This window comes from Pholis gunnellus (genome assembly GCF_910591455.1).
Source record: "Pholis gunnellus genome assembly, chromosome: 13".
NCBI lineage: Eukaryota > Metazoa > Chordata > Actinopteri > Perciformes > Pholidae > Pholis > Pholis gunnellus.
The window spans coordinates 2917186-3061364 of NC_136540.1; the positions used below are offsets into that span (position 1 = coordinate 2917186).

The window sequence follows — 144179 nt, forward strand, 5'->3', positions numbered from 1 at the left end:
ACAGGTGGCTCTGACTGATCCCTACAATAACCATCAAAATATCTGAAACTAAATACACAATTATACAAAAAACTTAAATTAGTTTACCGCACTGTTGGCCTTCAACATTGTTTATAACTGTTTATTTCCTATTGAACTATTTACATCCTTCCTTGCCTACGCAACACTTTTCTTAATCTCTCAGTGAAACACTACTTTCAGTTTAACTGCCGTCCTGAATTATTTTCATCCAATTAATGTCCTGCGTTCTTTGCGGTCCCCTCTCGAGCACGCCAGGAATTCGCAGTAGTACTTTTGTGGATTGGAAAATGAAGGTGGCGGTTGTTGTCTGGCTCTGGCGTCCAGTAAAAACTTCAGCGGGGCCCAGTTGTGCAGTTGTGCAGTTACATCACATTACAGTCATTTAGCCGACGCTTTTATCCAAAGCGACTTACAATTCAGTATCTGTCTATACACCGTAGACACAGCTAAGGGAGCAATTTGGGGTTAAGTGTCTTGCTCAAGGACACATTGACATGCGACTAGTGGAGTCGGGGATCGGAACCGGCGATCCTCTGATTGCAGGACGGCCCTGCTCTCCACTTAGCACCACCTTACATTTCTCGAGGTGCGCATCGCTCTCTGCGAGCTCCGCAAGCTTTTTCGCAGAGGTGAAAATTCGGCATTATCCCTGGACCTTTACGATGGGTTATGTGTTTCTATAGTGATCTCTGGATCCAGTAAATGTAAGACCATCAGGGTTTGCCGTGTGTGTGTGTTTGAAGGGTTTCAGTGAAACACTTTGTCACTGTGTCAGGTGGAAGTACTCGTTTTAAAATAAGTTTATTGATACAGTTTAGATTGCAACTCATAAATACAAACTGTATACAGAAAGTATAATCAATTTAAGAGCATTTACTGACATAATTCATTGCATTATCACAATGTGTTCTATATCCCTTTGTTTGCATAGAATGTGTGAGGATGCCCTTTGCGTTCATCACGGTACACACGGAAAAAAACAAAAGAAAGAAAAACAATCCTGTAAGTTACGAAATGACAAATCAAATTCTCAATCTCACAAATCTCAGATTCACAGAATTGGAACTTTTTTGGAACATTTTTTTGAGGGGCCAAGAGTACAAAAAACATCTACTGCTTTGAAACAGCTCGCTGTGTTTAATCTATGTGAAAACGTGACAGAATGACATCAGAAGCGTCGGAGTGTTTTGTTTCAGAGTCCTTGATCTCCGCTGAAATGAAACCATTCATTTTCAAAAGGTCGCATGGCACGTTCTCGTGAAGGCGCCCTGCCCTCCCCCCAAAAAAAGAACAAACAGGAGAAATGACCACAACTCATCAAACAACACTGCAAATATATCGGTTAGCATTTCTTTTAGCCGCCGTGGAATACAGACCGTCCACGTTTGACCTTTTAATTAAAAAAAGCCCGGCCAGCTGGTACCTCTGGCAGGTGGAAACACTTCATTCCAAAGTGTTCATGAACACCATTGATCCAGTACCTACTAGGCACACACACAGTTCAAGAAACAGCTCAAACACAAAATATACTTTAAGGGTTTTACACTCACTGCAGATGAAACAGAATTCAAATACACGGCACTCAACATCTTGTGGTACATCTCTCGGTAACGAGCTCAGGCAAAAAAGCAAATTGATGAACAAAACAAGCAAATGACACCCAGAGAAGAACGTTTCCATCCACCAGATGAAAAGCTGAAAACACTTTATTATTCTTTTTTTGCTGACCTAATCAGACGTTTAGAGTAGAATCAGATCCCAGGACAGCAGCAGCTTTCCCGCCACACCTCAACTCAAAATGTGGAAGCCAAATGGTTTGTAACATACAAAAACTATATAAAATAATCAAGGAGAAGCTGTTCCTTTTCGGCATGGCAATGTTAAACAGCTGACTTGTAATGCTGTTAGACTAGTCAAATATTAAAAGCAGACTCAAAGACACACGGGTGATTTGAATATTTAACCAGATGAAATCACTTCTTTTGGAACTTACTCAACAAATAAACCAGCCTCACCGACCCAACAACAGGCCACATACTTCTAAATGTGTGTTCAAACATTTTCCATGTTCATAGTTCAAGTAAAGCTGCAATGCATTCCACAGACGTCGTTCCTCTTCGTGCTGGCTTTTAGGTAAAACAAAAAGCAATGAAAAGCCTTTCTCCTGTCAGCTGAGGCACAAGACACAGAGAAGCCCGGTCAATCATTCACTCTCGTCTTTATAGGCCAGAGTGGAGTCATCTCTAACAGAGTGGCTCTTTTGTATGAAGGATCAGAAGAAGCTTTTTTGTTTTACTAAATCATGTGAAATGTTTGCGTTTCTGTTAAAAAGACGCTCGACTTTGAAACGTCCTCAGTCAGCCGTCAGTGAACCGACAAAGAAAGAGCCGTTGAGTGAAAAGATAAACCGGGTCAAAACCCTGATAACAGAGTTAAGTTGGCATATCGAATGTGTGATTGATAGGGACGCCGCTAATCCTGCTAACTTTCATCCTTTGATAGTTATTGTCAGATAAAGAAATAGCAGGCAGAGAGCATTTCAATGTGACTTGTTGCCAGTCTCGCTCTGATGCAGATCAGTGGTTCTAAAATATCTACAAACAGGACGAGAACTTTAATGCCACGCTAAGATGTAGACTTTTTGCAGTGAATCTGAAAGCTTGAGGTTAGCTAATGAGCCGACCCGCTGAAAGCCCACACTCCACACTCCGGGCCTCCAGCTGCTCTGAAACACAGATCAAACGCTCTCTCTGGAGTCTGGCCTCGCCGTCATAGGGTGAAGAAAGCGAGGAGCGCGGCTTAATCTGCGGGGTGGCACCGGTTCACTTGGGCCGATAACACGGCCCACAAGAAAGGAGGCCCTGAAAACTGTCAAATTAAAATATGCAGAAGGAAGTTCATGCTGAGCGAATGTGGACAGTTGCTCGACAGCAGCTTTAAAACGGACCCCTTTGTCTGTTTTAAGGGATTGAATATTTGACTTTAAGTAACGGCACGGTTTCTACAACAATTGTTGGCATCTAGAGGACAATAGTGTCTTTGAATTAAGGCGTGGACTTAAACAACCGTCTGCTTTTCTCCGTACAAAACACAAAGAGACAGTTCAGACTATTTCTCCTGGAATAAGAAGCTTCATTAACACCGGACAGAAAGCTCCAGGGCGTGTTTGCTTCTTATTGGCACGTCAGCTGTTTCTACGCTCAAGAGACAAAGAAAGGCATCAGAACTCTCTGGAAACCAATTTCACACATACGATTACCCACGTGCCATCAGAGCGATATAGCTCCATGAAGATGAGGAAGATATCAACCAAATGTGGAAACTTGGTGATTCAGGAAACGGCAGAAGATAACACACACACTGGAGAGCTGTTTTATGACATGTTGGGTAGACTGAATACTGTATCATGTCCCAGTTTCTGTTTGGATCATCAATGATATGATCAGGGGACATCATGGGATGTAGTATAAACTATAACGGTGCATCATTTTTAACATATTTTTCTGGGCTTCACTAACTTTTATCTCCATCATTGAAAACTGTTGCAAAATGATTTTTTTGGGAATTGAAAAGCTCGATTTCAAAATCAAACTTGTGTGGCTTTGTGAAGCTTTGTTGTCTTGACATGACAAGACCATCATTAGCACAACGTAGCTACGGCCTCGTGTCGTATATCGATTACAAATAAAACACATTATGCAATTAGATGCGATGAAGTCGAACGTGGGTTACCTCATGATTCTGTGTTATCTCCGCTGTCCCCTATCCACCCACTACACTGTCGAGTTGGAGCAGAAATGTTTGCGCTGCAGATGAAGAGGAATTTAGTCCAGTCTTGCTCAGCCTGAGGAAGCAGATGACTTCCTGTTTCGTTAAGGATTAGACGCCGTCAAGTCACATTTTTCTCAGGTGGCCTGAAACCAGCATCTAAAAAAAGTCTGAAAACTTCAAAAAAACTTCAAAAATAATTTGTGTTTTGACTTTCTTATTATTGCCTTCAATGCTGTGTGACATCTTGTTCTGTGTGTCAGCATTACAGTATTCAGAGCAGCAGGTACAGAAAAGATAAAGGTTACATAAGGGAAGCATGATATTCAGGAGAATTAGCATGTTGAACCATCAGCTTGTCCTGTTTTTGAGATTTCACTGACTTCTATAGAGAGCGTGAGAGGAATATCGACCGCTTTAATATATGCTACAGAAATGTCAACTTGGTGAACCACCATCTGTAGATCAACGTAAACATAATACATCCTGAATACCGGTGCATCCAGTCGAGCTAACCCGGAAGTTAATTAAAAAGAAGCTCTCTAGTCTCTGACATTTGTGACAGTATGTGTTTTAACGTGTCAACGACCCCTTTGGGACGATGTCGAAGCTTCAAGACAGTTGCAGTTGTTGGATGCTTACAACATGATCCTCGTATTGTCAAGTTTAATTGAATTATATAGTTGAAGAAAAAGAGAAAGTTCACAAAGAAGTCTGCAGCGATAAAGGTTTCTTGTTCAGTAGGGAGAATTTCATCTTTTTTTCTTCTGGTCAGGGAGGATCCAATGACTACTGCAGTCAATTTCAACAACGCCTTTTTATTTTGGCATCTTTTAAAACTACTCCATGAACGGCAGTTTCAGACTGAAGAGTGAAGAACAATTTAAATTTGCAGGACGGATGTTAGGAAGCAAGTACAGAGCACTCAGCGTGAACACACAGGGCTGAATCACAGAATGCAGTCTGATCACCTTTAGGTTACTTACACTCCAAAATGTGTGCATTGTGCAAATATCTTGAGTCTGATTGATATTGTTTATGATCTGATGATTGTGTTTTCTGTATTAATCCCATTGTTGTAGCTCAGGGTTAACCCTGAGCATCATTTCCTTCTCTGCTTCTCTTTGCTTTTGGTTTCTGTGTTTGCTTCTCTGAGAATCATTTAACACGTTCTGTGGAGCATAGGAACAAAATGAAAGCTCACTCGTAGTAGCACAAATTTACACACACACACACACACACACACACACACACACACACACACACACACACACACACACACACATCACACCTGGAGAGAATGCAAAGACCTTGGGCCCAACAGAACAGCAACAAAACAAAAAGAGAGCAAGTTTGTGTTTGTGTGAAACATCTGAGCTCAGCAGGAGAGACGAGTACAGGAAGGAGAAGGCATACAAACAAAACCAGCTTCTTCTCCACAGGCGAACATTGTATACATTGCTGTACATGCTAACTCAATGAATCCGTTAGCATTATTTTTCTGCCATTTTACTATAAAACACATAGTGATGTACATTGTAAAAAAGGCTTTCCTTTTTGAAAAAGAGCAGAATTTTGTCCTTCGTCGGCGCTTATTGTTTGATGCGCACCGACGTGGTTGTGTATACATTATTTACAAATACAACCGTACAAAAATGTGTATTTCTCTTGTGTACATGTATTTCAAAAAACAAATACAACAGATAAGTTCCATTTTGTTGTGAAATATTTCTGAAAGTACTTTAATACGCAGCGACAGAGAAGCTGAGACAGTGAGGAGTTGGGTTCACCTGACTCTGAGAAAGGATGCCACACTTTAAACAACACAAGATGTGAATAAATGCAGTGTGCTACTATGATGGTGTTCAGGAGTTATCACAAGGCACTGGGTCAAAAGGTCGAGTTTCTCGTGGGCGATGTCACCAAAGATCTTTACGTCTTTACACACCAAACGAAAACAATTTGGCCTTGAACATTTCTGCAAACCACGGATACGTTGAATGTCGTCGTTTCTGAACAAAAAATATATATTTCATAGTTACAACCACATCAGTCTTGTATCATGCTTGCAGAAATGTTGACTTTTGGTTTCAAATGGGACACGAACAGGGTTCTCCTGGGTGAAAGTCCTGTGTTACGCATAGGAAAGAAAAATGTGAGACATTTCCGTTCAAATCAACGTAGCAAGATGGTCAGAGCAGCAGCCATTGCATGTGTACAGTTGCTTTTACGGACATTGTAGTTTGCTAATCTCCATATAAACTACTGTACTGTTTATTTTTTTTACTGACATGTTCCATATAAAGTGTACAACTTTGCAGATATGTTCATTAGAAATGTTTCCACGTTGGCAGTTGCTAATTCAACTCCACTGCCAGACGAGACCATTGATGTTGGAGGACTCTGCTAAATATCCAATGACAGACAATTTCTTTTTTAAATTGTTGCTTGATAGATATATGGCCACTACACTACAGTTTTACTGTTAATGATCATTATAATAGGGTTTGAATAGAGCTAGGAAGCAGCGCTGCGGTGCTTTGGTATTGCATATAAATACGAAACAAGATCGAAGTGCCAAAGCGGTCTCCACCTAAAAACACAGGAAAAGAGTTCAGACATGAACATGCTTTCATCATCCGAACCTGTTCAGATGAGAAACAAGTGTGCAAAGACGTAAAGATCTTAACATGTTGGAGAAAACGAATGTTTTCGGCCGAGTAGTCTGCATTAAGCAGCGGCCATCAGACCCATCAGTGCTGTTACCTGTCTGTTAAACTCCACAGGATCATAGGTTTGCCACTCAAATCATTAACAGAAATACACGCGTGTCTTCACACAGAATATATGATGATAAAAAGCAAAGTAAGAAGAGCGTCATCCCAAACCGGGGAAGCTAAAGGGCTAAATAGGAAAAACAACTCATCCTTTTGCAGAGTCAGGTGGCATTAGCAGGGGTCGCTGCGGTCAGCTGTGGCTGAAGGTCTTTGCATTCACACAAAGGGGAAAGAATGGTGATCGGGATGAAACGGAACTGAAATCAGAGATCATGTTACTCGTTGATGCCAAAGAAAGTCTGTGTGATGTGCTTCTTCTTGCCACAAGTGCATCGACATAAGGCACAGGCACAGTTCCCCTCCTTCAACAGAGTGGCTCACGTTAGTTTGTTTGTCCTTTTTGTAAAAACGTCCCAGTGCAAGAAACAAGTAGGGTGACCACCGACGAGGTTAAAGCAGCTCACATTGAACATTCGTGACGTGTGTTTTACGCATTAACAGAACTCTGACAGACGTTATGTGAAATCAAAACAGCTTTCTATTCAGATTCAAATCAAACGATTACATCAAATAAAACACTAAAAGCTGACCAGTGGTTTAGTAGTTTGTGTGGCAGAACGTGTTCACATCATATCACAAGAAGTGTAAGAACATGTTCAAATGTCAAAATACAAGTCAGCTAAACAGCTGTTGTTAACACGGACTAGGTTGGGTGAGTGTGATATGATGTGAACAGTCATAGTTTATCATAATACACTTCAAACAGATTGTAACAAAGACCAAATGAGCTGAATGTTCTGTGGGCTAATTCACTGTAATGTTTTGTGATGATTTAGACCTCAACAAAGAAAGACTTCCTGTCTGCCTTCTGAACTGGAATCACCTTTGACCCAATTGTTTACAAGTTCAATTGGAGATTCCCCACTGTTCTGCTTTTAAGCATCATTTTTATTTATTTTTTTCACAAAATCCAAAAGGGGGTTTATGTATTGGCACACTCGCATAACGTAATGCGTATACACATATACAGCACACACACACTTCTGGATTTGGTATGTGTTCAGACTGAAAGGGCAGTTCATAAAGAGGTCTACCTTCCAAAAAAGCCCCGTGGATGTATTAAGAGAGCTGGAAACAGTGTCACCCCAGAGGCCACTGTGCAATTCCAGTCCATGAAGGTGTTATATTGGTAAAACGTTCACGGAGCCTAGAATAGTGATTTTAACACCAGTGAAGTCTGAAAGGCCGAGTGAGCCGGTGAACTGGAAACCTTTTTTTTTTGATCGAGTGCCGGCCGAGCAAATTAATGGGTGCCATTTTGGAATCTAGTTCTTATAATACATCCATGACACGTCTCCGTGTTCATTACACCATCGTTCAGTCTGAGTCGTTGTGATTTGAGTGCTTATAGCCGACATTACGGGGCTTTAAAATGCCTAATGAACGACGGGAAAAGTATAAACCCTTCAGTTATCTCAGCTGGGGGGGTAACCATCAGAGAAGGACAAAAAAAAGAGAAGACGAGGAAAATGGGGAAGAGGAATGAAGGGGAGGGGGGAGTGGGCGGGGCCTGTTGCCATGGGTGATCACCCTAGTGATTCTCGTTACTGATATGCGCTTGAGGGAGACGGGGGAACAGATCGGTGTCTCTTCTCGTAAATCTCTGGAGATTTTCTTCTCAGTTTCTACCAGGAGGCTCCTACGAGCAAAGAGTGTCAGTGTGTGTGTGTGTGTGTGTGTGTGTACACCACGTACACTACATGTATACTGTGTGAATGCATGTCTGTAAGCTAGTGTGTGCATCTGCCGTATGTGTGTACGTCATGTATGACTGTTGGGGTCAGACCGATATATTTCCATTAAAGTCCTTTTATTAAACAGCCAGTCACTGTCCTGTGTATATTCCAAATATCACCTCGGTTTGTATAAAAAAGTTGCAAAGATTTTTTCTTTTCTTTTTTCTTTTTATTCATGTAATTCCGTTTAAAAGCCTAATAACTCCTGCAGTGCTGTGTGTATAAAGAGCTTAGAGAGATGTGTGTCACACAGTGGAGAGTTTTAGTCCCGCGATGCTCTAAATACAGTTTTTAAAGTTTTTTTCCACTCTGAAACGTAGAAAATTAAGGGAGAAAATATCTTTTTAGCATTGAAATATTGGCACAAAAGACCAGCTGTCAGCAGCTTGAATCCAAAATTTCTGGTACTGGCCTGTTAAAACATATCGGTTTAGCCTAAATATCAGTCTGATAGTGTAATTGTAATGTGTATACATTAGTGTGTCTGTATAGGTACAGATTGTTGATCTTTCCCTCAGCTCAGGCAGTCTTTGTATCTAGTGTTTGCTGTTTATTGATCCTGGAGGCAGGCAATATGTGTACTTCTGTCTGTTTTTGCCCGTTTTTTTTTCTTTCAGGATATCTGTGTATTTATTTATATTTGTATGAATCAGTCTTAAAGGCAGACATTGTTGCTGATCTGGCAGGTGGATCCAGTGCCGGCCTGGGACAGGAAAAGCCTCCCGTTGGGACAAACGCAAACCTCGTAGACAGTCTGCCTGTTCCCAGAGGACGAGGAGCTGGTGGAGGCTTTCCCCTCAGGCAGCCGCATCAGGCGAATCCTCCGAGCATCCAGAGAGATCTGGTGGAGAGGGAGAGAAAACTGGTGAAATTGGAAACACAATAAGCAGATCTCCTGTGGGACAAATAGGAAGAAAAGGGAGAAATAGGCAATTCGAGGTTGTTTCAGAGATTCTCTGACATTTTTGGGGGACATGCAGATTTAAGTGGTATTAAATGGCATTCAAAGTCAATGAGAAACAAAAGCATGTCAAAGGCTATATATACAAATTGTCTGAGGGTCCCATAGAATTGAAAATATCTTATATGTTTCTTTCTTATCTTGTCTTAAAGCGGCAGTCAGTAAGATTTCAGTCCTGGGTGATTTGTCAACACCCTATCAGATCTTTGGCTGTATGTGTTGGATAACCAACTGGTGGTTAGTTGGATTAAATGGCGGGGGACCTGCTGGACAGAACTGGTAAACCAACAAGTGTAGGGAGGATGAACTGGGAATGTCTGACTGACTGAGGCCCCGGTCTTCGAGGTTTTCAACTACCACCTCTAGGATTCTTCGTGCAACCGAGGAGAGGGTTGGGACATGGAATCCGAGTGCAGCTACGTTCAAAACCTTCACTGTGGTCGGAAGGTTGCTGGAGCCTGTCATGGTGGCAAGGAGGCCGTCAAGCTAAAGAGGGGTCTCCAGAAACATTCCGTTTTTGAGGTGCAGCTGGGGGGAGGAGAGTGTCCGATTAGAGGACTTTCAGAATTGCATCTCTGCTCTTTGCAGATGATGTGGTTTTGTTGGCTCCATTAGACCTTGACCTTCTGCAAGCACTATGAGTGAGAAGCAGTTGGGATGAGAGTCAATACCTCCAAGAGCTCCGTATGGACCCTGTTCTGCAGTGACAAATACTTCGCTCTTCCTCAAGTCACCTTGTAGCAACCAAGATTCATCAACTTTAGAATCGTTTCTCCAGTAACTCATCTTTAAGTAGCGTTATTACGGATTCAGAAAGTCTGATATATTGGGTTAGTTTGGACTTCTCAGTTGAATTATTGTGACTTTGGACTTGTTACCCACTTGCTGTTTAAAAGACACGTCTAAGTTAAGTAGTTTCTTGTTGACTGATGGTGAATTAAGGTGTTTGGACTGAGGCCAGCCAGACAGGACTGTTCCGTCGATGGTCACGATGTGTAACTTCTGGCAGAAAACCAGCTACATCTCAACACGTCGTAAATCTCCCTAAAATCACCTCACCTCAATAAACATCTGCATCTACATATCCTGCCTCTGTTCAGATCACAACCCCACATAATGTTTGACCTCCTTACAGTCAGGATTCATTCAGACTCGGTCAATCATTTGCTTTCTTTATAGGCTAAGAACTCATCTTTTTCCCATTCATCTTCACCCCGGCTCACCTCCACTGAATCATGTGTCATGTGAAGCAAATCTCTTCACCCGCTCTCCATAGCTTATAAGCTTTGTTTTTCATGTCACATCTTCTATCTCACAGGATTGGACTTGCACAAATCGTGTCTGTGGCTCTTAACATCTCAATATTTTTGTTTGCATAGAATGTTAAGTGGTCTTGATATTGAACTCAGTAGCAGACTATATCCATTTTCCCTGACATCAGATTTTATGTATTAGAGATGCATCAATCCACACTTACAGCGCAATTCCAACTCTTTTACACATCTGCACAGTGACAGAATAGCTGAGTGAGTGCAGTGAATGATGGAGGTTGTGTGTTGAATTTGAAGTACACAGTGTGAACTCTCAAGTGGCAGTAGTAGTATCCATGAGAAAAGTCACCCAGAATGCATCTGCTTGGCATCATCTCGATGGACAAATATCTCATGGATTGCGGCAATGGTAGCACACAGCTACTCATCCGCTCATTTCATTCCCTTCAACCCCACATTGATTGGAACAAACTGCCTTTCTCCCACTGCACAGACACGAACCACTGCTGCATGAATCCCATCTATCTGCCCTCTCCTCCCTCTCCTCCCGGCCTCCCGGGGCTCGTACAGAACTGGTATCTCACTGGCCGAGGAGAGGAGGAGCTCTCCAACCATAAAAAAAGGTAAAGGAGCCATTACCAGGCGCCTCTGGGAGGCATCGCCATCAAATGACCTGGAACACTTTTAAAGCAGAGTCTCAGCTGACTACCTCAGACAGCTGCTGTTGAACACATCTTTCACCACGAGGGGCAGACAGTGTGAGACACCGGGTGTTAAGTGTGTGTGACTAGATGACTTCATGTATGTGTGAAGCTGAAAGAGTGCTTGTTTGTAGTGAAGGACAAAAGTATATATGGACGAGGCAAGTAAAGGTTTTTACAGATTTTCTCTCGTCGTTTTATTTTTCTAATTTCCCAGGACTCTCCCACTTTGCGCACGTTGATGATGCACTTTGCCTCTGCATTGTACTCTGCATGGGGAAAACCAATCAGTGAAGCCATCTCGATGTCTACACGATGTCTGTGCTGCAAAAGTAGAACGTTAGCAGAGCAGCATGCTGCAGTCCTCCATCATTGTCTACACAGAATGTGTTCAGTCACAGTGCTGAGTGTTGGTCACCCCACATTCCTGCAGTGCCCAGAGTCCAATACACAATCACACACACAGTGTGGTCTTACTTTGTGATTGTGTATTGAAGTCCTTGTGCCGCCTGTTGAGCGCTGTATTGATGGAAATAGAAAAGTACCTGTTCCGTCAGACTCAAATGAGACTGACGGTGAAAAACAAAAGCTGAAACGTAGATCACAAGGCGAACGTAGTCACCATGACGTCACCCATTTGGTTTGTGGACGACCGTTTTGAATCCAGCTTGTGGCTCAAGAAGGTGAAGCTCTGCACAACCGGACGCTATCTTTTTAGAATCCAAAATGTTACAATCAACTTTCATGAAATTTAAAACACACTGAAAAATGGTTAAAGTTCTAGGACAAAACAAACAATCCCAGACCAGACAACGCCACGGTAGCAACCTGTCAATCAAAAGGTAGCCCTGCCTAAAGCGTCCCCTGCTTCATGGTCTATTTGACTCTGAATGGGCCAATCATTTACAAAACCATGCTGCATTGAAGACAACTTGAAACAAGCGATTGAGGCCATAAACTCATGTTTACTCAGTAAACAAAACAAGTGAGAAGTAGGGTCAAGTTCTCAATGACTTCTATACAAAGAGTCTTCCTGTTGGCCATTAGAAGGAAAAAGACACGTCCACACTGGCTTCACTGTTCAGAAGCAAGAGGTTGCCTCCTTGGCTGAAATGCCTCCAGTGCCTCACAGAGTCCACACAACATTTTGGAGGGAGGAAAACAATTACCTTGCATCACAGCTGGGTGTTTTTAGGTGCGTCACAGTACATCACTGCTGTGCACGGTGTGGGAAAAAACAAGTTGTCACCTCTGGTTAGACTGGGTGAAGTTACCCTTTTAGAGAACATGCATGTGTAAATGTTATGTGACTCTTGAGTGGCTTCAGGTGTGCGCGTGTCTATTTCTGTGTCTGCTTGTGTGGTTTTTGTCGGTGTCTAATGACCAAAGCCTCGGCTATTGCCGTGGCAGTGCCGTTGGGGTCCTGAGGAGAGAGAAAGAGAGAAAGGCTGTGTGTGGATGTGTGTGACAGAGGTTTGACAAATGGACATTTGCAAAACTAATGGAGTGTGAGAACGTGATTCTAATTATATGAATTGACCATCATGAGCTTAACGGCCTCACTTTCGACCACACAGCCGTGAAAACTGCAGGGAGATGAGGTGTGGGCGTGGCTACTTTGGTTACTTTTAATCCAAGGGCACATTGCGGAAACAGTCTCTCTCTCTCCTCGTCCATCTCATATCAGAGCTCGTCTCGACGTATGGAAATGTTTTTGTGGGAAACTTTTAAACACTTTCTTCTCCCTAATCCTCCTTCGCTGATTTGAACAGATCTGACATGACATGACTGGAGCAACCTTAGGTGGGAAATCCTTTTATCAGCACAGCCGGCTGTGATGAATGTGAGGACTGATGTGTGTAACGAATCAGGGGATGGTTGGGAGGAATTTAGGAGCAGGGAGGAAAGGATGAAAGAAGCAGCGTGAGGATGAGAAGTGCATTAGCTAAAAGGGGAAAAAAATGATGGTAAATAGGCAAAGTTGAAGACAGAAAATAGGACAATGGAAGTAAGAAGGAGACAAGACATGTCAGGAAGCTGGAAAAGACTCAAAGATTGATGGAAAAGAGAGAGAAAGCATGTGAAAGACCCAAATAATTGGTGATTGAAAGGAGGATGGGCAGCGAAAAGAATGAGAAAAACAATCAACTCCTGTTCTCTATTTTCCTGCTTTTCTGTGAGGCTCTTTCAGATTCTGGTGGACGGCCAGTATGTGGGGAAACGGCCACCAGCCAATAAGCTAAATGCTGGTCCATTTTGGCGGAGGGAGCTAACTATTGTTTGGATCGCTGTTTGCTAAACATAAGTTTGGACAGGAGAAATATTGAATTGAGATACAGCCCCATCAGCCAGTATGGCCGGAGGACAAGAGAAATTAATTTCTCAACTTGTCAGCACAAAGAGTGGAAGTTTTTGGTTGTTGTGCCGAAAGCACGTTCGAAGTAAGGGGACTGCATTTAACGGCAAATATCCCGGACAAATCCAGGTGTTTTACCTTCACAGCTTTGTCATCAAACAAACAACTTAATGAAAGGTTACAAAGATTGACTCACCTCTCCGTCTTTGGACTCCAGTCGCAGCTCGTTCCTGCAGATAGCCTGGATGTCTCCTGCCTCAGCCAGGATCTGGATGCCTTTAGGAGCCTCCATCAGTAGGGAGCGAGTGGGAGACTCGAGCCTGGGAAGAGTCAGAGGAAGAACAGCGCTGTTACTGATAATGTTTGAGTAGGACAGCTTTTGTCTTAAAAACAAATGATAGAAAGCAAGACAAGACAGAAGTTTACGCCGTGAATGAACCCACAATTAGTTTTCTTTGTTATGATCGTCAGAAAATTGGAATTGTTCCATTTTGTTCCATATGATTTGTGTCAAACCTAATTTAACAAGGTCCTGTAAACGAGCAGTCTGTTTATTAGGCTGTTTAAGCTGTCATTCTGACACTGTGCAGGACGTAGCAGAGATTTTCTTTTTATCACTTTCACCAACAACAAAAAAAACTCTTTGTGGATCATGGAGGGAAAACAAAAATGGCCCCAGTCTCAACGTTTGCAACTTAAATTCGTCCTCACAAAAAAGATACACATGCAAGAATACCTTTCAAGGACCACCACCATAAATGGAGTAGAAATTGAGTGGATCTGACACTATGGCCCACCTGCATGCTGCGCCGGCTTAGACATTTCTCTACGAGGATTAAAAAGCAGCCCACTCCTCTTCACATCTTGACAAAACCACTCAGAGCCACGAGCCGATCTTTACGGCAAGCAGCAAAGGTGTCAAAACGCTTCAGTAGATTCAGACCTGCAGAGGAGGTCTCTGTAGACTTCCTGTCACAACGGCAGTTGTGGAAATAATACGTGATGTTTTCTCCATAGGGAAGGTTTTCATTGATATCCCACACACACACACACTGTATTATTCAGCTGGGGGATTGTGAGCTTTAGTTCTGAGTGAGGAGCTGCTTTTAAAGGTTCGGTTTATATGCACATTACACAGTGTATGAGTCAATCATCTACGCCAGTGTTCTGGGTCTAAGTAAGAATTTAGATGTGTTTGTGTCATGTGTTCATTTGGAGTATTCTGTTGATTGGTTGTCAACATGAAGACACAAAAGCCTCGTATGTAACAATATCAAATAAAGCTGTTTGCAGGTCTCTTGAATGTTCCAAATGACAGGATAGTATAACAAGTTGCACCAGCGAAAGTAACACAAGAGCAAGAGAAAGAACAGAACTATCTAGTTTCCAATGTAATCCCCTGTAGTCGGCTGGTGTCATTCTCTGAATATGCTCCTGGCAGGTGAACAAAGTCACCTAAGCAGTGACCTGAATTCCCCAGAGGATGAAGAGACGAGCTGCTGTAAAGTAGCTGGTTGCACTGTTACAATAGTAAATGTTGAAACAGGGCAGCAGCAAACTTTCAGCAAAGTAGAATAACACAATATGTCAAGAAACCTCTGTTTGAGTTCAAACTCCGGTTATCTGGCGGGAAAAATGTCGGGGTGGAGGACGGACATGTTTCACCCCAAAAGTAGTATGAAGCACTTCGGATGGGCACCAACTGGTGCATGCCAAGAGAGAGAAAAGAGAGAGTTCATCCTAATTATCAAGTCAAAATCTGTATTGTCTTGTTGGCTCTTAGTGTAACTTGTTACATTACAACGTTACAGCCATTAAAAAGTAACTCGTTAGGTTACAGCATTACCTATCGAGAAAACTAACTCGTCAGAGTACTTTTGCATTTACAAAAATTAAAGCTTTGCGATTCCTTGCACATGTTGGTTATATTATCCAGAGGGTGTGTAGCCTACTTTTCATTTTTAAACATTGACTCTACTTTCCTTTTCCCTTTTATATTTCCCCCCAGTATTTTATCTATATATTTAAGTATATTTGTAAAAAAAAGGCTGCGAAATTGTAGCATGAAAATTGTCTGTTTATTTCACATTCACCATAAGGCCAGCAGCGTCTAACCGTACAACTTGTCAACATAAACACTTTAGCTGTGACCAACAGCCGTTTGATGGGGAGCTGAAGTGGAGTACAGACAGTTTCAAGAGAGGCAGTCCACCTGAAGCCCCGAGTAAACAACCTGCCCACTACAGGGAGTTTGAGTTTTAGATCGCATGCAAACACCAATATAAATGTGTACTGTGACGTACAATGTGCTTAAGTAACACAAATCATTACAGTAGTTATTAACCACTGGCTGACCTGTGGTGCCTCTCCAAATATTTCCTTCCAAAGGCTCAGTTTATTGAGGTATTTCAGGAACTCTCACGGATGCACTGCCTGAGTCACAGTATACCGAAGGGAAGAAATGGTGACCAAAAGCTGACATACGTGACAGAACCTCCTCTGATTAGGAGGGTGAGCAAGTTTACAAATTAAAACTTTAATCTCCTTTGCATTACCCTTTGCTCTCTGCACCACAGAGGGTTAAGCCTGAACACACATTAATTACAGTGTGTGAAACATGGTGATTAATCAAACGCACATCATCTGTACGCCTCATCGTCGTGGTTTGATTTTCAGTTGTTCAGTTGAAAGACTGAATTCAAAACGAGCGCTTGATTAAATTGGATTAATTAGCAGCTTTCCTGTCTTCTCTCCTCCAAACACATCGGGCCGATCACTCACTCGGCCGGCTTGTTTTATTTTAGTTTCTCTGTCTGTGCCTGCGTCAACAGTGCTGACACAACCCATTAGTATTCTCGTTAACCGATGCCACCGGAGGGCGAATAAAAACAAATTAGAGCCGGCGCAATTTAAAACTGTTGCGTCTGGACATTAAGTGAACATGGTTGAGACTTTAATCCTACGCTTTGCAAGACAACAGAGCAAAAAATGTGTCCCACGGAGGTCGCGGTGAGAATGAGAAAAGGTTTGAGAAAAGCTCAGGGATGTAGAGCTCTGGCGCTCTGGCTTTGAGTGGAAAAATGGAGTTTGGTGGTGGGCGTCTTCAAACATCCGACAAGCCATTTTTTGGACACTGCCTTCACCCCCCTGTGCATCCTCATCAAGCTCGGTGGCAGTCTGAGGCCATGAAAGCCTCACAGGTTCATCTTTGGATATACTTGAGAAGGAGTTATCCATAATAGAAAAAAAACGTCTGTGGCTCTCGGTTGAGGTACCTGGATCTTCACCCCTACAAAGAAATACTGTAAGAGGAGGAAGAGAGAGGAAGTTTCTACGAAATTGAAAAGAGGTATTCAGTGTTTGTGGATGTGAAGGCCTCGCTCCTCTCTCATCCTCCCTCGTTCTCCCAGGTTGCTCCGCGGGGGGTTCAGGCCACGGAGTATTTCTGTCCCTCGGTTATATGACTTTTCATTTCCTCTACACAGTCCCCGTGAATGATTTGACCATTTCCTTCACTTTTTTTCTGTCTCGTTTTAATATAAACAGTTTTTCATATTTCATAATACAAATCTAGATTTAACCATGAAAACTGGAAGCTATATGCGTACAAACCAACTTCAAGAATGCCATGCGATGTCAAGATATTTACTCTTTTCCAGTTTCTGTCTCCTGCTTATTGTGCTGCTTACATTTGTCTTTGCTTTATAATCTTATTTCCCTGATGTCACCTTTTACTTTCATGAAAGCCACAAACTAATTCCCCCACAGCAATCGATAAAGCTTCACCTTGTTCTCCCTCTTGTTTTCTATTTCACTTTTGTACATCCTCCTCTTCCCCTTTCTCTGTATTTTTCTGGCAGCTGGGATCAAAGGTTAATATCATATCGCCCGCCTTCATATAACAGAAGTTATTGGAGTCTATTGAAGACAGAAAATGTAAACCTGCGGGCAGCGTTTGCACTCTCCGTCTCCTCTACACGTAACTCCTTTGTCCTTGGCACTGACGCCTTCTCCAAATTTTCCTGTAACTGTTTCTTGCGCGGTGTGAGCACAGCGGTCAGAACGGTTCGGCGTTTATAAATATATAAGCAAACGGTGAGTTGAGATCGGCTGCCGTCGTGCCACGCAGCAAATCACAGGTTAAATGGCAATCTCGGGCCGAGGCGAGTGCAGCTGATTGCTTGGCGAACAGCCGGACACTGCTGGGGAACACACCATCCGCTGAATTACTGAGATCAGTGCAAGCTGAAGGTGTGGAGGATGACGATGGGGGAGGGGAGGGGAAAAGAAAGGTGCGACTGTGACATTAGGCAGGACAGAAACAGAAGTGGAGGAAGAGAAGTGTCATGGATATGGACCTCAGTTTGCTACCTATTCTAACGCTAATGTGCTAAGGTGCTAATGGTGAAAGCTAGCAGCAGACGTGCTCTCTTTTGCAGTAATGTAATATGCTGCCCATTATTTCTAATGGGAATATGTGTTTTTTGGCCCCGATTCCTATTCTTTGGTGTCGCAGTATTCCTTTTTTGGTTAACTGCTTATGACGGCGCTGTGCAGTTTAATGCCGTGATAAATCAAACAACAAGGACAAACAGAGAGACGATGAGAGAAGTTTAGGATCAGAGATTAATATGGGAGAAGCAAAGTGAGCACAATAAAACAAAAAAAAGGACGTGAGCACGTGAGGAGAATGAAAGAAAGAACGAGAGAAGACGAAGGGCAGAGGGATGAGAGGAGAAGAAAGAGGAGCAGCAGATCAGGCTCGGAAAGGAGGGGCTGAGGGAAAGACGGTGGATCAAGGTAAATTGAGGCAAGAAGAAGAGGAGGGTGGAGGGTAAGTGAGGGCAGGATGAGGATGAGGAGGGACCGCGAAGATAGAGCAGGCATTGATATGGAGCGAGAGCAGGGGAGATTGGAGACGGCAAGAGTCGAAACAGGAGCTGAGATGGAGAGGCGAGGAAGACAAGGAGAGGAAGAGGAAAAGATACAGAGGAGAAAGAGCTTCAGGCAACGTTCACCGAGTCTCTGATCTCGACGCAGACCACTGTGAGGTTGGTTCGCTGAGGACAGCAAACGTAGGAGACTACTTCTTACTGAGTCATATAACTACAGTATACCTGAACTGTCTATATTATTGTTTGCCGCACTCTATAAACATGTTGTGAACATACCGTAGAATATTGAATTCAGCCTCCTGCTGTGCGTTTTCTGTACGTCAGCTCAGTTTCAATCTCAGCACAATAATATGACAGAGTGAAGACCGCAGGGCACTAAAAACTGTCCATACAGGAAGAGCTATGGGACAAACATCACCAGATTGACTTTAGGTGAGTCGATCAAAGTTTTCATGATGTGAAAACTTTTAGTTTCTCAGCTCCTGCTGGAAGTGATCTCATTTCACCTGAAGAAAAAAAAAAACTCACAATTCTTCTCGCAGCTGTTCCCGTCGCTTCCATTTGGTTCTCACAGTCCCGCATTCACTGTCCTTCTTATTGCTTCATTTTTTATTCCTTTTATCTGTGCTCTGAATTGGCCGGGACATAAATCAAGGTGAACTGTCAAATTCACCCGACGCTGCCATTTCACTTTCACAAAGGTGTTTGTCAGATGCAAGGACACATCCTGTTGACAAGGCATTACCTCCCAGATGGATATGACGCTTACTGTCAATGTGTGTGTTTGTGAGATGTGTGTGTGTGTTGGGGGGTTAGCGCGATATCCCGAAATGGGGTTTGAATCCTTCGATTACTACCTGCCAAAGGGTTCGGGAGAGATTAGAGTAAGATTGAATTTTAGCCACGCACCGACGAGCTCGCTCCACTTTTCTGATGTAATTGGATAGTTTGTGCCATATTTCATTCTCAATTGACTGCTTGTCACCAAAGATGCATAAACACTGGGGAGGAGGAAAAGGAAAAAAACACACACATCGCCCTCGACTCTGACTGACAAATTATACGGACAATCACATGATGAGGGGCTTTGGAGCGGCGCTCAGAAATGATCTGCGCATCACTGAGGGGACTTTTTTTCACCGTCTTATTATTATTCGAAATGATGATTTTGAAAGGAAAGCAGCAGTGATTGATGAATCACAGTTCATCTCGCCGCACACGCAACTGAAATACTGTTATTAGATATTTGTCATCAAAGTCCTTCTCTATCCAAACCCTAATTCTCGTCACACGTCTCGTCTCTGCAGCATTTCTTCTCTGTCAAACAAAGCTCCACTTTTCTCCTTTGTATTATGCCTCCATTCCTCGTCTGTCTTCTTTTTGTCCCGTACTCCTCGTCTATCTCGGTCTGTATCTGACAGGAATGAGTCCTCTATTCTATTTTCGCTCTCTCCTGTTTTGCCCGTCTCCTATACTTTTGTCCTTTCAAGCTCTTTCATTCCCCCTCACTTCCTCTCATTCTTTAATCTTCACACTTTGTACTTTAGTCATCTCTTCTTTTCTCTCTTTCTAGAATTTCTTATTTTCACCTCACAGACACTTTCCATCTCCGCCTCTCGTTTACTTCAGATCAAAATAATGTTACAATTTTGCAAAGAAGATGTAGGTCTGGTTCCTGCTTGAAATCTGAATGGAGTAGGTATTAGCAGGGTGTTGCTGGTTTTCAGCTCTGTATGACTGCTGTAGTGTATCTGCTGAGGCACCAAATCAACATTATTTAGCTTTGTATATAAATATGATTTCAGGGAAATATAATGCAAAGATTATAAAAAAATCTGTGAATTAAGAAGAACATTATTGTTGAACGGAAGTGCAAAATGTTCATCGCAAATGTTTTATGAGGAGACATCCATAAAGGAAACCTATGGTGCGTTCAGAACAGGTCTCGATCTGAGAACAACCTCTTCCTCACAACCTTTACTCGTAAGAACGACACATGCAGCTAAAACTCAGCGGTTGAATGAAGTCAAATAACGGTTTCATCCAGTGACAAAAACAAACATCCACGGCAAATTTCATGACAAACTGGGTCCTGGATTAAGAGCTACGTTGTCGTGGATCAACGCCTTGGTTCGACCTTGGACATTTGGCTCAGTGATGGCTGCGGGTCAAAGGTCAGGGCTTCACCTAAATAAACTAAATCCTTTAGGCACAAGAATGGCCAACAGGTGTTTTGATCGTTGTCGTTGGTAGTAATGCTTTACATTTACTCCGTTACAGGAGTCACTTTTTAGTAAGTTCAGTAAGTGACACAAAATGTTTTCCATGTTGTTTTGTTCAAAGAGATTTAACAGCACTTAAGAACACATCGTTTTTTCAATTGTCTGGTTCTGGATATGGCACTGTTATGTCAAATTACATGCACTTCAATGTTGTTATCACCTGTTTATACCATTACTGCAAAAAAAAAAAAAGGACAGGAAGCAAAAAAATATACACAAACATTGTTGCCAGCTGTGTTTTTTCAGGCATTTAATGGTTCTTCACAGGTGTTTCCTGTTATTCTGCTAAATTAAAGGTTGCAGGTTGTGTGCAGGGAATTACATGAGGTTACCAAAACCCAAAAGGTGTGACAGGGGTGTGAGGGAGATGTCAATCAAGCACAGACTGTACATGGCCCAATAAAACCTGAGAACACAAAGTATGTGAAAACAAAAGTGTGCACGGTAAATACGTATTTGAATCAATAAAGAGCCGCTCTCTCTCTCTCTCTCTCTCTCTCTCTCTCTCTCTCTCTCTCTGAGTGACTGTCATCACATCTGACAGCACGGCCAGGAGAAAGATGATAAACAAGACGTTTACATCAAGGAGACATCCCTGGCTGTCCACACGGAACAACACACACATGGATGGACAGGATCCTAACACGACAGAGGACAGCGAGGGAGGATGCAGCCACACACACACACACACACACACACACTCACTCACTCACTCTGTCAGAGTTAAATTTGACTGATGCCTGTCATGGAGCAGAAACCCTGTGACACCTGTCTGCCTTAAAAGGATCTCGTGATTATCAGACTCTCAGGCTTGAAAGGTGGCTGTAGCTTGGTCCCTCGTGGCAAATCTGTGGTCAGCGTGGCTTCTGTTGTCCACTTCAGGGCAGAAGTGGACAATAACGGGGCTCTTTTCAAGAGCGTGGTCTTTCAATTGTAGAGCATGTCAGATGAGTTCACGTTCAGATGTTGTAAAGCCCGTCCTCGCACTGATATAAGACTATGTAAAGAACGGAATAAATCAGTGGCTCTCCGGAGAGTGAACTCGGGTGGAATTCTTTGCTTGAAGATTAAACTCTATTGCATCGAACTCTGTCTGATTCCAGTGCTTTCTTCAAACGTCATCGGCTCATTCCCACTCATTCCCTGCCAGATAGTCAACAATGCTTTATGCCTTTGTTTCCCTGCTCTTTGTCCTCTTAATCTGGAGCCCTGCAAACCTGTTTCCTGAAGCCTGTATATCTGTACCTGCTTGTCTAGACCTTTTTCCTGCCCCGTTCTGGTTATTACCGGTGTTTCAGCTTCATAACAACTAGAACTCCGCAACTTTAAAGGCTCTATATTCAGGATCGGGAACATCTCTCAACATGTCGATGGCGAGCTGGCGGCCCCATAGCTTACTGTGCTAACAGCGCTAACAGTGCAAACAAACAGTGTTTACCTGAGGGGCCCACGGCCCATTGCAACATGGTCTCCAGTTCCTCTCAGCTTCCATTTACTCCTCTCTCTCACCTTAGACATATTTGGTCCATTTCCCCTTGATACAGGATATATTGCTCTGATTTTTGTTGATGTCGATGAACATTTGATGTTGATTTGGAAGTGAAGAAAAAATGGAAGGGACGGGGGGAGGGGGGGGCATCCGTTACCAAAGATGGACCCATTGATCTAAAGATGACTTGCATGTAACACAGCAGCGATTCTGGCTCCTACAGACAGACATTACCTGACAGGAGAGCTAATGGCCCACGGAAAAGTGCTCTTTCCACCTCTTTATAGATCTCTACATGTAAATCCTGCCTCTTTACTGGGTTTTCCCCATTCCCCCCCCCCAAGTCAATAGAAAGGTGGCTAGATTGTTACACACTTGAGTAAGTTGCGGAAGTATTGTGACCTCAAATATAATTTGCACGGTTTCATAAAATGCATATATGTCGATGTTGAAATGAGCTGATAGATTCTAAATCCTTTAATGCTACATTTTTTGACACATTATAGACTTTTCTTGGGCATAAATAGCTAATAAACGCATCAGAAGAATCAAACTGGATCTGAAAGCCAATCGTAGAGCGTTGATGATTCATCAATTAGCCATACATCATGAATTCAAATACAGAACCTCTGTGATTAGAAATGGATATTAGTCTGCACTGTTAATGAATATAATGTGGTCAGTGTGTGAATACTTTTACTAGAGTATTGATGTAAACAGATTAAATCTAATCGGATTAAATCAGCAGATTCTACACCTCTTTTTCACAGGAAATAGATTTAGCGTTTCATTTCCTCTGCTGTGACGTTCAGTCAGCGATGGCAAATCAGATTGAATGATCGCATACGTTCCCAGCACAAACACACACTTCTGAAGTGTCACTTTCCTTCTATTTGACAGCATAAAACCTCAGTGGGGCTCTTCAACGAAGAAGACACACAATTGCGAGGCGCACAAATCCTTATTAAATATCCCCCACTACGCAAACAACACAAATTTAAACTTGAGAAAAAGACATGTTTAGATACTATATGTATACACAGATCCTATACATGTAGGACAACAATTACTTTCATTATTGTGTTGCGCATTAATGTGTTCTTAATCTGATTCATTGACTTCGATCCGATCAACAGTCCAGACCCAGCAATATTCACTCTATATTATAATACATTAATTGTATTATATTAAGATTTAGATGATAGTTCAGACCAGAGAATATGTCAGCTTTGACTTGTATGACTAGCTGATTATGAAATTGCTGATAGTAATTTTTTTGTTGACTAATGGTTTCAGCTGAATCTAGATCACACGTGAACACGTTCAGTAGGAAACAGCGTTTTGCTCCAGCGAGTGATTACTTTCTGTGGAGGTACGTTTGTGTTTTTGTGTGAATGCTGCAGTTTCTACGCAGCGTAGCTGCAGGATAACGTTGCTTGTTTATGAACTGTTTATACATTATTTGTACTCATGTCTGTGTTTCTGCCTCAGTTGACGTACAAGTTTGCCCATTATGCGATTAATTATTGCACATGCTGTGCGCTCTGATAGAAGACAGACTCTGACTCACCTCAGCTCTTTGAACGGCTCGGCCCTGACGTGCGGCGTCTCCACTGATTTGCTGAACACGGCTCCTTCGGCCCCTGAAATCACAGAACACAACGTCAGACAGGAGGCCGCCGTCAATAGAAACCACACAAACCCCTTCCTGTCTGATCAATGGACATAATCTCTGAGACTCCGACGATCCATACGGCTCTCCGGTCAGCGCGCACAGCGGCCCCCCACCTCACCTCGCCCCACTGATAACACTTTTTATGTACTCTTAAACTAAAAACCTTATTTCATCATGAGGGAAAAGGCAGTAATAGACTTAAAGCTGCTCAGAGCTTCACTAACCAGAGGCATGAATATATAGTGCAGGCAATGCGGCTGCACTGGGACCCTTGGGGTGGGGGAGGCATAGAGAGCGGCTCCTCTAACAACATGTTGGGCAGTAATCGGACACTTGTAAGTACTTCTGTTTGCTTCCTCAGAAATATGGCCTGTGTTCACAGAATAACTCACAGAACTCGCTTTTGCCATCTGCTAAATATTCCCTCAAATATGGGCAAACACACCCACCCACTTCATCATTTTTTGGGGTAAAATAGTCAGTAGCAACTTTTAACAACATGAAATGCTGCTTATTCTACATAAACAATTAAAACTATGAACTGACTATAACAAATGATTCAATTAAATGAGTAATTTCTTTTTTTCTGAGGTATTTTTGTCATGTACAGATGTGCAATGGTAATTGCTGGTTAAATGTTATGTTAATGTTGACGGGACGATATGGTGTGTGTGTGTGTGTGTGTGTGTATGCATCATATCTTAGTAACTAGCGTGCAGGGCCCGTCATCAACGAGAGCACTGGGGCCTGTTGACACTACTTTAGGCCGCTGACAACGGGCATTTCAGAACAACACAATCTCAGAAATATGCTCCCTTGACAGGCCGGTCTTTTTGCTGTTCAGAAGACTGGATTCAAATCTCTTATTCATGACCTCCTGACCTCCTGCGGGCAGGGAGGTGAATCTCGATAAGGGTTCACAATAAGCGGCAACAGGACAAAGTTCTGTGATAGCACGCAGTACGTGTAGTTTAGAAAGTTTGATATTCCAGGTGTATATGGAATAGTATTTGTTTGAAATGACGGTCCCTAATACGTAGCAGTAGTAGAATTATAATATAGAAACAAAAACCAAGAACTACAAAGCAGCCATGATACAGATTACAGAACTACAAAGCTATTAGCAGAACGACAATAGCACTGGCAGCATATCCATGCAACGAGATACGCCAGTCTTCTGTCTGTGCTGCAGAAAAGCAGCAGACTTCTTTTTCTCCTTCTTTTTCCCACAATTGCTTCTCTGATCTCTGCTTCTGTGCCCGGACTACTTCTCTTGTCCGTACCGCTCAGTGAGTGACACGAGTCAGATGAAACGGCGCACTGTGACGTGCTGCGTCATTGCGCAGCTGATGTGTTTGCACTTTGAAACGTAAACACATTTGCATTGAGTTTCAGCAAATTATAGAAGTGAAGACTACGGTCTGGTTTGCTTAATGTTGGATGCTAAACACTCTCTTTGCTAATATCCAATAATTACTACTATGTATGCAAGTATTAGCACGTTAGCATGTGAGGATGCTAATATAAGCAATCAGCTGAATGAAATGCAAAGTGATTTCGCCCATCAGTTGTAAATATCATGGAATAGTAAAGATGTGAAGTATAAATACTGAAGCCCTCCAAAGTCTAGTCTCGTTAGAAATACATTAACTTCCAAACACAAGTTAGAATAAAAGTACAGAGAAATGTTCTGAGTTACTTCACCTGAAGTACGACTTACGTTCCGTCGCTTGTTTGTGACGAAGTACAAGCTAACAGCATTAAAAAGGAGAAATACTCGGCTGGCCCTCAGCCCGAGGCTCTCGCCGCCGTCTGCAGTGCAAATACCGCAGCTCGGCTTGAGTAAACTGGAGCAGTCAGGTACATCAAATCAACAAAGCATCAGGTGCAGATCAATGGCCATGACTAAATGTGTTTGAAAACCGTTGGAGGCGCTGCAGGGAAGCCGCACATTTCTCACTCTGCTACACACATCGACGCTAGATGGAGGAGGAAAAGTTCCAACGTTGTCGATGCAATACTTGTTGGTATATAGCCCCGATCCTGAGTGACAAAGTGTGTGTGTGTGTGTGTGTACAAGTGATGACCCACTGCCTCACTCATCACGACACACCTTTGACATCACGTAACCGTCAGACCACCCTCTGTGTTCAACAGGGGAACTGAATGATTTTCCAGTGACAGTGGAGTTTAATTGTTGAGCCTTCCATGTTGTCAAAGAAACAAAAAAATTGGTGATTGAATAGTACAGAACTAGAGTGTTTTATGGACAGTCAGCATTAATAGCGCTACATTTAACAGGCTCCAGCTTCTAAACGTGTCCATTCACTTCAAATTGCCACTCTGAGAATGACATGAGAATAGGTGTCAAAATTATTAGAACTTTTTAAAAACATTAGTTTAGACCCCCCTCCATTCCACCTGCGCACACACACACACACACACACACACACACACCTGCGTGTTGCTGATGCGTGGATCAAAGCTTAGTCCGTGAGAAAATGTCTCCGGGTTCAGGCGGGCGGATCACAAAGCGACAAAGCAGCGCTCCAGGTAGGTTGTCAATAACATGGCGTGCAATAGTCCACCCTGCACACCTTCGCTTCCCTCCCGTTGGCTCTCACACTTTTCAAACCGATGACTTCAAGACTATTGCTTTCTATGAAAGCTGTTGTACTGATGCCTTTTACAATAAATAATGAGTGGAAATGTATGAAATTAAACAAATATATACACCCCTAATTTTCCTCATACTATTATAGCCAGATAAAGTATCAAAGCACCAGAATACAGGAAATGACTTCTACTCTGTTTGTGATTTCCACTTGTTATATTGTCCCTCCAACATTTTTCTATCTTTCCAATTCCCATGAATGTGAGAGTGGAAACAACGTGCTTTACTCAGCTGGTTAAAATCTAAACTGAACACACTACAGTATTTGTCTTTTATTTCATTTTGAAAGCATTTCCGACACAAAAGTGCATTTAAAGATCCTTCATCAGGGTAAAACTATGATGAAAGGGAATCCTGGAGCTTATAATGACATCAAAGAGTCACCTTTGGAAATATAGGTCACAGTTGCATTTCCCACTGTCCATAGATATTAGCCTGGTTCGAGTATTTCAGTGATTAACAGAACTGGTGTGGTCTAGATACGGACACATAAGTAATACAAGAGAAGTAATGATTGCCAAAACATTGAGGAACATTGGTAAAGACGTCACAAAGTGCAGAAATAGTTTTTTTAGTCATTGGATCTCTTCTTCAAGTCACTCATGTTGAAGCCACCAGGACATATTTTAGCTGTGGCAGGACAACTTTGACAAGTTTGTGCATTTTTTCAGTGAAACGGGCGTTTAGTGGGCGAGTTTCCCTGATGTTCGCTGGGATATTTACAACACTCCCGTTCCTCCAGGGAGCTCGTCATAACACAGCTCAAACCTGTCAGAAGAATCAGAGAAATAGAATATCTATATGCAGAGTGAGGCTTCAGCTGTGGGATGGACACATTTCCTCTTAATGACGACTACAGGTGGAGCCACTTCTGTTCTCTTTTTTTGTATTTTTACCCAACTGTATCGAGCTCTTGTTCTTTATACGATCTGTAAATATAAATCAAAGATTAACACGTAAAGCATACATGCTATGGCGTTGAATATTTGGTGTCCTATTTTTGCCGTTACAAGTAAATAAGTGCTGTACAATTCTGAATCGATTAATTTCTCTGTTTTCTTTTTTGAGAAGCGAAACAAAACTGAGGGCTTTACAAAAGAAATAAAGAAAAGCTTTATTCCTAGTAGCTTATGAAAGCTCCGGTGACATTTAAATACCTGTTCAGTCAGTTAGAGCCACAGTACAAAGAGGAGGATGTAAAGTGAAGTGGAAGCCTCGGTGCGTGTCACTGCCTCTCTCCTGCAGTAAAGTGAGTGAAGATAAAACAGAAGCCTCACATTAGAAATCTCAGCTCTCAGTCGGAGGAAGAAGAACAAAAAGCTCTTTGCTTTGCGTCTGGCTGTCACTCTGCCTTAAATCGCTAGTTTAAAAGATAAAACCAATGCCATTTTATTCATAGCACCCTTTTTATCGCCCATATAGGAAGTTCTAACACAGCGATGTAGTCAGTTCTTTTAGGATATATATATATATATATTTTTTCATGATAACTTTATTTTCCTCTTTGCAGAAACACAAGAATCTCCAGGATAGTTTGGAGTTATAAACGGCTATTTTAGTTATTCAGTGACAAAGGATTTTTTTTCAAATCAGTTATTTTAGTTTGGTTACGCAATAATAGAACCCATGAATCTCAGCAACTCTTTCTGTAGAGATTATACCACACAGAGCTGCACAACCCAACGCTCTGGCACATGAAACACGCTCTGTGATGCAATCAGAGGAAAAACAAAAGAACCAGCACAACGTTACTGAAATAATTCAATTAGCTGAAATTAGTTTAACAAAGCTTAGCCTCTAACTTCATTCTGTTATGAAACATTGTAGATTTTCTTGAACCGATCTTCTTTGACGGACGGATCCCTCCTCACCTCCGTATCTGTGAAGCGCCACTTCTCACTACATTTTCTGTCAGATATGCTTCCACTGTGCTGTTGATTGTTTGACGTGCCGCCACAGACTCGCAGACTCTCTTTGCGGTCACTGGAATTATTGACCGTCGTACGTCGCCGGTCGTCATCGGTGTGCAGAGTATTTGATTTTATATCAGTGTCTGTGGCACATTTGTGGACCTTGCTGACAAGTTTATGTTGAACGTTTAAAGTATCTTGGTCACATTTCTGTAATAAAAACGAATATGAGGCCAATAGATTGTTATCATATTTTTCAGTATCAGTATTGGTCATTTGTGTGTTAAACATGAATGAAGAGTTTGAAGACGAGCCTTTTAATCAATAAATGTCACAGATTATTGATATTGTGGCACTGCAGATGTTTATATTTTCGCCCTGTTGTCTGTATTTGTTTTCAGCAGCGTGTGACGACTCCACCTCTGTGAATAAAACTTGATCTATCTGATTTTCTGATCACAGCCTCCGCATGAATACTGAGCAGACAGCGGCGATACGTCACAGCGCTGACATGTTCATGGACCGGTGGGGGTTCGGCTGAGAAAATAAATGATGCCATAAAAGATGAATGTGTCTATGTGAGCAGCTGTGTGTCCATGTGCATCTGTGTATATGTGAATGTGTGTGTGTGTGTGTGTGTGTGTGTGTGCGTTTATGAGGCAGTAGTCAGGCCAGGGGTGGATATCATCTGTTGTGGCCTGAAGTATCTCAGAGGTGATGAAATACTGAGATACACAAGGCACAGAGGAAACTCCCTCCAGGAATAATTTCAATGATTGGTGGTGGTCCCGGACCGTGCACGAGCAACAATAACCAAAAAAACCCGAAATCCTGCATTTATCTTGATGCATTTGGGTGCGTGATGCTGCACTGCTTTGCTCACATCTTCTCTGCCTACAACAATAGTAGCATGACCGACCGGGAGGCAGCCAAAGAGATAATAGTGCACAGATGTAGTAGTTGATCCTAGAAAATGTCAAATGTATCCTGCATTAGTAAAATAAAAAAAAACTTCTATTTATATATTCTGGGTTTCAAAAACAGTGTTATCGTGTTGAACCATGAAGCGTAGTGTTGGTTCAGGCAGAGCACTGCTCGCCTGCTCATTGCTCAGCTGCTCGGTTACCAGTTAAGAGTCCAATTGTGCAGGGCAGCCTTTGTAAACTGTACCTGTCATTAGAACCCGACACTCCGCACTATTACGACCCTCTTCATGTGACCGAAGCATTTGTATCGTTGATTAGGATTTTAGATCTTTTAAGTGCTTCCTCAAAAAGCGGAGCCTTTTCTGGCAAATCAAACTTTACGTCCTTTTGCTGTCATTTCAAAGTTACACGTTATAATTGGAGCACAACGTTTTGTTCATCAGTGGAGTAGGCCTGCATGGCCTGGTTTCTAGTTATTAGACTATTCCATCAGCTTAATAAACACGGTAAACATCCACTGAAAAGAAAGTCAAAGAAGTCTCTGCAAAGCCGTCCTAGATCCCTCTCAGATGACAGAAACTTGATTAATCTCCTGCTGTAGTGAAAATATGAAAGCTGCTGCTGATAAAAGTAGGAAATGAAATCTGTAAGCACAGTTTGGCTTGACATTATGGTATTAGCAGACAATGCCGACTGCATTTAATGCATGCTGCAGGCACACGGAAACAAACTTCGGTGGATCTTACATAAGAAATATTGTCACACGAGTCCCTGACACACGTGAGCTGGATTAGCATGCGCAGTCACACCGCTCGCTGTAAGGCATCTACTGTATATGTATATTTTATGAACGCACAGACATGTTAAAAAAACAGGAAGCACTAAAAAAAAACATCCTGCTTGATGTAATTAATTAACCGCCAGTGACATGACTCTACATTAAATCATATTTAATTCACAGATGTAAATAATGACCGTTCAGCATGATCACAGTCACACGGGACCCGAAGCATTTTAGTCAAACTCGACAGCCGGGTAAGAAATTCCGCAGGCGGAAGCTCAATGAATCTGTGATGCTGATTGGTCGTCTTTCCTGGAAATTCTGGTCCGACCGGACGCCCGACGGCCTGGAAGCCGCTCTCATCCTGTCGGAGAAAATCCCGCCCTCCAGCTGCTGGATAAAGCCGATTTTGTGATGTTCTGTAGTTATTTTGTGATACGTGTTGTAATTTACTATCACGGTGCAGCCACTTTCCCCTCTGCCTCACCCACCTCTACTGTAACTGATGATTGCCTACATATTTCCAAGATTGACTTTGAAATGTGAGAGAACAAAGTGGCCGTCTGTAATCGTGGACACAACAACAGGGCCGTGAGCGATTCTTCTGTACAAGTTTTAATTAACCTGTTGGCTGCAATAGACAAAATATCAGGGGAGTATAAAAGTCATTAGAATACATCCTCTGGGGACCGTGAATGGTAATCTATCCAATAGTCATCCAGATATTTCAGTTTAGACAGAAGTGTTGGATAGACTGATGGACCAGAATCCCACACCAGCCCGCCTCACATGAACCCCACGGAACTACGTTTTGGGTTGAAAACCGGTGCTCTTGGTGTAACAGTCATCAGAACAAACTCCTGGACGTGAGTCATCCTGGAGACCTGCCGTTTAATATTCATCCATTTAATATTTCCCTCTTTGCCCCATATTATGTCTCTTTCTCATTCCATCATTTGCCTGCTCTCATTTGCTCTGCTGCAGAGAATATAATAATCTTCCCCCTTTTGGAATTGCAGTCGGACTGGAGGTGTAGCCAGTGGCTCTTTCTAATAAATAGCCAGCAACCCCTGCTGAGATGCTTTGCACTTTCTCCTTTGAATTGTATAAGCAAATCAGCCGCTTTCATTAAGGGCAAGGGGGGGGGGCAATTCTCCACCTCAACAGTAAGTTTAGGCTGTCAAATAGAATATACAGCCAGCGGATTAGAGAAAGTAAAGAGAGCGAAGTGAGAGAGATCAAAGTCAGCACTGAATTCAGAAGGAAAGGGGAGCAAAACTGAGAAAGTGGAGATGGAGAAACTGAGGGAAAATAGCAGAAAGAACATATGAGAGAGCAGGCCAGGAAAAAAAGGAGGAGAGAGAGAAGACAACTATGGCATGAGCCCGGTGACTAATGGATCTCTCTTTCTCAACTGGAGTACGACTCGTCACATACAGTATGCAGCAGGCCGAGCACAGCCCGCTGTAGGAAAGACGTGACAAGCCACCGACAAGTTCTCCCACACTGCAGGTGAATATCAATCATTTACCCTGGGGGTCATATCACTCCCCAAACTTCTGCCTTTTCTCTTTTTTTCTCACGCCTAAATATGCTGACAGAGCGCGGAGTGAGAGGCGAGCGCCGACAGTGATCGGTGACACGGTGAGAGACACTCTAACAATGCCGGTGTGGCATCGGCGATGGAGGATACATAACAGCCGTCCACAGTGTCAGCTGCAACATCCATCCCCAGCCTGCACCGAGTGACGAGCTGTCGTCCAATACAACAGTACAACCGTGTGCCAGCGGGTTTGGAAGATCAGCGAGCAGTTCTTCACTCCGATTAACAGTTCAAATCACAGACTTGTTGGAGATGAGAGGTTAAAATACGAGCATAAATGTAAGAGAGTTTTTTTTTGGTTTTGATAGCACGCAGCGTGCAGCGGGGTGCGGGTCTCGTCTGGTCATCATTAGCCGGGGACGCTGTGCTGAAAAAAGGCCAAATGATTCGACTCCAGGTCATCAGCCTGACCCCAGATCTGTGCAGGATTCTCCTCACACAGTGCCTCACATTTAAGTCTCTCTTGCTCAGAGAGTTTGCCACTTAATATTTCTTCCGTCTTGCGAACAGCAAATTAGCTCAACGGCAACCATCGGAGTTTCTAATCTCGCTCACTGACTGAAGTGTGTGCAAAACAATAAGTGACAACACACAAATGAGTCCTGCTCCAGAGTTATTGTGTTCGTTGTAAAGCTATAGTTCACAGCTCAGTTTGATTTTGTAATTTTTACTTTTTTAATAAATTACTGATCAAGCATGCTTGCCTCTATTGAATGTTTCCCATAGAATTGATAATTGACACAAAGCAACACTGACAATGAATATGGTAATGTGTAATGTACGAAATCAATACGGATATTAATGATTTCTCTTTACTGCTAACGACAAAAGTTTTCATTATTTCTATTCTGCATCTCTCTCTCTCTCTACACACGCACACGCACACACACACACGCACACACACGCACGTCAGGCCGGGGCAGTGGTAATCATTCAGGGACAAAGGTGATTAAATTCACTGCCACCTCCAAACCTCCACTCGGTCTCCCCCCCATCGTCATGAACACAAGAAAGAGAAAAGGCGCACGAGCTCAATCAAAAGAGCTTCTTCTACACAGCAGAGAAACGTGTCCAGATTTAGATTCTTCTCCCACACGAGTGTCACAGAGCCAACACTTCAAAATCAGCTTCAAATCAAAAAGTTCCCCGAGGTTACTTTTTTTCCTTTTTCCCATGTAAGAATGTCAGATACTGAGAAAAACATGCAGCCAATTTGTATTGTACACCCCGGTACAGATCCATGATAGGTCAATGCCATTCATGTGAATGCACTAGTGATTCCTGAAATGGCAATGTCAGTCGGTTCACCACTTTCCATACTGAAAAATCTAATTACCTGGTGGATGGATTCTCATTTAATTTTGTACGGACATTCATGGTGCCCACAGGGGACATCGAGGTAACTTTGGTAATCCTGACTTCTCATTTAGAAGCATCATAGGAAATAGAAATTTCAATTTGTCCAATACCTGAAAAGCTAATTTCTCATTGTCCTCAGCTGGAATTTGTATTTAGCACTATTTGATGACAGCATGCTAACGTGCTACACGAAGACGGCGGACATAATAAACATTAATACCTGCGAAGAATCCGGGCTTTAACATTGCTCCTGTAAGCAAGTTAGCATGCTGATTTTAGCATTTAGCTTGTTTCCTTCAAATAATATAGTGATGTTTGACTTACTATGACAAACTGTGGTGCAATACAAGCAGCTCATTTGTGTTTACTCAGCATTTTCTCTTCACTTTCTATCACAAGAAAAAGTATCCTGAGCTACAAAAGGACATTGTTGTCTTCTTGGAGCACCAAAGAACACTTTTGAATGCAACATTTTGATGAAAAAAACTGCTTTGACCATTTTGAAGTTTCCACGTTTAATTAAAGTTTTATTTTTAAAGAAATTGGAACAAATAAAAATAACAAACCGTACAATATAATCCTACTAAAGTCACATGACATCACACTGCAGTTTAAAAATAGAAGTGAATTTTATTGCACAAAGGGACATCAGCTCATCTCCTCACAGGACAAACAAACAAAGACAAACCGATGTGCAGCAAAGTGGCACGCCGGCATGCGGATGCAGTCACAGCAGTGAGACAGACAGACGCTACACTGAGACAGGCAGATGGACGTTGCCGAGCACACGGCGGGTAACGTGCTTCAATTTTCAACAAAGATTGTAAAAGATAAGTTAAGAGCCTGAACCTTGATGTCCGCCCGCTCGTCTGTCTCTTGTGTGTTTGAAGCCTGCAGCCGGCGGGGCGGCAGTAATGAAGTCCTGAGCCTCTAATGGGAAAGAATGATGGTGAGCAGGACGCTTGATATTCCTCCGCAAATAGGCCTGCCGGGGCCGTCGACTTGAAGAGTGTCGGGCCAAGCTGATTAGCGAGGCAGCGAGTGTGTGTGTGTGTGTATTTTAAGCTCAATTCAGGTCATTTCTTTGCACATTGTGCATCTTGAAAATAACATATACATGAAGTAGTTTCTGAATGCTCGCAGCAAACACCTTTGATGAGTCTGATGAGTCTGATGAGTCTGTTTCAAAGCGGCTGTAGCCGACGTAAATGTCCATTTTAACCCGTCTTGCTTGACTACAAAAGACACTTTACAGGAGTAGAATGAAGATGTGTTGTAACATATTAAATGAAAAGAATGAAAAGTAGACTCTCCACAAGCGCACACAACATGGCCAAACGTATGTGGGTGTCACTGTCATTGTATTTCTGAAGCTTTCTCTCATGACTTACTGTGTATCAGCAATAATGGATAATACGATACGTATCGTGATACAGGGGTAACAATTAAATATATCACGATGTATTGTGATACTCCCTGTAACAGCCAACGTCAACGCTGAGAAGGTGCATATCTTAGTCAATCCTTCCACGTAGACTATTAATGAAATCCATGCAGTGTTTTTGAGAATCTACACTAACATTTTCTCACACCCCTAATGGCCGGGGCCCCCTTAATTAAGAAGGAGAATCTCAATGCAGCAGCTTACGAGGATATTTTAGACAAAAGACCAGAGAATGTTGTGTGCACAAAGCCAGGTCCATAAAGAAATGCTTTCCCCTGTTTGTTGTGGAAGAACTTGACTAGCCTGAAAACAACACTGACCTCAACACCGTCCAACACCTTTGGGATGAACGATAGTGAGCGAGATCCGATCACCCAACATCAGCGCTGGACCTCACTAATGCTCTTTTGGCTGTATGGGAGCAGCTCCCTGCAGCCGGGTTCAACATGTGGCAGAACGGCTGTAACCAGAAAAACCTACAGATCAATGTCCTTGGTTTTGGAATTACATGTTCAACTATCACATATTGTTGTCATGTTTGGGTTTCCATACTTGGAATATGTCTGTTTGTTATTATTGGAATAGATATCTGATATTCACTCATCATCTATAACGTGTTCCTTTCATTCTGGAGAGACTAAATAGGTTGACAAGCAGTCGATCAGTCGTATCACACACCGTACAGTAATGTGGGAACAGCGTCTTATTTGTTTCTGTTAAATATTCTGGCAGCGATGTCTAAACCAAGTTCAGCAGCAGCATGCGTCGACGTCTATTCATGGCTGCGTGTGGAAGCCAGGCTCGTGCATCAGTAAACAATCTCAGAATTACTTAAGACTTCAAAAATAAACCCAAGCAGGAACGCCATATAATCAGGGACTGATAAATGAAAAAAAAGTGATTTAAAATCGATGTTTATTCACCAAAGATTCCATCAAACTGCATACAATTAACGTAGCGAACCTGTGCTCCACGCACACAGGATGAAGAGAGGCAGTAGCTTGACGTTGAAATGATGAAAGGTGTGTGCCGGTCATAGGGGTGTCATTTTTCACCTCACATTTTAATTTAAGTATTACACTTTAATGTTATGGCTCATTAACTAGGACTGTTATATACTTCATATCACTGCTAAGCATTTTCCAAAGCAAACTAAGTTTATGATTGATATCCTGCCTTCCATTCATTTAGCGACAGTATTAAAATCCACTCACAGAGATTTGAATCCATCCAGAGTGACACTGTAGACGCCATTATTTTTCAAATCCTGCCTACAGTCACATCTTGCAGCGCGTCGTTACGTTTCCTGGGTGAACGTCTGGGTTTAACCCGACCGTCCGCGTACACCTCCTACGCTGACTTTGTTCGCTCTTTATACGATGACGGTTGCTGTCTAACGCTGATGTGGATGGGTTTACATCGGAGTCAGTAGGAAGCCTGCTGCGTCTCATACGGTTGCTAAAGGGTGCGTCTCTCACCAACGGGTGCCCCGGTTCCACCAACTGAAAGGGGGGTTTAAGACGCTGTTAGAGCCAACAAGAACTTCATATACTGAGGCCCATATGAGTTCTTCACAGGGGACAATAATCCCAGATGGATTTCTCATCTGGCACAATGAAGATATGTGGTTAAATGTAAATGTTAGTGTATAAAATAGATTCTGGGGTTCATCAAGACATAAGAAACATAAAACTATGACTGACATTATCTGTCTTTCCACACCTCGCAGGTCACGCATGGTACAGACTACTTTATTCGTGTCGATATTCTCAAAGCCGTTAATGGTTACAGAGGGGGGTGCAGGGAACCTGTCGGACCATTACTAGTATTTCCTTTCATGTGCCTCTTAACTGCGGTGTAATCAGTCCTCATCTGCTGCTCAGTCGATGAGGAGCCGGCAGACTCGGATCGATACGGCCCACCTGCATTCTTCACGCTGCCCGCCACCTCCACGCTCGCTCTTCGCCACTCTGTTCCTCCATCCTTCCTCTCATCGCTCTCTATGTGCCTCGTAAACATGTACAAACAGACCGCATGAGGGATCGATAAAACCCATCCTGGAGGTTTTTATTTCGACCTCTTCCAAAATATTACGCCGCCTCCTTTCAAATTATTTCATCAGTACGTTTCAAAAACTTGACCTCGTGGTAATCTTACTTCCTTCCTCTCTATTGTCTTTCTATTGTCTTTCGCTTTTTGTTTCCTTCCCAAGCATTCTTCCCTCCATTGCCTTTCTTTGTCCTTCCTTCCTTACTTCTTTCACTCTAATACCATTTCCAGAGCTTCATCTATTTCCTCACCCCTCACCTTTCATGTAATCCTCTCTCTCTCGTATTCTTCTTCCCTTGTTTTCCTACTCTTCCTTCTTCCTCTCCTCTCCTCTCCTGTCTTCATTTAGCTTCCCTCTGTCTCCCTTCCTTCATTTTAACGCTCTCTTCATTCCTTACCACTTCATTTATTTTTTATTTTACTTTTCTGCCTTTTTCCTTTTTCCACAATTTGGTCTTTTTCTGCACCGTTCCGTTCCCTCATTTACTTCTGGCTTCTGTTCTTATTTCACTCTTCCCTCTCACCTATCCTCTGTCCTCATTTCATTCCTTGCCTCTCACTCAGCTTTTCTTCCGTCAGTCCCTGCCTCCCCTCCATTATTTTTAATGCCTCTCTCTGCCCTCCATGTTCCCTTTCTTCTTCTGTACGTCTTTCCTTTGGTCCTCCTTTCCTCCCTCCCCTCCCCTCCTGCCCTCGTTTCTCTGTTCCTTTCCTCAGCCTCATTTTTTTTCCCCTTTCAGATTCCTCCCCTCTCTCTCTGCGTTCTCTCTTGTCCCTCCCTCAGTGTTTTTGTCGTCCGCGGCTGAGATCAATCAGAAACTTATGAAGCATGCAGCAGGATAAATCAGTTGTGTTTGGAGGCCTCATGAAGATTCACTTAATGGTATTTCATGTAGGCGAGCGAGTGTTACCGATAAGGAACAGCAGCATCGGAGAGCGAGAGTGAGAAAAGGGAGAAAACTGGGAGGAGGAGGAGGAGGAGGAGGAGGAGGAGGAGGAGGAGGAGGAGGAGGAGGAGAGGAAACAGGGGCAGAGAGAGAAATGTGTTTGATAAAGAAAAACGCCCCGGGTGAGGAGAGTAAATAAAACAAAGTAAAATTGGAAAGATTAACAGTCTTTATAAACCCAATAAGACAGCATTCACACTGGAATTTCAGGCCATCTGCTGTACTGAGAAATGATTTTGTTTACCCAGACCAGAGCCATTGGTGGTGGGTAAACTATGGGTATTAAGGAGAAAATAGGGTTTTATGAAGAGTTGCAGCCAGGGGGGGGGGGACACGGGGTGCTGTGCGGTTTTTGCAGTGGTATCTGTACCCCGACCCGTTCTCACTCCTATCTTGTCAAATCCCACAGCTTGGTCAGCCCCCCCCCCCCTCTGCATCTGATGACCGACACACGGACGCACCAGGCTCCCAACTAACAGGCAACGTAGACCCATCCGCTTCATTATTAATAGACGCTCAGAGCAACTGTCGCAGTACGTAGTGCGAGACGGTAGACTCAGGGTGGATGGGTCACACAACCACAGGACTTCCACATAGGAGACCACTGCTCCGGTCCACTGTGAAACCGTTTTGCTAGTGCGTGACCTTCTGTATCCTTAATCACGTGAGTCGTTAAGTCACTGACAAGTTTGACAAGTTGGTTGTGAGAACGTGTTGCGTAGGAGCATATATGTAGAGGTGCACGGACACAGAGAGTGTAATACTGCAGCGTACTACTACTGCACAGATTAGACTGTTAGATCAAGTAATTTATTGCTCACAAGGTCATGGAGCATCAATTGATGTGGGAGTTCATAAAAAGACTTTAAAATTAAAAAGGGAGGGAAGGGCAGGCTGCTGATGATCATATCACCACGTTTGGATTCTCCGTTGATTTATGGAGCTGTTCCCCCGAAAGACTCCGTGGTTAATTCATTGGTGTCTGCCACAAGTGAGAGCAAAAAGTGAGATCCCATTTGATCGGAAAACAAAAGCTTATGCAGCCCGAAGCAGAAGAAAACCTTGGCACAGCATCTATTATACTATAGAAGAAAAACTCTGCACGCTGTATCCTCAAATATAAGAACTAATGTGAGTCCTTGTACTAAATATCAAATAATGGTTTAAATTGTGATGTTGGAACTTGACAAAGCCACAATGTGAAATGTGTTTTTCTCTCAAAATGTGACCTATGACTTAACAAATTAACTAAACAGGTCTGGATTTTCTTCATTATAATCATCAACATCATTATATTAAATAGTCAAAAGTATTAATTTACCAACATGTGCAATACCGCAGTTAATTCAGCAATGATGAGCTGCATTCCTATGATCACATAAGACGTGAGTATTTACACAAGTAAAACAAAGAATATGGAAAAAAAATATTTTGACAACAGAATCTACTTAAATTATATCTGTTAATTCAAATGAATTTTGAATTATTGCACCGACCCACTACAGATGAAACACACACACAGTAACCTATCATATTCATGCTATAAAGTTATATCAAACTACCCGGGTCGACTCATACTTCAGCTCAGAGAGTCCGCACAGAGAGTCGGTCAGGTGATGTGACTGCCGAGCTGCTGGAGGAGATGACGGCAGCAGTTTGAGCCGCTGTGGAAGCTCTGATGTATGTTTCTATTAGGTCTGTAACCCAACCAACCATCTGTTCCAAAAACCTTCCCCTGGGAGACCATCCTGGACCATTAAGACCACAACTGCCACCTACCTTAAACGGCTCTTCACCAGAGCTGTCAGCCCTCCCTCCAAACACACACACACACACACACACACACACACACACACGCAGGAACAAAACACACTGATTTAAATTAAGAGTGTGTGTGCGTATTTACAATGTGTCAATTCAAACACCATCCAAAGTTAATTGTCAAACAATATGAAACTGCCAGGGCTGCACGCTACGCTATAATTAACAGGAATTTCTGTGAAATGGTGAATTATGTTGAGATATTATAATAAGTATGTTCAACACCACACACTGGGGCTGCAACAGAGAACAGCAGCACATCACAGCGTGAAGCCATCCTGATCTCGCTGCGTTTTGTCACTATATACACAAACATGTGTTTTTTTTGTTATATTTTAACTTCTGCTGGAATTATTTGTTGGTATTTCAGTTTGTTTTCAACCTTAAATGTTGCAAGCATACATTTCAAACGATTCTTTGGTTCCAGCTTTTTAAATGTGAACATGTGTGGCTTTTCTCCGTTTTTATATAACTTCCAAAAAAAAGCATAGTATAGACTCTCACGTGCAGTTTGTATGAAATGATGACGTGCGCACACACGTGCACACGCAGACTGCCGATAGATGTACAGCTGAGTGCAAAGGCTTTTCAATCTATGCAAGTGCATTAACCACCAAAGATCGACTTTCCAGATCCCCGTGCTCTTAGTGAGTGTATAGAATACATCAGCAAGAGGCCCAATATTCAGTCGCCTGATGTAGAAACCTAACCTGTAAGGTTACAACCAACGAGAAACAACAAGCATTAATGTACAAAAAGTCAAGCAGCTTTTAGCTTCGGTGAGTTACTCATTCTTCTTATACTCAGATACTTATTTTCCTTCCATTAATGCTATCTTTTTTCATCCGAAATTCTGTGGAACAGCGGGAGAATAAGAGCAATTGTAGCAATTTAGGTACGTAAAACATTCCCCCCCCCCCGCTGTTTGCAGACCTTCATTTAATTCCATGACTGCTATTAGCTGCTAGCCAGATAAGAGGGTAACACGTCACCTCATCCTCTGTATTAAAGAACCTCCTGCAAGTCGCTGCTGAAATTTTGCTCCAGGTGGGCCAATGCAGGGAAATTGGTGCCATCCGTCTGGCTGTGGTGCATCTCCACTCATTTACCAACAAAATTACACAAATCTGTAACCGAAGGAAGACACAAGAGCCACTGAAAGTATGCAGCTTCAGGTCATGTTGCTCATACAGCAGTTCCCTCACTTAAATCTCTGTATACTTGTTCATTTTAGTTTGTATATATATATATATATAGCCCAATATCACAGATAGCTAATTTTACCCATGGTGCTTTACAATCTGTACAATATATGAAACCCTCTCTCCTTAGACCTCCCCCATCCTTAATTACCATTAACCTCTCTCTCTCTCCTCACTGGGATCCCTCCTTTTCTTTCCTTTCTGTCTGTCTTCGTAGTTATTTCTTCTTAATAACTCCGGTGATTAAACCCAGGGAGGACGAGAAAGAGGAGGAGGATGAAGGTGCGTGGTTGGACTTGGAGCTGATGAGGGTCAGGGGCCGGACGGGGGCCACGGGCTTTATTCTCACAACAGGACAGTGAGATTGCAAATTAATCATGAGGTATATTTCGCTCTCCTCCATCTCATTACGGCAGGTCAAAGACAGCTGGAGGAGGATCCGGGCAGAACAGAGCAAAACGAGCCACCGGACACATTTAACAAGTAGTGGGGACGAGGAGCCTGCAGCGCTAACGGACGATTAAAACCCTCCTTTCTCAAATGACAAGAACTCAACTTCAGTCAAATGTGGCGTCATTCTAAATGAGCAGAGAGCGTCTTAAAAAATGTGAGATGCAATATATTGACTGACCGATTCTGACGACCTTTTAAAAACTCTTTTGGTTCATTTAGTTTGGTTATTGAGTACGTGTGTGAACTTGTACATCATTCACTTTGAAGAGGCCGTAACTCCAGCGACACACATACTGTATTGCACGACCTCATTGAAAGACCAACACATTAGGCTTGTGTGCCTTCATCAGTGCAATTCTTTGACCCTGGTCTCGTTTGAAATCAACTAGCCATGATAATAAGGCTTTTTAGCATTGCACGTTAATGAAGCCCTGTGCCTTGACTTTTCAGGAAATTAGCCTTTATTGTTGCCTAATGATTGCCGTTACCCGTTTTGTCTCACAGCCCTGACAGATCCAAGACGTGCTGCTGTTTCTTCATGATATGGCCTTACGTAAAAGTGCTTTTGAGGTGTTTCTGTTTAAAAGCTGCTGCTTTTGTAATGATTGTGTTGTTCCTGGGGTTTGGTTTGAGCCTTGAATCTCTGCATGTAGTGTAAAGGAACGAATCCAGGACTCGATTGGACTCCGATGCTCAACTCGTCCACGGAATTTCTTAATTTTCCGATGTTGAAGTCACGCTTCTATTTTAGTCTGTCAGGTTTATTTTCCTTTTTAAAGCTAATTAATGAATACATTCATTCATCAATGAATAAAGAACAGTATGGTGTATCTTGATTCTGCTTATTGAACGCTGTGAAAATAAAAACTACACAAATGGACACAACAAAACCATGCACGTTTTTTCAGCACTTGCCCTGCGTCCAGGCTGAATTTGCCATCATTAGCTTATTGTTATTAAATCCTCACTGTGTATTCCTCCAATTCAATCAGTGCCTGTTGAAATGATAATGGGAGAGCCATATGGCAGACACAAATGAGGGCAGCGCTCGGGCAAATGACAAGCAGCTGAGTAGTTACACAACAACAAAAATGATCCATCCTGACAATTAGCACACGATGTGTAGGTGGGACGACTCGTGTTTGTCTTGTTCGTGTTTGCTTTCCTGTGTGTGCGCATTAATCAGCATCTCCGCAGCTGTTCAAGTCAAAGAGAGACGAGCGGAGGTGAAGGAAGGGAATGTGGAGGGCCTCAACCAGAGCTTCTCAACCTCGGGGTCGGGATCCAATTTGTAGTCACTTGATATGATTTCGATCTTCCATCATTTGCATCTGTTTCACGTCAAAACTGGAATCATGGACTCGTGGTTATATGCCTCCGTAAACCAGTGAAGTTGGAGATTATATCCAGACATTTACTAGACATTTGTGTAAAATTGTCATAATTAGCAGAATCAATTTCCGAGTTAAGACCGACAACATGTTTTTTGAGGTCATATTGACCTTTGACCACCACATTTGAATCAGTTCATGTCAGTCCAAGTGGACGTCTGTGCCAAAATTGCATTCATCACAGAATCTTACACATGTACAATACAAGAGACTCAAGAAGGAACACATCATTGTGTACCTGTTATTTTCCATATGGGCCATAGATGACAGTGAAAGTCACCTTAAAATAAACTCAGCCATCAGTGTTGAAAGCATCATGGCTGTCGGTTATGCTTCCATGCTAGATGTTATGACTGCATTAGCACTAACTGCACTCTCTTTCTCTCACACACACAGATGGCCTATTACGTGTTGGGAGGGGGGTATGAAGACAGAGAGGACATTACGCTCCTCAACAGCTATAGGAACGCCGACTGCCCGTCACTGACATACAAGTGCTTTTTGGAAAAACAAACAATGCCAGCCGGAGATCTCAGCAAACAACTTCGCCAGGGCTCTCGAACAACGCGCCTCGTTTGTCAGGGTCGGTGCCAGCAGCGGGCACCCGGAGCAGAGGGGGGAGGGGAGAGCGTCGTCTTCCCTCCCCGTCACGCTTACAATCTAATCTGGCTTCATGACCGCTGGCGCCTGGATTTATGTCGGCCATGAAACAAGGCTGCGGGAGATGTCCTCGAAGCCTGAAGCCAGCCAGGTGTGAGGGACACAAACACACACACACACACGTACAGAACCTGCGGCTACACAGTACATGGAGGAGCGCTTTTTTTTCCTTGAAGGTTTCTAAAGTCAAGTGCGCCGCCCTCCCGGTTATGCGACCACATGCTTCCAGCAAGGATGCAGTCGTAGCAAATCTACGGTAATCAAGGGATGTGTGCTTTCAACGCGCAAACATACATCTCCAAAACTCACATGGATTTTACAAGTGTCTCCTCAGTTCGCCACTCATTTTAATGGTCTGCTTGAAAGCCAATGCAGTAGAGATGAACAGTTGTAACACACACACACACACACACACACACACACGCAAACACACAGATCAGTAGTTGCTGCAGTGACTAGGGTTTAATGGATTCTTCATCATCTCCTTAACGTGGTCAGCTGACAGGAATCCAATGGGCGCACGCACACGAGCACATTTCCCATTCACACCAGATAAAACCATGAAATGTAGGGCTGCCTCTGTCTCTCCTAGAATAAATCCTCCGCCTGCGACGTCCCCCTACGCAGTAACTCTGAGGTGTCTTTTATGGTCTTATTACGGCTTAACGGTGTCCACTCTGAGGCAAGGAGGGCTGGAAATAAAAGTCTGAGACTGAAGCCTTCGGGGTGGATATATGGCCGAGCCTGGGAGAGGTTTGATGGAACATAAAGATGAAGATCACCCAGGTAGTTTCATGTGAGGGTAGATATTTTTCTCAAGTGCAGAATTGTTAGTTGAGGTTTACCACAGACCAATATGTTTCATTTTGTGTTGCGCTAAAACTCAAACAGGCCTCCAAATAGTTAAGACACCTTGTTCTCAGTCACTGCTCAGTCTTTCTGTAATATGAACCTTAAATTATATATATATATATATATATCTATATATAGATATATATATATATAGATGGATAGATAATGCTGTCACTTAGATCAGCCTTGACACAAGAACGGATTTTATTGCATAATGTTCTAAAAATATGCCCCTGAAGTTTGAAACTTCATAAGTCATAAGAAGCCTTGCGTAGTATTCTGTTTCTGCTTATTGATGTCAGGTCTTCCTGTTTTTTAATGTATTATTTCATGTGTTAGCTGATTCGGTAGCTTTGTGTCTATGAGCGGGGAAATCAAAAGACACTGCATTCATACAACCTGATAATCAGACTGAAATGAGATTTAGTTTCACTTCATTCTGACGTCGTGTTCGGAGGCAGCCGTCAGTGAGAACACAAGATAATGTGAATCACTGGTCAAATCAGAGAACATGGGCAGCGACTCAGAGGTCGAGAACCAGGCTGGCATTTTCACAACCCGACCCGCCTGATGGTTTGTAACACAGAACCATCTGAGAAGCCTTCACTGGAAACTGTTTCGGAAAAGAATAACTTGGCAGGTGATTGGATGAACCATCTGTCAATTAACTCTAGCCGAAGCTAGTCGGGAGAAGAGCAAAAGCCTTCCGTATCGTTCTTTGAACTTCTTCCAATGACTTCTTCTAAATACAGTTGATGCTATTGCAGCATCTACGCTAACCTCATAGGATCCGCCATTGTTGTTTAAAATGAACAGTCGCCTCTCTGTGTCATCTCGCACACACATAAAGCTAACATTTCCAGTAAGTAGCTCCTCACAGGACACTCGGTGGTCCTTGCTTTGGCCTACTGGACACAAATACAGTACTTGAAGCCTGTCAAGATGGATTTTTGCATCGTATGTGATCCCGGGATTCTCGTGTTATCTTGTGACATTGCCAGAATCCTGCAAAAGTTTTTTTTAAAAGTGTTTGAAAGTTTTTCAGACTGCTTCCAAAAAACGTGTCCTCAGATGATCCTGTGTAACAAACCATGTGGTGCCTCATGTTACTAGATGGGAGCAGTGAGGGAGGGATTGCTCCTGGGACGCTCAATGCAGAGCAAAAATAGCGCTTATCTCAGGGGGCTCAATTTAACTTCCTGGGTTCAAAATTGTTCTGCGATCTTTGTGGCATGTTATCACGTTCTGGTTTTGTCCCATCTTCCCTGTCTGTCTTCACTGAGAAATAGTCCAGTAGCACATAAAAAGAGCAATAAAAGTCCACACAGTCAACTCTGAGAAAAGGCACTCTCCCAAGGGCAAATATTTCAACGGAGGCCTCATAACATTCGAGGCAACCCTGGCGGCAAAAGGCTGATGCAAGGTTAGCTTCAGGCTACTGAGGGTCCACAGGGCCATGGCAGATACAGAATAATATCAGCTCCTTCTGAGCAGCTCAGAGGAAAACATAAAAAAAACATAAGCAGAGACCCCCCCTTTTTACGAGAAACAGCGGGTCAGACCTCCCGGAGCGAGAATGCAGAGGGCGGCTGATCCACGAGCCCTTTTCAGCCGTGGGCCCGTCTATAAGAGTCTGGTACAAGCTGTGTGAGAGTTTTACTCACACCGGTTGAAGGTCAGAGGTGTTTCAGTAATGACGGAGAATAAATCTGAGCCTGAAGGAAAGAAAAGCTGGAGGTCAAAGTTGCTGTTAAAACAATCCCGGAACTCGACTGTAGAGGAACCGAGCAACAGAGAGCTTTGTTTGTCAGTTGGTGTTTTCTTTAAACTTTCCAATTAATTTCCTGAAGTTTTCCCGCCTGTATCCAAAGAATGGATTTTTTTTTTCTTCTCCCAGGGAGTTCTTCTCAGATGGAGGCTGTGTAGGTCATGACCACAATGATTGCACCAATTCAGGTTCTGGGCTCCATCGTGGATGTTCAGATACAGTGAATCTTAACAATTTAATGAGGTGAGCTAAAAAGTTATTTCCCTCTCACAGTTCACACATTTGACCCCAGAGCTTATTAATTTGGCCTCAGGTGTTCTTCCCCCGGTGAAGAGGAGGAAGTGAAGTACAGAATGAACAAGGTGGCAGAAATCTGGAATTTCCTTTTCATTGTGAGAAAGCACAGTGAAAAGGTTGCCAGGTGTTAAGACAAATAAATTGCCAACAAACTGTGAAACACCAGATTAAAAAGGATGAGCAGAGTCGGCACATTAGCTTTGACTTCTCTAGCAGAACTGACTTATTTCAGCTGTTGCTTTTGCTGCATGGGGAAGATTGTCTCCGAGCATCTTTTGTCCAAAACTGAAAATACTGAATTATCATAATGACTTGCTCCTCCAGAGAATATCAGGTCAGGTCAAAGGTCAAATCACTGTGAAACCAATCAATAATGTGTGCACACCTCTCCAGGAAAGAGATCTGAATACTGGATGAAGCCACGTTCTAATTTCTTGTTTGAGTTTGTTAAAAGTCAAAGGTTTTTACAGAGGGAATGTCTTTTTATCACTCCAAAAGTCAGCCATCAACAAGTACATTGAGACAATTACATTTTGTCTTACAAGGTTTTTGAAATGTTATGTGTAAATATGCAAATGAGTCATTATCGAACGCTAGCTTTTGATGCATTTAGGAAGAATCTATAGACACACCTAAATGTGTATTCTGGATGCTTTTTTTCCACCAGTCTGAAAAGGAGACACGGTTCAGAAGCAAAACAGACCAAATTCTCAGAATGCAGTGCTTTAAAGGAAATGTTTTTGGCCTGTGGGGTTTCAACATACATCAAACGCACCCTTTGGCTATGATGGTGAACTTGCCGTCAGTGTTTTCTCTTTTACTGCCACACTGGTACTGACGATGAAGTTATTCTGTCCCTGTTAACCCGTGTTAAACACACACTTTGAGTTTGTAACCTTTGATGAGATAAACAATTCATAGATTCAGTGATCTATAAAACATTCTCTGCAGGCTCGTGTCTCTTCTGCAGCTGGTTTTAAATAGAAACAAAGTCAGCTGATTTTGCATGGCAGTCAAAGTTCAGCTAAAAATATTAAAAAAGGAGGCTATACGCTCAGATGAATCCAGCAGAGTTCAACCAAACGTTCTCTGCACTTAGGAAGTCGTTTATAAAATCATCCCACATAAACATTTTTTTGCCTTAACTGTAACACGCATTACCCTCTCTCTTTCTGAGTTTAACATTCAATGTTTGTACTCTCTTTTCCAGTTTGGTGTGTTGCATTATACAAAGAGGCTGTTCATCTCGTCCATCTGCCGTCTGAAACTCTGATCCTGCTTTCAGCAGATCATCCTCTGCACGGTCTCTGGAGGACCAGAGTGGGAGATGCAGATTTTGCCTCAGTCCCACATGTCACTGCATGTTAGCTGAACTGCTGATGTGATTTTATCAAGGATGTCCTGGACTTTTGGGGGGGGGGGAGATACAGTCTTTGAAGGACTGTCTGCGGAAACACAAGTTGAATTATTAAAGGTTTGGTTTTCGTTCGTACGATATTTATATGGTTGTGCCACTGCTCAAAATAAAAAGCATGTTGAACTTCAAAACCACTGGGTCCTACATCTCCCATAATGCAAGTTGACAATGAGATGCTCCCCGCCTGATAAACACCTAGAAAATCACACCGTGCATCTTTTCCTAACCACTGTTTCTGACCTTTATGGGAAACATCACAAATACAATTAGGAGAAGACAACTACAGCGCGAAGAAATGAGTTCATTTCAAGTAGACGAGAAATAAAAAGGAAGTAAATGTATTTTCTATTAATGTAATCCATCTTCAACTTAATGTATTTTCCCTTCCACTACACCTCCATCAGCTGCTTAGTGAAGAATTGTAGTGGATTGTGTGTTTTGGCTGCCTCTGGGGGGTTACACGTCTCGCTGTCTTGCTCATTCCTCGAACTAAGAAAGCTTTAGAAATAAAAGCCTGTTAAACCTCACAAAACATTTGAAACATCGTTGACGAGTTAAAAGCATGAAGCTTTGGTTTTTTTCCTCTCGTGGTAGTTTTCTAGAATGCTTTTGATCTCCTGATGTGTAACACCATGAAGCTAAATATGTTTCAGGGTTGTAAATGTGGCCAAATCGGAACATGAATTCATTATTGATCATGATTTTCACCAAAGAGCTGTCTGACTCTCATCTTAGACTACCAGACAAGATGAAGTCACTGCAGCACAACGCTACGTGTTTGTTTTCTTCCTTTCACAAAAGCTTTTCTGTAATCATCAAGCCATCCCTTGATTTGGCTGCACGGAACATGAAAGAGGCCGCGGATCATAATGTGGAGTGGTAATTACTCACGAGTGAGTGCATCAAAGCAGACCGGCTGCTGATAAGACGTCTCGTACGGAGGAACACAAACAAAAACATCAGTAGGTAACGTCATTATGTTGCGGGGCTCTCGTATCTTTTTTTGAAAATATAAATCTTCATTGTGATAAAGGCAAAGCAGGGTGTTGTGTGTTTTGCTCTTGCATGTGGGAATGAAAGAAAGAAAAACTGAAACGCGAGCGTGAAAACATTCCTGATACACATGAGCTTTCTACACGCACAAAAGCATTTCAGTTTTCTGATTCGTGACCACATTTACCTTCAACTTTGACAACCGCGGATTCACTTCAAACTCAGGCCAATTAGTTTCTCACCTAAAGGTTTGTAATTACACTCGATGCTTCAGCTTGTCAGACGGCTGGAAAAAAAAAATCCCTGTCGGGGTGAGTCAACCGTGTCTTCGAATTACATTCATATACAAGTCATTTACACCGGCTAATACGTTTCAGAGGAAACATTAAGGTCATATTGAACGTTTCTGCGCCATTTGCATATGCATAACTATAGAATTATGTCCCGGCAACTCGGAGCCCTTGGGTAGGAAATATTGTTTTCATGGGTTATGCAAACATTAATGCTGCTCTGAAGCACAGACGAGCTCTGGTCTAACGTGTACGAGTCATGAGAAAATAGAATTGAATGAGTTTAGAGCACCCGACGAACCTCCCAGGCCTCCTCTGGGGAGGCGTTGATATTTTCTCACGTCACTAGTGTCATTACTCGTGCGACTCGTTTGTCACTCTAGTCCTGTGAGTCAGTTAGTCAGTCAAGTTAATGCTCTTTTCCCCCAAAACCTAACTAAGTGGTTTTGTTGTCTCAACATAAACTTCCAGTGAAGACGAACGTCTATTGAGAAAAGACACCCTGCATGTAACCAGCGTGTATTGAAACGCCATCACTGAGGCTAGTGGGTGATGTAGAGCGTCATAGTTTAAAGCTTAGGAGGAGTACTGACCAAGCTGTGCTATTTGACGCATTGGTGTGACAATGTGTTGGTTTTCAAATTCATTTTATTTTAGTTTTAGTTAGTGTCTGCGATTTTCAGTTTTTGAATAACTCTGGATCCCACACAACCACATTAGTCCTTCCTCCCGCTGGTTCTCTCCAAAGCACAGGTGTTAACATGACTCTGATCCTGAGCACCAAGGTGACTCCTGTGTTCCTCCCTCTGGGCTCTCAGCCTGTGAACATTTAAACACCTCTTGGCCTTGTCCAGTCTTCGTTATAAGCCGTATTCTGTATTTATCCGTCCAGTCGGCTGCTCTGCAGTTTCCCCCCTGAGCTTTGAGGGGGAAACAGCATGAACGCATCGCATGGGTGAGCAGTGCTTATTTTTGGAACTGGAGTTTGATTGGAGGCTGGTCTGAGCTGGTGCAGCTCACAGGAAATATCAGCTGACCCAGTGACTTACAAACATCTGCTGCTCTACCAGCTGCTGCCCTTCAGGTTTTTATTGAACTGAAAAGATTTCTTATTTATTTTATATATTTTTTTAATTGCTGGTTAAAAAAGTAATTACTTGTATGTTGTTGTAAAGATTTACTGCATGATTCACCTATCATGTTGAACACATACATTAAACATTACATTAAGGAGATGTGGTATTGTATTCTCCATCAGAATTACATTTAAACACTAATGACAACATGATGTAAGGAGTTACAATTTACAAAAAATATGATTAAATGATTACATTTGTAACTGAACTACAACATTTTGCTATTATTTGCGATAGAAAAAAAATTGTGGCTAGTCACAAACTTGGGATAAAAATTGGACTTATGACCTCAGTACATCTGAAGGTCTGCCATGGCCCTGTTATCTCATGACATTTGACATTATTGAAATCAATTCATTTTTGGAAACGAGTTGTTGCTTTCTGGTCTTTAAGAATAGAGAGAAAAAAGAGTTTTTTAGCGAATACCGCACCTATGAGCAATTTTATTTAAGAAAAAAAGACACTTAACTCAATCCGAGGATTCTGTAATGATCTGTGTTACATCCTCCCATGTAACAGACTGATCTGCTGCCAAAGTGGGGATAAAACAAACCATAAAAAAGTACTTTAACTATGATTTGACCCAGCCAATCATACGAATCCCCCTGTTTGTGTTCTCCTTTACTGTCTGTCTACTGGGAGCCCGTCAGCGTGTCTGACTGGACTGTAAATAGCCGAAGAAGCCATAATGAAGCCAATGATAGCGGTGTGATGGAATTCCAATGACCTCAGTCGGGCCAGTTAAAGTTATATGCAGGGTTATAATTATGGATTTTATCGGTGTGGAAGGACGGACTTGGTAATGACACGTGGCAGCTTTATAAGCCTCGATAGTCCCTTCATACATCAACGGGACGAGAGAACAGATAGCAGCTCGTCCCCGGGTCTTATCTGCACACTTACAGCTGCTAGTTCACTCATGTGTGATAGACAGACAGGATCACACGCACAGATACACGTAGCATGCATTTAAACATGCATCTTAATTTAATCAAATGTTTACAAAATGTCCATGTACCGAAACACAATCATGTTACACGATCATGAACTAATAATGTCTGCAGAATCGAACATTGAAACATGTGGAATTTACATCCAACACTAAATGTTTGGTAGGATTCTTCAATTATTTGCCATATCCTTTGATAAAACATTTATCATTTTCACGTATTTTACTTTTGTCCAAACTTGTCTGTCAGGATAATTCTTGTTCGGACAAATTTGAGAAGTTTAATATTAAAAAAAGAAAAAAAAGTATTGTTTTGGAAGCGGCACTGAGACTCTGGCATCTTACCAGCAGCTATATTAAACATCTTTAAATGAAAACCTGCAGCAGTCATTTCGACATGAGACAATACTCATCGAGTTCAGACACAGAGACACATTATAATGCAATAATCAGAGACATGTACGCGTCACAGGAGTGACACCTGTTGGGAACTCAAAGGGACGTCTCTTTCTGCTGAGGCAGCGGTTGCCAATGTGTTTGATTAGCCGCGCAGCCTCATCAAACGGCTGTGGAGATAAATGGAGTAATTGGCAAGTCATTGGCACACTCTGCCCCCCCCCTCTGTGTTTCTGCTCCGACTCTCTCCCCACACCTGTTCTCAACGGCTTTTTACCGTTACAACAACCCACTGAAGTGCTGTGAGAGTCCGAATTCAACAGTGATGCTTTGTTTTATGCTTTATTCTTCTGCTTCTGTCCCTGCACAATTTGTGCGATTGGTTCCTTGGATTATATTAATTAAAAGAAGAAAGCCAAATCTGCAGTCAGTTTAAAATTCAGTGGAGTCCACTGGCTAAAAGAAGAAAAGATGTAGACAAAGGGGAAATCTGTCTGTAACAACAACTGCTATATTTTGTGATGTAACAGCCTCATCTAGGCACTAATGGCCTGTAGGGCGTTGCGTTCAAACTCAAAAACAAGCACCGATGTATGCAAGTATGAAGTCGTCTTTTCAGACATGTCCTACAATGTTGCCAAAAATAATAACATCAAACTCACCAAACTGACAGCCAGCGTAGCAGCTACTGCAGCTAATGTTACTGTCAAACACGCTGTCTTCCTAAACCTAACTTAGTGGTTTTGATGCCTAAAAGTTGGGACTGAGAACTTATTGAACGAGTACAAGCCAATCAGAGGTAGAGCAGGGCAGTAATGGCTGCGGATTGTGGGTGGGGGCTACCTTAAAAATGGCTGTGAAAGAGGTAAACTTGGCCTGTTGGTGAGAGGGCACTTCAATTATTTCCATTTAAAAAAAAGAGAGTTTTTTTGTGGCAAGGTCGAAGAATAAAAACACATGCAAGTCTTTAAAGTTCTCTTCTGCTTCTCTTTGTGTGCTCAACCTTACTGAAGCCCAAGAAATCTTCTAAAAAACACTTTCTTCGTGCTCTTCCAGTTTCAAGTTGCCAATCAAAGAGGCGCCTGCATGATCATCACACAACAGCGATCACAGCAGTGGGCTGGTAAACATGAGCTTGTTGTGTTTACTGATGTCAGGATGCTGTGGATGTTAAAGACAGAGACGGGTGAATAGTCCAATAGATTTGACTTTGAAATAAATACTGCGTCAAAAACAACTCCCTTCTGTTAAAAAAAACAACAACCTTACTCGTCCCTACCTGCCCTCCATCTCCGCCCTCCATCTGTGTCTCCCTCTGTTAAGAGCAGCACTTTGCTGAGGTGGGTGACGGTAATGAACTCTGACTCAGTGAGGCTAGAAAGGATGTAAATGAATGTAGATGAGGATGAAGAGTAATTGCTCACACAGAGGGCTCTCAGAGGTGTGTGTGTGTGTGTGTGTGAGAGGGGGGAGAGAAAGCCAGCGGGAGAGAGAGAGAAAGAGAGAGAGAGAGAAAGTCAGCGGGAGAGAGAGAGAGAGAAAGAGAGAGAGAGAGAGAAAGTCAGTGGGAGGGAGAGAGAGAGAGAGAGAGAGAGAGAGAGAGAGAGAGAAAGAGAGAGAGAGAGAGAAAGTCAGTGGGAGAGCGAGAGAGAGAAAGTCAGTGGGAGAGAGAGCGAAAGAGAGAGAGAGAGAAAGTCAGCGGGAGAGAGAGAGAAAGAGAGAGAGAGAGAGAAAGTCAGTGCAAGAGAGAGAGAAAGTCAGCGGGAGGGAGAGAGAGAGAGAGAGAGAGAGAGAGAGAGAGAGAGAGAGAGAGAGAGAAAGTCAGCGGGAGAGCAAGAGAGAGAAAGAGAGAGAGAGAAAGTCAGCGGGAGAGAGAGAGAGAGAGAGAAAGAGAGAGAGAATGAGAGAAAGTCAGCGGGAGAGAGAGAGAGAGAGAAAGAGAGAGAGAATGAGAGAAAGTCAGCGGGAGAGAGAGATAGTGCACCCATGGGAGCTCTTAAGTGGAAATGTGAGGCCCAGTCAAGAGGGAGACACTTCAAATATCTGTTTATCTATTAATGAGATTGAATGGATGGAACGATGAACGAGTGGGCGGAGGGATGAGTGACGGTGAATGATGGCAGATGGAAGCATAATGGTGAACGATGTTCAAGAGGAAAGACTTTCTTTAAGTGGGAGGGAGGAAAGGAAGAAATTAAGGAAATCAAGAGCGGGGATGAGAGGAAAGGATGTAAAAAACTGAAAAGATGATGAATCAAAGACATCACAACTAAATAGATGTGTGTGTGTGTGTGTGTGTGTGTGTGTGTGTGTGTGTGTGTGTGTGTGTGTGTGTGTGTGTGTGTGTCAATTGGCTGGGGCTCGACACCCAGCAGGCTCTCTAATTTGTATATCTTAATTATGCTCACTGCATTATTTACAGTAAGTTATTTAAGTTATCTCCTAATTATCCCGCTGTATGAGTGCGTGTACAAAATATAAGAAATAAGCGGTGATTAAATCTGTCCTCGCGCAGCACGGTCGGCTGCTTTCTTTAAAACCTAATTAACACAGAGAGCTTTAAATCTGGAAAAACAGTCTTTATGGGTAAGTGGTATGTTTGGAAGCCGATCTGTCTACATTAAAGTGGAGAACTATAAAAATATATGTCAGGTTCATATGTTCCATGATGTCATTATTAACTTCTAATTCTTTCCAGTGAGACTTTCTGGGATCGCTTCCTGCAAACACATTTATTTACACTCGTTCGACTGGCCGGATTCCAGCAAATGTTCACATGGTGGATTTATTTAGCTACTATAGATGTGAGGACCGTTTCCCTGAGTTTCCTCTCGTGTCTTCCATGTCTCTGGTTTTTCATTGATGGCTGCCACCTAAAACATTCTGTAATCATGACTTCATAATATTCTGATGCAAGTTTAAAGCATCGTGTTAACCTCTTAAACCTCACTGACATTGTGTCTGTACCACGAAGCGAGACACGTGCTTTAGAGGCCGTAGGATGTGCAGGTGTTACATACATATTGGGAGTATATATATTCAGTATATATGTACACTGCCAACATTCCTTTCTTGCCATATTTGCAGCATCAGTGTTGCTTTTTGTTACTGGCTGCATAATCACTGAACATATTCTTTGAGCTGAAGAAGTAATGGTAGAGTATTTGTATCCAACAAGCCACACACACACACACACACACACACACACACACACACACACACACACACACACACACACACACACACACACACAAGGAGGATGCTCAAAAATGTGCTGCAGAAGACTGGAAAAGGACATAATGCATTCAAGTTATCTTCCTGAATGAATTCAGCACTAATTTGTTCACCGCTTGTTATGGCTACCAATTCCAAAAAACGTGGCATCCATTTTTGTTATCACCTAGCAACAGTGCTGTAATATTGTAAACCACGTGAATGCCAAACATGTCCGGTACTCGCAGATGGGTTCATGAACCGGTCTTGTCACAGGACAGGGAACTTCCTGCAGGGCAGACTATTTCCCATCAGCCTTTATTTCTCATCTATAGGACGATCTTCTCTGCGGCTTTCATCGTATGCGGATGCTTTGCTTGTGCTTGCCTTCATGTTTTTCATAGTGACCTAATTTTGCCTTCAATATTAAAAGCCTCTCTCTCAGGAAATCAACTGTCGCGGCTTCGTGTCACTTACCTCCTGTCTAAGGGACTTACACGCCACCTTCCGGTTGGCAAATACGAGCTAGTTTGTCTAATGGCTACATGTCAGCTTCTCCTTCCTGAGGCGTTATAGAAATATGAGCTTTCCACCATCATTCTTTTCACCGAGCTTTAATTTTAGATCTCATGCTAGTCGCCATCTTGCTCCTCTCACACCAACACACTCGCACCCCAACGCGTTAAATATCGCAGCTTGGTCAGTGCCTCTAAGCTTCAAACTATGACGCTGTACGTAACCCTCTACTGTGTGAGGGCCGGCGTGTGATATACGCTGGTTACATGCATGGTGTCTCTTCTGGTATTTGATGCATTGGTAGTGAGAACAGGTTGCTCATACACAAGTACTGACTGCACAGATCGGAACCCTGCTCTCCTCACTACTGACTGCTTATGATGCTAATGTAACAATTCTACTTTGCATTTATTGTCGGTCAATTTGACACTGCGCATCAGCACAGCTAAAGAAGTGTGTGTGTATGTGTGTGTGTGTAGTATGTAGGCTACAGTTTGAGTAGGTTAAGTGTTAAGTTTCAATATGAGTCATGCTTAAATTATACTTCCATGAGTCAAGAAAATGCACCTTTCATATCCTTGAAAGCTTTTCACACTTTTCAACAGCAGATTAAACGTCTTGAAGTCAATATCAACCCAACCACAAACGAACAAGAACCAAAGTCGCAGCAACAAATACCTCTGGACAAAGAAATATGGCAAAATCATATAAAATCAATAAAAACTAAACGTCAGTACTCGCTTTAAATCCACACTTTAGATCACGACCAGCGGTCAGTTTCCGTACACGTCAGCCGGCCACTCACCCATCACCCGGAGCCTCTCGGCGCCCACCACCACCTCCTGCTCGTCGGCGGAGAAGAGGAGCTTCCCGGAGGTGGATTTGACTTCAAACATCTTCCCTCGTGCTTTAAATCCATTGGATCCTGAACCAAACAAGACAGAAAGAGAGGAGACATCAAAGAGGAGCGACTGGAGCCGGAGCTGATTTCTGACTGAATTAACTCAGTATTCAAACATTTAAAATGCACCCAGGTGGAAGACATTAAAGGTGTCCTGCAGGACTTGCTGACTGAAGCAAAACACTACCAACCCCCATCACACTGTTTATGAATGTTGGTGTCTTTCATAAGACTGCTGAATATTCAACATTTTCACACAAATTCATTGTATATCAGACATTTGTGAGGTCATTGGATGTTTGCATCCCTGCTTTGACTTCATCTCTTGAAACGTTAGACTTCAATAATTAAAGTATGATGACATATAAAAAGGTCAACACTTCTTAATCTAGAAAAGCACATGTAACAAAAACATTGAGAGGTACAGAATGAAGAAGCAAACAAGTTGAAACGGTTTGTGAGGAAATGTTTAGAAACTACTTGATGTGACCTGCTGGTGAAAGAGATTCCCACCACGACGTTTCACTAAAAGGTCTGCAGGAAACTTGAGAAAACACTCCGAGCTCGTTTTAGTTCCAAGCTGCCAAAACTGTAACTGCTGTCACGACAAACAAGAAATGCAGACAACTCCCTCCAAACTCAAATTGCTTTGTCTCATGCGGCGGCAGAAAACACTCGGCGCTGGGGGGGGGGGGGTGACTGATTGACATGCGCGCAATTGATTCTGTCACTCTCCATCTGGGAATAGAAGTTCCTCCGCATTCACGAAGACCGCTTATTCATCCAAGAGAAACATCCGAGCGGGCTTCGTCCTCCTCCTCCTCTTCAGACCCCAGGGGGCAAATTTTTTTTTTTAAATGTGAGAGACACTTCCTGTGCATGTTTACACAAAGTGATTTCCATTCACAGAAGACTGCCGACTCCATTAGAGAGTGACAGGCAAAGAATGGGGGGGGGACGTAAAGAAGAATCACAGAGTTATGGCGGTGCGACTGAGGCCTCTGCTGGCACAGTTAAGTGGATCAGAGGAACTATTTATCTAAATCTCTATCGTGAGGCAGCCACTCCCGACAGAGCCGCGGCTCCGGAACCTGAGAGTCTGGACTCGTGCTTCTGTTGCGGCTGATGTCGTCGCAGTTGTCAGGTTTTTTGAAAAATTAAAACCTGTTTTACATCAAAAAGAAAACATTAATAAACTACGTGAAAGCTTGCTCCGTCTTACCTGTTACAAGTTGCGTGAGCAGCTGGTTGTTGCTGTTGACAATATTGACCGATATGTTTCTGGACGACTGCAGGAACAGTGGGCGGCCCTGCGAACAAAAGGTTTATTTATTCAGTTTGTGGTGCAATTTTGAGGGAAAAAGTATGAGAAAGAAAAAAACATCACCTGTTGAAGACAAAAGACCAGATACAGACAGATACTTTTTAATGGGACACAACCAACTAAATGGGTTCATACTTTTGTTTCGTGTTTCTAGATCCAATTTTGTCCGTCAACTCTTTTTCAACAAAGAGGGAAACCACCTCAAGCCAGCGTTTTAACTGTTCTATGTAATTGAGGAAGTATTATCGAATTTTTGTCGTTTCCTTTTAGCTTTTCTAATGCGATACTTCATAAAGAGCATAACAACGTGTGATCATGTCGACCATGCAGAAGTTAGCATTTAGCTGAGCACAAGCTGGTCAGAGCCGCTACCGTGGCCGCAGGCTTTTAGCCTCGGTTGTCTTTTATGGTTGTATTCCAATTGTTTCATCTTGTGTCTCCTGTCAACAGCTTCAGGCGGATCACATGTGGGGATTGGGCGTACAAGCTGAGCTAGCTGCAGTACTAAAAAAGTACAAGAGCACACATACACACACACGAATACACATGCAAATGTACAACTTCACACTCAAACACACACACACACACACACACCATAACTGTCCAATGGCAGAGACTCCAGCCTACTGCTCAGTTTGATAACTTCCATTTCCCAGAGTGCCCAGCACCAATCTGTAATGCCGATCACGTCGGACACTTTGCTCTCTCTGTGCCCGACTAATCTTCATGCCTCAGTCAACTTCTTAATTAGAGATAACGGCCCGACCATTGTGCCGCGCTCGCAGCCGAGGAGGGGATATGTCTTGTGTGTATAATACTGATAACATTATGGCCAAAGTTATTGAAGTTCTCACAGTAAATAAACCAAATGTATGGTATGCAAGCAAGGAGTTATGACAATAACAACGTGTTGTGACCTGAATGTAAAACTAACCAGTTTGAAAAATAGAGCATAGTCCACTCGTATTTAAAGGTAGAGCTGTGTGGGACTAAAAATACTTTGCCTTTTAACATCAAGATGATGCTGCGGCACAGTTATTCTTATTCTGGTTTACTTCTAACATTATAACAAAAAAAACGTACTACCATGACCCAAGTACGCTTTTCGATGTTAAAATAAAATAGTTAAGGAGAAAGTACAATGTTTTCTGAAAAGTTAAGGTTACTCTCAATCACAGTTCCTAAATATTCCAAATTGCAGACATTCCCTATCTCTCATCTAATGGTGGTTAAATGTTGCTGTCAGACAAGCTCTTTGGTTCTACCTACATTTATTTCAGAAACACTTTGTCTCACACCAATGCAGGAACACGCATGGCCCAGACCGTGTAAGTGCTTTTGCTAAAAGCCTCCCGAACGACATCCAACTAAAACGTCCTTAAAGCTACCGCGAGGCAGTTTACTGACAAACTGTACTTTAGGGCCAGAAATCAAAAAAAGGAATGCGACTGTACAGGGACTGAAGCCAAAACACACAAGACAGAATAAATCACAAGAACTGACCATGTGCTCAGACAAACTGAAGCTCTGTAAGATGTTAGTGAACAGTGATGCCTCAGCACACTTTTGGAGAAACAAACTGTTTTTACTTAGACATCACTGCAAAAAAAAGAACAGGACTTGTGTCTCAATACACTTTGTAATAACAGCGTTCTTACTGGTTCATTGCATGCCTCACTGTACGAGATGGGTCTAATGAAATCTCGGTCTGCAATCTGTGACAGACTGCATGATATCTATTTCGAGGCAGATTATGAGATAAATGCCTGGCGAAGTAATGTTTACCTTGCTGCACTAAAATGGGAAGGGAGAAATAAATAATGACAAGCTTTGGCCGAAGGGTTGTGCTCAGAATAGATTTATACGCCCCTATGTGCAAATCTTTCACAAATGAAAGAGCTCCCCACATTTCTCTCGCGATTGCCAGCTTTTGCCTGCAGCGGCCGACGATCGTACAGCGGTGGGTTTAAAGCAGCGCCCCGGTGTGCCGAGGAGTCACCGCTCACTCGTTAGCACTCATTACCTGCAGCTGTGCTGACATCAATACAAGACAAAAAGATGGAGAACGTGAAAAACATGTCTAATCGATGAACAATGCAGCGTTCAGGGAGCAGAAGTGGGCAGTTTGACGAGTCAATCTTTTGATGTATTTTCCTCAGCTCATACAAAGAAACTTGCAAAGTTGCTCGATATCTTGCTTATTTCAGCTTGGTCTCCTTTAAATTGAATTCCCATATGGGAGTATGGGAAACAATATGTTTTTTTAGGAATTACACATACAGCAGGTATACTGCAACATAAGCACAGATTCATGTTTCTGTCAATTCATAAATCCAGTATTTATTCCCATTTTAGCTCTGTTTTGGTCTCAACTAACTCAACTAACACTAACTAAAGTCTCTTTTCACCATCTAGTTCTGTTAATATAGAAATAAGAGCAACTTAAGGTTGTGTGTTTGATCCGTATCGTTATGTGCTACATCAACTAATCTATGATACTAGTTTGTCATTTGTCACTTTCAGAATCGTGTAAGTAAATCTATCACATTCAGGTAACAATGTCCAACTTCTGAACTGAACAAAGTTCTCCTGCAGTCACCAATTGCTTTTTGCCATCACCTCCTCCTCCTCGGTATTACTATTCCTCTCACTTCCTCTGCTTAAGCTTCAGTACCATCCCTCCATCCCTTTTATCTGTCCTCTCCCCCGTTAAATTCTCTCTCATCTCTACTTATAGTATGGTAATTTAGTGTTTGTAGCAAAAACGCTAATTTACAACACCTGTGTGCAGGTTAGCTTGCGCGGCAGCTGGATTCTCGCAATGTTACCAGATCAAGCGAGAATTATGGGATCACAAATCACATTAAAAATCCACATTGTCTCTGGAAAGCTAGTGACCGGACCGATCAGCGTCTTGTGAGGAGATACTGGCGTGGTTTAGGTCAGCTTGAGACGACTAAACAACCATATGGCCGCTCCTGAAGAGGCTAGCTTAGCTGCTGTATGAGCATCAGTTACATCAGAACTGGAGAGCAAAGCGTGAAATCAATGCACCAGAAATCTGCAGTCATTCATAGCTGCTTCTCGTACTGTTTGGTGAAGTCAGGACTTAATTTCAATATTAATATTTTACCCAGCCACGATATCACACTGCGAGCATGTTGTGCTTGTTTGAGTTAGTGTTGAACTTGGCCGCTTCCTGTCAAAATATGCTCGCTGGCTTCCCATATCTCTTATTCTAATTCAGTCCTCGTCCATCTGTCACCCTGTTTCTGTCTCTGTTTCTATTACCACCTCTTCTTCTTCTTCCCTCTCATTCCCCATCTTCTTTACTTGGCTCTCTTTTCCTACCTCGCTGCATTGTGCTCCATCGCTCAACCTCCCTCTCCGCTTGCGTAAGGTCCAAGACAGCGGAGATAAAGCCTGCTGCTCTCTTGCATTATCAAGACATCCGTCCACTACCTGCACACGGCTGTTATTACTGCCAGCGTACAAGAGACACAGGGAGAGAGTGCATATCACTTTATCGGGCCCATCTCTCCATTTCTCTGACATCTCTAGGCCCAGATACTCCTCTTGTAGTTGCAATGAGGACAGCAGGAAGCACATCTGAATGTTAATTTTGTAAACAGAACATTCCAAGGGGACCTCAGACAGACTTTGCATTTGGATCGCTAAACGCTAAAAGATTTCCTGCAAGAAAACGGATGCTGAAGTGGTGGCGCTGGGCTGCACACTGGAGGCATAGTTGTTGCATGCGCTTCTTTCCCCACAAAGACCACCTGGTCTGAAACAGGTGCACTCATGGAGCCATATGGTGCTTGTCATGATGTCGTGTCTTAGCTTATTGTCTTATGACAATATATGACATGAGATTACATGACATGACAAGTCTTGTTATGACACAGAATGGCTCGTCTACTCTTATTATGGCGTGAAATGACTCAAAATATCTAGTTATGCATGGAGTCACCATATCAACGGTCTAGTTAAGTCGTGAGAGGACTCATCATGTCTTGAATCACTTCGTCCTGTCGCCTCTTTTTACGAGACAGCTTAACGCGACACCCCGCCGAACCACGGCAGGTCACATCTTGCCACGTCGTTCTTGATTCGTCCAGAGGTGACGTGACACAAAAGGTTTTGCTATGATATGACATTTATTGGTATGGGGTGGCCTGAGTTTAAATGGCATGTCTTGCTATGGATGTGGCAAACCATGTCTTGTCTTATAATAACATTTCTTGACCTAACATGATGTGACATGGCGTGACGTGTTTTGTCTTGAAAATGCGACTGGATGACTTCAGTCCTTCATAAAACCATAATTGATACCAGAATAATTCCATGCTCAGATCTCTGCAACAAACTGCTTTTGAAACCATCTTCAGCTAACATACATGAAGCCAGGGTTCATTCCAAAGAGCTTACTGCCACTGAACCTCGCTGTCTTATTGTCACAATATTTTGGTGACGACCATAAGAACAGGATCCCAGGCAAGAGAAGCTAAAATTAGTCTTGTTGGCAGAGTATCTCAGCTTGGCCTTTCGGAGGCAAAAAAGGATATCAGGGTCAAGCTTTAAACTACAACCCAACTATTGCCCTTTCAGCCAGAAAGAACCGCCTCCCTTCGGAGGTTTTCTGACACAATAAGCAGGCCAGGCAGCAACCTCCAGGTCTGAAAAGTGAAGCCAATGCAGAAGTGCCTTAAACTTGCATTCGTTCTACTAACCATCAGGGGGCGGCTCCTCTGGTTGCAAAGAGACGTCTGATTGTATAGACATCTATGAGAAAATGACTCTACTTCTCACTTGATTTATTACCTCTAGGCTACCTTTCGATTGACAGGCTGCTAGCACAACGTTTTCCGGTCTGGGAGTTGTCCATGTTTTCCTTCTTCTTATTTACGGTCTATGTGGCAGACCAACAGCACACAAGACAGACTACATATCCTATCTGACCGAAGAGCGTTTCAGGATCCTTTAGAAGTGAATAGAGCACATTTGGGCTACTCAGCCTAGTCTGCTGACACCGCAGCCTGACTCCAATATGTAGCAGAAAACGGGTCGATGAATTTCAGCTACCTTTGGGAGAACATCTAGTGTAGAACCTGTTCTTCCACGGTCTCCGTGTTAGGGGATTTTTTAAAGCCTCTGCAAACGTAATTTAAGCTTTGTTAGAGCAACATTTAGACACTTAATGAAATCAATACAAGTTGTAAATGCAGGCGGTGTGGGACCACTTGTAGTTTGATGCTTCCAGTATCAGTCCCAACAGGATTGTCTCGCATGCTTTTTTTTGCACTGTGGTGATGTAGGCTCCGGGTCTCAAATTCACACTCTCACAGTCATTAGACACTCATTTCTTCACACCATCGCAACTCCCATCCTCAAACTCTGTGTTGTCATTCATCCAGTATTACTACTTAGATTGAGGTAACAAATGCACTTTTGCATTTATTTAGGATATGCTGCATGACACCAATATACCACTACTGGAATGATTGCTTAAATTATTCCAGGACTGACTGATGTAGTTTAAACTGTGAGCACAGCGTCGTGTCTTTCTTCCTTACAGATAGGACATGCTGTTTATTCCCAAAGGTGTGAGCTAAGCATCGTTAGCATGGCTATCTTAGCCTTTGCACAGGCACCAAATCTGAACTCTTATGTGTGTCCGTCTAAAATAGATGTATATGCGTGTCTTTCTGTGAGTGACTTACTGGTTTGGAGCGGATTTCTTTGGCATAGAGGGGTTGGAGGAACTCAGAGTCCCCTTCCAGTTTCAGACCCTTCTCTGTTATTCTCAGGTTGCCCATACCGTCCTGTGAGGAACAAAGACACAGAAACAGTTAGTTCATTATCTCTTCTTGTGCTTTTAGAGAAAGCATATATCAACTGGTCATGCATTCCACACATACCCTTATCTATCTCCAAAGATATTTTGTTAAATACAAATCACTGTTGCCTTGCTGATGCAGCAGTTGAAACAGCAACGGGCTGTTCTGTATTTCCTTCTGCTGTGAGTGCAAGGGATTATAAAACTGATGGTTCGGATCGCATCACTGTAGCAAAACAAAAAAGGGATAAGATTGAACTTTTTACCGATTGTCAATCATCAATGAGCCATATCCGCTAATACACAATACACTATCGCGAACACCTTTCAAACGCCCCAGAGTCAGCGTAAACCACCAAAAAAGTAAAAAAAGTAATCTTTTTCATTTGTTTTAGTCATCAATAGTGCTGCCAATGCTAGAAGCTCTCCCCCTGACACAGGAGGAGAGCTAAACACAGATTTGTTGTTCACAATTTAACATTATCAGGGATCGCCGACTGAAAAGCATTGACGCCAATCTCCTGATCGCATAAACTATATTATATTATGTACTGAATATCTGCTGATAACGATCGGAAGTTAAGCTTGATTTTACACTATGACGTCTAAACTGTGTATTTAATCTACGGTTCAACCACACTCAATGCAACCACCAGTGTTGAAGTCAAAGCAGCCACAGAACGATGTCGGATGAGCAGTCTTGACGTGACAAAGATGTAACAAAGATGGAAAGTTATGTTAAGTTTTGATTATTTTTTCTCAATTTGTGTTCTATTTTTACCTCCAACATCAAAGAGGAGTCAGTGCAGCACTTGTGGGCAAGCCAAGGCTGTTCACACTTTTCTCTCCACGTATTTCCTGCCAACACGGTGCAGAGCCATGAAACATGAATCGCTGGCTGGGTCTAACAGCTGCCATTTTATTTTTCTTTCTGACACCTGCATTTCGAAACACCTGTTATTCTTCTATTTGGCAAGATCGATGTGTGGGGAAAAATTATACTTAATATCACAAGCGCCTGATGTTTAGAGATAAGATGTTATTGTGCTACACAATCACAGATTCTCAGGTACAAACTCTGAACACTGTACACAGACCGCATTAGACTCATTAAACTGCCTCCCGAGTTGATCAGCCGCCCTAATCTCCTTTAATCTTTTTCGATGCAGAGTCAGTGGTTGATACTTGACTTCAGCATTAGCTTTACAAACTGATCCATTGGCAAACGTGGCGTACACAGTGCATACATAAACAGTGCACAGGCTCATCATACTTCAAATACAAGAGAATACGTTGGTTTTTTGAACATTTAATTGTGTTAATTCAAACCAAATAATATTGATAAACAGTTTTACTGAGTTGATACTGAGGATATCTGTGTACATAATGATTTAATATGGAAAACCTCATATTCATACACATTAACGCTTCTATATTTTGTTATTGTTTACATTCTTAAACAGGCATCCAAAGGGTAAATTATTGTTCTCTCTCTGGAAGCCAAGCTCATTAAAACACAGCCAAATACTATATTTGGTAAATAAAGTCAAGTATTTTAAGGTGGCAAACAGGCATATTGTTTCAGAAAATAAAATGGGGAAAATAAAATAACGTAAGAGCAACCAAGACCCAGAGGCAAGAAAAAACCCATTTGAAAAGCTGGTCCCTGAATGAAATCCAGCAAAGAGTAAAGCACTCATGCTTCCCCTTACCTCGCCAAATACAGTCAAAGTACATAAAAGCAAGGCATCGTCTTGTATCCACATCGCTTTTCATTGCTCTTCCCCCACAAATTCTAAAGAAATCATAAAACTAGAGAATGCAGTGCAGGAGCCAGTCAGCCAAAGGTATTGCAGCAGTGTTACAGATGCTTCCATTGTCTTGAGTCTGTATGCTAGAACAGCAACAGACTGAAGGATATTAACCAGCGAGGATAAGAGGAGATTGGCTCGGGGGCTGCTTTGACTCAAATACAACTAGCAAGGCTGACCCTTCACTTTTCATCCAGTCATTGTATATATTAAATGAGATCACCCCCCTGGATCCTTTCAGAGATAAGAGTGTGAAGAGTAAGAAAGAGAGAGAGACAAAAGACGCGTATCAATGGGATCTTCCCGCAAATTCTGCTTTTGTTTCCCTGCCGTCTTCTGATCCCACAGGTTCTGATGAGCAAATGGAGATCAAGACCCCTTGAAATCCCAAAGTAACTGAGGACTGCTTTCAAGCCTCCTTCATGTAATCCTCCCTCCCCCCAACTGTGTAAAACATATTAAAATTCTGGCACTGTTGTGGCAACAGGGGGGTGAGTCCTGGACGTGTTGTGATTTTGAATTATCCCCCAGGTGGAAATCAGCAGGCCTGACAGAGGAGGCCAGCAGACGCTATTTAAACTCAATTTCCAGACACTTTGATGACGAAAATCAACCGTAGGAAAAGAGACATATTTCCCCTACTTGGAGGTTCTCAACAGAATATTCATATTCTGTACTGTATATGTCTATTAGAGATAAAAACATGGATTCATGTGGACCCTCTGCACTGAAATGTACAGCCTGCACTAAGTGATTCCTCCCAATGGCTGGTTTCATATCTTAGTCTGAATAATCGCTGAGGATGCATAATAGCTGAAAAAGTCTGTAAAAAGTCTTCCTCTCCATTTCCCACATCTCTCTTCTCTGTGGAGATAAGTCCTCAAACACACTTACAAAGAACTGAATTTTAGGAATTCACAAGCAAAGCCCTAAGTTGATTCAATTTGATGAAAGAAATCACTGCAATAGTGTTAGCAGGGAGACGTTCTGGTGTTTCTTTCACTTATAAGCTCAATCTCCTAACAGCTGCAAATGGTGCCGTTGTCCATTGAATAACTGCAAATCAGTGTGAATGCACGACAGCTGTACAAGAAAAAAGAAGGAAATCAAAGAAGAGTATAATGACGAATGTCAGGAAGGGAAATGAATCGCGTTTCCGGATAAAAACGTGTTTAACGTTTAATGAATGTCTGTGGAATAAAAGTACAACAGCTCAGCTGCATTGGAGGCTCTGGGAATCCGTCCTGATCACTGAAACATGCTCATATTCTGTAACTGCATACATGTCAACACGTCAAGGTGTCAAGCAGTACAGTATTGGTACAGTAATAGTACTTCAAAAATAAATTAGTGAGAACTTAGGTAAGGTGTGTGAAATGCAGGAATTGATATGTATCACATTCCATTTGATTTGTGTGTGTGTGTGTGTGTGTGTATTGACATTCATACAGAAACAGAAAGATGATAGAGATATCTCGTTTAACTTTCTCAGCAAAGATAGACTGATTGATGCTGCTTCAGCACCAACAGAGAGACCCAGACACAGAAACTAGCTGCGTTCCATTGCTGTGTCCATGAACCCGGCTCCCTCTTCAAGGAATGTCAGTTGAGGGTACTTCCCTCCATTCCTTCATTTGGAAAACCCTGGAAGGTCAACAAAGCAGACATCATCTCAGTGCGCTACCTGTTGCTGCTACTTTTACCAACTGAATTAACATATTGAAATGTGGTCGTTTCATCCCTCCCTGAGTTAATATTTGGATTGGCTATCAATAGCTTTATCGTTAAACTAATGGCTTTACAAACCGTTAGTTTGGTTAGTTTTCTAACTACAGCAGCTGGCATTGATGCAGACAAGTACCGTCAATGCTTTTTGTAACACTGAAGTTACACTGAGCCGTAATATTACTATATTATTAATATCGGTTTGGCTAAATTAAGATAATTTGTAAGTGGCCTTAATGTCAATTTACTGCCCACTGTAGAGTAAACTGCTGAGTTGTGTAAAGAAGAACAAGTGCGGTATCTGTGAAATCTGGGTTTGACTGTTTCAAGGCCACAGACGGAGACATCAAGAGATACAAGGACAGACTGGGTTTGACTATGTTGTCACCACGGAGAGAGACGTATACATCGTACCATCCCTCCGTGAAACATTTAGAACTGATCTGCTAACCGAGCATAGAGCACAATGTGTCCATATCTGCTGCTATGAAAACGTACCGAGAGCTGAACTCAAGAGAGACTTTTCAAAACAAGGCTTTCTCTCTGAGCTGCAGCACAGAAACACACGAGACTGTCACCACATAAACATCCCCCATGATGAAATAAATACACTAGTGTACAGGTTTGATGCAAAACGGTAATTCATAAGTGTTCGACATCTCGGTTTGGATCAGCACCAGTGACGGAGCAGAGTGCAGCACGTTGTTTGTCTCAGTCGCCTTTCAGCCACCACACGCCGTAGTGACAGGAAGAGTGAGATAAAAAAACGATTGTTTTTTATGTTATGTGTCTTCGTGATTGGGGATTATTTTTCAATGAAGTGAACGGTGAATGGAAATCCTGCGGCAGAAGACATCAGGAGATTTCATCTAAGAATGTAAGACAATAGCAATAATATTCATTGTGTTGAACTCATTCCAGCTGCAATCCGTCAGTCAAGTCGTGGTCTCCGTGTCCGTGAAAAACTCCAATTAGACTCGACTCAAAACACTGAACACAGCTGCACTGTTGGCAGATTCTTTTCTAGTCAGAACCCTTTCTTTTTATTCTCTGCAGTGAGCAGTGCGCTGCCGCCAGCACAGCGTGGCGAGCAGCCATGAATAATTCAGGGTCGCTCTTAACAGGACGGAGGCCTCTGAACACTCAGGTGTGCCTCCTTGCCTCTCTTCAAGCCTCTCCTCCTCTCCTCTTCTTCGCCCGCTGCCTTTCGTCTCCTCATAATCCACTCTATTGTTCGGTGCCCTCGCTGATGTTCCTGTTTGTCAGTTTTACATTCCTCTTGTGTCACCTTTTTGTTCCATCTCCATGTTTGTCTTCTCTCACTTTTCCCCTCACTCAATATCCTCCCTAACCTCTCTCTCTCTCTCTCTCTCTCTCTCTCTCTCTCTCTCTCTCTCTCTCTTGCTTTGCTACCACCTGTTTTGCTTTCAATGGTTTTCTTCACCTCCATCCCTCTTTCCACCCACAGCTGGAAGGCGTTTCTATTCAATATTTTAAATAAAATACCACGCTGTCAGAGCATAATGGCAGGTTAAAGATAATGCCATGATTCATCTGGCAGCCTCACACTGTCACACTAAGACAAATAAAATATGCATATTGTGTCGGGCGAGCTGCAGGGTCAACGGATATTTGTCCTTCAGTCACAAAAGCTGATGTGTGACAACATCTATAAACTAACAAACTGACAACTAAATGAATGTCACAATCTAATCAGTAGATTTATGAGCCATTTATCACACTGCATATCCTGTATCTCTGAACACACTCTGTCAGGATACATACACTAGATGAGGCAGGAGGTAGCCCGTCAAGTTCACAGCAGTCATGAGGAGAATTTACTTGAACGACCGGCCGATGTAAGATTTGCAATTTAGTAAGCAGGAACAAGTGGAACATTTCTGAAAGCTAAGAATTCATGATTTAAAAAGTGTTTAATTTTTAAAATCAGTCAATTGTGTTGTCTCCCTTTGTTTATTGTTCTCATGACAATGAAATGCAGGAAACACTCTCAGTCTACGCACATTCTTGAAACAATGTTGTCAGTTCACTCGTGTTGCGGCTTATTAAACCACTAGCCGTGTGAATCGTGTGTGTGTGCTTAACTTCCCATGTCAACAGTATGACCCTGTGAGAAACATCTCAGCAGCAGCATGAACAGCTCTTCGTCCGGCACTCTGTGTTGTTTGAATTGCCGTGTGCAGTGACCACTTAGCTAGACCTGACAGATACTCTCTCTCTCTCTCTCTCTCTCTCTCTCCCCCCTCTCTCTCACTCTCTCTCCAACAAGGACCAAATTGATCTACACTCATCTCAGCATTGCCTCCACTGTCACCGCTCTGTTAGCTTGATAGTTATTGATAATGTATTGTGTTTGTACTTGGGCTTCTCTCTGAACGTGTGCTTCTGGGACTGATTGTGATTGTGTGTGTGTGTGTGTGTGTGTCTCTGTGTTTGCTAGGTATGTGTTTGCTAGGTATATGGGACTAGCTGCTGTGTTTACCTGGCTGTTTGTGGGTGTGTGAGCGCAGGAGAACACGTCTGTCTTGTAAATAACATTTGTGCCTTCAGCTCCCTCTGTTAATCTCCAGATTTATTTGGCTCAGCTGTGTGTGCTACAGCGGCGGGGGGGGGGACCGCAAGAGGAGCGCAAATATAAGTAATATTGGATGTTTGAATCACTCTGCTCCTACCTGCCCTCTGTCTGTGCCCGTCCCTTTTTCTTTATCTATACCATCTCTCTGCCTGTTGTCTCCCTCCATCTCCTCTTCTGAAGTCGACGTCTCCAGAGAGCCGGGAGTCTCCGCTGTCAATAATGAAGAGCTCTCGGCCGGCTATTGAGCGTCTGCATCGATATGCATCAAGCCACCGCCCGAGGCTAAAGCAAATACAGACGTATTGAGGCTTTGGGGGGAAAATATCACAAGGAGTCAGACTTTTTGAATACCGCTTAGCTATGTGGATACTCCCACACAGTAAAAGTTACTCTAGGATCAAGTGTTACAATACAACTACCAGCAACAACAAGAAAAGCAACACCAACTGAAAGATGAGCCGACAGCATAAAGTCTGTTGCCAAAGACTTGTGTTTAAGTGACTGGATACTTTTCTGTAAAACTTCTATTTAGATATACTTTTCCCCCCCTTATAGCTTTGTGGAGGGCTCTTGTATGCAGTCACAAACACCACATACTTTCATAGATATATGGGTTTGGGACACAGGAGCTGGATCTGAAGGAGCCACAGTCCTTCTGTGAGACATCTGGTCTGAACCAAAAATAATGCTGCATTTGGGTTTACCATCCGGCAGTTTCCCTCAGAAAGCAAAGCAACTGACAGTAGTTTCACCAGGTGCACCACCACCACAGAAAAAAAAAAAACCCAAGCATGGGCCTGCCACCGAGCGGCCGTCCCTGACCCGCCAAGTGTGGTAAAAGCTCACCGCTGTAAAGGAAAGGGGTGCCAGCATTCAGAACACAAGACAAATCCAAAGTATTATTGCGAAACAAAATGCAGCAGAGTAATCGTTTTTAAGTTGATTATCTTGTTGTGATTATCGTTGAAAGACAACAAAAAAATGAGAATCATCAAATCAACGTGCTGAGACTGCAACCAATGTTCCACCGTTTTCTCCTTATTCTATAAACAAAATCAAACAAAAGCAAAGCTATATTCACATCACAAATCCTACACATGGTGGCTTCAACAAATTGACTGACACGGAACAGTTAATGGCACAATGAAGGCAGGAAAGATTCAGGGCAATTCAGGCTGTGCTTCTTGGCTGCACATGAAGGAGCCGTTACAATGGAAGCTGGCCCCTTAACTGGCACACAGCAAGAGACAAAACAAAGGCTTTCATGCATTTGCTTCACACTTGCACTTCCATGCATGGCAGGGAGTGAGATACAAGTACGACATTACGATGATGAAATAGGAATTGTGAATAATGTAGCATTGCAGATTACCAGACTTAAATCACGGCCTGTGTAAATTTTACCCTCCAGGCAGCTTAAACGCTTCTCCTCCAGGCACACGTCGGCAAATAATGACGAGGGGGCTCAGAGGTAGAACCGAGCTGCGTGTTTGCCACAGGTAAACATACGACGACCGAGGCTGGAGCCGTGCACTTGTTTATTCTCTCATTTTCCAGCAGAATATGCGTTTCAAATGCAAATTAATACATGAAAGAGCTCTCCGGCCACCTGCGAGCCCTCCGCCTAAAATGAAGCACCATCGAGCGTCAACAATGCGTCTCTTGCAATCCATTCCCTCTCCAGTCCTGCAACACTGAGTGCTCTTTCAAATCAGCCTCCGTTGGCCCCGTGTGTTATGCAGGCGCCAACATGGCCGAACTCCAAACTAATACATTTTTCAATTGATCCGCTTGATAACAACAAGAGAAAAAAAGTTTTCCCCCTCTGTCCTACAGTCTGAGCGAAGCGCTCTCTCTCGCTCCAGTTCAACAGGTGATAGCTGCGACGTCATGTTGCAACACCCTGCGATGGCTATCAGTGAAATTGGCTTTGAGATTGCTCTCCACAGTGAAACCCCCGCTCCTCTGATTGAGGCCCTCGACGCAGCACCACACCATCCATCAATGGGATGGGAAAGCAGATGGGGGAGAAGGGGGGAAGAGCCCGAGAATGAAAGATGAAAGAAAGGAGAGCAGGAGGGGGGTATTGATAAAGTCAGGGAGAGATAAGACTGGGTAAAATAGATAGATAAACACAGAGAGCAAGATAAGGGTAAAGAGAAAATGAGACAGACGACATGTTGGGGTGTAAATGAGGCGACTGCAAGTGGAGTCAAGAGAAGGAGGGGGAGGAGGAGAGGAAGCAGACTGATGAAAACATTAGAGGGCTGGAGGAAGAATAAGTGTGGGACACTGAATTAGAGGACGAGAAAGAGAAAGGGGACAAGTCGTGAGAGAGAGATTTCATGTCCACACTAATGTGGATGAATTTTAAAAGCCATCTTTTTCTCTCTGTTTGGTTATTACATCCACTTTAAGCCCCCGCTTTTGAAACCTAAGCCGTTCGAAAAAGCTCTCCAAGGTATAATTTTTTAAAAGACTGGCCTCACTTTGCAGCGTGGATGGAGAGAACAGAGCTTCATAAAACCCACTTTGGTGCGATCGTCTATAAAACGTTCTCAGATGCAGACAAAGCAGCAATTCTACAAAAAGATACTTTTTTTCTAAATATAATATAATATAATTACTATATATTGACACATATTCGCATGCTGCCACATTAAGCTACGATGGTGTACATGATAAACATTGACATCACAACGTTAGCATTGCCATTGTAAGTATGTTAGCATGCCAACAATAGCGCGGCTGCAGACTCTAAACCTTGTTAATTAGAATTCACTTCCTTCCAAAAGAGCACACGTTCAATTTTCATACGAGACATTTTCCTACAGATGTGGAGATGAAACATCTGCTCGGAGCTCGGATACCACGCACAGTGAGCGCTGCAAGGTGAACTTCCATGATGACGTGGGACTCCGTCTGAAGGTCACCGCCGTTGCTTGGCAGAAGATGCAACTTAATTCTCATGAGTTGACATTGTCTGCATTTAGTGAAAGTCACCTCCCCCTTCCCCACACTTTAGCCAGCAAACAATCATTTCAAATAATGTAAAAGCATACCAACAGATAAAGAGCAAATGAAGGCTCAAAATGTTTCATTTGGTCCCAACTAAATGATTAAGAACAGTAACGGGAGCCAGGTTGCAGTGTTGCGAGTCTTTTCAGAGACTCCATCTCTGCTCTCTGTGCCTGCGGCTGCCACATGTCAGTGTCAAAGGCCGATAGATTTCCTATTAACTTCATCTCCATCTGGGACGGACGGCGTGGCCTTCGGAGGCCGACGGCAGCGTGGCATCAAGGTCTTCACACCGGCAGTGATTGACGCGTGAATGCACGCGCCTGCAGGCTCAGCGTGCTGGATGAGAGACACGGCGAGGACTGAGGATTTGTACACAAGATGCCGTGAGCGGCACTGCATTCACAAACACACACAGACACATAGTATCGGTTGAGTTTTACATGTTTTCAATGTCGGTGGTCTAAACATGGCTGCCGTCCTAGTGAATCAATGCTGTAGTGGTTAGACTTGGACCAAATCAGTGTTTCAAGACTTTACAGAATAAAATGTGTTTTTTCTTTATTTCTGACGATAGAATTCTAACTCAAAATGCTTGACACAGATTGTATTGGAAACAGTGAATGACGCCAAGGCATCTGCACCGATGTGTTGACTTGTTTTCAGAATGCTACGCCTCACTAATGACGACAGAAATGACTTTTTTTTCTGAAGGGACTATTCATTCATTGCTGCTGTTATCAGGCATGTTTGGTTTTCACTCTGACAATCACTTTGTGTCTTTTAAGCTTCATAACTTAGCTTAGCCTGAGCTAAAAGTAAGCAACAAAGGACACAATTCACCTTCAAACATTGTGGATGGACACACACACACACACACACACACACACACACACACACACACACACACACACACACTGCTATGAATAAATTGTGACAGTAGTCAAAGTGGTGCTATTATCTCCTGATTATTAAGTAATTACCGTGGGCTAATTGGAAGCGGTTATTGTTTTTATGGTTCTTGGAGCAGCTTTGTGATGAAGCTTCATCAGAGACTGAAACAAGGTTCGGTCACTGTCACAGCCACGTCTGTCCACAAAGGCATTTAGTTTAATGTGTATCGGCAGCAGTGCCCGTCTGTGAGAGAAACCCCTCCGATGTGCTGTTCAGCTTAAGCTTAATCAGTGCACAAGAAAAGAAACTGAAGTGAGGAAAGCAAGCGAACAATGTAGAGAAGGCTCTTGTCATTTTTCTATCTTCAGCTCATCTAATAATTCCAATAAACGAGTATCTTCAAAACAGCATTGCCATCAGGAATGAAGTGGTGAGCCAGAGTGGTGCTTTGTTTCATGTATGTATCATAATGTATCATAATGCTTGTATATCGTAGCCCTATAGTTTCCTATTGATGCATATAGACGACCACAGCATGCTGATATAGGGAGTTATTTTCACTCACAGCCACAGAACGCATGTACTACTTGGCCGTTGGCTGCATTCTTTGCTCTGTGTTCAAGTGCAACTTTTTGCCCAATAAACCGGCCAGGCAACAGTCGGTGCTCATCGCTGCTCGTTCTTTGGTGTTGGTTTAGTGTGTCTGGGCGCTCAGTAAAAGCAAAACCACAAGATAGGAGAAATACTTAATGGAAGGGTCTAGTTCTGCACTGGAAATTGCACTCAGCACTCGCCAAGTAAAAGTACGTATTAGCACGAAAGCGCACTTAAAGAAATCATTAGCTTCTCATGGTGAGGACCGATCCATTTTAGATGTTTGACACATACTGTTTGAGCTATACTGAGCTACAGCACGGTGCCATATTCTACTGATAAAATACAAAAATATAGCTCCAGCTGTCAGATAAATATTTTGAGGTAAACATTTTCTTAAAGATTAAGTGAATTAATCATATACAGTACTGTACAGTGCAATATTGAGAAACTGGAGAGACTTGACACATTGCTGCCTTACAGCAATTCTGAACTTCTTTAATCTTTTTTTTCCAACGTTTGCGTGCAGTAGTGGCGAGGTTTTATGACAACTGTATGGATAAATTTAATTTGTTACCTTGTAAGGTTGAGCTGAAAATGTAGGCTGGATGGAAAGTAGCCTGCAGTTCATGTAAAAAACAAACACTGAGCAGATTCCATCACTGAGGGGGACCGTGAGATGTGGTTGAAAGCTGCACAAAGAAAGTAAGTGGACCTTGATTTTTAAAGAAAAATCCAATATAGTTAATGTCATGCCGCATGAAACTCATTTTTAATTGTAGTAGTATCAAATTAGCTCTTCATTTTTTGTTATTTTTCTAGTTCAGAATAAGAAAAATATTTTTTAAATATTGTATTCACATACAGATCTCCTTACACGAGATGTTCAACATCAGCAAAACAAGCTCATGGCTCATTTCAATATTATCCAAAGTAGTGACCTGAAACTCTCAGTTTAACATGAATGATGCATTTGTCAACAAAGTCATAGAAACACAATCTATCTAATCTAACCTCCCTGGAAGTCCCTTCAGCTCCAGTACAAAGTGCTGCTGCAGAGCGGACACAGTTCTCCCTTTGATCTACGTCTCCTACCGACTCCTTTTCCCTTTTTTTCTGTTTCTGTGGAAGACTTAGTTTAAATGAGGTCTTTGTGCTGATCCCGAAAGCTCCAGACGCCATCGAAGAGGTCTTCAATAAGAGCCCTGCCCTCCTCTGCACCACGTAGAAATTTACGACGCACAGACTTCCATTGACTCTCAGGGTTGCTCAGATTGAACGGCCTTGTCTTCAAGGCACGAGCGCCATCAAAGGGACGCCGACGCCCGGGAGGCAGATGGGACGAGGACAGACGGACAAAGACAGACACGAGACCGGCTGACTGGCATTTGAGTTTTCACATTCATAATGACTTTTTATGGGGGCAAACACGGTTTCACTCGTTAATTCAACTGCACTGGTCAGAAGAAGTTCCTCCACTTTGTCCCTTTGGTTATTTAGAAGGCTTAGAGTAAGAGAAATTTGACTATTAATTAACACTTTATAAGTCATTCACACACTATTATTAATTAATAATTATTGTTTGTTTATAATAAAATAACTACTTAAAAAAGTTTAATTATACATTCAATATTCATGAATAATGGATATTATAAAAGTGTAACCGACACACACAATCTCATGAAACTATGTTTTTCATACACATTTTGGATTTAGCATCTTTAGGTTCACTCATCTGTGCACTTTACAAGCACCGTGTTTAATCATATACAGCATATATACAACCTCCAGGGGAGAATATTTAAATGCCATACATACAACAACACTGTGATATCTCAAACGGGATGATACATCCTGACGCTGGGCTCTGCAGTTTCGAGCTATAAAAGTTCAGCTAATATGGGCTCGTGAAGTTACATCCTGATCTTCAAAATAAATACGTTCGTTCTCTAAACTTTAAATGCAAGTGTGAATGTGAATGAATTGCTCATCAAGGTGTGTCCTTTAAAAAAGTGGGTAGAGCGATGGATTTATTATTTCCTACGAGTCTCTTTAGCGACGTATACGGACCCAGCCTGCAAGAGTTAGAAGTAGGCGTCTTCTTTTTGAATTTAAAAGAACAAAGAGCACTTTTCATTGCTTGATTTCTGACGAATCTCCCTGAAGATCGGCATTGGGCGAGGACGACGTGAGATTGGTCATCGTGTTTGTTCAGCCTCAACTGTTATTCACATCTGAGGGAGCCAATAGAAATGAAGGTGGAGAAATATCCAATCTGTCGAGCTGTTTAGGTATTCATATATTTATATCTGTCGTCCCTATGGACTGCATTGCCATGTGGCAGTGCAGTAATAAAACCTTTTTTAAATGGAATAAATACAGATGGACCGTATTTCTCATATTCTGCTTTTGGAGTGCCAAGACGTTAAGTCCGTTTTCCTCTTTTTCTTTTTTTTACCTTTCATCATGAGTTTTCTATAATAGGTCTTTTTTTTTCCCCTCTCGTCTGAAATGTGTAGGTTATGCATGAAAAATATTCTTGGCAGCTACTTTCCCTTCACTTTAGTCCGCCGGGCTGTGTGGAGAATTGTGTGTGAATGTTATCTCCCTCCGATCCTCCTTCTGGAAAAAGTCAGGCGAGCACGGCTGGAAGTTGTCAGCTTAATCTGCCCCCCGGCTTCTGATCTCTACCTTATGGGACTTTACTGAACAAAGGGAAGTCATGCATAAACACAACGCTGCACAACAGACACAGCGAGATACTCTCTCTCTCTTTCAATGATCAAAACGCGTACTCTGCAACACACACACACACACACACAAACCTCACAGATGCACATCTCCATCCATCCACCGATCCATTTTCTGAGAAAATATCCTCGAGGTCTGTAAATGAGATATGAACCTCTTGCTGTGAAAGATATGATCTGTGATAGTTTAATCACTACACTAGTTTAGTCTTGAAGAAGTATGAAATGGCAGCACTGAATCCTCCCTTTTGTAATTGCTTTGCTAATGCATGAGCAAAGAAATAAAGAAGAGAAAGAAGAAGACAGATAGGGGAAATATTGATCTGGTTTTTGATGAAATTTGAAGGTTTTAAGTGTTTGACAAGATGCTCTCATATTTAGAATGACTGTAGGCCTAATAGGACCTGAAAAATGTCTCTATGGAACCTACGTTATCTCATCCCTGAGTCATATTATGGGGCCATTGCATAGAATCTTGACGCGGAAGGTTCACCCGTGGCTTACGTTGTGAAATAGTGGTGGGTAACGCTGTAGCTTGTGGGAAACGTTGTGAAACATGGCGGTTAGGTTTAGGCATTAGAACTATTTTGACAGGGTTCGAAAAAACATGGCCTATAGTGAATATGCTTTAAATGGTAATTATTGGGTCCAATAAAAAAACGACACCCAGGACTCCTTTGTTCGTTCCCTTTGAGGAGTCAACGTTGATTCATTTGCCACACATCTTGGGTGCTTTAGTAATGCTACTTCCATAGTTATTCCAACCCAAACGACGATCTTTTCCTAAACCTAACTAAGTCGTTTTTTTGCCTTAACCTAATTAAGTCGTTTCTCCTGAAGCCGGGAAGTTTATTTTGAAGAGACTGTATGCATGTTATGTGCGGAAAAGCAAGAAAAACTAGGAGTATGTTTCTGTAAGATATCATGCAAACCATTGTATGAGGATTGTATGAGAGTTAAGAATGGAGTAAGATGAGCCCGGTGCCTCTCATTGAGACGCTGAAGGCTGCCTCTGTGCCTCGGTATGAAGATGCAGAGGGTCGCTGCCTAAGCGTCGGTATTTGACGCTCTGGGAGTGAGACAAGGCTGCTGAGAACTCCTCACATGTGTGAAGCAAGGAACAGACAGTGTTGTATTGATAACTGACCCCTATGAGTATTTAATGTCGTTTTCTGTCAAACAACTTATTCAATAACGTGATTTATCGTCTCAGATATGGACCGCGAGCGATCCCACTTTGACTAAAGTTGAGCGGACTGTAAGAGATGTGATTGGTCGGCCCAATTGAAAGCCCAATTATTAGGTTTTGCAACACACATAAAAGTGGCCGTATTTTGTGGTAAGCGTTGGGACAATTACATGCATGTATGCAGTTGAAAATGGTTATGTTACGGTAAAGCTCACAGTTTTTTATGTTCAGTGAAAACAGTTCCACTGATTTTCACACGTTTGTTTTGTAACCATGTGTCCAAACGTGGTTGTAAAACAACTATTTTAGATTTACTTTAGTTCATAGTATGTTCATCTTGTGATTGGGAGCTCAGAAAATGCTTATTATTAGACCAAGTAAATCACAGATTTCTCTAAGAATAAAGATTTACATGAAAACAAATAAACCAGCCTTGTTTTTAAGATCAGCTATAGCTGAGATAAGGTTTGGTGTGTTCGGTATGGGGGGGAGCTTGTACCATTCAAGGGGGTCATCAAAAGCAGCTGCACATCTATTCTTCAAACACTTGGTCTCATTCATAACCCTTTTTTTTAAATAAAGGAGACAGTAAAGACAAAGCAACAAGGTAAAGAAAGAGACTGAAAGAGATTCGATCAGTTTCACAGCATGGTGGGCTTCTATTTTTTTCTGCAGGGGCACAAACACATGGGACTGATTCCATCTAAACTATACATCTGCCTCAACCTGAGCACTGTCGTCATTGACTCAGAGACTTGGGTTCTTTCTGAAGGACCACCTACAAGCGAAGCACAAAAACCGTGCAGCCCTCCCTGCTAGGCTGAACATAATAGCAGCCGGATGAGTCGATGCTGATATCGATCTCCACAGCGGGGTCACAGGACAGACGGTGTTTATCTGCATGACACAAGAGATCACCAGACTGACAGGAGCACATCAAACGGGCAGAGAGAATATCCACTGACAGCAGCTCTCACTGCCACCTGAACAACCGAACAGCTCATCCAATGTCCACATTATTCTACTTCTACGCCCACGAGAGCTTTGCCGTGAATCAATTTGATTAATTCATTCAAAACCAGGGTTTTAGGAGGAAACATTTGAATCGATTTTCACTTTAAACTTGGGTAATTACGGCACAGAAGCGCCACCTCTCCCCTGAGCTCTCGAGGGTATAGTTCATAATTAGCGCGTCCGAGAGAGTCCAGGAAGAATATCAACATGGCGCCGCTAATAAAAGCCATGACTTTGTTCCCAAAAGCTGCACCGTCACCTCAGCAACCTCGAGCAGGATTGTAGTTTTGCTGTACATCGTCATTTAGTCAATAACTGTTTTCCCGGGCTAGGATGGGGGACAGTTTAGTTTAGTCTGAGCCTTGTTAATTTGTTGTTTGCAAACTCTTCAGATGGTCTAAAAACCAAACCTAAAGGAATCACAGCGGTGGAACAATCCCCCCCCATTAAGAGCAGAAGAGGAGAGCTTTGTAGTCCTCTGGGAGCCCAACACCACTTCAAAGAAGCCCTGACCTCCCCTCTCTCCTCTGCTCCTTTTCTGCTGTTCTTTCTACTTCTTTAGGTCTCTTTAGACTCACTTACTGACTCCTTTAGTTTAATGTCTTGCTCTTTTTGTTACCGACCGCTCCTCTTTCTTTATGTAATGTGTAATATAGTTTGTTCTTTCCCTTCTGTCTTTTGGCCCTCTCTAATTTGTCCCTTTTTCCCTCATCTTCTTGAATTTCTTGAATTTCTTGAATTTCTTCCATCATCTTCATGGGGCAACAACGTGTTGATTTGAGCATCAGTCAGGATGCAAGAAGTGAGGGAGGTTGTCATACATCAAAAGGCTGGAGGAACTTGTCATCTTTCACCAAATCCTCTAGAAGTGCTGCTGAGTATCACTATTGAGCCACATCTCATCAACAAACTAAAAGCAAGTGCTGTGCAAAGCTTATTTCTTGAAACACACCCTTCAAAAATGGAAGGCTGATGCAACTCCGACCATTAACGGGGAAGGACGGCACCAAACAGGAAGTGTGTAACCCTGTGAAACCGAGATACCTTTTGAAGTAATAACGGAGAGGAGACAAAGTCAAAGAGATGAGACGTGTCTCTGGAGTTTGGGTCGATGACTTTGATGCATCTCAGAATGCTCTCCTGCTTGGTGTACCTGTGTGTTTGGATATTTCTACCCTAATATGGCTTTTCACATCCATTTGCAGCCCTGAGCACTACAGTGTTCATGTTAGCGCTTCGCTTTAACCGATCGGCAGGAAGTGACATATCGATCAATGCCAGTTTCGGTCGACACAAAAGCAGCTCTGGCCTCTTCCTCTCCGGAGATCAGCGGTCCAATTACAGGATTTTCGGATTCAGAAAGTAAAACATTGCACGGCCTGTCGCCGGACGGCTGATGAAGACGGGTGGACCGAGAGCGCAGGAAGTGACTCCATATCTGCTGGGTTATTTGGTCACACATCATTATGTCATGTGTGGGTGTGAAAGACCTTGCTCTAGGGTATGTCAGCAGCAGCAATTATGGAAAGGGAGTGCTAGTGTTTCAGTCTGTCACGCTTAAACTAATGACTTTCTGGTCCCAATCATTCCATCGCTAACATTAGCCACCTGATGCCTCATTAGCAGAGACTTTGTGCTTCTTTTTGTGTTGTACCAACATGACCGCAGTATTTATCTTCCTGTTAACTTGAACTTACGTGACACAGAAGTTACTCCTTACTTTTTTTTTTTTTTTACCACAGTGAAAGTTTGTTTCTTCCATCACAACTCTGTCAATATCAGACTCGATAATGTTCCAACCACAGCAGGCAGTATGATGGATGGATCATTACTGTAGCTAAGTTTCAAATGCTCAACACAGTTTCAAGCCTTCTTAGATCACAAACTTGTCTTGAACCCATTTCAACTCCCTTTTAAAGCAGGTCTGCAATCAGGTCAATATTGTTGTATGTGCTTTTAATGTAATTATAATTCAAGCACAATACTTAATTACTTAATCAATCCAGAGCTTGCCTTCGATTCATCTGTGTGCACACAGACACTCTGTTGTTGGACAGACTAGACAACGGTTTGAGCCTCCCTTACTCTCTCCCCCAATGGTTAAGGTCTTATCTGACAGGGCAGGGTTTTTATGGTGGTCGAGGTAATTACACCCCCAAGAAAGTTCACATTTATATGCGGTGTGTCAGAAGGCTTGATTCCTTCCCCTGTGGTTTGTAATTTTCATGTTCTCTGTTTTTAGGCAGGTTTGAGTTAGTGTGTGCCAGAGGGCTTACTGTCTGCAGGCTTTCCCTCCGACCAATCACATCCAAAGGTAATTTCACTGACGAGTCCCACTTGGCTGCTCGAATGTGTGCAAATCAGTGATGGAGTCATTTGTTGGAGGAGTGGAACCCGGCAAAGTCTCAGTCCTACACAGAACATGATTCTCCATACAAGTCGTCTTTATCAGGAACAAGACCAGATTGATTTCCTGCTGTATGTAGATTTTTTTTATTTTCACCTAATGAGACACCTTGATGAGCTGCACTGACGAATTCAAAATGTGGGAAGAACATCATTTCTCATGACGTACAGCACTAGCAGGCTTACTTTACCTCGACGGGTAAAAGCGTAACTTTTCAGGTATGAACACTCATCCAGTGCAATCTGGAGCTGGTTTCACAAACACAGGGGGTGACTGGTCAATAACAATGAAAAAGATATATTTCCATTCTTGAGATATATTCCCTGTTTAGGAGCCTTGTTAGAGCTCATTTTACTGTTAATGTGTATCTACTGTGTTCTAATGTCTTGCTATGAAATTGCTTCTTAATTCCTTTTACATTTGATGTGTAACATAGGGAGTCTGTTTTGTGACATAATTATTGTGATTATATTTTAGAACATAGGTCTTACTGCAACTTTCAATAAAATCATCAGCAGAATCTTTTCCGAAACGTTTTGTTGGCAATTAGATTAAAGTCACCAATTAGCTTAATTACCATGATTCACAGCAGTAGGACGTGCAGCAATCGTCATCGACTCTATTTCAATTCATCTTATTAAAATTCCTTGATTGTTCATTCCAGGGCATCAAACAGTAAGACCAACAATGCATATTGTCTCATTCAAATATCTCTCAGCCAGCAAGTTGCCAGATTCTTTTTCACTTCCGTATGTTTCGATGTTTTTATCTTTTCAGGTTTTGTAATCATACATTTCGTGGCCGCCTTGCGGCATGCGTATTTCCCCACCAGGGACCATAAAATCTCGAAGTCGAGCATTATTAGTCATCCTCTCAGCGCTGAATTCATGAAGTTAACAGACTCTGCCTCAAATGTAATTAGTGTCGTCGCCTGTAACTCCATTTCACACTTCCGAAATGCGCTGCATGCCTATTGTCCCGCTCTCATTATTCCTTTCATTTTGCTGAAATGAATTGTACGTGAACTGTGAAAACAGCCAGCCGACAGTCTCGGGTCGACTTCTTTTCTCTCTCCGTCTCCCTCATGGCTCTTACCTCCATCTCCCTCTCTCTCTCTCTCTCTGCTGACCTTTCAGTAAAGGCTGCTGGAGGTACTGAGGTGTAATTGTCCCCAATGAGAGCCGGTAACTCCAATCTCATCAACAGCATACGATTTAATGTCGCCAGCAGCCAATTCTGCATTCTGCGCAAGTGTTGCAAGAATGGGCTGTTTGGATGCAGCTTTGGACTAATTCCCTCGGGGAAGAGTCTGGACCTGAATGAGAAAAACTGTTGGCGGCTTGACCTTAGCTGGTAATCTTTTTTTATCTGGTCCCTTGCATTTGTTCTCACAGAGGAAGTTCCACTTTCCAACCACCTGTATGTTTATTGCTGTTGTTTTGGGTATGACAGTCATTTTGTCATCATTTTAATAGCATTTTGGATTTCGTATATCAGTATGTATAATTTTAAATAGTTTTTTAATGCTGTAGATGTGGAAAACGTGCTGCAGATGTTTTTCTTTCGTTCCAAGTTGTAAAAAACAAAAACATATTGAAGTTAAAATTAAAACTAGATGCATGTGCAAAATTGCAAAAGTCAAATATGATCCATAGAGCATTTTTGCAATGGAAAGACATAACTTCATACATTTTGAATTCACTGGTGAGTCATTTAAAACATGACTGAAGACTTGCGTCAGAATTTATAAAATGTATATATTACCTCTAGTTCTTACAGCCTAATCCTCTGACAGAGGATTGCAAAACATCGATACTGAAAACAGTCAGATGTGAGGCTCATGCCTGAGGACATCACTGATAATGGTGCCCAATAAAACCAATTAAGTCAGTAGTATCATAAATATTTCAGGTCAGTAAGATCAGAGTAAAATTATAGTCTGGCAACAAGTAAGAAACGCTAAAATGTGGTTTTAGATGTAGTCAAAAGCAGTTATCATCAGCTGCCTCTCCTCCTCCTCCTCCTCCTCCTTCATCTTCTCTTTGTTTGACTTCTCTTCACCCCCCCCCCCTTTTTCCATGAGTGAGACCCGTGAAGAAGCTTATCAATGTTGCTCGGAGGAAGGCAGGCTGCAATCAGAGGGAAAATGACTGCTCTTTCTCCGATCACCATCACCAACAATCCATAGCGGCGCCAGGGATGTTTATCTCCTAAGTGTCTTCAAATGCATCACGACTGAACTGCTATCTGCAAAGGGAACATGGTCTCATGTTGTAGCTTGTCCTTTTCTCCACCTACACAAAAATAGATATAATTGCGTAGGTTTCAGTAAAAAAAAAGGGTGGACTCAAGAAGTTACCAAAGAACTCAAGGCCCTACGTTTTGAAAAAAATGCAGCATCCTGAAAGTTCAGTCAAAACCTAAAATATACACATGATCCATCTCCAAAAATGACTTCAGCTGTGAAAAAGGAGAAGGCAGCCGTCGTAAAACATCTAATTTTGAATTGAAACCTCAAAGTTATTTTAATTATAGAATCACTTAGATTTTAGACCTGGGTTTCTTAATTATCTGACTTTGATTTGTTTTCTGATTCTTGTTTTTCTTTTGTTGATTGTGTTCCTGTGAATGTTTTTTGTTTTCAGGTCTTTCTTGGGAAAATAGATCCTAATCCCAAAGGGGACAGCCTGATGAAGTGAAGATCAACTAAAATCAAAATGAAGAGATTAGCAAATCCTGTAAGAAATATTTCCTGATGGCCTGACTTCACACCTGATTCAATTTCACTCAGTTTGTCAGTTAGTCTCAAAAACAAAGAGCTCAAACGCATGGGAAACAAGACGAGACTGCTGGGATATATATATTCCAGTGTCCAGTGTTGCTGTGATTGAGGCTCTATATGCAATGCCCTCCAAAAGACTGCACTCCCCAGCACAACAAGCACACACTGACTGACGTATTTCTCTGTGCGTTCGCCTCTGAGCCATTGATATCAGTTGACACTCCTTGCAAAGACTACAGCAGGAGGCAAACATCTCAGCAGCTTTGACGTCATCTCATCTCATCTCCTGCCCCGACTGCTCACATCAGGGACCATTTCAAAGCCTCTACCGTTATATCATAATATGGGACGTCAAATAATTGTGAAGTTATATTTTTTCATAGGATTCATCCTCCAAGAGCTGCTGCATCCCTGCGTACAGAAGACTTAAGGCCTTTCCTCTTAAACAGTTACATAGTGTATATGACTAGGGCTTTTATTGTGAAGGTGAGAATGGAGGTAGTGGATCTTGTCGTGCGTTCTGCACAACGCGATTGGTTTCTTTTTCGACACAAAATATTCGCATTCAGTTTGAAAGTACAACTACAAAACAAAAGTTGGAAAAAAACATATATTTTGTCCGAGCATTTGTATTGTGTTGAGCAGTTTGCTTTTGTGGAGTGTTTTACTCGTATACAGTTATACAGTGAGCTTAACGACACAAAGAGTGTCTGAGAAAGAGCGCCAAACGAGAACATTGGACGGGTTGTACATTCCTACAGATCTCAAAGGCAGTGGTCACTGTATTGTTTAAAGTGTGTAAGTGTTTAAAACCACTTGACTGCCAAGCAGAATGACCAGATACAAAAAAAAAAAAAAGACATAAGCTCCCACTACAAATTCCCAGACATCACTGTGACCCCTGCCACATTTCCTGCTGAAATCTGTATTCAGTAAAGCAACAAACATGAATAAACAACATCCGATAGTGAACTTTGGGGGAGTTTGTGAGTGCTGATGGTTTGGATGAGGGGGGGGAGGTCAAGCTCCCCCCGCTGGGCACGGATGTCAGAGTTGTGGGCTCTGCCGGGGCCCCGCTTTGGCCTCTTCTGGGACTTTGGGAGGCAGAGGCTCTTGGTTCAATGGCCCAATGTGGAGCTGCTGCAAACCGCCCACTGCGGGCTTCAGCTCCCAGGGGCAGTGAGCCGTATCACGCAGTCACAACAGTTCACCTCACTCCACTTTAAGTACAGGCTACAGTGGGGAACCAGACACAGAAAATGAAAGCGTTCTGAGCTTTTTATCCCTCCCTCCCCTTCATTAATCTCTCCCTGGCAGCAGAGGACCAGGCAGACCATCCCTGGTTGTTTGTCCTGTTAAAGTGCTCTGCAGTAACAAAGTTAACTCCTACCTGCCAGCATAACGGCATCCTGTAAGTCAACCAACTGCGATAAAGACCTTTGAATGCATACCGTGTGAACAGGATGTCTGCAACTAATGGAAAAGTTTCTAAAACAGTTAAACTGTATTAGTGTGTTCTTTTTTTGATGAAATGAGTGATATTTTTAATTCTAACTTGAAAGGGCCACTGTAGGATTCCCTGGCTTTAGAGATGAATAGAATAGGAGCAGGACAGATATTCCCATTCAAATCAACTTATCAGGATGGTCAGAGAGGCGGCCGTATTCATTCATTCATTCATATATAATATAATTCTGTCTGAAACATGTGGAGGCACATTGAGTATTTGTAATGTGACCATTTGTGTTCCCGTTTCCTTGACTGACTAGTCCTTCTTCCTCTGTATGTTCCACCAGAGATCACTACAATGCTTCTCAAGAAGAAAAGCAGCTGCAGTAAGAAAACAACTCGATATGACGTCGCTTCAGGCAAAACGTTCCAGTGGTCTCAGCAGCAGCGTTTGATGATTATAGATCCGAGCCGCCTCTTCGCCTCTGAAGATGGTGCATCTTCTGATCCTCTAGGACAAAGCTGGTTGTTTGTACTGTACATCCATACTTTTTTTTTATTGTGGTAACGTTCATGAAGCCACCTGTGACTTTAAATGAATGCACTGATATCTGTTGTATATCAATCTATTGTTTGTCACCTCATATTTCCTCACATCTCTCTCTGTTCTCATTCATCAAACACGTTGTTTTCCTAAAGAGCACATCGGGAGAACAGCTCAGTATTTAAGGGGATTTATGGGGTAGAACATATAAATGTTCACAATTCTTGCATATTAATTAAGTGATATTTTTATGATCAAACTTTCAGACTTTTCTCCTCCCTGTGAAAACTTGAAATATGATTTAATATTGAGATATTTTTGACATGACTTGTGTTAGATTAACGGCTCTACATCATTTGTTCATCTGACCACTTATTTGTCAAACTTACAGCAGTGATTCAATTTGACCAAAACTTTGGGATGTGATATAGCCGCCGTGTTTTGTTTTTAAAAAGAATCAGATTGTGATCACACCTGCCAAAAGAGAGCCTACAATCACAAGGCGAACTAGCCTCAACCCTTTGTAAATCCTACTCCAGCTTTTGATGGAGGGCAGATAAATTCAGCCAATCGACAGGCAAGCTGACACTCCAATGTTAACAGCACTGTAGTCTCACCGCTAGATCGTCTCCCTGCTCTCTCCAGGACACTTTTCAGGCCGGTGAACAAGGCCCGGTTCACTGGAGTGGAAGGACCCAGAAGGGAGGGCAGTCGATACATCACCTCCCCCCCTCGTTTTACTCATTACCACACAGACTCAGAGTCCGGACCGCCATGTACATGAGGAGCAGCCACTTCAATCTGTCTCAATCTGAGAGCCTCCAGCTGACTCTGCTGTTGCAACGAGCTTATTAAACATGATGGGAAGCTGCAAATGCAGCCGTGTGAGCTGTAAATCTCTGGAGACAGAGGGCGAGGAGTAAAACACTCATAAACACCACCATGACAAACAGCAGACATTTACTGTACGTGCACGCAGACATACCTGCAACAACACGCCGACATAACGGTCACAAACTCACAGATCAAAGATCGACTTTATGAAGGAAGCTGCAGATCTCACATCAGACAAACGTACCAATACATCCCACAGGTCCTTCACTACTTCCACTACTACTGGAAACCTTCTGCAGATCATTAACAAGAGGATAGTGCTGGAAGACTATCATCATACTATCCATTGTATCTGTATGGGTGATGCATTGATTGGTCGACAGGGGACACCAGCTGTATTGACACTGCTGTGTTTGACAGCTTAATACAAAATATGGGAGGGTGAAATGAGAGTGGCCGCTTCTAATTAAGACCAATTGGGAGCATTTTAAACCTTCATTTCTAATTTATGGGAATATTAACTTTGAATGACTGTTCTGCTCTGAGCTCTCTTAGTTTCTGACCCCGACTGTGAAGGCTGACTGCGGGCTCCCCACCTCACTGCTACCGCTTCAGCCTGAGGAGCGTTATTTACTCATTTATATGAATGTTACGCATTCAGTCTGCAATACGCTGGAGCTGATGTAAGGGGTAAAAACTCCAAAGGTAGTTAAATAACATTTTTCTACGGTAGAAATGCACTGTAATTAATCATTTCAAAGGAAAAAAGTTTAAAATTGCACCACTATGGCATTTTTACATGCATCAAACAGCAGAAATTGAAAGTATATGTTAATAAATACACAAACATGTGCAGTGAGTATGTTCCACTAATACACAAAGCCACAGCAACGTATGATTTACAGTGTTAAATATTTTGGTATGGACCAATATCATACCAAGCATGAACAGTATGAGCACATATGTATATTCCTTATAGCGTACGAGTCCGTGCCTACTTTTTTCTGCATTTATATGCACGTGCCTCGACATATCAGCATCTGTGTAGCGGTGTGTGTTGGTGTCCTCCTGTGCTTTCTGCACGGTACTCAACGTTACATCAACTAATAAGCTGTTGACCCATGCTAATGCAGGTTATCTAGAGAGCCGTTTGTAGAGCGGGGAGCTCTCAAGTTGGACTTGACACGCATTTTCGTAATAGCTCAAAAATACGAGTGGAGAGCACTGCCCCGCATGGAGAAAATGCTCTGAAGTAATGTGTGTGAACACGTCTAATCTGAGAGGATCTGAACATTCAAAACACTGGTGCACACTTTCTGCTAAATGGATTGTGTCTGTGGTTGAATAAAACAGTTGGAACCCTATTTAATATACAGTACATTTATATGCAATTTGGTTTATTATTGGCCACTCTAGCAGTCTGGATGCCACATATTGGCTACAGCAGATTAATGACGAATACAACAGAAGTGAATTTGTTGACACACTGCAGTATTAAACTATGAAGGATCTAACATGGGAGCTAAATCCAAACGGTAAATGTAGTTTTAGGCACAATTTCAGTTGCATTGTGGGTTTGGGAATCGGACACTTGATGTTTTGTTTTAGGCTTTGCTACGGGTTTGGGCTACAACATTTTATTTTTACAGACTTACTCCACCGTGGCATACTGTGACAACAATGTTTATTCCCGAACCACTAGGGCTCCCTTTACTCGACTAGAGGCTCCACAGGCTGCTAAGGTTTACGGTGGAGAAGCATCCCCAAGACGAGAGGAGGCCAGTCTCTCTATGAGGGTCAAAAATCCATTTATGGATAGATTGGACCAACTAAAAGTAAGGTCTGAACTCCAACTCAGAGGAAACAAGACAGCAAGAAGCCAGCAGTGGATCTAAAGGAGAGAACCCAGTGAACACATTTATGTTTTTTGGTGAAAGGGCTAAATTGCCTGTCCTAAAACGACATGTACTTGTAGCCGTGTAGATGTAGTTGTTGGCGGCCATCTTTAAAAACAAAAAAAGATAAAAGTATGTAATATTGTATCTATAACACTGTTTGACAATACACCATTGTGGGGATGCAAGTTCATTTATTATGTCCAATAAAAGTGTATAGCTTAAATCTTGAGACACCTCATATGGAAGCTAGACAGACAATTCCTGCTCATTACTGTACACAGATGTGCTGTAACTCTGTACTTGGGCCTCAGGAGCCCTCGGTGCTGGAAGACATATGGACGCCTCCCGGCAGGGCAGCGCTTTGGGAGCGCACAAAAAACAACAACTGTGCAAAGAAATCCTGCACGCGTGCAAAAGAATCCCTTCTGCTGCTACAACTTCATCCTTGGGGATAAACAGTGTGCGTGTCATTGTCATATCTACATTAATATTTTAAAAACTGTTGAAATCTGAGAGTATGCATATTGTGTACACACATATGCATACAGTACTGAGACCGTGGTAAGATTTGACATATGCATATGTTAAACTTGCTCGAGGTCAATGGCTTTTTATGGCATATAAACTTTTAAACACATTGTACAGTTCGTGCAAGTAGACTCGCATCGTCCCACAAACACCAACACTACATTCTCCCTGATGTCCACCGCTCTTCCATATTCATTGTGCACACACGCCTCTGTAATTGCAGTTGGTGTACAGTAAATATTTAATCTCATGTACCTCTCACATCCCCCATCTCCAACGTTCCTCCTCCAACTCGCTCAAACCAAGACACTCTGAGCTGATACAGATTGTTACATCAGATAAAAGTGGAAGTGCATTTGTTCTACGACGGATGAGTGACGGACGCAAAAAAACACTAAAAAGACTAAACACTAAGCAAGCTTGAGTTTAGTCAGTTATTTGTTCTCTTCTTGAATGTGCCAGTCTTCATTCAATGTCCAACAATAAGTCGGCCAATATGTCAGAACCTGAGGAACAGCAGCGTCCGTGATCTGATCTGAAACTGAATGTAAACCAATGCGAGAGGACAGAAAAACCCAATCACTTGCCAATCACTGCAAGACCGTCACCTGGGGGAGGATGGTGCGACACGCTTCCTTTTCAAACTTATCCACCTCATTTCAAAATGTTTTTCTTATTCCGTAATCTGCAGGCAGACACATTAAAAACATTACAACCGAGTGCAGCGCTCTGTCACAACATACAGCTCATCATCAGAGAAACTGCTCTCTGATTTATGCAGATCTCATATTAAAGCCCCACTGTGCAGCAGCCCTCATGCATTATTCACAGCAGCGGCCATATGTGTGTGTGTTTGTATGTGCTTTATAAATGTGTGTGTGTGTGTGTGTGTGTGTGTGTGTGCGCCGTACTCTGTAGCATCTGTATCTGACTCATCGCAGGCACAGAGGATTACTAAGCACAGAGAGAGACAGAGCGCGGAGCAGACCGATAGGGACAGTAAGAGAAAGTAAATCTGAATCGAGGCAGTAACACAGAGATAATCTCACAGGGCTCTGGAAAGACAGTAGCACTGCAGACGTGGATGGAGAGTGGCATAATTCGATCATCACAAACATCTTTTTTATTGTTCACACACCTAACCTAATAATCCACGGAACCTTTATTAGAGTAAATGCCTATTTTGCTCATTTATTGACTGATTAAACTGACTGTATCCCCGGTTCATAAAACCACAAACATCTGGGGCCTGCCGGATAGAAGATGTACCACGACAACAAAAAACAAAGACTTGATTGTCACATACCTCAGTGCATGCATGGTTTTAAAGAGAGATCATTGGGTATATGTTTGCACATACGACTATCAAAAGCACAATGCTTAACTTCTTTTATTGACATTGAAAGCAGCATTCTATTTCCCAGTCCATGTTGTTTTTATCCGTCTCTTTTGCAAAGTTCATTTTCAATATTAACGCTATGAATTACGTCCCTGATGTTCGCTGATAACAAGGCAATTGTGTACATGCATATTTCTTTCTTTGTGATTGCAGAGATTTGAACCTGCTGGGCACAACGTTTCACACATTTGGCCCCCGGTGTCAGTATGTCTTCAGTGTCAAACAGGAAATTAAAGTTGTTTATACATTTGATTTGTTGCGATAACAATCTGAGGAAGAGTTGGTCGGGCAAAAAAAACAACAACCAGAAACTAAAAGGTCATCAGCATGAAATGAAAAGAACAAGACGCTGTTAATTAATGGAGCTACTGTGTCAATACAGCTCTGCAACGATGACTAAGAATCAATGAGGGAGACAAAAATATAGAAACACCCATTCAAGTCTGTGGTCCTGAGTTAAAATGGTTCATGTGTGAGCTGTCTTGTTTTGGTGCACAGCGGCAGTAGCGTGGCGTAGCCCGGCGGAGAGGAGCAGGGCGACAGCTTCAGGGTCCAGGTTGTATCCCTCCGTTCTGGTTCACTTAGACTAAATGCACCACAGATGGGGAGAACAAAAGGTGTTTGTTTTTGTCTTTTTCACAAGACACAGATGAGCAGCGAACGAGAAGCAAAGAAAGAAAGAATGCAGCTGGAAACAATGACGATGGTAAATGAGTTTAAGTTTGATGAATAAAGTGATGCAGAGTATGAAGCCAGTTCCTTTACTTGGCAGTACTGTATTGTCTCAATGGGCACATGTCTCACGTGATTTGTCATGTGGATATCTAACACCCAAATTCACAGTTCACGCATTGATTACAACTAGGAAAGTGCACTCAGTGAAGTGCACATCTCCACCAGATGTGTCTGCAACGATCACTGCTGTGATGTTTGACTGAATGAGGATTCAGGAATCAGGATTGTATCTGCTGCACCTGTTTGCCGTAAACACAAACTGAAGTGTTTTAGTTCAAGTCTATTTTTCCGGCGATGTGTGGTATACAAATACGATTCCAAACTAAAGCAGTTGTTTATCACTTGCGGCCCCTTCTTAAGAGGAGTGAGTCAGCAGTCAATGATGGTTACAAACAGCCAATAAAATATACTTTTTCAGAAACCGTGAATCACCACAACCACGAGGGGTCCTTGAGCATACATTCATGAATGAGCACAACAAATATGGGTCCAGTTGTATGCCAGATTAGCTGTGGACAGACAAACAGGCTGACACACACACACACACACACACACATGCTCGAACACATATCTCCCTCAAGGCTTATGTTTGTCGGACATAATTACATTTCTTAAAAAAATATACTGAACATTATGACTTTTTGAAATATCACAATTTGAATATCGTTTACAGTCCAGAGGAGGGATTTTAGACTTAAGACCAATCATAGCTGCATAAAGTCCACAGAAAACGACTAAAATGACTCTTTACCGATTGATTTGCATACCGACGACACATTGAAGAGACACTGAGGGCATCGTTACTCAAAACGCCCTACACATTTAGTCAGGCACATGTAGTGTGTCTACGATCAGCTACTGGAGCACTACAAAAACCAACCTGCAAGCACTTCCCCACATTACCAACTAGACACAGATGGGCTGAAAGGGGTTGTAAAACGCACAATTCATTCAAACTCAAAGAAAACAAGCGGCGATGTATGCGGGCGATCGTCTTGAAGTCGCAGAGTAGCAGTAGAGGGGTTGGCGATACGCTCAGCTGGGTTATCACTAGCAGCAACAACCGGACGGAAATAGTGAGTCAATGAAAGTATAAAACAGGCAATAAAACGGTGTTTTGAGAAAGTGTGATTCTCCGCAACCACGAGAGGTCCTTGAGCGATGCACCTTGACTCACTCACTCACTCACAATCTCATGATCCTCTTGGCAGAGAGAGAGAGAGACATCAGCGCAGACACACACACACACAGATGTTAAGATCCAATGGGGAAAAAATATATATAAAAGAGTGACTTACTATGGTGAAGTTCATGACTTTGAGGATCCAGATAGTTAGTGCCAAGTTGATCAGGATCAGGATCATCAGCAGCAGGACGAAGAAGTAAAGGCAGCGTTTCCTCCAGCCATATATTCCCACTTTGTACACTTGTGGTTTCTCTGAACTCTGGACATTGTTCCTATGAGTGCACTGTTCTTGGGTCATCTGAGAGGAGACATGGAGAGAAAAAAGGAAGACATTTTAACGGCTGAGGCAACGCCTTGACCTCTGTGTTACTTACTTATACGAAGTCTCAGTCAAACGCCATCAGTATCTTTGCCTCCAACTTTCTCGCATTTTGCAGCCTGGTTTGCACCGACTGTGTTAATCAATCATACAGCTCCATTTGGGCAATTGGGCAGTGAGGGAATCAACACAGACTATTGTTTGGTTTGAGATCTTGGAGAGGATTTGTAGAAAGTTAAAGCTGCAACATTGACATATGTCATTTTAGAAAGCTTATGGCAAACAAGTCTGCAACGTTGCATGTTTACACATCCAGTAGACACGGAGCAACAATATTATGTTAGGGCTGCGGTGAATTTAAGTCCAATATTCCTTCTTCCTTTAGCTCCTTGGTCTCCTGAGAGAAATGTATGTCTCTTTAGCTGCTAAATGTCCCACTGTGTTAGCTGGTACTTTCTCTTGTCTGGCTCTAATGTATTCAGCTATTATTGAAACCATTTGGCCTCCATGGTGGAGCTACCCATGATTGATTGGATATTTGTGATGCGGCTGTGGAGACTGTGCAGAAAACGACCTTTAAGATAAGATATGTGGGTACATCTGAACATTAGTACAAATGACGTGGCGTAAACATTCCTCTCACATACTGCACTCCAATACTGACCAGCCACTCAGTTCAGGCACGATGAAAGACAGTTTAGTTAGCCATTGCATTGATTGATTGCCCCATAAGTGGTCTATAACTCCAATATACCCCCTCTGCCCCATTGATGTGCTGATAGTGCCGATTGATGATGATTCTAATTGTCTGTCTGTGAAGACGTGGAGGCATTGTTCACTTCAAGCGCCATAATAATGGCCTAATAACTCTGTGGAAAAATACAATTTACTGTCCGCCGTGCTTTGGAGTGCACACCTCAGACCACCAAAGCCAATTGTTTTTGACAACCGCACACATTACGCGCTAACTGAAACAAATGGCACAAGACAGGGGCCCGCTGAGAAAGTGCTGAAAGCTACAGAGGAGGCTCCAAAGCACCAGTCAGCAAAAAAAACAACAAAAAGAAAAAACAGGGAAATCTCATTGTGTACGCTCTGATTTTCATTTCTGTTTGACGTGAGATGCAGAGAGATGAAGAAGCATATCTCTGTGATGTCTAGGCTGACAGAAAATAGGGAAATCGGTACTGTGAGAGTAAACTAAGCTGAAAAAAGAAAAGAAAATAGAATTACCGACTCACAGTAATATGCCTTTGCCAGCCAGTCAAGTTGCAGTTTACACCCATGTCTGTTCAGAATGTCATCATTTTATTGCATTAGACATTTGTGTGGAATTGTCATAATGAGCAAATTCGTTCTTGAGTTACCGGAAACGTGTTCTTATCTCAACATGACCTTGACCTTTGACTAACAAACTCGAAATAGTTCATCCTTGGGTCCAAGGCGTTCCTGAGATATTGTGTTTACACAAATGGAACGTATGTACAACCAACGGATTGAAGCTCATTTAGAGTCCGCTTTAAGCCAAAAGTAACCAAGGCTATTTGATTAGCTCTTTGGCAGAATCCTCATAAAGCCCTGCAGCCTGTGAGTGGGGATTAACAACGCAGCTGATCCTGCATCACATTTTCTTTTGTTTTCCATCCTCGAGCAGCACCTGCCACAGCAAAAAGCTTCCAAATATGGCCGCCAGTCATGGCAGACACACTGTTCATCCTGGAACAAACCGCCGTCCTGTCAAATCACACATTTGAACAAGACCCAGTGGAGCTGACAGGGCTGCTCTGACATTTGTTTACACCGAGGAGTTTGATCATGAAAAACCACACCCAAGATTCAAAGACTGACAGCCAGGTTTTCCATTTCCTCTCTGATTTGTTTGTTTGTTTTGTTTTTCATGTGACAAGCTCAGATAACTGACCCTGAAACTAATATGAAACTGAAACTTAAAAAACGATCAACGAAATTTGGTAAGCAGATAGCAGCGAGAAGATTCATTTTGAAACAGAGTTTTGGAGATCAGCATTGAATAAATCTCCACATTTCAAAAGAAAAGAGAGGATATATATATGCAACCTCAACTGGGTAGTATTTTGTAATTCTAATATATGTATTTTTGACACAGCCTTGGGAAGGCACAGGACAGTTGAATAATCAAGATCTGCTTGTCTGTTTACTAGAATAACTTAATTACTGTAAGTTTGCAACAGCTCTTGTTGCATATTTTATGAACGCAATTCTAGCATTTTGGACGACAGAAGTCAGTAAGCCAGTCAAATGAAATGCCAAATGGTAACACAGTTCTAATGTAAAAAATAGATTAATGTGTAATTAAAAATGGCATTCATTGGAATCGATAGTGGTATGTGAAACCATCAACTAATCCGTTTCAGGAAATTTAAATAAAGTAAACTGAAAAATGTCCTTGACGAAAGGAAAGGGGAAAAAACAGAATACTGCAGAAAGCTGCCAAACATCTCCAGGTGTTGTGGAGACAACAGCATCAGCAGCTTGGCAGGAAGGCAACACTCACAGTGACACCAACTAAAGTGTCACCTGTTCAGTAGTCAGATGGAGAAGTGTGTGTGTGCTCAAGCAATCATGTGTAAATGTGTCACTTCTCAGGTAAGCCTTTATACGATCTACACACACACACACACACACACCTACACACACACACACACACACACACCTACACACACACACACCTACACACACACACACACACACACACACACACACACACACACACACACACACACACACACACACACACACACACACACACACACACACACACACACACACACAAAGTTTAGTAATAATGTAGTTGTACTTTTCTACACATCCCTATGTGAGCAGAGTACAGGGATTTGAGCTGTATGGCAGCTACCCTGTCGGAGAGTTGGTTGTGCGCTCTTCCTCAATGTGTCATACATCACCGAGATGCAGTAAAATCCATAAGAGATGAAGGCAGTGGAGTAAGGTCAACAGCAGACACTGAACAACAATAACAGTGGTGGATAGTTTAAAAAAAAAGAAACTATACTGGCGGTGGTGCCACGTTGATAGACTCTTTTACAGCCAACACAATGATTACGTTACAGTGTGAGCTGGAGACGAAGCAAACACTGGAGGCAAACAAGAATTACCTCACAATAACGGGCTAAAGTCACATCCAAACTACGTCTTGCTGTGTTCTTAACTGTTAGAATCGATTTTTGAATGCATAAGTGATGATAAACTGTGATTCAAGGCTGTAGCGAGCAACAATACCAGCAAAGTGTTTCAGAGACGGAGAGAAAATGTTGCTAATAGATCAGCTTAGCCTTCTGCTAACCTTAAGCCGTCACGGCTGCTGCACCGCTGTGGGCTACGTTATTAGAGAATTGTTGCCAGTAGGCTGTTGGACCTTTTATCCCCCGTTACCAGTGTAGCATAAAAGCGTGGTGGAATTAGGAAGCCAACTAGTGGACGGCTGGCTACTTAGCTAGCTTGCTAACTCTGCCATGCTGTCATGCGGCACTGTTAACAGAAAATGATCTGAACAAAGTTGTCACTTGTCTGGTGATAGCAATGTTCGTTCTTACATTGTGACGGAAGTGTGTGGATGAAGCATTAAGCTATTTAAATTACATTTACTATCAAACTCACTGCGAGGAGTGAGTTTGATGGTCCCTTTGGTATAATGTCAACTTTCTCAACTCTTGCAGTCCCTGAGAGTTAGTGACCATACATAATGAGAGAAACTAATTCTTTTTTCAGCCATTATGAAATAAAAAGCCAACAAAAATAGCTGGGCAGCCTTAACTAGCGGTTTGGGGAATTAAACGGCCTACTTATGCTCCGCCTACTCATAAATGGCATCATGATTACTAAAAGAAATGGGGGCTTTTATGGTCTCTAGGAAGATATTCTGGCTTCGGCTAAGAATGTTTTATCCCAGAGGTGAACATGCATGGTGTCCTGATGGTCAATGTTTTTCATACAAATATAAATATCTGGTATACTTGCACACCAATGTAATAAACAACCATTTTCTGACGTCGTTATTGGCAAGACGGCATCATTTGTTAGTGCCTTTAAAATCTGTTATTACCAAAGGAACCGGTTCTGGTCTGATTGGTTAAAACAAACCAATATTGACTGTCTGTAGGAAACAGACAAAAGTACAACTTATATTTGGTTTAAATTATTATAAGCATGCTCTACTGTAGCTTAACCAATTAATCAAAAATCCAAACACAATAACAAATCGATGATATTTTTCAAAGTTGTATAAATGTATTATTTGTATTTCTTATTTCTACACATACGCTGTATTACATTGTGGATCTAACTTCTCTCAAATAAAATATACATCCATAAAATAAATGCACTGCAGTAATGAAATATGACTCGCCTCTCATGCTGCTTTCTACAGACAATCCCTCCAAGCACAAAGAGTACTGATAGCTTTCCAATATGCTCTTAGGCTACAGACTTACTATGAAAAGCAAATGGTGCTTGGTTACAAGCTAAGTAATGGCCACTCTCATAAGTGTGGAGGTGTGTGTTAAGAAAGCAGAGTTGAAAAGCCAGGAAGGAAATAAATAAGTGGGGAATTGGAGGCAAATGAAATCATTGGTCTTTTGACTCTTTTCTCCTCCACTGCTACTGTCCAATGGTGCCTCTTGCTCAGCCAACTACTCATTCAGAAAGCCCGAAGGAAGCCCAACGGTCCCACAACAAAGTCTGTCTCTGATTAGAGGGAGAAAATAGGTTTTACAAAATGTTATTGGTTAATTCTGCAGCCAAATAGCCAGGCAGCTCCCCATTAGGATCTTTATAGACAACATGTGGATCAGTACCAGGACCCAACGGCTGCTGCCAATGGATACGCCATTACTAGGGCTCACAAGCAATACAAAATGGCCGACAGCCAGAGGCAGTTTATTGGCCGTTGCAATGTGTGGGCAAACAGGCTAGTGGAGAAATGTGATCGCCTGACTGGGAAGTTGCTAAAGATATCACTGCTAAAGACAGAGGACAGAACAAGTATTAGCTCTTCTCTTAATGCTTTTAGGGTTTATTTGGTTGTACTGCGCTAATAAGCATGTTTCTCTGCTTTATACACGACTGTCTCAGCCTCTTTTCACCAAGTGTGTTGTTTGGAATATTTCTCTGTTTGCTGTTTTTAGATGTGTTGGTTTTCTCCTTGTATTGTGCGCCCGCCTCAGCCATTAACCAGGACTGGAGAGATCCAGTAGTTACTGTCCTGAATTGCTCCCTACCACTCCTCCATTGCCATTAACTGTCTTGTTTCTTCGTCTAAAGAGCCCCTTGAGCAATTGGTTTTTATTGTATTGTATTTTTTTTTCCCCTTTTATTATCGCTCAGCAACAACAACAGAGGGTAGCACTGAAGCAGTGCATGCCAGTGGAGGCAAAGAGCAGAAGGAATCTGATGAAACAGTGGTGAAACCAGCCTCCCCACCAACTACATGTTTATCTTTAAGGTTAACCCTTTCAGCAGATGGAGAACTTCATATGCATATGTTTAGCATTCAAATTCTGTTTTTATGCTACTGTAATGGAAATTCCAGGATCTTATGCATCTCTCCAAACAGCAAGTTTTAGTGACTTACACAATGACCGAGAACAGAACAAGATAAGATGGCCTACATTGTTCTGTGAGATGCAGTTTTGTTCCAGAACAAGATAATGTGAACTCCACAGTATCCAGTGTCAAAAAACACTGGCTTCTCCTCTGTCCTTTACTCATTTGCGCATGTCATTTATTTAACTGTGCTGCGAGTCCGGCTTCAGACGTTTGAATTAAACTTACAGAAGGACGAAAGTTGACTTTGTACTTGATTCAATGGAAATTGCCACCACACTACTATTGTACTGCTACTACTACTACTGATAGCGATGTCGTCTTGCTCCCAGATCTTGCCAGTAGTATCAATGGCCAAAACTACAAAAGTAAGATGCTGAAATAACCAGACTTGTCCTTTAATGTTTGTGCGCCAGAGTCACCGAGATAAATGCTTGTGAATTTATCGCACTCAGTAAATAAAGGCTTCTTTGACCCTTATTCTGAGTGCACCAGCACCTCTGCCTTTTGTCCCACTTTGTTGTCCCTCATTAACACTGAGGCCACATACTCAGCACAGCCCTTCATTGCTGTTTGCTGCAGCTGCTTACCGGCCCATTACAGATGAGACAAGAGTGGCTAATACGTTCAGATACTGAAAAAGGTCAGAGAATAGCAGTAAACAATTTAATGAGAGCTCCAACCTGTTCAGGATTTGACAAAAGCTCCTTTTCAGAGCAAAAAAAAAAAAGACAAAAGATTAAGAAAACATCCAATTTCGCTGGTAAATTCTGCCGTACAGACGAGAGGCCTTGCAGGCCCGGGGCCAAGCCTGACTGGATGGCATAATAAACACTGAGACAGCTGAGTAACTTTGGGCTATTCAGTTTTCTCCTCCTCTCTGTTTTGTAAGTGGCTTTGGCATGCTTGTCAACAGCAATGTTGAGCACATGATTAGGATAATTTGGCAAAGCCTGTGCTTGTAGGTCCTGTGTGTCTGGTATGATACTGAACTGTAGATGAGGACAGAGGAACCACATCTTCTGCTGTTAAATTCATTAATTTAAAGCACTTTTTGGAGGTCACGTCAGCGGTAAAAAGGGCCTGGGGGTTAAAAAAGTTGAATACCAGTTTTATTAAGGTGGGAAAGGGGGGGGGGAATAATGTTTTCTCTTAATATCTAAAATGTATGTCTTTTTTAAAAGGCAGATTCTGGTCTATTACAGCTTAAGTCGTATTTTTATAGATTTGGTCTTCATTTATATCGGTTATGAAACATACTGCAGGTCCACTTGGGTTAGTCTGATCTGGTTAGGTACAGGTTCTTGTCCTATTTCCACTGAAGCTGACTCTGCGTCAGCTCTGATCATGACGGGAGAATAAAATGTTTCTTGGGGCAGACGGAGTGTGAACTGTAAAGTTGAGGAAAACTGACATGACTTGCAGCTGGACTACTCCAACACAGAGAGACTCAAGAAAAGCTTCTTCCCTCAGACCATCAGGAAGATGAACTATAAAAATAGGCACTAAATCTTACTCTGATTATTACTATTTCACATCAGCCTTTGAGGAAATCCTCTAGAGAATGCCAACTCATGCATTTCACAGAAAATAAGTGATGAATAAACCTTTGAATCATGTTTTTTATTCGTCCATATTTTAGGCCCTTGAAGACCTCAACAACTACACTTAATTGGAAACACATTTCAAACACATTTCAAACCAAGTAGGCAAACCAGGTGTGTTTTAACAGGTAGTGTGGAAGTAGCGCTGGACAAATGCATCTTTGTAGCTGGCAACAACAAAATGGTGTACTCCACCTATTTTGCTCTGTCCTCCACCTCTTCCCAACACATTGTCAGACGTGCACCGAATCCCGAGGCGAGCACAGCTCAAACAGCGTTGTGTCTGAACGTGCCCTCACACTGCACTACAGAATGCAGACAGAAAGCAAAGCAGACAAACATGCATCTCTGATCTATTTGAATTTGCCTTATTTCCTTTAAATTCCAAATGGATATTTGTACCAGATGTTATGAATTTCCTTTAAGAGATCCTGATATTTTGCTTTCTTGAGAATGCGACTGCTGTGAGGTTGACCAACAAAAATTAATCAATTAATCCTTGAGCAGAATTGGCCGTTTGTGCCAAATTTGAATACATTTGCTGAAGGCGTTCCTGAGATATTGTGTCCACAAGAAGGTAATGGCCGAACGGAGGGATGCACATTCAACACAAACACATGGTGCTTTCTGCACACGTCTGTCGTCGGCACATGAAAAAGGAAACCGGAAGAGATCACTTTCAGCAGGAGAGGCAGAAGTTCAGCAGAGGAAAAGGAGAGTCTGAAAGAAGTGGGAGTGGCACTGAGATCGCCGCCCCCAGCTGTGATTAAGATGTGCTGGACTTTAACGAGGCAGAACAGAAAACCCAAGAGTTTCATGTGTAGGAAGGAGAGGGAGATGACGAATGAGGGAAAGAAACATGAAGTGTTCGGATGAGGGCAGAAACCATTTCAGAGGTTTGTGTACATATTTGATTGATGGAATACATAAATAGGACAATAACTACAGTATTTGACCGACTTCCAAAATAATTATATATTATTGATATTAATCTGTTTGTACAAAGTGCCTTGCTCAAGGGACAGGAGTGATGGAGGGAAAACAACAACTCATTTACTCAAACACTAATCCTCATTCAGTATTAACGGCTCTTGTCATGTCAAGTTTCTGATGCTCATGGATATTGATAGTGACGACATCATGCAAGTTGAAGAAGAAAACTGCTGCCTTCAAGTGATACATATCAAGCGAAGCCATTTGTCTACGGCGTTGCAGCGGTGCATTCAAAGACGCCACCACTGAGCTATGAATCAATCTCTTTTTCGGGGGTTTTTGCAAAGAAAAAAACAAAAACATGACGGCTCAGATAGAAAACAATGTTTCCATTTCTGTTAAGTGAAATTCTTTCTTTAAAGAAATGGAGATCTTCCTTTTTGAATTTGTGAAACTGTACCTCATCATCTGATATTTTGTTCTTCAGCACGTGACACATATCAATCCATCCATCAATCCATCCATCAATCCATCCATCAATCCATAACGTTTGTGCCGCAGCTACAAGCAGCTGCTCTGAGTTTTTTACTTAGACAAGAAAATGTTATCATTCAATCATTTAGGAAAGACATAATTACACTGACAAATATTAAATAATGAGTTTACTTTACAGATTATTGGAGATATAGCTTGTAAGAAGAGCATTGGGACTTCAAAATGGGTAAAAGAAAATGAAACATTGTGTGGGTTTGTGATGTAAAGACCAGCACAGTGACAGGGCAGCGGTGAGCGGCTCGCCTTTGTCCCAGGAGAGAGACAGTGATGCTAAATTGCCTTGTCTCCTTTCCTTGCTCTCTCTTTTTCTCTCTACACCATTCCCTCTCTTTTTATTTCTCTCCCTCTCTCTTTATCTCCCTCACTGTGAGAGGCTAACATCTTAATCATAATTGTGTCTCGAACCATAAACACTCATACGCTTGGCTGTGGAAGCAGCCTTGGGGGAAGTAATGGTGCTGAATAATAACAATAACTTTATTTGAAGAGCACTTCTGCAAGAACTTTTCACAGCTTATTTGTGTTTACATGCAATGAAGAAGGATGAGGCAGCACTTCAACTACAATAACAATCCCTTTTTTAAAAAAAGCATTTTGAGAGATTTTAGAATGTTGTAAAACAGTTTTTGCTAATTTCTTGGAACCACAATTAAACCATAACCGAGCACGGACTATTTTAGCTTCAGTCTCATATAACATGAGCGCTGGTTTTAATAGTGATTTACTGCCACAGTCTTAAATGTCACTTTAGAGAACATCACACACTGAGACTCTTTAATATTGTAAGATAAATTCATGGGTGCTGCTTTTAATGGGACAAGCGGAGTACATAGATGTTGTTACTGAGAGCCAGAAATAATTCAGTCAGGAACTTTCTACTTGTTTGAGACTAGACACATAGGGTTAGTGACTCTATACTATCCTAGGTTGAAGTACATGGTGATGTAGCTCATTGGAGTTTCTCCAGCAGATCTCAGGAGAGACAAGAGAGTGAGTCAGAGTGAGACGGTGGACAGATGAAGTCCAAGACGTGCCTGCTGAACTAATGCTGCACCTTCTAATCCAACCCCACGACAAACTCTTGAGTAAAAGAAAACCATGATGTAGTTTGATTCAGTTCAGCCTGTGGAATTATAAAGAATGCAACAGTCCTACAACCAAATGCACAATATGTCTTCTTCTGTCATAGTCTGTTATTTTCCCAACGATGCTATACCAACACAGAGAGGAGTTACTCTATACAACCTTCATGTTTCACCGTCTACCCTTTAAATCCTAGTTAACACACTTTGATTATGCAGCTGCACCACTTTTGGTTTCAAACTGATGAACACTGACATCTGAGAACTAATAGCTTGCTGAACAAAATTCAGAACACAAAAAAAAAAGAATCTATATTTATGGACATGGTGAAGAGGAAAATATAACGTTGTTCTTGAATTTAAAGGTTGCTGTGCAGCAGCTGCCTCTGCAGTGCAATGTTAATGTCAAGTCTGTATTTTATTTTGGTTTGTATAAATGAAATTGACTAAAGTGTCAGATGGCTTCACAATCTGTAAAGAATAACCTCTGTCCTTACAGCGTTAATTCAAAGAAAGAAAAAAAACATGCTACCCGTGTGAAACGAGAAGTCAACGATGTGTGACGTAGTGTCTGTCCTCAGGAACAGCACTGCTGAAGCTGTTTTAACACAAACCACTTTGTTTTCCTAAACCTAACCGAGTAGGTTTGTTGCCTCAACCTAACTAGGTAGTGCAGTTGCCCAAACTTAAGTTGTCTCCTGTGAAGACTGAAGTTTCCTTTCAAAATACTGTTTACATGTAACGAGTGGAAATTGACCCGTGTTGCTAGACTTTCGCGGTAAAAAGCTAAATAAGGAATACACAAACAATACATACATTCATTTCTGCAATAATCTAAAATCAAATTGAACAATCCCATCGGCTATTTGTTGAGGGAACCAGCGTGATGCCAACTATGAAATATGTGATCCTGCAGCAGTAGGTACATATAGATATAATGAGTTTAAGTGCAAACATGTTTGATTTACAGTAAAAAGAGGCATAAGTTGTTTTCTGGTTTCCATAGTATGTCAAAGGTTTAGGCGGCAGGAAGGCTATTTCCATGTTATACTGGAGTACAATGAAACTAATGGCTTACTGAGAGGTAGGAAATATTTGCTCTATAAGCTATATCTGTGTCTAATTCTACGTAGACCCTTGATATAGATTCATACACGTTGCATTGTATATACAGTACAAGCTCTTTTTACCTTCCTGATGTACGTCCTGTGCTGAAATGTGTTGGTTGAGTAGAGAGCAGACCCCTCCAGTAGGTCAACTGGTGTTTCAACGTTATTTTTAGCAATCATGTAAGTGGTTCAGACATGTAAAAGCTCCAGGATGCCGCTGTATCATAACTAAAACCACATTTGCATGCAGTTGCAGGACGAGGGACAGTTCTGCGCTGTGCTGTTAGATTAAAGTACTGTTGGCACAAACAATTATTTCCAGTTGAGAAGTATTTGGTTTAGTGCCTCGGCCGCGGTCCTTCCTCGGTGTTCCCTTAGTATTACACGGGGATTGATGGTGATCCAGAAAATATCAGACAACTTCTACGGGATCTCTCTGCCTATTGGACGAGTCTGTGGGGGTTTTCAGAGGAAGCTTGTGGATTTTCTGTGGCTCAACCAGATGGCACACAACTTTGTTTTCCAAAACCACAGTAAATAAATATTAATCCCACAGCCAAGAGCAGCTTCCTGGAAGCAAAACCTTGGAAGCACGTCTGTTTTCTTTTGAGCTCAGCAGGGGTGTCTACCAAGCAACAACAATCTCTCTGGCTTTAAATCAGTATATCTGTATACCCACAATCCCTCAGTGGAGAACATATTTGCAAATGAGGCTCATTCGATCATCGTCATTGTTTGATGTATTTTTTAAGACAGAAAAGCTAAAAGATCATAACTTTTATTCTTAGACATTTTGTCCATCCAATTCCAGTGATCATTATAAAACAAGCATTCAGGCTACACCCATAATAATCAACTCTCCTTTCAACTGTCTGTCCAGTGAAGACTGAGCTGCTCTCTGTATGATCCACAGGGGCCGCAAAAGTCCCAGGTTTACGGTTTGTCAGTCGGTTTAGTTACTTGATCAATTCCAAGTTTGTTGGGCAATTTGAATCTCTAAAAATTAAATGACTGCATTTTCTAATTAAAGTTGTGCTTAATAAAACAATCACAAGCTAATTGACACAGAAACAAGCTAAGGCAAGATCATTTCATTCCAGCGCTCTGGATGCTATGTAGGTTGGTTTAATGTAGTCATAATCTTGCTTGACATGGTGCTTTGCCTCTCCAGGTTGTGCAGAAGCTCTTCTTTTGTTCCTTTCTGACCCGCCTTCCAACAAGAAGTTTAATTAACTAATCAGCACAACACCCATTTCGGTGTAACTTTGCAGAACGATAAATCCAGCCTGAGGGAACTTTCAGATAACAAGCTGCTACCGATGCATCTGCTGCCAAAGGATGCTGGAGTTCTACTTTTTGAATTGGTTGGTGCTCGCAGGGTGCAACCGTGCAGCCGCGTCTACCCGCCAGCCCTGCAGCGAACACCGCAGGCTGCTGCACCTGCTCTAGTATCGTCGCAACAAAGGAAAGCGTTTGCAATATGACACAATCAAATAGCAAGTTTAAATAACTAAAATCATAAGCACATTGTTGGCCCGGACTGGATGATTCAATTTACAATCTGATGTTTCTCCAAGATCGTTTTTTTAAATTGATACGAATGTTCACTGCGGATGAAAAGCCAACTATTGTCAACTGAGGCGGCAAATAGCCCTCTGCTGCCTTTGGTAAGCGCTCCCCTTTGGCCAATTGAGTGTCTCTGACTAAGAGCTGACTATCAACGTACATCATTCGAAATAGAGAGCGTACTCTCCGACGAAAGAACTGACCTGAGAAGTGTCTGAAATTGTTTTACGATCTTTCCGTTAAGACACACTATAGTATCCTCAACATAGAATATTCTCTAAATTAAGTCGTAACAAAATATGTAATCCAATGAATTTAGAATCAGGACAACTTGTAGAAGACACAGGACACGGTTGCACTACGCAGCGCTGCACAGCACCGATTTAATCTTGAACTGTTTAGTTTCCAACTGTCTGCTATCAGTGGCAGCGAAGTAAGACTTGTAAAATTACAGGCGGACGCTCAATTCACAAACTGAAGAAAGAGTCTGAGGGGACAGTCTCAAAAGCATCGACCAATATTGATTGGTCGATGCTTTCCCTGCGACTGCTGCATGAAAGCACAATTTATCTATTTTTCAAGTGACCAATTTTCAAGGGACCTATTTTTGAAGAGCACAAGTGGCCACAAATAAAGAACTCCCTGACCCTGCAGTGCTGCACAGAAACAGGGGAGGAGGAACTCAGTACATGACGAAGGTACTAAGATAGTTTGCAGCAGGGTTGGGCATTCGTGGTCAAATCGTGGTTGCTTTACATCGTCAGTAGACGATCTGATTGCTACGGTGGGGCAGGGTAGGAGGGGCTACAGTATGCACGTCAGCTGCAAGCCAGTGAAATGCCCGCATGGACGATTTAGTCTCACAACGTCCAAGAAAAATCTTGTATTTGGGGACGTTATTGACAGGAGCCTTGAAATAATCAAACATATAAGCTTGCTGCAAGCAACACAGTTAAAGTCACGAGAATTCATGTTTAGAAATGAGTGTGAACACTGTATTAAGCTAAAAAAAAGAAATATATCAAAAATAGGAAAGCTTTATGTTCCATTCAACATTACTATCTTATCAATAGTATCACAATCCAAACCATGAGTTGTGTTGAGGAGGCAGGTGGAGAACAGAGATGTGGGTTGTCAGATCTGACACGATCCGATCCCCAATTTGCAGAAAAGTGCAGGAAAAAAGAAGCTTAAATATTAAATATAGATATTGAAGGAAATAATTAGGTTTTGACTAGTTAAATAACTATTCACGAAATATATGTATACATTTTATAACCGAGAATAAAAAGAGGAAGAGCGCAGTTTGAGTCTTTGGCTCCGACGGCTTGAAAGAAGCAGTGGCGGCGTAAACAGGGTCCGTCGGGATCTCAGGATATCTTAAGACGATGGTGAGATACTGGAGTTGTCTGGAGATTTTACCTCCCTGGGTGACCGTCGTTTGAAGTTTCAGTTTAGTTCTAACACTTAGCTGAAACCGGGTTGAGGACTATGATATTTTGACATGGGATTGGTAGTGTGAGGATTTGTCTGCTTACTTTGAAGCTGTGGAGTGCGAGAGGATTTAGTCAATCTCAACACCCAGAGACTGGAAATGCGTTACCTGTTCTACTTCCTATCGTGTTAACTCACACACAGGATCGGACGGTGTTTCATCCTCCCGTGTGTACTGTACACCATTTGTATGGCTGGCATTTAACACGAGGAAGCTTTCTTAAAGCTTTTACATATAAATGAATGTCTGTTACATTCAAGCCCCTTGCCAAACAAGTTCACATCATGCTGATGAAGCCTATTGAAGCCAGGGGAAAACTCTCTGTGTTTCTCACTGTGGCGTCTGCTGTTTGTTGTGACATCCCAGCATTGGCGTACCTCAAGTGACGGGTATTACAGTAGAGGAATGATTAAAGTCCAAAAAAAGGAAGCGATCGATGGCGAGGAGGTGTAGTTTTTCCTTGAGAGAAGGGACGAAGGGCAGACATGGATGTGGCAGTATTTGACAAGTTCAGAGTGAGACCGGGTGATGCTGACAGATGGGCCCTACTTCAGGGACTTGTGATGAGATTCAACTCATGGTACAACATGTGCACCTGAAGCTAGAACTAGGTCAACGTCCATGATGCCCAACTATCCTAGTCTGCGTATCATGACTTTTCATGTAACATATAGTTGAATTTTGGTCAAAACCTCTTTGCATAAATTACCTCAGCCGTCAATTCACGAGTTGACTGATGGCGATTTTGACTTCAAACATGGTTTCCGGTAAACATCTGCGGCATTTACCGCAAGCATCATCATTATATGTTCTCTGCTGCAGTTGTCCATCTTCTCTGATGCCTCAACATTCATTTGTATGCACGGCTGTGCGTTGTTAGGGAGTCTAGGACTATTTAGAACACCAATCTTTATGGTAAGTGCCAATCGGTCATACGCTGTACTCTCTTAGGGATGTGATAGAGTTGAAAAAGAAAAAGAAAAGGACAGATATAGATACAGAGAGAGAAAAACAGAGAAATGAGAGTCACAAGTGGAAGAGACGGAGGGAGATGCACTGAAAGAGAGAAATAACTTGCAGAATAAAAACAAAAGGGATGGAGAGGAGAGGAGAGAGCACTTTAGAGGAGAAACCATGAGACAAAATGAAAGAGACAAAGAGGGAGATATAAAGATACAAATAGAGGAGAGAAATAGATATCTGTATGTTTCAGAGAAACGTGGAGAAACAAAGAGACCATGACCTTCAAGCAGAAAGAACTTAGTCTGGATTAAATGCTGGAAACACCAGCAATGGAAACATGGAAAGGGTGTATTCAACAACAAACAGCATCTTCCCCTAAACTGAAGTAATGTTGTTGCCAAAAACCTAACCACATGATGGACGTTACCCCGGTCTGGAGTCGGCTGACCGTCTCAACATCATCACCTAGCAATATCAGTACGAGCAGCTATGGAGAAAACAAGGACTTTATGATAGCAGTGGGGTGTGGCCTCATGGCCACCAAGAACAGGAGGGAGACGTTTCAGAGAAATCGCATCAACAAGAATGGCGTGCACGGGTTGTCACAGCGACCATGATCTTTGACCTCCAAAATGTCATCAGTTCATCCATGAGTCTTAGTGGACGTTTGTGCCAAAGTCCCTCAAGGCTTCACTGAGATAATCGGTTCACAAGAATGGGACAGACAGACGGACATAATGCCTCCAGCCACGGCTATCTTTCTAAAATCTGCAGGTTGGATCAGAGGTTCATGAGCACTGAAAACATGAAAACAAGACAGAAATACGCAGAACAAATCATCACAAACATCACCCGTCTGAGAGGATAAACTACCCCCCAAACAACAGTTGTTTGCTCCTAATTGGTGCTAAAACATGACAACCACCTCGCCAATTAACACAACACTGGAAATCCCTCTTTAAACTAAACCGTTGCTGCGATCAGCCCCACAGTCATGTAAGCAGCACATTAAAGTCAAAATGCCTGAAATGTTTACTTTTCAGAAAGGTTCCCCGTCATCAGACGCTGTTGTCCGTATACAGGATGTTTGGACCTCAACATGATCATTTTCTCTGCAGCAGCCCACTTATCTACAGAAATAAAGAGGTGCACCAACAGACGAGATGAGTGAACTTTGAGCTCTTAGAGCTCCTGTTTTTCTTGTCAGCAGGAAGTGAGACTGGAAGAGGAGACGTCAGAGGAAGTGGAAGCCGACTGGCTCAGAAATGAGTGAGCAGCAACCTCGTATTTTAGGTTTCAACATGTTTACATGCTTTAATCTAAAAAAAACCTCTTTATTTTCCTCATAATGTCTGTCAGACTAAACCTGTATTTGCCGTCTGTCTGAAGCGCTCCGTTATTTAGATATTTTAATGGAACTTAGTTGCTAGCCATGTTTACTTCCTCGCATACACTGCAACCGGAAACAAACTGGGACACATTTGATGTTTACGTCTTATATTTGTGACGTCACAATCGTACGTAAAAAAACGCCGGCTCATTTGAGGGCAGAAGTTCTGAATATGGGCCGTGTGTACGTCTCCATAGATTCAACGTTTCGATACTTTCACGGTATTCATACAGCACTTAGACCTGCTTTGTAATAAAGGGACCTTTCACATCACCAAAATCAGTGCTTACTGTTTATTAGTAATAATACATGTTACTAATGAATTGAAACATTTATGCTCATGTATTGACAGTAAATCTTTCACTCACAATATTCCGGTTGAGTAAAGCATAGAGGGTTTTATTTTTTAAAGCAAAAGTTCTCAAATGTTGAATTCTACATCTCAACCCTGACTTCAACCGGCAGCACAGGCCCCATTTCCATCAAACACACATCAGCAGCCAATCAGACCTTTTCACTTCTTGTTATTTGTCTCATGAACAACGTTTTTTGTCGGGAGAGTGAAAAAAAAAAAAAGAAGTTGTTTGCAAACATTAAACTTTCAAGTTTTAACATATTGGAGCGCCTCAATAATGAGGACGGGAGGGGCCGACGGGGGCCTTTTAGAGAGATTCTGTGTTGTCAAATACATGATTTCAGTGTTTCACATTTGCGGTTCCAATCACAGAACTCACACTGCGCACAATCAGCAAGGTAATAAAATAGGTATTTATGTAAATGTGAAATCAACGTTTACTGTGACGCATTCACACAGAGACTTGCGGGGACTTAAACCGGCGTTCCTCCGGTTCCCCCGAGGACTGTGCTACTGCCGCCCCCTGCCTTATTAACCTGGAAATAAAACAGATGAAGCCCCCTTGGAACACACTGAATGACTGTGTTATATTTTAAACAGAAATGAGGAAAAAGTGCCAAAAAAAGCATCTATTTACTCCCTTTTGTATTTTACTTTTGGAGGCCTCGCTGTACGTTTGAAACCAGAAACACTGATTGACAAGCGGAATCTAATTATATTTGTCTCTCGGTCTGGCCGAGGTCTGAGGAGGCTGTAATGATCTGAAAAGACAGCAGGCTCTGCCAGTCTGTCACAGTGAGAACGTTCCCTCGTAATTGACCCGCCCGATGGCTGGATCACACTTTAAAAGAAAATAAATGCTAAGAGGACTGTAATGGATGGACCCCCAGGTGTATAATGTGGTAAAAGATAGCACACTGATGTAAATGTTTCATGTTTTTACACACAAAGGCTCTGCCAATGTTCTATGAGGTGAGAAATGAATTCATCTTGTGTTTGAAGGCCTTTACACACTGGGGGTGTAACAAATAAACAATACGAAGACGACAAATAGTCACCTGCAAGTATTATATATGTAGGGCTTTAATTGTGAAACAGGATCTTCTTCGCTGCCTTTGTCAAGACTGAAAGCAGTAATAAAGTTTTGCCATCTTGGTTCTGACAACAGAGCCTCTGTGGTGTTCTTTTATAACCATAAGCACAACTAGACCCGGTTCACACAATACGATTGCTTGATGTCTTTATCCTCGAACAAATTAACCTCATTTCATCACCTCATAATATTCACGTTTGTGCGAAAGTATTCGTGATAAAAACTGTTTGTAAAAATGCAACAACAAGCTCTTTCTTGAGTTAGATGAGAGTATGTACCCTTGTATCTGTACGGACAATAAATAGTCCAATACACATGTAGCTTCATATTCACCGTATAGACATGAGTAGTATCTTATCATCTCACTTACGGGACAAAAAAGCTGCATTGACTGTTTCTTTTCTTGCCAATTTCTGGCAATCAGTAAGTTGAATCAACAGTTCGACACAGTTTGAGAAGGCTGATCTCTGTGGCAACACTGCCATTCAGACCGTGTTTGTCTCTCCTCAACAAGCAAAGACGTCTGTCAATTTCCAGTAACACCGAAATGAATGATGAGTCATTCTTCACAATTTTCCAGACTTGGTTGGTTTTATGGTTGCAGAAAACTCAAGTATGAGTCCTCAAGGCAAGTTTCCAGCTGTTAAATATAGAGCTTTCTAAAGGCAGCCATACTGCTAAAAATATGTTCTGAAGGTTGAACGGTGTCTTTGATCAGAGTCACAGAGGGTTTGTTTCACAGCCAGAGGTGCTGCATTGAACTCTGCAGACAGCGATCGTATGGTTTGGCTCAATGTTTGTAGAAACAAACTGCAAAGTCTGTAATTTCTATTTCACTCCAACATCGTGTGCCTGCAATTCTCAAAGTCTGAGCAACTGAAAAACCGACGCTGTGCACTTAGCAAAGCTGACTAATGCTAATGCTAATGCTAATGTAGCGGGCAGAAGTCACCACAACAAGCTACATTCAAATAGTTCACGTGTGTTACATATTAATACCACTTAGTTACTAGTATAATAAATATTAAACATGATCATAAAAAAGGAGGCAGTACTCTTAAGCTGCAGCCTGCATAAGAACACCAGAATCATTAAACAGATACATAAAACAATAAGCCGGTAGTAGAGGTACAACCCACCATTTCTCATGGCTGTTTGAGCCTTTTTGGCTCGACACAACAACTATGCCTTCCTACATCCATTATAAAGTAACCGAGTCATAAGTACATCCCTATACATATTGGGGGCGTGATGAATAAATCACACAAAAATGCTAAATACTGGCCTGCAAATATTACATGTCTAGAGCTTTTATTGTGAAAGGTCGAGGTTGAAATGCCTAATGAAAGTTGTCATCTCGGTACGGACTCAGGAGCTTCTGCGTTGTTGTTTCATGAATATAGTTAACATAACCCTTTCAGCACAACTTGATTGGTTGATGAACTTAACCAAAGCTCAGAAAAATCTATCTTGTTCCAAAAAAACAAATATGTCGCAAAGAACGTGTGCATTCACCGCATGGAGAAAAAGTAAAAAAAACAGTGGTTAAAGTAAACGATGGGTTACTGGCAGCTGTATGTGACCTATTCTGGGGTGAAAACCCAGCCGTGAACACTAGCGTCATACACAAATGTCTGTGTGAGCACAAAGCAAGCTGTGCTTCAGAGATAAACCACAGTATTATCTCTGAGAAAGACAGTATAGCATTAGCTCTCAGGACGGGCACGTTCATGCTTCCACTGTGCCTTCTGTCTCTGTAGTACATCCACACTACGCGACACAGCTGGTGTGTGTTACACGATTAATGGAGAGAGCTAAAGCTTCTTTAATAAACAACCTAATTCTGATTTTAAGCAATATGTTGCTTTGGTTTGGAAAGCGTAAAAACACAGTATGATTCCTTTCTGTTCTCTTTCTCTCTCTCCTTCTTGGTAACTTCTGACACTCTCTTGCTCTCTTTAAAGTACCATTTCTTTTTTTTATCATGGCATATAAGAATTTAAAAAGCAAGCAGTTTTATAGAAATGATAATGATTAGAAATGTAAGGAAGTCTAACAATCCCAGCCTGGCTGGTCTCTGTCTCTGTCCCGTTCAGTGGAGCAGCTGGTTGGAAGCTAAATGTTGTTTAGAGGAGAACAAAAAGGCTGACTCTTTTGAAGTGCGGCTCTAATGGGCCAAACTGCTGCCGCAAAGATTTGGTGGAAAGTATAAATCCTCCAGACACTCAGCGAACAGCTGAGAGCTCTCAGGGTCTTTTGTTGTGCTGGAGTGGTCTCCTTTGTAGCTCAGCGGGTGGAAACACAGCCAGGGTTACAGCGTCACAGCGTCCTGACATCAACAAGTGTTAAAAACGTCATGGAAGGAGCAACAAATTAAAAGTTAGAAGTGATGCCTGCAGTCGCCACAGCTGATACCTGCATATTTTTGTAAAACCAAGGTGCTTTCTATCTTTTTTTTTTACTTCAAAAAAGAACGCCCTGTTGCGCATTTTGATTTGAACAGTTACAGTGTCGATATAAATCAATACAAAAGTGATGTGAAGCCGATCAAAGCAACGCCACTTCAGTCATAATTAAACAGTATTTCTCGTGCTAATTGGCTACATTATTATTAAGCAGCGCTTGCATAACGTACACTTCAAAGCGAAACATGAGGATATGATTCTTTTTTGTTAAATTGGTAAAGAAATGCGTTCAATTGGCTCCGGTTATCCTTTGTCTCCCTCATGAAGAACAGAATATTGAGTTATAACGTACTGGTCCGATGTGTGTACAGGTGATATTTGTGTTGCATTGATTTAAACACTAGACACTTGACGTCGTTCTCAGGCTGCAGACTTCAGATCTCCAGGGATTTACTGAACTGAAGGAGAAGCTCTTCAATATGTAGGAAGCAAAACGGAAGGTTGGAAATGCCAAAAGTGCTCGCATCCAGGCAAAACTAATATTTTTAAATAACACAATCTGTGGTATGGAGGCACAGCACTTTAAGTATTTCCTGTTTTTGTTTTTTTACTACTATCAGCAACTCATCTGAGGCTTCTTCACATTGTTCTCTTTGCATTCTACTCATGAAAGCATTTACTTATTCTTGTTCACTGTAAGGTTTGAATTTGTGGTCGACATAAAATCCAAGTAAAAATATTTTTTCACAGTCTGCTTCTTTGAAAATACGATTTCTTTTTTGTCAAAATTTGAATAATGAGCCTTGACTACAATCTGTGAAATTCACTTTAAACATGTTTAAAGTTCGGACTCCTGCGGGTATTTCAACTGTCTGCAAAAACAGCACAGCTTGTAAATATATGTTGATTCTATCCGAGTGAGTGTCGTCTTGCCTCTGGTTGGAGGCAGCGGTAGACAGACAGTTAAAAGCCCACGAAGAGACAGAGACAGAGAGCCGGGGCTGGGAGGTCAGCGCGTATTTGGAGCTCTGACTCTGTTCCCGATATAACTGTGCGTTGAGCGACAGCTGCTGTGTGTCCTGAAGCAGGTGGGCTGTGTTACATGCCTGAGTCACAGAGGGAGGGAATGGGCTCAGGCGTTTGCTGGTGGCAGAGGCTTCTTCAGACGAATGAAATCAATGTAGAAAACAAGGGCAGAGACTCAGAACGGCTGCTGGCTGTCGGTGAGACACAGCAGTTGCTGCTAATTTCCTTTCACCACCTCCTGCCAATCTTTGTTTCTCAGGGAAGAGAAGCTTCTGGTCGTACCAATTTCCCACAAAACTGGGAAAACACCAACTTCAAGTACTGATGTTGCGGGGAAAGGTGATGTTGTGATGGAACAGTACACAGCTTTGCCTGTTATGTGAGCTAGAAAAACTCACTTCTTTCTTCTAAATCAAACTTCAATTACGAGAACTCCTGTAGACATAAGCAACGTATCCTCACACAACAGTTCGTATGATGAAACCACTCGGTCAGGTTTAAGAAAAATATTGTTGTTTGTGTTAAAATAACTACGAACGTGACGTTACTGAAGTACGCAAGTTAGGCGACATATAGATCAACGTTGACTTCTCGTTTCACACGAGGAACAAACAGCGCTCTCCTGGGTGTGAGATCGCCGCTCGTTAGGAGTTCGGTGCTTCACCCAAAAGACGCCAGGAACTCCCTGCTTACACAGCGTGAAGTTCTGATTTGTAACTTTCAGCGAGAAGGAATGTTCGCTGAGCTTGAGATGCAAAAGTCTGCTGCGTGTCAATAAGTGTTATCAAGCGTGGGCAACTTCTGCCTCGTCACACTCACGGAGGTCTGCAGAAAATTGAAATAATGAGACCTTTGCAGAACCTGAGGCAGCAATTTTGAGTTTGAAAAGTCTTGTGGAAAAGGCAGCACTCATTGGCTTTCTGTCTGGATATAAACAAGTTCTCACTCGTGCAATCAGAAAAAAAAGGGGAAAAAAAGTAATTGAACTCCAGATCACACTTGTTTAAGCTATTAAAGCAAAGGCGGGTGCTCGAAAGTGCACAAACCAAAAGGATGCTGACCTCGGCAGGTTTTGCATTGTGGAATCAGACAGAAGCAGTGCATTAACATTCAGGCAAAGACAGAAATGATTGGATCATACTGCTGAAATGGATGCACAGTGGATTAGACTGCAGGAGTCCGTTGTGAATCCAAGCTGACCGCAGCCACGGTTCCAATCAAACATTTATCCAGAGCTAAACCCTACAGACCGACATAAATCACCACAATCTGCACTCAAGGATTCGGCTTGGAGTTGAATGATATGGCGTCTGCACGCAGAAACTACAAACACCATCAGTAACTTTGAAAAGAAAATGCAGAGTTACTTTCATCATTAGTCAGACCTTAAAGACTTGCAGATTTCATGCAAAGACTGCAACTTGAAATCAAGGACTTTTCTTGAGACTCGAGCTAGTGAAAAACCTCATTTCTTTCTTTTTGATCAGATAGTTTCTGATGGAAACAAATATTAAAAGTGCTTTTTCATTCAACCTGTTAAGATTTCAAATAAGGTATTGGGGGAAAAAAAGTGTTGTTTGGTATTGTCCTGAAATGCTCCAAATAACTTGGACATTACTTGAATTTTCCCCAAGAGATAAAACAACATATCATTTGACTTAGTGAGCTACACAGAGACTGGGTTTTAAAAACACCAACACACGCGCGCCCCTTCACCCCAGCTGAGCCAGCCACTCACCCCTCCCACCCAGAACAGACCCAGAGTCAGTGTTGAGGCATGCGCCTCCTCCTCCTCCTCCTCCTCCTCCTCCTCCTCTACAGTGGAACCCTGACAGTAGGCTGCAGTCTGTCCACACTCAGCTTCTTGTTACTTATTTATAGCAGCTTGTTCCCCAGCGGAACAAAGTAATTGAAACCAAATGTGTTGCCGGGACTGATATGGGGAAGTTGGGCGGTCGGCCCACCCGCCCCTCTCCTCCCTCTCTCTCTCTCTGTACACAAAGATTGTAGAAAGGGGGGGGGGGGGGGGGGGGGATTTAGTGCGAGCAGCCTTGGAAATCACTTTTCTTGCAATTTCATTTTCTGAACAAAAAAAGAAAAGACAGTTCCCGAGCTCCATTTCTTCCCAACTTCTCGCTTCACGACGAATAAATGAATTTAACTGCTTCAGTCTCGGGGGCTCTGGATTTGTAAAGTGGTTATAATGTTGTTTTTTTCCCCGGGCTGGTGAGCACAAAGTGGGAAAGAGAGAAAAAAAAAATGCTTGGAGAAACGAGCAAATTGCAAACTAAAAATAAAGAGTTGCAGCCTTAATTTGGTCAACTTTCTGAAGGAATCATTTTGCAGCACTCAGAGCTCTGCCCACCTCCGTCCCCGCCCACCACAGCCACACTTAATGAGCGCTCCAAACAAGGCAGTGAAACCAAACTTACCATGTTTCTTTCTCTTTTTTTCCTCCCCGTTTCCTCTTTATTCCTCTCTTTACTTCCTCTGTTTCTCTCAGTTCTGGGCTCCCGGTAAACTCTGCTCAGAGTCAGGCGTGTGTCCGGCAGATAGAAACAGGATCAAGTTACTGCTCAGAAGCTGCAGGAGGCCTTCACTGACCAAAGTCAAAGTCAGTTAGCCACCTCTTTCTTTCTTCCTCTCCCCTCCCCGCTGCCTTGCTCTCTTGTCAGCTTTTCCAATAACAAACTGCTCCCCGCCTCTTTTGGCCAAATCCCTGAGCTGTGAGCTGTTTCCTGGACGTGTGGTGGACTCCTGTGACCCGGCTGTCTCCCTGCTTTTTTTTTTTTTTTTTAAGGCTCTGCTGTGAATAGTCTTGTTGCTCCAGCCCTCCAGACTCTCTGAGTTGCAGCCCTGCCTTCCTGCCAGATTTAGAACCAGAGAGACATGTGGCCTTCTGGTTTGAAGTTTAAAGAGGCGGGACTTTGCCAATACGAGTGTTGTGTTGTCAGGACGACCCCCTCCTTCTCCAGCAGTCTGAGCCCTGCCCCTCCTCTGTTTCATGAGCCCCGACTATATGGGGGTGTGTTCGGATGCTTTCCCCCCCCATCTGTGTAGTAGTGTGTGAAGCAGAGTGTATCACATAAAGTCAAACAGCAACACTTGAGATGGAGGATTTGTTGTTGTTGTTTTCAGTGTGTTTGTAACGTGTCCAGTTGTGTGATTGAGTTGCGTGTTTGCAAATAAAAAAATGAAATGGAAAAATGTAATTTATTATAACTAAATATACTTTTTGAAATAAATTAGTCATTATTTATGATCATGTTTTTAATAAATGTTTAATTTATAAATATGGAAAAACTTAGTCGTGAGTTTGACATTTTGAAAGCATGGTTTGTATCAGACGTGTGTGTCAGTGTGTGTGTGTGTGTGTCTCTTCCTGGTAATGAACACACAGAAGCTATGTAAGTCCATGTGACATAAATGGAGGTGGCAGACCAGAAAATGCTTTTATACGTCATTTCTGGTCATATACGAGTCATTTAGAAAGGCACGCTCTGAAAAGCTGCTGTGTTTTGTTGCTTAGGTATGACAATGCGTCGTCTCAGCTGCTTTCAGCTAATCAGACTTGTCCAATCCAGCAGAACACATGGACCTGCATAATTAAAACAGGAACACTCCTCCTTGTACCCTACAATTCCACTGGCTCACTGCAGTAAACAGTACATCCCTCCCGTGGCTTGGTTTCAAGTTATAAGTCAAGACCAATCTTTAAGTCTCAAGTGAGTCAAATGACAATCAATCCGTTCATTTGAAGTAAAAGAATAACAATAGACCTCTTGTTGTTGACTTTAAAGTGCCACATTTCTCACGGTCAATGTTTCAGAAGCAGGTGTAGACATATCTTAATGATGGCAATAGTTATCAATGTTTTCACAAATGATATTGGATTAATAATAATTGAATCAATACCCCCTAACCTCTATAATATGATGTGTTGAACTTTCAACACTTTCAGCTTCTTGTGCACCTTCAAGGCCACAAGGCCGAGAGTTATACTGGTGGAAGTGAGTATCCTTCCAAAATAGACTCAGTTGAGAGTTTATTCGGTACAATTAATGTCACACAACAGCCCAGGATTACACAACCACGTCTTCGTGGTTTGTTTTTTTACTGAAACTGATTTAGAGAGATCTTCATTCAACTTCACGAGCTGAAGTTTGTGCTGCTGTTGTAATATTTAGTTGAACCTCTACTAATGTATGCACGTGTTGCTGTCAGTCTGTGTACTTTAGCAACCTGTTTGGTGAAGCTTAAAGTGAACGGAACTATGTAAGAGCGCGCATGTGTGAGTGCACGTGCACGACCGTCAGCATGTGAGCTCAGGAGAGAGAGAAAGAAGCGATTTAGAGAATGCAAATTCCTCTCCTCCACTTTAACGTTCTGTGGCCTGACATCGAGGGAGGAAAAAAGCCTCACAAAGCTTCTCCTACAAAGCTCCACTTTCTTTCCCCTCCTCTTCTCTCCACTCTTGCGTCCCCTCTTCCTCCCTCCCTCCCTCTCTCTCTCTCTCTCGCACAGCCACACTGATCCCATTCTCTCTGCCTGCTTGTTTGTGGTGAGACTGATTTTGTAGGTTAGGGGAATACTTCACGCTTTGATGTTACATCCAGCGGTTTTCACAGCACTGCGCCTTTGATAAGAAAAAGCAAGGTGCTTTATTACTAAAAGAGGTTAAAAAAAAAACCTTTATGTGCCCATAAAACAGGCTAAGCTGCAGATATGTCCGCGCCCCAAATCCACCGACGTAATTTCAGTTTTTGTTTTTCCATATAACTCACACACAAGTCGTGGTGAGATTGCTGCCTCTCTGTCACTAGCAGCAGTGGCTCGAACAAAAAAAATGAAAAAAGAATAATAGCAATCATTGTCTAACAAGCGAGGCGAGTCCTGAATCTTAAGTGGGCAGCCGGCACAGAGGCTGCAGACACCAGGGGAAACTCTCCGCTGTTCCCCCGGCTGCGGCTGGAGCTCCACTTGATGATGTATTAATCAATAAATAAAAGGGGAAATCCCTAATAGGCCTCTGGTATAGAGAGGAGGAGCACAGCGAGGCTCAGTCTTCATAATGAAGATGTAGTGTACGCAAATACGTAGGGGGGTGAGGCGCGGAAGAGGAGCTACAGGCACAGGCTGATTTTTAAACAGGAGCTTAAAAGAAGATGAAGAAAGGAAAGGAGATGGAGTCGGATAACAAGGCGGCTGAGCAGAGACTAACTTTCTCTACTCTCACTGTTTGAGTTAAATGTCAGTGGGCGGAGGGTTAAACTTAGCCCAAAAAGTCTGAAAACATCGAACAAACAGTTTTCAGGTGGATTTTCCTTTTTTCACAAAAGGTACATAATACTTAACTACCTCTTTAAGTACATAGACTGTACAAAATATGGACGTAGTCTACGTGACGTATTTTTCGCGTGTTCAACAAATGTCCAGCAATACGAGCGGTCAGTGCGCTAGTACAGACCACTGCAGTGCAGGAACTGTTAACGCAACAGAACTACTTGGTTAAGTTCAGGAAAACATTGTGGTTTGGGTTAAAACAAGAATGTTTGCAACTTAAAATAAGTATGCTTTATACGTAAGTTAGGTACCTAAGATAAGCATGCAAGTTACATAACTAAAGAACGGTAAAATATGTCAACATTGACTTGGTTTCACATGGAACATAAATCTGTACTTTTACATGATATTGTCATGTATGTATGTCAGGGTGAGGAGGAACGCACACCAGTGTTGGACATGTGCTGATCATTTGAACACAGTTGCACACTCGTAGCCAGGATGCAAAAAAGTGATTTAATAATTTACCAATGCTCTGACATAACAGTCTGCTTCAGGGTATTGCTGCTATAAGCGATACCCTGAAGACAACGCTCATGTCAAAACAATGGTAAATTATTAAATCACTTTTTTTTTCCATCGTGGCTCCTTTGCAATGTACCTCAACAACTACTGGATGGATTGCCATTAAATGTGATGCAAACTTTCATGGTCCCCAGAGGATGAATCCCAATGATTGTGACGAGCCGGCAGGTCGACATTCGTGGTCCAGAGTGAAGATGTCTCGACAACAGTTTGAGTGGATTAAAATGCAGTTTGGTGGAGAAATTCATGGTATTTGAGAACTTTTATGACTTTTTCTTGGGGCTCAAAACACACTCACCAAGCCGCTAGTGTGGCTGTAGACGCTTGCAGTCTGGTTTACACCTTAAGTTGTCAAAGAGAAATTAATTCCAGTGCAATTACACAATGCCTCTTCCTTAATTAACCCAAAAAGTGCCTCTCTGAGAGTCACTTTTACTGAAGTATCTTTGCCAAGAAAGTAGCACATACAATCAGAATACATACACAGGTTTCTCTTGGTTTTCTATCAGCTTCCTTCCTGTATCCATCAAAGTCAGATGCTACAGTTTCCCCCCTGAACCCTGCGCCTTTCAATGTAGTTCAATCTGAGTTCATGCCGGAAGCACTGGGGTTCCTTTGAAAAATCGTATTTATCCAATTAGTTCATGTCTGCCTCTGAGAATACAATTTAACCAATCTTTCATGTTTTTGCAGGTTTTTCTTTTCTGTCTGTGTGTAAATGAATGTCCGTCTGTATGGATGAGAGACCCCACAGAAGACATTACTCACAACTCTCTATTTTGTTTGCCCATCATCCGTCTGTCTGTCAGCTTTAAGCCTTCTATCCGTCTGCCTGTCCCTCCAGGTCTGTGTGTGTCATTCCCTTAGTGATACATAATGAATGCTGTTGTTTTTTATTGTGTTCTTGTTTAAAATCATACCCAAAGGCAGAAGAATCCCCACCCTGCCTCTCTCAGCCCAAGGAACTGGATCATTTATAACCTGCTTCAGTCCGTGTGTATGAAAAACAGCCAATTACAGCCCAGACTGGCCTGGGCACCGGGAGTCAGAGTCGGTCCAAATGCAGGCAACTCTGGTTGAATATGGATCGTGTCACAGATGTCATCATGAATAAATATGGCTATTTTGTTTCCAATTCTAATCAAATGGCACTTTCTCTCGTTTACCGTTTCTGTCCTCCTTCTCCGGGTAGAAGTCCAGATTCCTCGTTCTGCTTTAAATCTATCACTGTTGCGCTAAAAGCATGAACTCAAGTTTGTCAAAAAGGCCGAAGTTTTTCCTCAACTCCACATTGCAAAAAAAAAAAAAAAGAAGCAAGGAAGAGGTGATTATCATCATCCGATGCAAACATTATGTGGAAATTGATTGAACATCCTGAACGTCTCTTGTGGGGCCTTTAGTTTTACTGTCTTATTTCAGCACAATGCCAAAGAGGTTGTTTATTCCAAAATTATTTCCATTTGGGATAAAAATCATTACCTCATATCCCTTGCTCCATATATTTCATGATTCTAAACACATTATTTTCTTTTTAAATAAAGGAGGATACACGGCCTGCAATAAAATACTCATGCATGACCATAAAAGGATGTCAGCGAGCCAACTCGTGTAATGATGTTGTGAATGGATAGTTGTGTAGGATGGATATCTGGTCTACTGGCTTTAACCTTGTCACTCTGCACAGAAGGTGGAGACAAACAATAACTTTCCCCAGCGGCATCCCAGGTGGAGGTAGGGCTCATACAAAATGCTAAATGCAAACTGCAGCAGCAGTGGTAACAGTGGTGTTTAAAGTGACGTTGACTGAAAATAAATGCAATGGTTGTACGGGCTTATGAGAATCCCAAAATATGCAATTATGTAACAGATTTTGTACCTCCAGAAAGTTATCTCAAGAGTCAATGATTCCTAGTTTTTCCTACTCATGTCTTACGTTTCTTAAACTTTTAGATATATTCTTCAACTTCTGTCCTTTATGGGATAGTTTGGGTGTTTTGAAGTGGATCTGTATGAGGTACTTATCCGTAGTCAGTCTAAAGTAGTGTGGCCGGCACTCCCCCAGTTTGGAGAAACAGAGAGCCGGCCGCCTAATTCACCAACTATGGATAAGTGCAACCCCACTTCAGATCAACCAGACGATCCCGGGGACGGGGCAGCAGCTAAACTGATTCCAGCCACCTGAAGAAAGGCTCAGCGACGGCGAGCGGCCCGTCGGAGTGTTAACAGGTTAATTTCCAAACTTCCTCAGTGCTGCTGACACAGCTCTAAACACTTCAGCACTTGAATGAGCCGGTGAATGCAACCGTTTCGTTTTCCTCTCAGTGCCTCGAGTTTATTTCCCTGTTAATTGGTCATTTTGAAAGTCACCTCACCAGAAAAAAAGTCCTGATTGGCAAAATGTCACAACTGACCACAGCTCACATGGAGGGGATGGCAGTGAAGAATAGGTGATGATGCATATATTATAGCTTCTCTCTTTTTCTCTCAAACGCTGACAAGTGCTATCTCAAAGAAGTTTGCTTTCTTTATACAGTGGTACTGAACCCTTTGTATGGCTATTGATACACGGAAAGGAAACAGTATTTCCTGACTGAATAGTTAATATTCTAAATAGCTATTAATCTTTATACATATATTTCATATATTTCCCTTATCCGTGTTCGTGTCTGTGTGCTCTGTTCTCCGTTTCCTCTTCGCCCAGAGGCACGTCTTTTTCCATCAGAGGAAGTGAACTCGCTGAAATCACCGAGAGCGATCTGAAATCACTAAAAATCAATGAACCTGTCAGTCACCACCAGCCGATGCAAAGCACGTATACTCCAGTTGTAAACCCTACCCTGTGATTCGCCTTCAATTTTCTCCAACACTCTGATGTTTTTCCATTCAAGTTACAGTTGCAGTCATTTATACGGCTTCGAGGGTATTTTTGCTGTATCACAGCTCGACAGAAACCAGTCTTATCCATTCTCGCAAAACGTTGCTGTGTGCAACAAACCGCCCCAACCGTGTTGCATTTTACAGGATCCCATCCGTAAAGTTTCAACACATGCATTTTTAATAAGTTACAATTGCTTTTCTGCTGGATGTGCAATTCAAGCAGAAATGCTCAGTAAGTAATCATAATAATTTCTATTCTTTGAACGTCCCAGTGAGCAGTCAAACCCAGACTAAGACGTGAACAAGGTCTTTTAAAAGGGTCAAACTGGGATGAAGTCAACGCTATCATTAAAATATGCGGCAGACCTTCTTATGTGTAGTTGGGGAATTTGTAAACACACAGTGAGATGGGGACCGATTTTAACAGCAGAGCGTGGGCTCCATTCAGCTGCACCAATTGTGCATTTAACTTAAATATGGGACTGTTTCCCATTCAATTCTGAATAGCGGACAAGCTACAATGAGCACAGAGACATTTTCCTGCTGCAGAATCAGAGCTGTACAGGTAATAGAGTTGATGTCTGTGATAGAGAAATAAATAAAAATGTCCACATGGCCATTTTTTAATGCTTTGGACAGAGGAGCAAGTCTGTGTGGCTTCATGGTCTGGAACAGATGTAAGACTGTTTAGTTTTGCTCAGCTCTAAAGTCGGTGAGAAAGAAGCCTGTGAATCGGTTCTGGTGTCAGATTTGAGCCTCAATATATATCACCTGCAGTGAAGGTGAAAAGCATACAGTCCATATAAAAGTTCACCTAATGGAGCTGGAACAGACAAGCCTCATGACCCGACTAACCTTTGAAGACAGCTCTGAGCTCTGCAAGGCCTCAAAGTTTGAGAGTCTGGGGAAGTTTTGACAATTGGGAGTCAAGAGGGGAGAGTCAAATTAAAAGAGACGAGGTGCACATAGAGACAAGCCCGGCAGTTTAATGATCACTGTGCCATCGCCAGGCTCCAGCCATCTGGTCAGCTTGTAGTAGAAGCTGCTCCTGCTCAACACAAATGAAGCTACAGAGGAGGTAGGAGGTCATTTGGTGCCTGGGTGGTGGGAATCTGGTAGAGAATGACGATTAAATGTGAGAGTGGGTGTGCGGTACAGTACGGCGCTGGATTCCAGATAATTAAGATTTGAGCTACAGGTGACAATGATTGTTAACAAGGACGGTGGCCTCTTTGCCTTTTAGTGAGCAGAGCCTGCCAGCATGACAGACAGCAAGTTTGTACAGGGTGTCCTTTTGGTTCACCGAGACGCCATTGAAGTCTGAGACACAACGTTCACCTTTTGGGATGTCACAAAAGAAGATGACGTCTGCAAAATGTGTGACCTCCAAGTACATGGATCCAGACATTATGTGATGCTGTACATTCACCTCCTCCTGTCTCATACGTCCTCTGTCACAATGAAGAACACACAGATGATACAACTTGTTTCTCACACTGTGACAAGAGTGTGTGGATGAAACGTTAAAGGTGCCAAGTTTTACTCATTTAATCAGGCTGTCGATGCTTCGTAACCGTTACTCCTCCTCTGCTCGTTTTAGTCTCTACTGAAGAACCTCACCAGAGTGAGTCTGCGACTGGCCGTAAGAGGGGTTAGTTTAAATGAAAGTTAAACAGTGGAAAGGGAAACGGTACACATTAAAATGGCCGCTGCGCTGACCATTCTCCTACACTGATTTGAATGGGAATAATCCGCTTTATTCCCATTTATAACTCCTAAAAGAAGCAGCTTTTTCAGCCATGCTTTTTCCACCATCAGTCGATCTTGATCCGTTTCATACACCAACCTTTCTCACCCTCACCCACCAGCCTTCTCTGGCTATTCCACCCACATTGTTTGAACAGAGACAGAAGAGAAACATATTGCTTCTATTATACCCAGCCGTTTGGTTTTCCATAGAAAGCAGTGATTGTGTTTCCATTGGAGCGCGGTGATGTAGATGATGGCTTTGGCAGGCGGCAGACAGGCCGGCTCTGATGAGCGAACACTCCGCTGGAGGAGAATGGGACGGGAAGAAGCATGAAAAATGGTGCAGCGTTTAGCATCGCTTGGCACCGCTGCCGTGGGTTCATTGAGTCAGAAACGAAGGGGCCGTCTTTGTGGGGTGTGACTGTCACTGCCGGATGACAGATTGCATTCTGGATCCTCCGAGAGAAGCAAAGAGGTTGAGATAATGGTTATGAAATAAAAGTCTCCTAAACTGTGAAAAAAAGACGAAATACGGCGACATAAGTCTGCCAGTTTAACGTGAAATATTCAGCTGCAAAACAAAAGCTGCTGGCAAAAACAACGTCATCTCTGAGCAGTTCAACCTCACATCACTGAGCATATTGTGTTTGAAAAGCTGTATTGATCTGTAAGCAAATGGCATTTTTGGCACGCAACGTCGCCGCTTGTCACTTCAGGGAACGAGCTGACAACCTGGCCTTAAGAAGTCAATAGACTGGTTTCCACACGGGGGCCAAACAGCGCTCACTCCCTCAGATTGGGACATTATGAGATTGCTGTTAATTCCCTCATCTCATTGTCTGGTCCTCAGAGGGGATTTGTCAGTTGAGCCGAACCTTCCTTTCAAATCAGCGCAATTCAATCTTGTGAGTCACAGAGGCAGCTCTTTGTACAAGAGACAAATATATTTACCTCAGTCTGTTCTAAAGTAGTTGTGCACTGATTTCCTTATATAAATGCCGTACAGTGAGTGGTTATAATACAACAAATAGCTCCAGTTGGAAGAGGCTAGATAGCGCTGTGGGGTTAGTGATAATTATTTGTCACTGTGACAAACCGCTTTCATATTACTTGTAGTCTGACCCATTGTTAATATTAAAAAAAAAATCAATTATTGGGTTTTAAAAAGCAAATCAAATAATTGTCTTAATTTTTATTCACGCTAAAGGCAAAGGAATTAAGCAGAAGGAAGTCACGCTGGATGTATTTATACAGTAAAACATGTTGCGTTTGCCCTGCAGTGAGACAAGCGGAGTGATTAATCTCCTCACTATCACATATTCCCTCCAGTTATTTCACTCCCAGCTCTTGCATGATCATTTTAGCATCACAGGAAAACTGCCATCAGCTCAAAAGACAATTGCTGCTTAAAATAAGTTGATCAAAAATCTAGAGATTGTGGCTACTTTTGGCAATATCATGTATAAGGCAAATTAGTGCATTAGCATGCTTACTGTATAGATGTATATGAACGTCTGCTCTGGCAGCTGTAAGACCTGCATGCAAGTACGCCTTTCGTATTCGTCTTAACAAGCAGAAGCGGTAGCTTTTATGTATCTGTAGCGCATCGCATATCAAGTGCGTCCCGCCAAGGGCGACCAACAATGAGAGCACTTAGAGAGAGAATGGAGGAACCTCTCAATCTAAAAGCTCCTGTCAAGACTAAACCAACAGTCTTCTCTCCATCAACCACAATATAAAAATGACTCACTTTGAATGTTACAGTGACTCCAAAGAACCTTCAGATGAAGCAACGTGACACAGACGATCGTCACGGTTCGTGCGAGTCATTGAAAAGGGTGGAAGGACACGGGACGAGGGAGGAAAGAGCACAACATAAAGAGAAAACTTTTGTCTTTTCTTATGAACTTTCCCTTCAATTCATGGCTCAGTCACAGTAATCGACTGGTCGTGGCGTCTAGACGCACTCAAATAATGAATTAGCAGAAAGCTTTGAGAGGAAGCAGAAGAAAAGCATTGGAAGTAACGTTTCAGTGTTTTTGTGGCGCAAACGGAACGAGACACTAAATTAGACACTGAACGCTTCGAGGACGAGGACAAGGACGTACAAGCAGTGGCATGAAGACTCCGCCGTTAGCTTCCTTGAACGTGTCGGCCTCTCTTTCTGAGCATTTTGCCCTCAGCTAGATTTTCCACTTCCTTCCTCATTACAAAACACACTGTTCCACAACACAGCCGCACAGGGCCAGACTAGTGCCAGCAGTAAACGCTTGTTAAACAGCACAGGGGACATTTATTGTTCGGATTTCTCCGAGCTACACTTATTCTATGCCACAGGACACGGTGCAGCTGGGGGTGATAGGAAGGTTCAGGGGGAAATGAGGACTGACACGTGTTTAACAACCTGGGCTCGGACCCGAGGTGTTACAGTTACACAATGAGTGTTCAAAGCAGAGCAGGGAAGTTGTCTATCAATCCTGCAAAGAGAAAGGTCAAAGATGTAGTTTTAAAAGGGAAATGAATGTAAATGTGATTTGCTGCCAGGTGCACCGAACTCTATAGACTCAAGAGTATCTATGACAGCCCAACAGGAAAACACATCTTTGGATCATATTTAAATACCAGTGTATCAGCTGCTGTTAAATGGTGGATACCTGCAGTAGACCAACTATATGCATAAATGGATGTTGACATATAAACCAGACTAGAGGTGTACCTGATACTCACTCAAATAGTTGGATCGGGTATTGGTGACAAAGGGGCGGATCTATTCAACTCAATGTTTGACCAATTTGACCAATTTGTTAATGCATTTAAAAAGTTTTAACTTGAACCGAAATTCCTGTTAATTTTGAAAACTGTCACAAGTTGCTGCTGCACAATTTAGAATTTTCTAAATAACAATTCAGTTGATTTATAGCTATGTATTTTTTTTGTCGCATTTTGTTTTCCAAAGTTGGGTAATCCATCTTTTAGGACAACCCTGATGTTGTCTTACACATAAACGAATGATCCCATCACGTCTACACAGTGAGGCAGACTAATTAAAAACTGGTATTGGATCAGTACCTCGAGTTGGCCGATATCCAAAGCCCAGGAATCACCAACGATATCGGAACTGAAAAAGTCCTATAAAAGCATCCCTAAACCGGATCTATTCTGTCCCCTATTCTGATAACCCTTCTGGCAGTACTGACTAGTTTGTCGGTCTCTTCCAAAGGGGTGTTTGCTGATCTGACACCACCACGGTTCTAAACGACTGGTTAGAGTTAGGGACAGACTGGTGTCACGGCTGAAAGAAACCAATGTTGTCCCCTAAGACCCAAGACAAGTTGTGTGACTCCGGGAACATGCTACTTCCACCCTTACTCCTGACGGACAAGAGTGTAAAGACTCCGTGAAACAAGACTCACAGACACAAACGTTTACGGGGCAGATCAGGCGGCCAATGGTTGACAAAAGGTAAGCAGTCAGATCTGGCAAATAGCTCTGTTTTCTAACCCTTTGGGTTTTGTCTCCTCTATCATGAAGCCATAATAGCCATTTTATTCTATTTACTGTGATACAAGCTCCAGAAGTTAAAAGACAGATGGCATGAGTCTGGGCTGTGTCCTCACTATACAGTGCACTGCCAACCCCGTAGTTGTGAGGCGACAATGCTAACCAGTGCACCGCCATGCCGTCTGTGTGACCACATGGATCATGTGGAATTGGCTATTGACAACCGGTGATTCATAAGCCTCTCAGTTGACAAGGAAAGCAAGCGTCAACACATCGACCAAATGATTCATTTCTCTCAGCTCTACAGGAAATAAGTTCCTTTTAAAATCCCATATTCATCACATTCTAAACTGCACAGTGTTCTTGAACTTATTCATTCAAATGAGGAGCGAATGAACCATGTTTTCCTTTTCCCCACACACAAATAATTACCTACTGCAGTTCCCTTTTATGAAAGGTTCACCCAAATACTGTACTTCAAGTATAAAAACATGAAGGACGTGTTTCGATACAGAAAAAGATGGATGTGAAAGGAGGACACAAATGGTGGCTGAGTCAGAGAAGGTCAATGAACCAACCCTCAAACTTAACATTCAGCTTCTCTGCAGATTGGTAAAATATAAACAACAAATCAAAGCATCTGTTTTTTCTTTGACAGTTGTCTGATCCAAACTCAATCATAGGCACTGTAGAAAGTTCTCACCTGTGCACACACACACACACACACACACACACACACACACAACCACAAGACTTAACACATAGAGATTGGGATGACTAGACGGAGAAACACAATGCCTACAAGCCTGCTCCAACGCAAACACACGCACAGTACTTTGAATCCCATTTGCCCCTTAAAGCTCCCAAAGATTCTCCTCTTGATTCTTCCTTTCCAAAGCAAAGCCGGGGGGGTAATCCACAATCTCAGGATCTTGTCTTTCTTTGCTTCCAAATGCAAATGTTCTACAAACGGCTTATTGAACGGCTCTGAGAGGAGGCCGTTGCTTGTCATTGGATTCCTGCGGAAAGAAGGCTTAACGGGAAGTTCATGTATTGCTGAAGCTCCAGACGATCCTGCGACGCTCAAATGTATCACCTTTACAGGAAAGTGATTCTGATGCACTCAGAGAAATCATCAAGAGAAGGAGTTTAAAGCGACGCCTCATCTCATCTGCCATGTCGACAAAGTAGATATGAGCGTCCTCTCCCTACTAGTCTAGTCTATAGGTGACACGAACCTCAGTTCAAGGTTTGGTCCAATGAGATTACTTTTAACACATTTTGACCGTTTTAAAGGGCATCTTGATCGCTGAGTGGTTGAGACAATAGTTAGGGATAGGCAGTTGACATGTTTCCCCTGCATTGGATCAATGTGCAGGTTTGTGTTGTGATGCAACGTCCAGTCTCCTGCATGAAAGACAGACGTGCAACACGCCCACCCATCGCCCACTTCCCTTGCATTGGATGCAAATTACGAGGCACGGAATCATCCAATTAGGGCATAATTCATAATAAAAGGATGCTGGGCTGGAGGGTCGTTGTGGATGTAGTCATTTGATGCTCTTCTGTCTAGCACCAGTGACTGAATGCACAATGAACACGTCTTAAAGTGCTTATTAAGTGACGTTAGGCCAAATCACTCTTTCGTTTTGTCTGTACGACGTAACAAAATGACATTCATTTATATGCAAATGTGGAAAATGTCTTCGAGGATTACCGCCTTTACATGTCAGACCTCTTTTACACATTATCAGCTTTATATCCAGATTTGATTGAAAAGGTACTACAGTGTAGATTAAACACCTCGTCTCTGAGAAGAGATCCGAGATCAGATTACTTTTATCAAAGACAGACTGCCGTGCTGGCCACAATCACAAAACTACATTTCGCGACTGATTGCTTACAAGCTGAGAATTGCATTGAATGCGTTAAATTGCATCGAGCTGGAGTGAACTAAGTCGAAAGAAATCAAGCTGAACTTACTTGGACTAGAGCGAGCTGAAGCGCAACTGAATTTATCATGTATTGAAATGAACTTAACATGGAGAGAGTAGAGACCTGTGCTGCCGGCTGTTGATAAGCGAAGCACTGTGGTGTGTGTGTGTGTGTGTGTGAGCCTTGTATCTGCTGTTTGATTAGTGTTGTTGGGATTGTTGCTACTGGATGTCAGATACTTCCATGCAACGCAGCGTTGGCAGATGCAGTCTGATCAACGTATCAGCTGAGCTGTGAGCTGTATTTGTATGTGAGAGGGCATCGAACACAGAAATAGAGAAAAGGTGTGCTGAGTGAGAATGCAATGCTTTCATACTCAATGTGCAATGTAAATGTTATTTTAAAACCGAGGAAGTCAGCAAAGCATCACATTATGACAGTTAAGAAATGATTTCTTTGTGGGCCTCTTGTTTTGCCCTGGGAGCATTGTTATGTCTGATTGGGCCACAAAGGTAAAGGCACAATTATCACAAATATTGTGGGCTGTAGCATTAAGATTTCTCTTTACTGGAACCAAATGTACACAAAAGTATACGAACAGGGTTGTCGATGTACTTTTGGCCATATAGTGGTGATTTAGCACTTGCGTGCGAGCTTGAATTGGATTATTCCTCCTCCATTTATTGTTATTATGATTATCAGAGAGAGTGAAGAGGAGAGATTGTGTGTGTTGTGTTCATGACGGACAGAAACGCCTTCCTTTTATGTGAATAAAAGCGTGGGAGTCATGGCACAACCCTGCCTGCAACCATCAGTTAAAAATCTGCACTAATTAAGAAATGTACATGACAACCAGACTGCACTCTCCTCCAGCACAGCTGCCAGGAAGAGAAGCGTCTCATTAGCAATGGAGCTGCTGATGTGAAACACATTACCTGTTCACTTGCAGGTGGTGGAGAAGCGCTGGCAAGTTAATTGCTAAAATATATATATAGCGTTGACTTTGAGTGAGAAGAAACAAACAAAAAATGATCAAGAATGTATTTCTTTCAGGTAACAAAATCTAATTTATATTGAAGCTATTTAGCATGAAATTCTGCTCAAAATGATGATGAAACTAAATAAAAATAAAAACATTGAAAGAGAAAGCATATCGCTAAAGTTATAAAGTTGTTACATCCACCTAACAAGTCAAAAATAGAGAGAGAAATAATAAATCCAGTTTTTTATTTCCCAAATTATCTATTTAAAATGTCGTTGGAGCTGTAACACCTAATTGAGCATATGATGTTGTCCAATGTTTATATCCTCGCATCCAAAGGAACAATATTCCGAAATTTGGTTCCATAATTGCAGAAGGCAATTCCCCCATAAGCCTTGAGCTGTTGCTACACTAAGCAGAAAAGTGCATGGACCTGAATCGACCGGTGACAAACAGTACATGTGTATGTATATATATATATATATATATATATATATATATATATATATATATATACACTGTATATACAGTACATCAAGAAGAGTCAGGTCCATGAAAAGATTTATGAACAAGAACTGGGATCATGAAATATATTCTGACTGACTAGAAGTCAGAAAAAGGTCTCGAGAACAGAACTGATGTGAGTTCTTTATTCTATTTTGTTTCAGTTAAAACTGTGCAGTGATCTGTATGAGCTGCAATAGATTCATTTTCTTTGAGACTTGAAAGCAATACACCCAGTCAGGTATTCTTTTAGTTAGCTGTTTTTATCAATTGTACGGGGAGTCGTTTCACGACTTTTGCTCAGAAACAGCAGGTGGAAAGTAGATCTGCTGTAGCTAAGACTAGTGGAGAGCAGTTTTATTTTTTTTTGCAAAATGACTGCTGTTGCACTACTCTACGGTGCAGTCTCTACCACTACTCTTCAGAACAAGTGTGGTAAAAATCCAGTCTTTAGAAAAAAAAAAAAGTTTGCCCAAACTACTTTGAGTTCCTGAGGCTGGTGCTGCATGCACAAGTGGTTTAAGCAGCTCTTGCTAAGTGGATTGATAATGCCCGGTCATGTAATGTTCCCAAAGTGAATTTCTGCCGATCCTCAAACCGGTTCTGCCCCACCGCAGAGCGGGCAGCAGAGACGAGCAGCGCCCGCCTCCCTCCGCGCCACTCGCCGAGTGAGCGAGCGCGGAGCCCCGGCAAAGTGGCATCGCTAATCGGCATGCACCGACCGTGCTGAAGTGACACAGAGCCAGCCAAGAAGTGATAAAGCCTCATCCCCAAGCGAGCCCCTTGGGAGGGAAAAGGCAGACAAATTGGCACTGAGCCAGTAAACAACAAAGATATCCTTTTCATTATCTTACACTCATGAAATAAATATATAAATGCCAATGAGATGGTAATCTGCATGAGAAAAATAGTTTGATTATGAGGGTATCACACTTTGGATGTCCCTCTCTAAAGAATAAAAGACACATTCAAGATTAAGGCAAAATGAATATTGACACTTCATAGTCTCACTAGCTGCCAGGGGAACTTAATTGTTTCCGTGCTCAATTTGGAGGAAGCAGCAGAGACGACACCCTCCCCCAGCCTGACATCTACATCCTCGCTATGCAGGAAAACATGATGCGAGGCGTGTGCTCAGAGCGGTGAATCAAAGACAAGCTGCAGGCCCTGATGATATTTTGGAAAGGGTGCTGAAGGAACGTGCAGACCAGCTCTACAAGGTCTTCACAGAAATCTTCACGATTGTGTGTGTGTGAAATTGATTTAGACACAAACGTTATGAGGGGATTGACTGATTGCTGAACCTCAGATCCAGGAGGAGCAAGGGCCGTTGACGGGGTCATGGCAGTTTGCCCATCCAGTCTACATGTGTTTTATGGACTTGGCAAAGACTTATGACCATGTTACCCGGGGATACCTGTAGGGGATACTGTGGTAATATGGGGCACCGGGGCCTCGCATGACCAACGTGAGAGCGGTGTCTGTAAACTCGTCACAAAGCTCGTTTCCAGTGGGTGTTGCCGTTCTTCAGAATAGCGTATCTGCTCTTTGCAGATGATGTGGTTCTGTTGGCTTCATCAGACTCTGACCTTCAGCACACATCAGGGCCGTTTGCAGCCGAGTGTGAAGCAGTGGGATCAGACTCATTACCTCCAAGTCTGAGGCCATCGTTCTCTGCCAGAAAATGGTGGATGTGCCCTCCAGGTTGGGAGTGAGTTACTGCCCCAAAGCAAGGTAGTTCAAGTATCTTAGGGTCTTGCTCATGAGTCAGGATACAATGGAGCAGGAGATGAACTGGTGGATTTTTAACTGGACTGCTGAGGTGAAGGGAAAGCTCTCTATTTACCAGTCCATCTACATTCTGACCCTCATCTTTGGTCATGAGCTTTGGGTAGTGACAGGAAGAACGAGGTCTCTGGTAGATGTGGTTAAAATGAGCTTCCCTTCATAGAGTGGTTGGGTTCAGTCTTAGAGATACGAGGTGAAGAGTTGACACATCCGGAGGGAGCTCAGAGTGGAGCTATGCTCCTACTTGTCAAACGGGGCCAGCTGAGGTTATTTAGGCATCATGATCAAGATGCTTCCTGGACACCTCCCATTAAAAGGTTTTCTGGGCAGGTCCAACTGGCTAGATGCCAAGGGGTGGACCAAGAAATCTTCCTGAAGAGAGGGACGTCTGGAACACCATGCTGCCCCAGGGACTTAGCCCTGGACAGTGCAAAAGATTAAGGGATGGATGGATACATAAACATGCATCTGGTGATTTCAATTTAAGCATCCTTGTGTCTGAAGCCTCTCCACAGGCCTTATGATCAAATAAAACTCCACATCTCATCACTGAGCCTCTCCGCTCCACCATGGAGTGACTAATGCTGCATGTTATCACCGTGATAGCATTCCTCGGCTAGAGTTCAGCGCGGACATTTCCTTTAATACTCAACAGAGATTACACTCTACTTCTCCCTCAGCAGAGCCGAGACCCTGGCTATTATTTAACATTTAAACAGCAGTTTAAATAATGTAACAGGGATTGATAGATGAGGGCCAGGGTTAGGGAGAGGTGGGATCGGATAAGTGAGCCGCTGTCTGTCAGCAGAAAATGATCAGGGATGAAACTCTCAGCACAAATGAAGCGGGTCTTTTATGGACAACCAGGCGAGACGATGGAGCGCGGGAGGTAAGTCATGTCACGTCCAACCACTCAACTGTAGCGAGAGGAGCGCGTGTCGGAGATAGAATGTGTGTGTGTCCGTATAATCGCGCATTTTCTCTCTAACTTGGTGGTTGTTTCCTGCAGAGGAGAGTTAGGACGAATTCTGAAGGAGTGCAGGTGCTTGTTTCACTCTGCAACTGTGTTTGAGCTTGTGATGTGAGGAAGTGCCTAAATAGATCACAGAGAGAGCAGCAAAGGACGGAAACGTAAGCTTTGGAGACGGACGAGACGGGTAATAACCGTCTGAAGGACTCCAGACCCTAGAAGACATTCACAGGGCCATTTTCTACAGCCAGAAAATATATTTTCTTTGTATTATTTTCAAACGGTGATTGCAAAAAAAGCCCTTAATCTGTAGACTGCCTGATGAAATAAACAGTAAAATATAAATTAAATAGTTCTAATATTATAACATATGTATTCATAATGTACAGAGCACCTGTCCGATGCCCCAAATTGTTCCCCAAGACTCATGTTATCATGTTGCAAACTAAATCCTCACCTTCATGATTGTGGGTTGTTTTATATATCATTGAATCAATGGTTTGTGTTATTGGGTGGGTTTGCACAGACGAATGGGACTGAAGGTGCAGGACAATGATCCAAATATAATTATGCATCTCTTACCTGTCCGAATAAAAAACACTTTTTTTGTTGTTTATTAGAAAAACCCTTTGAAATGTATTTCATAGCTATTCTGACCACTGAATAAATCTTGAGATTCAAAGTTCATTCTTGACCTTATAAGCAGGAAGTCAACATAGACCAATAGTCCTGGCGGTGCTCGGAATCAGAGAAAAGTTTAACATTTAGAGTTCGTTGACATTTGAGGAAACTCAATATGCCGATAGAGACTTTATGATACGGTCAAAAGCACCAGAGCAGCTACCGAGTGTATGGCACATGTTTGATAAACATGTCAACCTATAGTAGAAAGGGCATTCAAAGAATAACTGGGCAACATCCTGGTAGGTGAATTGAAAAACTGGTACAAACACACTACATTTACTCCATGTAAGGCTCTGGAACTCCATTAACCAATACTGACTACTGTGCATGCATTACAAAAAGGGAAACATATCTTTACAGACCAACACACAGTTAGATAAGCTTTTAGGAAGTACTCCACTTGAGCAACTAGAGGTATAAAAAGGCAATAAATGTAGTGATCAGGCAGCAGGTCCAGGAGGGAGTAGCATAGCGCGGTCAGTAAAGTCATCATCTGTACACAGGTTCGGCGGACACACTGCAGAGCTTATGAAGATCTTACTTCTCTCTGCAACTTAAGGCACAATCTCCAGCGGCCTCATTACCATTCACATAAATACACAGCCGAGGACCTTGATTTGTTCAATAATTCAACTGCAGATTCCCTCCTCCCTCAGATGGCAGCAGCCGAAAGCGAGTCTCGAGGATGCTGTTAATGCTGAGCGGGGAACACAACTCCTGTGTGTGTGTGAGTGTGTGTGTGTGAGAGTGAGTAATAGCGTTGGGCAATTGGATGAATACATCAGTAATCGCTGTTGGACTAAACCCATTGCCGTGGGGAAATTTCCGTGCCTATACAGTGTTTTTTGACTCCAATTACCTGGATATTTAGAAATATGAAGAAAAAAGAGACTATGGATGTTCCAATCCAGTCTTTAAGATCGGCTATATGGAGCCTGATCCGATCCTCGCTTTCTGTCAGCTGTTATAAGTGTTTTTACACAAAACTCCACACACACCATAAAAACGCAATATTAAGACGGTTTATTCGTGATATTTACCTAATCTGTGCGCATTGGTTTCCTTTCAGCGCAGTGTGAGAGTCTATTGTGTTTGGCTGACATCCACTGCGCACGGTGTTTCATCTCATCCGCAAGCAAAGAACCCCGTCTGGTAAACTGTAACATTGACAAAACACAATGTCCAGGTTGACCATGTAAGAGCATTGAGCGTCATCCATCATCCTGCTAATCAACCATGTGTTCTTCACCGATTCCAGGGCACACGATTGCCCACAGAGCAGCAACTTCTTGTTCATTCAACGTAACAGAAATAGAGGGATGAACCACTCAGGGAGGAGATCAGCAGCAGGGTAGCTATTGAGGCCGCCTGAGTTTAACAGCTCCAGACACACAGCTCCCCTTCTGCACTTCACAGTTTTTGTTGTCGTTTGCAAAGCTTTCTGTGTGATCATCTTAACTCGTTTTTTTTTTAGCAATATGGAATCCTTGACCTGCCATGTGCCATCTGTCTCGTTTTCCCTGGATGAAACAAAACCTCCTCAGATGAACCTCTTATGTCGAGCTTCAAACTGGATGCGTGAATCCTTAAACGTCTTTATCAAAAACCAGCTCACAGTGTTTATCTACATGTGTATTTATTGCATCATTAATTTCTAAATGAATTCAGGCCGAGTATGATCTTGCACTGCTCCTCCTGCGATTTACACAAAACTAAATCTTCTAAACTGAAGCTGAACGATCTGAACTCCAGAGGCAACCGCTCATAACGACTTCTGATTTCCGTGGCCAAGAGTTGGTGTAATAACGCCTGCTGGTTTTATTTAGAAATACTGCTTTCTATTGTCTTTCTCTGTCCACGTTTTACTCTGCTCTACTTTTCAGATTTGTATGTATGATGAATGATAACACAAATGTCCTTACGGAGTTCTTCCAGCAGAGTATTTAAGAACAAGAATGGTCAAAATGGCTTCAGCAGAGGGTGAGATATGACTTTTGGTCTATCGTACGAGTCAAGCCTCTGTAAACACTGAATGCTACACTTCCAACCATGCAACTCAATAGCATCTTTATCCAGACCTTCTATGCCCCTTTAATCACCTGAAAATAAAGGAAATATGCACAGAATGTCTTTCAGTCACTCTTTTTCAGACCTCACATTGAAGTGATTGGTTTCTGTTGTTGTTTAAAGCGATCCAGTAGCACCGGGGGCCGAGCTTATTCAGACTTTTCGTGCAACTCCTGCCTCACTCTGCATCAGAAATCCTCTGAGAGCTCCACTCTCTTTCTTCAATCTCAAGGGATCAAGATGCGTCCAAAAACAAGCGGGTTGACATGCCAACTGTTTGGCAGCCAGCAACCTTGTAATGCCGGATCACAATATCATTCATGTATATATGTGACAAAACACAACAGTAGGCTCTCCACATCCACAGCATCCCGACATGAAAACATCCGACACCTGACTGGACCACTTGGGTTTTGCTCCAATTATCAAACGCATACAAATGAAGCATGACTCAGTAACTGAACATGTATAAAATTCTTGTCTATTAACTGTATTTTAGATATTTGTTGGTGAGATCACTGTGCTTCCTTGGGTTTAAATGTCATAGTTGACTGCTGTGTGCATTATTTTTTTAGCAATGTTATTGAGTTCCCAGATTTGAGCAGTTGCTTTGTGGAGTGAAATGGGATTGGATTCTAACTGATGATGACTGGTGCTGAGAATTAATTAAACCTCAAGTTATAATAAACTTAAGTTTTCCCTTCAGGCTTAGAGAGGAAGTCATGTCATTACATGAATACTCGCCAACATTTGCTGATTGTAAGTCTATGAGCAACAGTCGTTTTGGTCCCAATGGCATCACATACACACGATTGTATTTCCACAGTTTGGCCGCTGTGTAAAGTGTCTTTCTTCCTGAGGGCTTGAGACTTAGTGACAACTGTTGAGCCAATAAGTAATCACATCAAATAGTAATCGGCTCAACTCGGACAATTCGTCGTAGTCTGAGTCGGTTGGCTTCATGTCGTTATCTTTGCAGAACTTTCTTGTTTCAATGTTCTGGTCTGGCGATCGGGTAGGACACTTGCTCAAAGACAAACCAGTGGTAGCTGTTGGTTTCCTTTCATTTCAAAACTTTCTAAGAGGATTGAAGTAATGATGCAGGTGTTATTTTTTGGTTATGGAGCAGGATATTGATGATGCTCGAGGGTCATCGAGGGCTCTGGAACTGGAAAAGGTGGAGGAGCAGGTCTCCAAAATCCCTCATGCAATGTGATCAATTATTTCTTCATTCATCTTTTTAAGATTCAAGCTGGTTCATTAGTTTATTTGATGTCGACTCAAAGCGACGCCGCCAGCTTCTGTTTGTGCCCTCTTCACCCCGTACTGCAGCCTCTTGCTTTAATTAATCACCATCAAAACTTTTCGCTCGTCTGAATGCGACTCGCCGAGCTCTCCCTCACAGTTGCTCTTTTCCTCCCTTCCTGCTTCTTTTTCACCTGACCGACACCAATCCTGCCTTCTCGACTCGTTAACACTCTTTGCATCAGACGGCTTCTGTGCTCTTTTCTTCAACTGCACCATCCCGCTTTCTCTTTCTATCTCTCCTGATCTCCTCTCTTGTCGTCACACTTGTTCGTTCACTGATTTGCATTGTCTCTTTGTCCTTCACCCCCTCCTCTCCCCTCATCTCTTTGCCTGCCTCTATCTATCCTTGTCTCCCTCTTTGTCTCTCAGTTTCTTTTGCCCCCCCCTCCCCCTTCTTATCTCCTCGGTCTCCTCACTCATCTCCTCTACTTTCTCCTCCCTCACGCTCCCGTCAGGCCTCTGCATTTTCCAGATGGCGACACGACCACAGAAGAAGAGTTAGAGATGCTGACAGAGCCTGGCCGACAGTGGTTCGCAGTAAATCCCGCGCTGACCTCCCACTGCATTTATACTCTCTAATCTAGTGACAAAAGGAACGAAGCGATGGGCTGGTGCCTTATGGGAAAGGTCAAATCGCTAGCTAATCTGCCCCCCCTCTCTCTCAGCCGTCCCCCGACTCCGCTCTCAGCTCTGTAACACGCCTGCTGTGTCATTGCACTCATGTCTGGAGGTCACTGTACACCGCGGAGCGACCTCACAAGTTTCCTGTAGCAATTAATTACCGTCACCACGGCTGGCACATATGGGCCTATTATCATAAGGCCTCATGGGAGGATATTTCCTGCGACCATTATTCCGTGGGAAGTGACACGGAACACTTTAAATGCCAACCGGCGCTTCTTTCACTCTCGCGTTGCTCATGTAGTGGGAACAGAGACAAGCACAGAGGGTTTTGTTGGATATTTTTAACGACATTTCTGCTTTACAGATTCAGTAGAGACAGAAAATAAAAGATGTTTTTCTCATTAGCATTTTGAGTCTCGATAAACTTGAAGCCGTCTCATTCATTCATTTTACAGCGTGTTTTTGAAAAGCCTGGTAAACAAAGGCACCTTCAAAAAGGTCACAGATGAACACGCTGTTTGTGTTCAACCGCGTCACCTGCAGGGAGAGAGAACGGATAAATAAATCTGTTTCAAGTCATAATCCTGGAGATTTTCATTATATTAAATGCATTTTTTATTGTGTCTCTAGTGAGCATATTTTGAAGCAATAACATTTCTGTTACAGTAACCTGACACAATAAATCCTTGCAGTACATGGTTTCTGCAGCTGGCCAGAGATCTGCTAGTTGCTCTCTTCTTACACAGTAACCGCTCGTGGTGGGTCTTTTGAAGGTCTGATACAGACCGTTGACGCTGCTTTGATTCAGGACACAGACATGAGAGCTTCTTATTAATTGCAGATGCATTGTTTGATATGAAAGAAGCATGCAAACATTCAAAGTCCCAGTGAAACGGTAGTTAAAGGGTCTTAAACTTCTCCAATGAAACAGGAATACTAAAGTTAAAAGAGGGATTTTAAATAAAATCCTTTCTATTTGATTTGGCCGCCAAAAAGTGGGCGGGTTCAAAATGTAGAGCGACACAAAGCTTCAGAGGACTGTGGCTCCACAAACAACTCCTTTATAGCTACACTACACTTCCATACGCACACACAGTTTGCCCACAGGAAGAACAGATGTTTGGGTTTTGATATTGAAATATGAAGAAATTGTTTTTTGTAATTGTTTTGTTTCATATATTATTAAAATGTGCGCCACACGACTTGGGATGTAATCTAAAAGCACTTGAAATGTCCAAGATTCCTTTCAGCACCATGGACAGCGACACGGACGTTCACTAAACAGAGTCGTCCGTCCGTGAGCACTTGCTGTCTGCTGTTTCGGGAGAAGTAAAATGACCTCTAATGTTTGGTGAAACACGAGCACAATCTTTAAAGAGCAACATTGAAGATCCATCTTTGACCAGTTTGATCCCTAGGGGATCATTTTAGGGGACTATGTTCTGTTTACTGTTGCTTCTTCTGCACAGGTCCTCGTGTCCCCCGTCCTGCATTGCCTTGTTTTTCGCTGATCCCCAGTGGTTGCACTGTTCAGAGGATGTGTCTTGTAGTCCTATTTTTATTTAATCCTTAGCCGTCTATACCCTCAGGAGTAGAGACATGTTTTTATTCTCTACTTTCCCCAATATTGTATTCATTGTATCCGTCTGAAACAGCCCTTGAATTGGTCTTTTTATTTTACATTTTTAGATTGTTATTGTTAGAGTGTTATCATGTATGTAGGTTCTATTAAAAGTGCTTTTCCTTCAAAGATGATTTATATTTAGGCCAGATGTTTGATACCAGGATTGTAATCTGATATAACACTTGTTTATGCTGCTTCTATTTAGGAGGCAGGTATCAAAACCATCAGTGCTCAATTAGAATCTGATTCCTAATTTAGGTGCAAGTTCATCTATTTGTATACAAGGTGAACTTATAAATACTAACATGTAGCATTTAAAACAAAGCAAGCTTCAAGCACTAACTGTTGACTATATTATATTGTATATTTAGTAAGAGGTATTTGATGTATTTTAGATTTGCAAAAGGCTTGCAGAAAGATTATTTTGCCAAGATACTTCAAAATCAATTCACCAACCCTTTCAGCAGCAACAACAGCAACACGGACCTCACACGTGTGTGTTTGAGCTCTTGGTCTGTTTTGAGAGATGTGAAAATGTTCCTAGAATCCAAAGAAAGAAAATGTCTTGAATCTTTATCAACAACAGAGGCCCGGACTGGAACGTCCCTCACTTGTGCCTCAAGTCCCACAAGAATAATTATTACCTGGGGAGATACTTGTTGAATGCAATCCCCTGAGAATATGCCAGCTGTGAAGTCAAAACTCCAGCACAGATGTCTGGCCACGTTTTGGTTTTGATAACAGTTGTCTGATGAAGCTTATTCCGTGTAAAATCAGTTTCTTTTAGGCACAATTTTCCTCCGGAGGCTACGGGTCTTGTCTGCAAATTTCCATTCAAAGTTGAAGTCTGAATCAAGACGTGACTATAAAATGTAAAATCTGGGCTTCATGCAACTGTATCCAAACACTGGGGATTCAGGCAATTTTTACACTATTTTATTATTACGTTTAAATGGTTTACATGAAACACGAGGCATCGGGGGTACTTTTAATTTGATGAGGTCTACGGAAAAATGCGCATTCCTGCAAATTGAGCTTTTCCCAGCTGAGCACAGAATAAACCATTTTGTTGTGTGATTTAAATGATTTAATACTTTCCGTGTTTGTCACAGGAGTGGCAGCAGTGAGAAGATGTTCATGTTTCTGTTCCCCTTTGTTGCCTTTCTCCCTGCATCCCCCTGTGTCCTGGATGAGCATCTCTTTTTGCACTGCTCGCTCTCTCTTTCCATATTTTATTTTTTCACTTTTTCACCCCCCTCCTGTTGTCTCTCTTAGGCTCTCTCTCTGCTTTCCTCCCCGTATTGTTGGCACAGCTTTTCGAAGTGGCCTTCGCCACAGGGAGCCTTTGGAGACGTGCCATGATGTCATATGTCCCCTCTCCACGTTTTCCTCCTACACCTGCCCACATCTGCTTCTCCTCTACTCATTTTAATCTCTCCTTTCTCTCTTAATCTCACCATTCCTACATCATCCCCCTCTTCCTCGCCCAGTCTACTTCTTTACTTCCCTTCTCACTCTTCTGCATGTCTTCGCCTTTTAGCATCTTTCTGCAGACTGACATCTTTTCATAGCGTTGCTCTTTTCCTCTAGAATCTAGAATCTACAGTAACATCAATGTTCAATCTCTCTTGAATATTATACTGTCAAAAGCAAAACTGGGATTTCATGAAGTCAAACTGTAATAGCCCTCCACTCGCTGTTCTCCAAACTAAATATTACTCCCTGGGGAGGGCAACCAAATGCCACTCTTGTCCAGCAGTAAACAAGTGTTTACACAACAACATGATCCACTAAAGCAGGTCTATTATTTGTCATCCACATCTTTGAATCAGGTCTATGTTCAGGTTCCTTAATTTCAAATGTTTTAATAAATATATAAGAAAATTATCATCAACATGCACATCTGTTTCAGGGGTACATGTTTTATGACTATGGATGTTTTCATGGATACATTTTATGTCAAATATGAAGTTTGCTGTTGTTTTTTTACCCTTTAGCCGGATGTCGACATAATTAAAAGGAGGGCATGGACTTTGAAACACATGTATTGCATTTTGGGAAGAGTAGGATTCTGTTTTAATATTTTAAGCTACTTGCTGTGCACACTGCTGAATACAATACACTAACTTTAATGTTGCTGTAGTTGTTACGCAACACTGTGTGGGTCAAAATGAAAGTGCTGCCTGCATTTTGTTCTTGCTATTGAGAACGTAATATGTTTCAGATAAAAGATGGTTTGATGTGATTTTTGTTCCGCGGTGCCATTGGTGCCAAAATGTGTGTTGCAACGTGAGGTCGTCCGTGACCTCAGGCAGACTCGCAATCTGTCAGTGCATTCTCTTTCAAGGTCTGTTTTTTTACCTACTGCATCTCCCAGATTCCTTCTCAAAAGTTTCTTTCCTCTTTCACATTTCCTACACGTCTCACCTCTTATTTCGTGTATTTCTCTTTCTCCAACCCAGTCTCACATCACTATTTACCATACCTTTGTTCAGAATCATTAGTAATACAAGTACAAGTTATCTGTCCTTCCAGAAAGTATGTTGAGATGTCTTTGAACAAAGCATTTCATCACAAAGTGTTAAAACAAATATTCAGAATGCTTTTAGAAAGTTTGGAAACACGACTAAATATGAAGCAGGTTCTTGCAGGAAAAACCCAAATAGTGCTCCGTCAACTTCCTGAAAGAATAAACACTCAAAAACCTGAAAACACAGACATGCAAGGTGAATATAAATCTAAGTGTCAATATGCCAGTCACTGGGCAGAGTTGTGTTTCCAAGTTTTTAGGGAAACTAAACTTCTAAAGAAATGCAAAAGCATTGCATTGTCTTTACATTAGCTGCAGCTCATCTCAAATGCATTAAGATAAAACATTCTCGCAAAACCATAAATCACAAAAGAATAGTCCGTGAGTCATAAGACACAGCTTGAAGATCCTCCACTGGCATCCCTCTGGTATTATAAAGATGCACCACTAAATAGTTAATTTCAACCACTTGAATGAAGGTCAACTTCACACTTCAAATAAACCAGCATTGGCTGATGGTTGGAGAAAGGATGAACATCCATGTGTGAGCCCATCAATTACCCTTGAGACATTTTTCAGATGTTTTAGAACCTCATATACACTGACTTTGTTGATCTCTTGACGACACCCTTGTTTTCATGTGTTAGCGTAAAACATCATAGCGTTCCAGTAACAGCGACCGCGACAGCTCTGAGAGCGGGAAGTGTTGAATTGTTGCCTGCTACAGCAGCCACCTGCTGCCATGATTGAAACTACAACTCATGCTTACGTTTCCGATGAGGGAATCAATGAATAAAACTGACTTTGAGTATAGCTCTTAAAGTCAGCCATCACTTGCATGAGGTTGGTCATTTCAATTTATTTTCTACCACTTTGGTTCTATAGAAGAGGCATGGGGGAAAAAAGAATAACTCAACAATATGTCATTAAAAAAACAAAGCACTGATCGGACGACCACATAAACTGTTGAGTATCCTGTGGATGAGATTTAGCATTCAAGCAAGAAAGCTCAGCTTCACGGTTCAACGGCCAAGGTACCATCTGATGTACGATGCGGTGAGCTCCTGGGATCTTTATCGGCCTCTGTTGTCATGAATGATATTGGAACACAGAAGTGACCTCTGCACTCTACGTTCACAGTCTGTGAATGGAGTGAAGATAAGCAACCAAACCAATTAGCCACAACACACCGAGACGCTGCTACAGAGTCAATTCACGC

The 144179-nt window shown here is 42.3% G+C and overlaps 1 protein-coding gene across 1 annotated transcript; it reads right to left on the bottom strand.

The window, feature by feature from the left end:
- Window positions 1–848: 848 nt before the first annotated feature.
- sgcd (sarcoglycan, delta (dystrophin-associated glycoprotein)) lies at window positions 849–116670 on the bottom strand. Its single transcript, XM_079171724.1, has 8 exons — window positions 116382–116670; window positions 92569–92754; window positions 62988–63089; window positions 57163–57250; window positions 55845–55964; window positions 23888–23960; window positions 13848–13971; window positions 849–9203 (listed from the first exon to the last, which is right to left on the bottom strand). Exons 1-8 carry the CDS (start codon window positions 116382–116384, stop codon window positions 9018–9020), a joined length of 882 nt encoding a protein of 293 aa, XP_079027850.1. The 5' UTR covers window positions 116385–116670; the 3' UTR covers window positions 849–9017.
- Between the last annotated feature and the right edge of the window lie 27509 nt (window positions 116671–144179).

Coding starts and splice junctions, on each gene's coding strand:
- sgcd (XM_079171724.1), bottom strand. Junction 63,090..92,568: donor AAGTCATGAACTTCACCATA/GTAAGTCACTCT, acceptor TGTTCCTCACAG/GACGGTATGGGCAACCTGAG. Junction 55,965..57,162: donor GCTCACGCAACTTGTAACAG/GTAAGACGGAGC, acceptor TGTTTGGTTCAG/GATCCAATGGATTTAAAGCA.